At 47.7% G+C, this 110,847-nt stretch overlaps 34 protein-coding genes across 36 annotated transcripts, besides 90 other annotated features; 16 read left to right on the forward strand and 18 right to left on the reverse strand.

Moving 5' to 3' along the window:
- Window positions 1-2,343: part of a mobile genetic element that runs on past the window's edge.
- Window positions 1-3,476: part of a mobile genetic element that runs on past the window's edge.
- Window positions 624-657: a tandem repeat.
- Window positions 1,105-1,144: a tandem repeat.
- Window positions 1,139-1,147: an inverted repeat.
- Window positions 1,139-1,203: a tandem repeat.
- Window positions 1,139-1,441: a mobile genetic element.
- Window positions 1,181-1,190: an inverted repeat.
- Window positions 1,181-1,445: a mobile genetic element.
- Window positions 1,433-1,441: an inverted repeat.
- Window positions 1,436-1,445: an inverted repeat.
- Window positions 1,609-1,730: a mobile genetic element.
- Window positions 2,344-2,702: a mobile genetic element.
- Window positions 3,000-3,008: an inverted repeat.
- Window positions 3,000-3,052: a mobile genetic element.
- Window positions 3,044-3,052: an inverted repeat.
- Window positions 3,289-3,471: a mobile genetic element.
- Window positions 3,332-3,476: a long terminal repeat.
- Window positions 3,477-3,480: a direct repeat.
- Window positions 3,481-3,792: 312 nt separating this feature from the next.
- Window positions 3,793-3,837: a tandem repeat.
- Window positions 3,838-4,057: 220 nt separating this feature from the next.
- Window positions 4,058-4,156: a tandem repeat.
- A 291-nt stretch (window positions 4,157-4,447) lies between these two features.
- Window positions 4,448-4,513: a dispersed repeat.
- Window positions 4,507-4,598: a mobile genetic element.
- Window positions 4,561-5,331: a mobile genetic element.
- Window positions 5,332-5,350: 19 nt separating this feature from the next.
- Window positions 5,351-5,395: a tandem repeat.
- Window positions 5,351-5,504: a tandem repeat.
- Window positions 5,399-6,210: a mobile genetic element.
- Window positions 6,194-6,257: a mobile genetic element.
- Window positions 6,205-6,208: a direct repeat.
- Window positions 6,209-6,367: a long terminal repeat.
- Window positions 6,209-13,431: a mobile genetic element.
- Window positions 6,258-14,223: a mobile genetic element.
- Window positions 6,593-6,645: a tandem repeat.
- Window positions 6,676-6,723: a tandem repeat.
- Window positions 10,211-10,259: a tandem repeat.
- Window positions 13,277-13,431: a long terminal repeat.
- Window positions 13,432-13,435: a direct repeat.
- Window positions 13,526-13,584: a tandem repeat.
- Window positions 14,224-14,321: a mobile genetic element.
- Window positions 14,322-14,442: 121 nt separating this feature from the next.
- Window positions 14,443-15,588: a mobile genetic element.
- Window positions 15,104-15,135: a tandem repeat.
- Window positions 15,342-15,382: a tandem repeat.
- Window positions 15,589-15,698: a mobile genetic element.
- Window positions 15,651-15,964: a mobile genetic element.
- Window positions 15,686-16,181: a mobile genetic element.
- Window positions 16,154-16,237: a mobile genetic element.
- Window positions 16,235-16,745: a mobile genetic element.
- Window positions 16,477-16,777: a mobile genetic element.
- Window positions 16,482-16,533: a tandem repeat.
- Window positions 16,710-16,873: a tandem repeat.
- Window positions 16,871-16,919: a tandem repeat.
- Window positions 16,920-16,923: 4 nt separating this feature from the next.
- Window positions 16,924-16,958: a tandem repeat.
- Window positions 16,959-17,407: 449 nt separating this feature from the next.
- EKO05_0007659 (DNA-directed DNA polymerase) lies at window positions 17,408-20,844 on the reverse strand (the record flags this gene model as incomplete). Its single annotated transcript, XM_038941110.1, has 3 exons — window positions 17,408-18,167; window positions 18,215-20,409; window positions 20,458-20,844. The coding sequence occupies 3 exons, from the start codon at window positions 20,842-20,844 to the stop codon at window positions 17,408-17,410; spliced, it is 3,342 nt and encodes a 1,113-aa protein (XP_038797198.1).
- Window positions 18,889-18,919: a tandem repeat.
- Window positions 20,845-20,893: 49 nt separating the features above from the next.
- Window positions 20,894-20,931: a tandem repeat.
- A 565-nt stretch (window positions 20,932-21,496) lies between these two features.
- EKO05_0007660 (uncharacterized protein) lies at window positions 21,497-22,237 on the forward strand (the record flags this gene model as incomplete). The annotated part of the gene is made up of 1 exon (XM_038946391.1): window positions 21,497-22,237. One exon carries the CDS (start codon window positions 21,497-21,499, stop codon window positions 22,235-22,237), a length of 741 nt encoding a protein of 246 aa, XP_038797197.1.
- A 200-nt stretch (window positions 22,238-22,437) lies between these two features.
- Window positions 22,438-22,470: a tandem repeat.
- A 201-nt stretch (window positions 22,471-22,671) lies between these two features.
- On the forward strand, window positions 22,672-23,763 carry EKO05_0007661 (uncharacterized protein; the record flags this gene model as incomplete). Its single annotated transcript, XM_038946390.1, has 1 exon — window positions 22,672-23,763. One exon carries the CDS (start codon window positions 22,672-22,674, stop codon window positions 23,761-23,763), a length of 1,092 nt encoding a protein of 363 aa, XP_038797196.1.
- A 525-nt stretch (window positions 23,764-24,288) lies between these two features.
- On the forward strand, window positions 24,289-25,414 carry EKO05_0007662 (uncharacterized protein; the record flags this gene model as incomplete). The annotated part of the gene is made up of 3 exons (XM_038940971.1): window positions 24,289-24,342; window positions 24,387-25,002; window positions 25,053-25,414. 3 exons carry the CDS (start codon window positions 24,289-24,291, stop codon window positions 25,412-25,414), a joined length of 1,032 nt encoding a protein of 343 aa, XP_038797194.1.
- Window positions 25,415-25,695: 281 nt separating this feature from the next.
- On the reverse strand, window positions 25,696-27,993 carry EKO05_0007663 (Beta-N-acetylhexosaminidase; the record flags this gene model as incomplete). Its single annotated transcript, XM_038946388.1, has 1 exon — window positions 25,696-27,993. One exon carries the CDS (start codon window positions 27,991-27,993, stop codon window positions 25,696-25,698), a length of 2,298 nt encoding a protein of 765 aa, XP_038797193.1.
- A 641-nt stretch (window positions 27,994-28,634) lies between these two features.
- Window positions 28,635-30,161, forward strand: EKO05_0007664 (uncharacterized protein; the record flags this gene model as incomplete). The annotated part of the gene is made up of 1 exon (XM_038946387.1): window positions 28,635-30,161. The coding sequence occupies one exon, from the start codon at window positions 28,635-28,637 to the stop codon at window positions 30,159-30,161; it is 1,527 nt and encodes a 508-aa protein (XP_038797192.1).
- Window positions 30,162-30,385: 224 nt separating this feature from the next.
- Window positions 30,386-31,102, forward strand: EKO05_0007665 (uncharacterized protein; the record flags this gene model as incomplete). Its single annotated transcript, XM_038946386.1, has 1 exon — window positions 30,386-31,102. One exon carries the CDS (start codon window positions 30,386-30,388, stop codon window positions 31,100-31,102), a length of 717 nt encoding a protein of 238 aa, XP_038797191.1.
- A 908-nt stretch (window positions 31,103-32,010) lies between these two features.
- Window positions 32,011-33,656, reverse strand: EKO05_0007666 (uncharacterized protein; the record flags this gene model as incomplete). The annotated part of the gene is made up of 2 exons (XM_038940979.1): window positions 32,011-33,348; window positions 33,399-33,656. The coding sequence occupies 2 exons, from the start codon at window positions 33,654-33,656 to the stop codon at window positions 32,011-32,013; spliced, it is 1,596 nt and encodes a 531-aa protein (XP_038797190.1).
- Window positions 33,657-34,371: 715 nt separating this feature from the next.
- Window positions 34,372-36,159, reverse strand: EKO05_0007667 (uncharacterized protein; the record flags this gene model as incomplete). The annotated part of the gene is made up of 1 exon (XM_038946385.1): window positions 34,372-36,159. The coding sequence occupies one exon, from the start codon at window positions 36,157-36,159 to the stop codon at window positions 34,372-34,374; it is 1,788 nt and encodes a 595-aa protein (XP_038797189.1).
- Window positions 36,160-37,542: 1,383 nt separating this feature from the next.
- Window positions 37,543-37,589: a tandem repeat.
- A 1,245-nt stretch (window positions 37,590-38,834) lies between these two features.
- On the reverse strand, window positions 38,835-40,743 carry EKO05_0007668 (uncharacterized protein; the record flags this gene model as incomplete). The annotated part of the gene is made up of 3 exons (XM_038941050.2): window positions 38,835-39,542; window positions 39,594-40,562; window positions 40,609-40,743. The coding sequence occupies 3 exons, from the start codon at window positions 40,741-40,743 to the stop codon at window positions 38,835-38,837; spliced, it is 1,812 nt and encodes a 603-aa protein (XP_038797188.2).
- An 871-nt stretch (window positions 40,744-41,614) lies between these two features.
- EKO05_0007669 (uncharacterized protein) lies at window positions 41,615-42,148 on the forward strand (the record flags this gene model as incomplete). The annotated part of the gene is made up of 2 exons (XM_038941053.2): window positions 41,615-41,633; window positions 41,682-42,148. 2 exons carry the CDS (start codon window positions 41,615-41,617, stop codon window positions 42,146-42,148), a joined length of 486 nt encoding a protein of 161 aa, XP_038797187.2.
- Window positions 42,149-42,683: 535 nt separating this feature from the next.
- On the reverse strand, window positions 42,684-43,742 carry EKO05_0007670 (Alcohol dehydrogenase; the record flags this gene model as incomplete). Its single annotated transcript, XM_038946384.1, has 1 exon — window positions 42,684-43,742. One exon carries the CDS (start codon window positions 43,740-43,742, stop codon window positions 42,684-42,686), a length of 1,059 nt encoding a protein of 352 aa, XP_038797186.1.
- A 1,813-nt stretch (window positions 43,743-45,555) lies between these two features.
- EKO05_0007671 (Protein SABRE) lies at window positions 45,556-54,654 on the reverse strand (the record flags this gene model as incomplete). Of its 2 annotated transcripts, XM_038941081.1 has the most annotated exons (3): window positions 45,556-49,869; window positions 49,917-50,314; window positions 50,364-54,654. In XM_038941081.1, 3 exons carry the CDS (start codon window positions 54,652-54,654, stop codon window positions 45,556-45,558), a joined length of 9,003 nt encoding a protein of 3,000 aa, XP_038797185.1. The 2 variants fall into 2 exon arrangements, with proteins under 2 accessions (XP_038797185.1, XP_059493081.1); XM_059637098.1 differs by having other exon boundaries at window positions 45,556-50,314.
- Window positions 54,655-54,696: 42 nt separating this feature from the next.
- Window positions 54,697-54,737: a tandem repeat.
- A 466-nt stretch (window positions 54,738-55,203) lies between these two features.
- Window positions 55,204-55,236: a tandem repeat.
- Window positions 55,237-55,452: 216 nt separating this feature from the next.
- Window positions 55,453-55,529: a tandem repeat.
- A 160-nt stretch (window positions 55,530-55,689) lies between these two features.
- EKO05_0007672 (uncharacterized protein) lies at window positions 55,690-56,481 on the reverse strand (the record flags this gene model as incomplete). Its single annotated transcript, XM_038946383.1, has 1 exon — window positions 55,690-56,481. The coding sequence occupies one exon, from the start codon at window positions 56,479-56,481 to the stop codon at window positions 55,690-55,692; it is 792 nt and encodes a 263-aa protein (XP_038797184.1).
- A 680-nt stretch (window positions 56,482-57,161) lies between these two features.
- Window positions 57,162-57,587, forward strand: EKO05_0007673 (uncharacterized protein; the record flags this gene model as incomplete). Its single annotated transcript, XM_038941152.2, has 1 exon — window positions 57,162-57,587. One exon carries the CDS (start codon window positions 57,162-57,164, stop codon window positions 57,585-57,587), a length of 426 nt encoding a protein of 141 aa, XP_038797183.2.
- An 854-nt stretch (window positions 57,588-58,441) lies between these two features.
- On the forward strand, window positions 58,442-59,449 carry EKO05_0007674 (uncharacterized protein; the record flags this gene model as incomplete). The annotated part of the gene is made up of 1 exon (XM_038946382.2): window positions 58,442-59,449. The coding sequence occupies one exon, from the start codon at window positions 58,442-58,444 to the stop codon at window positions 59,447-59,449; it is 1,008 nt and encodes a 335-aa protein (XP_038797182.2).
- Window positions 59,450-59,673: 224 nt separating this feature from the next.
- On the forward strand, window positions 59,674-62,678 carry EKO05_0007675 (uncharacterized protein; the record flags this gene model as incomplete). The annotated part of the gene is made up of 3 exons (XM_038941130.1): window positions 59,674-61,343; window positions 61,391-61,621; window positions 61,670-62,678. The coding sequence occupies 3 exons, from the start codon at window positions 59,674-59,676 to the stop codon at window positions 62,676-62,678; spliced, it is 2,910 nt and encodes a 969-aa protein (XP_038797181.1).
- Window positions 62,679-63,276: 598 nt separating this feature from the next.
- On the reverse strand, window positions 63,277-63,632 carry EKO05_0007676 (uncharacterized protein; the record flags this gene model as incomplete). Its single annotated transcript, XM_038941142.2, has 2 exons — window positions 63,277-63,497; window positions 63,566-63,632. 2 exons carry the CDS (start codon window positions 63,630-63,632, stop codon window positions 63,277-63,279), a joined length of 288 nt encoding a protein of 95 aa, XP_038797180.2.
- Window positions 63,633-64,306: 674 nt separating this feature from the next.
- On the reverse strand, window positions 64,307-65,236 carry EKO05_0007677 (CCR4-NOT regulatory complex component; the record flags this gene model as incomplete). The annotated part of the gene is made up of 2 exons (XM_038941125.1): window positions 64,307-65,043; window positions 65,095-65,236. 2 exons carry the CDS (start codon window positions 65,234-65,236, stop codon window positions 64,307-64,309), a joined length of 879 nt encoding a protein of 292 aa, XP_038797179.1.
- An 825-nt stretch (window positions 65,237-66,061) lies between these two features.
- EKO05_0007678 (uncharacterized protein) lies at window positions 66,062-66,580 on the forward strand (the record flags this gene model as incomplete). The annotated part of the gene is made up of 2 exons (XM_038941007.1): window positions 66,062-66,254; window positions 66,303-66,580. 2 exons carry the CDS (start codon window positions 66,062-66,064, stop codon window positions 66,578-66,580), a joined length of 471 nt encoding a protein of 156 aa, XP_038797178.1.
- Window positions 66,581-68,229: 1,649 nt separating this feature from the next.
- EKO05_0007679 (GTP cyclohydrolase II) lies at window positions 68,230-69,483 on the reverse strand (the record flags this gene model as incomplete). Its single annotated transcript, XM_038941048.1, has 2 exons — window positions 68,230-68,265; window positions 68,314-69,483. 2 exons carry the CDS (start codon window positions 69,481-69,483, stop codon window positions 68,230-68,232), a joined length of 1,206 nt encoding a protein of 401 aa, XP_038797177.1.
- Window positions 69,484-69,876: 393 nt separating this feature from the next.
- EKO05_0007680 (Bifunctional purine biosynthesis protein PurH) lies at window positions 69,877-71,475 on the reverse strand (the record flags this gene model as incomplete). The annotated part of the gene is made up of 3 exons (XM_059637099.1): window positions 69,877-70,589; window positions 70,648-71,317; window positions 71,380-71,475. The coding sequence occupies 3 exons, from the start codon at window positions 71,473-71,475 to the stop codon at window positions 69,877-69,879; spliced, it is 1,479 nt and encodes a 492-aa protein (XP_059493082.1).
- Window positions 71,338-71,368: a tandem repeat.
- A 188-nt stretch (window positions 71,476-71,663) lies between the features above and the next one.
- Window positions 71,664-71,699: a tandem repeat.
- Window positions 71,700-71,982: 283 nt separating this feature from the next.
- EKO05_0007681 (uncharacterized protein) lies at window positions 71,983-72,282 on the reverse strand (the record flags this gene model as incomplete). The annotated part of the gene is made up of 1 exon (XM_038946381.1): window positions 71,983-72,282. One exon carries the CDS (start codon window positions 72,280-72,282, stop codon window positions 71,983-71,985), a length of 300 nt encoding a protein of 99 aa, XP_038797175.1.
- A 126-nt stretch (window positions 72,283-72,408) lies between these two features.
- EKO05_0007682 ([Pyruvate dehydrogenase (acetyl-transferring)] kinase) lies at window positions 72,409-73,666 on the forward strand (the record flags this gene model as incomplete). Its single annotated transcript, XM_038941171.1, has 2 exons — window positions 72,409-72,545; window positions 72,592-73,666. 2 exons carry the CDS (start codon window positions 72,409-72,411, stop codon window positions 73,664-73,666), a joined length of 1,212 nt encoding a protein of 403 aa, XP_038797174.1.
- A 1,330-nt stretch (window positions 73,667-74,996) lies between these two features.
- Window positions 74,997-75,729, forward strand: EKO05_0007683 (uncharacterized protein; the record flags this gene model as incomplete). Of its 2 annotated transcripts, none has more annotated exons than XM_038940983.1 (3): window positions 74,997-75,248; window positions 75,299-75,548; window positions 75,596-75,729. In XM_038940983.1, 3 exons carry the CDS (start codon window positions 74,997-74,999, stop codon window positions 75,727-75,729), a joined length of 636 nt encoding a protein of 211 aa, XP_038797173.1. The 2 variants fall into 2 exon arrangements, with proteins under 2 accessions (XP_038797173.1, XP_059493083.1); XM_059637100.1 differs by having other exon boundaries at window positions 75,313-75,548.
- Window positions 75,730-76,640: 911 nt separating this feature from the next.
- On the reverse strand, window positions 76,641-77,376 carry EKO05_0007684 (uncharacterized protein; the record flags this gene model as incomplete). The annotated part of the gene is made up of 2 exons (XM_038941133.1): window positions 76,641-77,277; window positions 77,327-77,376. The coding sequence occupies 2 exons, from the start codon at window positions 77,374-77,376 to the stop codon at window positions 76,641-76,643; spliced, it is 687 nt and encodes a 228-aa protein (XP_038797172.1).
- A 430-nt stretch (window positions 77,377-77,806) lies between these two features.
- Window positions 77,807-79,395, reverse strand: EKO05_0007685 (BAR adaptor protein Hob1; the record flags this gene model as incomplete). Its single annotated transcript, XM_059637101.1, has 6 exons — window positions 77,807-77,829; window positions 77,879-78,940; window positions 78,996-79,015; window positions 79,071-79,165; window positions 79,264-79,296; window positions 79,360-79,395. The coding sequence occupies 6 exons, from the start codon at window positions 79,393-79,395 to the stop codon at window positions 77,807-77,809; spliced, it is 1,269 nt and encodes a 422-aa protein (XP_059493084.1).
- A 101-nt stretch (window positions 79,396-79,496) lies between these two features.
- Window positions 79,497-79,572: a tandem repeat.
- A 389-nt stretch (window positions 79,573-79,961) lies between these two features.
- On the forward strand, window positions 79,962-81,610 carry EKO05_0007686 (Cysteine desulfurase; the record flags this gene model as incomplete). The annotated part of the gene is made up of 3 exons (XM_038940998.1): window positions 79,962-80,253; window positions 80,313-81,136; window positions 81,188-81,610. The coding sequence occupies 3 exons, from the start codon at window positions 79,962-79,964 to the stop codon at window positions 81,608-81,610; spliced, it is 1,539 nt and encodes a 512-aa protein (XP_038797170.1).
- Window positions 81,611-82,192: 582 nt separating this feature from the next.
- Window positions 82,193-82,227: a tandem repeat.
- Window positions 82,228-82,247: 20 nt separating this feature from the next.
- Window positions 82,248-82,366: a tandem repeat.
- A 6-nt stretch (window positions 82,367-82,372) lies between these two features.
- Window positions 82,373-84,447, forward strand: EKO05_0007687 (suppressor protein stp22 of temperature-sensitive alpha-factor receptor and arginine permease; the record flags this gene model as incomplete). The annotated part of the gene is made up of 5 exons (XM_038941078.1): window positions 82,373-82,423; window positions 82,482-82,569; window positions 82,684-82,922; window positions 82,970-84,301; window positions 84,352-84,447. The coding sequence occupies 5 exons, from the start codon at window positions 82,373-82,375 to the stop codon at window positions 84,445-84,447; spliced, it is 1,806 nt and encodes a 601-aa protein (XP_038797169.1).
- Window positions 82,605-82,644: a tandem repeat.
- Window positions 83,042-83,068: a tandem repeat.
- Window positions 83,444-83,494: a tandem repeat.
- Window positions 83,666-83,693: a tandem repeat.
- A 433-nt stretch (window positions 84,448-84,880) lies between the features above and the next one.
- Window positions 84,881-84,922: a tandem repeat.
- A 74-nt stretch (window positions 84,923-84,996) lies between these two features.
- On the forward strand, window positions 84,997-86,304 carry EKO05_0007688 (uncharacterized protein; the record flags this gene model as incomplete). Its single annotated transcript, XM_038946380.1, has 1 exon — window positions 84,997-86,304. One exon carries the CDS (start codon window positions 84,997-84,999, stop codon window positions 86,302-86,304), a length of 1,308 nt encoding a protein of 435 aa, XP_038797168.1.
- Window positions 86,305-86,336: 32 nt separating this feature from the next.
- Window positions 86,337-86,381: a tandem repeat.
- Window positions 86,382-86,993: 612 nt separating this feature from the next.
- Window positions 86,994-89,064, reverse strand: EKO05_0007689 (uncharacterized protein; the record flags this gene model as incomplete). Its single annotated transcript, XM_038941003.1, has 3 exons — window positions 86,994-88,272; window positions 88,324-88,670; window positions 88,729-89,064. 3 exons carry the CDS (start codon window positions 89,062-89,064, stop codon window positions 86,994-86,996), a joined length of 1,962 nt encoding a protein of 653 aa, XP_038797167.1.
- Window positions 88,920-88,952: a tandem repeat.
- Window positions 88,954-89,013: a tandem repeat.
- A 399-nt stretch (window positions 89,065-89,463) lies between the features above and the next one.
- Window positions 89,464-89,532: a dispersed repeat.
- A 218-nt stretch (window positions 89,533-89,750) lies between these two features.
- Window positions 89,751-89,824: a tandem repeat.
- Window positions 89,825-90,201: 377 nt separating this feature from the next.
- On the reverse strand, window positions 90,202-92,048 carry EKO05_0007690 (uncharacterized protein; the record flags this gene model as incomplete). Its single annotated transcript, XM_059637102.1, has 2 exons — window positions 90,202-90,904; window positions 90,952-92,048. 2 exons carry the CDS (start codon window positions 92,046-92,048, stop codon window positions 90,202-90,204), a joined length of 1,800 nt encoding a protein of 599 aa, XP_059493085.1.
- Window positions 92,049-92,315: 267 nt separating this feature from the next.
- EKO05_0007691 (Ubiquitin- modifier 1) lies at window positions 92,316-92,735 on the reverse strand (the record flags this gene model as incomplete). Its single annotated transcript, XM_038941175.2, has 3 exons — window positions 92,316-92,433; window positions 92,483-92,647; window positions 92,698-92,735. 3 exons carry the CDS (start codon window positions 92,733-92,735, stop codon window positions 92,316-92,318), a joined length of 321 nt encoding a protein of 106 aa, XP_038797166.2.
- Window positions 92,736-92,927: 192 nt separating this feature from the next.
- Window positions 92,928-95,374, forward strand: EKO05_0007692 (Elongator subunit elp2; the record flags this gene model as incomplete). The annotated part of the gene is made up of 2 exons (XM_038941082.1): window positions 92,928-93,056; window positions 93,104-95,374. 2 exons carry the CDS (start codon window positions 92,928-92,930, stop codon window positions 95,372-95,374), a joined length of 2,400 nt encoding a protein of 799 aa, XP_038797165.1.
- A 359-nt stretch (window positions 95,375-95,733) lies between these two features.
- Window positions 95,734-95,990: a mobile genetic element.
- Window positions 95,789-96,011: a mobile genetic element.
- Window positions 95,980-96,038: a dispersed repeat.
- Window positions 96,039-97,031: 993 nt separating this feature from the next.
- Window positions 97,032-97,215: a mobile genetic element.
- Window positions 97,216-99,540: 2,325 nt separating this feature from the next.
- Window positions 99,541-99,584: a tandem repeat.
- Window positions 99,585-100,196: 612 nt separating this feature from the next.
- Window positions 100,197-100,496: a mobile genetic element.
- Window positions 100,487-104,293: a mobile genetic element.
- Window positions 100,994-101,040: a tandem repeat.
- Window positions 104,162-107,783: a dispersed repeat.
- Window positions 104,283-104,287: a direct repeat.
- Window positions 104,288-104,442: a long terminal repeat.
- Window positions 104,288-110,847: part of a mobile genetic element that runs on past the window's edge.
- Window positions 107,663-107,733: a tandem repeat.
- Window positions 107,785-109,462: a mobile genetic element.
- Window positions 108,051-109,699: a mobile genetic element.
- Window positions 109,783-110,847: part of a mobile genetic element that runs on past the window's edge.

Genomic DNA, 110,847 nt, shown 5'->3' on the forward strand with positions numbered 1-110,847 from the left:
AAGAGATGCTACAATCCTAGAAGGTAAATTTAATAATAGTATTAAAACCTAAGATACAATTATAATAGACTTTAATAAAGAACTAAGTAATAACAAAAGAAGCTATTAAGAGTTCTTCTATAAAAATAATAACTAAAGTACTAGAGTAGATAGTCTACCTAGTAACTCTAATAGTACACAAAACTAAGAATAAACTAATAGTAATATTAACAACTACTATAGTAACTCTAAAGATAAATTAGCATTTCTAACTAGTAATACTAATTTAGAGCTAAGTACCTACTTTAAAGTAATAAATTTAGAGAATAAAAAGAAATAGCTAGAAGCTTGTAAACTAGAGTATAATTAACTAGAAGAACAAAATACCTAGTTACTAGTAGAGCGACCTAAAAATAGAACAGTACTTAAGGGACGCTAGGTATTTAAGATTAAAGAAGACTCTAATAATAACATTATTAAATATAAAGTAAGATAGGTTATTAAAGGGTTAAGCTAAATGTATTAACTAGACTACCTAGAAACCTTTGTAAATACAATAAGAATAGAGATTATAAGACTTCTACTATTTATAGGAGCATTTCTAGATCTAGAAATAATATAGCTAAATTTTAAAAACACTTTTCTATATATACCTATAGATATAGATATATATATATAACAGCCTATAGGCTTTCTAGAAGATAAAACTAAGGGTAAAAAATTAAATAAAGTAATTTTATAAAATAAAAGAAGTACCTAGAGCTTAGTATATATACCTAAAAGCTATTCTAAGTAAACTAGATTTTAAGCCTATATTTAGAGAATAGGGTATCTTTATAAATAAGAAGATAGATATCTATCTAATAATGTATATAGATAATGTTCTTATAATAGAAAATAATATTAAACTTATTAAAGAACTAAAAATAAATCTAGTAAGGCTACTAGAACTAAGTAATCTGGGAGAAGTAAAATATTTTCTAGGGACAGAGATAATAAGAGATAGAGTAAGAAGATCTATTTACTTAAAATAAACTAAGTATATTAAAGATATACTAGTAAAATATAATAAGCTAGATTTAAATCCTGTTAGTACACTAGTAGAAGCTAGTGTTAGGTTATAAAAGAATAAAGAATAAGGAACTTTAGAAGATATAAAACTATACTAGTAATATATAGGTAGTTTAATATACTTAACTACCTATACTAGACTAGACTTAGTATTTAGTATATATAGCTGCGTAAGACATATATTCAACCCTACTAAAGAATACTTAATAGTAGTTAATAGGATTTTTAAATACCTAAATTACATAAGAGAAAATAGATTATTTTTCTAATTATAATTAGCACCCTTATTACTTAGATACACAGATACTAATTAGGGTAGTAGTTTAACTACTAGAAAAAGTATAACTAGATATATATTTATGTTTAATAATACCTCTATTAGCTAGTCTAGTAAAGTACAAAAATAAACTACTCTAAATAGCTGTAAAGCAGAGTGCATAGCTCTAAAAGAACATTTTAAAGAATATACCTATTTAATAAGTATCTATAAATAACTAGATATTAATAAACTTCTAAATCTAAAAGGAGAGAAATTCTATCTGTTTAGTGATAATTAACCTGCTATTACACTACTAAATAATCTAGAATACTACTCTAAAACTAAGTATATAGATATACAATATCACTTTATAAGAGAAAAGATTCTAGAAGGGATAATAGATTTAAACTATATACCTACTAAGGAATAATTAGCAGATATATTTACAAAAGCATTAAATACACCTACCTTTACTACCTTATTTAATAAGCTAAATATTATAAAATAGTTATATTACTTAAGAGGGTATATTTAATATAAAATAATTTAAAAAGTAAGTAATACAACTACAAATATAAAAACTAAGAGAATACTTCTTAAATAAAATATAAACAAGGAGATTATAATATAAACTATTTCTAAGTAGATATAGTTAAAGCTATAATAGAAGCTATAGAAGTCTAGAAATACTTATAAGCCTAGTAATAGGTATAACACACCTAATTAACTAGATTAAAATATTACCTAAGCTCTACTAGTCCTAACTAAGTCTCTAAAGAGAATAGAAGTTAAGGAATAGGAGAAATACACATATCTTATAATAAAAACGTTATAGTTAGAAGTAAGTTATTATTTATTATACTAGCGCATTGCAGACTAGATACATTACTAGCTAATATACAATATCTAAGATTAGTAAGCCTATAGTACTAGCAGCGCTAGTGTAATAAATTATTCTAAACTTACTTTTTAACACCTTGCTTGCAATCGTGCTAAAACGCGTTTTCTAAGGTTTCTTCTCTAATACTAGAATAAACCTAGTAAGACTAAGTATAAATAAAAACTAGAAGATTAAAATACTTTAAGTATAAGAGTACTAAAAATAAATCTAAAACACTAAGTGTTTTACTAAGGGGTAATCTAAAACTAGATCTAGCCCTATCCAAAACTAGATCTAGGCCTAATTAAAAAACTAGATCTAGGCCTATCTAAAACTCGATCTAGGCCTCTCTAAAACCGGATCTAGGTCTACCTAAAACTAGATCTAGGCCTATCTAAAAACTAGATCTAGGAAAATCCGAAACTATAAAGGATAAATATTACTCTCTCTCTATAGTTATAAAATTAATTTATTTAACTATTACTTCTATAAATATTACTTCTAATTTTCACAATAAGGATTCTAATAACCTCTTACTAAGATAAGAAGCCCTAAAACCTATAGGTATCCCTATCTTCAGCGTAGAAGAAAAGAAATTTAAGAAAATTTTAGCTACTAAAAATATTTACTAAAAGCTTAATTACTGTATATACTAGGTTAGCTATTATCTAGACCTAACCTAGTATTCTAGAGAGAACTTTATAAAAGCTTTATAAGTTAAGGTTATACTATAACAAGTATTCTAACTAACCTTAGCCTCTAAAGGTATTATACGAGTAGATAGGGCCTAGAATAAAGGCTAAGAGATTTAGTAGGTATAAAGACATCTTAATATAGAAAAAGAATAAAGAAAATATACTTACTTTTAAACGCCTCTAATTATATAATATAATAAAAGATTATAAAGAAAAACTTTCTTACTATATATTTAGGAAAATTCCTTTATAGGTCCTCTATAGTACCTATAACAGAGTTACTATTAGCTAAAATATCTAGCTTATTAGCACTACCCTTCTTCTTAGGTAATAGAGTAGGTGCTAGCTTTACTAACATCTCTTTAACTATAGTACCTTAACTAACTATGTCCTATTATAGCCTAATTACCTTTCTATTTAATACCTCTACATTCTCTACTAACTACGCTATCCTCCTCCTCTCTAACACCTCTTTCTTAATTAGATAACATAGTACTAGTATAGCATTACGTTAGTAGTAGTAATCTCTTTAAGCTAGGTAGTTACTACCTATACTACACTTGCTAGAACCTTTACTAACTCTATAATAATACTCTCTACTAACTCTATATACTCTTTATACTCCCTCTCTTCTCTTACCTCTTACTTCTATATAAAAAGATTACCTAAAAAGGCTATATACTCTAGACTAGTGTAGACTAGAACCTAGAAACTATAAATATTAGGTAAGGATAAGAGTAGGGGAATGTTATAGAGTTATAAAGTAATACTTCTTAATTTTAAGTGTGTAGTATGTATACATAGATAATAACGTCTTAAAAAAGCTATAATTAACCTCTCTTTCTCTTATAAAGGCGTAAACTAAGTAAATATATATAACCCTATAGGCCTCTATAAGAGCTTTTAGCAGTACTAGTATTAGTAACTAAGTAATATTTTTATAATTATTAGTAGGAATTTAGGGTAGCGTAGTAGGAGTGCTTATAGTAAGAAAAAGTGTTTATTAAAGTTAAAAAAGGTATAGGAATTATCTGTTAATATACACACGTAACGCCCCTAAATAATAATAGTAATTATAAATAGGCAGCGTACTAGATAATAAAGGAAAGAGCTTATTATAACCTTAAAATTAGGCAACAATATTGTAAGTAAATAATAGTAGTCTTTACCTTAAATAATAATAATAATATAAAATTAGAATAATATAATAGTAAACTACTAACACTCTAAACTAACGCTAGATAGGTATAATCTTACTAATATACATTAATATAGTTACTTTATAAATATCTAGAATAATCTACCTATATAGAAGGGGGGTAGTATAATATACTAATCTTTCTAAAGCCTTCTATCTAATTCCTATTTAATTTATCTCTAACTTAGTGCTGTTATATCTATATCTACTTTACACCTAGGCTAAGTATACTATCTATTTTAAATATTTATAAGGTATTAAAGGTATAAGTTTAATAGGTATAGATAGCTAGTTTATAAGTATTCTTTTCTATAGGACCTATATAAATAGAACAGTTCTCTATATAAACTATTCTAGTGCTTCTATACGACTTATAGCAGATACCTACGCCTATTAGAAACTTCTATTATTCTATATTGTTATAATACCTATATAGTATTACTAAAGATCTGTTTAATTACTACTATAACTATTTAGTATATAGAAGATTAACTACTTTCTAAGATAAACTATATAACGTACTCTATAGGTAAGTAGATTAAAAAGGTAAGTAAATTACTCTACTAAGACTATATTAAACCTCTACGCTATTATAGCTTATATTAGCCTACTTTAGCCTTATATATAGTAGTACAGTATATAATATTATTTAGAAATATCTTCTATAGCCTTTATATATATACGTAAGTTATGTCTAATATTATACACTTTATACAGTGTCTTTAGTTTACTTCCTCTTCTTTAGCACGCACTTACTTCTTTACCTTCTTACTATTTCTACACGCTCTAAACTTAGTTAGAGTAGTTAATTAAAGGCCTTTCTTAGCTGTTAGGACCCCCTTCTCCTATAACTGCTTTCTTTTATTTAATCTACGTTATATAGCAGCCTTATTTACTATTTAAAGCCTAGTAATCTTCTTTATAGCTAACACTAGCTTATACGTAATAATAGCTACACCTTAAGTAAGCTTTTTAAAGGCCTTAACTATTAAAGTTAGTAAGCTACCTATATGCCTTTAAGTCCTCTCTTAAACTAGCGTTAATTACAACCCTAATTATAGGGTATTACTTAGGGTTTAAGACTACTAGAAAGTATCCTCTATAGAAGGTAGCAGTAGGGTATATAGGTAGATATTAAGACCTATTATAACCTATTCTAGGTTAAAGGGGACTAATCTAGCGCCTTAAAAGCCTTTATAGATATTACTAGAAGTAAACATCTTCTTATAGGCGCCTATAAAGTATAATATGTTTTACAACTAAGTAGTTACTACTACTAAGTAGTTACTACTACTAAGTTGTTACTACTACTAAGTAGTTACTACTACTAAGTAGTTACCTCTTACTAAAATCGTAACTATTATAGGCTATTACTACTATACTACAACACTGTACTACTAATTACTCTAGCCTAATATACTATTTAGAAGCGTTACTATTATCTATATCTATAATTTCTACTATATAGGTATACGTGTTGTAGCTAGTCTTACTATAATGCCTATAGTGCCTCTTCTTATATACCCTCTTTATAAGCTATTTAGCTGCCTCCCTACTACTATAGTCCTTCTTAGCTATTAAATCCTATACGTTACCTACTGTAAGACTCTTCTCTATTTAAATATAGTTTCTTTTACAACTATACTACTCTATTAGAGTAGCTATTACCTTATAAATACTAGCTAGTTTCTGCGCCTATAATACTAAATTATAACCTATAATAGCTATACCTTTTATAAGCAAATTAACAGCCTATAGAAGAGAAGAGACTAGTAATTCTTTATACCTCTGTATACGCTTATAAACTAGTATTAATTACACCTCTATCTTCTTTAGGTTAGCTAGCGTTTTTAACTCCTATTAGGTAGCCTCTAGTAGTAGAGGTGTTAGCGTGCAAAGCACTATATTAAGCTTTAATAGCACTTACTCTAGGTTATAGGGTACTAAACTAGAGCCTCTAAAGCTTACTAGGATATTTTCCTTTATAATTGCCTTATTAAAAGTAATATAAAAGGCTAGTAAGAACGTCTCCTTCTTTACTTACGTAACAGTGTACCTTACTTAGCTATTAATCTTAGTAGAGTACGCCTGCTTTAAAGATGTAAAACAGCCTATATTAAGCAGCTATTATAGACTAGCCTTAGAGTAGGATATAATAAGGGTTAATATAGTATTATATCTCTTAAGGAGGTAATATATTACGTATTCTTCTAATATATCTATAGGGCACGTAACTACCCTATCTTACTTAAGGCTTAGATAAGGTCTAAGCCTATAACATACCTTCCTTCCCTATCTCTCCTTAGCTAAATGTATTTTATAGGGTCTTTTCTGTGTTTTTTATAGATTAGAGGGACGCTAGTAGTAGGTAAACCCTAGAGCTAGTTATAGTTGCGTAAGGGCCTACCTCTTAGTAAGTTAGCTGCTAGTCTAGTCTTTAGTTTACCTAGGGTGGTCCCTATACGTACCTAGGTTGTTTTTATTTTATCTAGTACACCTACCTAAGTTAGCTACTATACTACTCTATACTTCTACCTAATCTACCTATCTTACGCCTATTCTATTTTTTTTTATATTATATCTACGCTTAACCTACTATGTCTATTATTACTTCTAGTTATAGCTACTAGGCTACTAGCTAAGGAGCTAGTAGTCCCTCTAGAGGGGGTAGTTGTAGTCTGCTATAGTCCCTCCCCTTTACCTATAATATTCCTCTAGTATTTTTTTTTCTATAGCTTCTAATTTAGTTATAGGGCCTAATAGTGTATATAGAAAGCTTACTACTATTATATAGGTAACTATAAGGTTAAGAGCAATTTAGATAATAAGGACCTAGTCTCTATCTCTACTAGTGCTGTTCTATACTGCCTATACTACCTTCTTACTATTCTTACTAGTTAGCCTTATACGTGTTCTACTTCTATTATAGGCCTACCTACCTACTAACCTTCTATAGCTAACTATATTCCTAGCGCTAGTAAGATATACTATACCTATGCTAAGTATAAGCACACTTATATATATAATAATAACCTCTTTACTATAAATACTAAGCTCTACTATACCTAGCGTAACTTTAAGTAGTATATCTAAGTATATATCTCTATCCTAGCTCTATATTCCTAACTAACAGTAGTTAAGGTGTTAGTAAGCACTAGTAACGCCTATATTAAGACGCCTAGCACCTAGAGTATAGGCGCTAATAAGGCTAACTAAGGGTGTTAGCCTATCTTCTACTATAAGTTATCCTCTTAGTACCTCTATAGGTCTTTCTTTCTAATATAATAGTCTTATTAGGTACCTACTATAAGTATTAGTAGGTATATAAGGCTACTCTTAACTTAGCTCTAGCTAACCCTACGCTAGTAAAGTAGCTAACTACCTCTTATACTGCCTATGCCCCTACTAAGCCTAGTACCTAGGTTACCCTACCTACTACGCTATTATCTAGGTATTATAGTAGTAACTAGCTTAATATATACCTCTAGTAGTTTATAGCTACTATAGAGTTCGCCTTCTAGTCCTAAACTAAGTGTATAAACTAGATAGAGGTAGTCTAGGCCTATACTACTATAAGTTTTTCTACCTATATTAGATGTGTAGCTAATATAATCTAAAGAATACTATTAACTAAGTTAAGTACCTACTTACTACGCTTTACCGCTGCCTAGAGTACGCTCTACTATCCTACTTATTCTACTACTACTACTTTAACTCCTCTAATAAGTACTGCTTATCTGTCTATTAGCTCCGCTTACCTCCCTACTATTACTACTCTTCTTCTTCTATTAAGTTACCTATACCCCTATACTATTACTATACTTCCTCTCTTATAGAGTTACCTATACCTCTATACTATTACTATTCTTCTTCCTCTATAGAGCTACGCTTATTTACCTACTATTACTACTTACTATCTATTATAGAGCTGTATACGCCCTACTATAACTTTAAGAAGATATTATAGCTAATATATAGCAGCACTATTAAGGTAGATAAGGTAGATAATAGTAATAACTATAAGGTTAACTACTACTGCTATATTATGCAGAACTAGGCCTAGAACATAGCTACTACTACCTATTACTCCCTATCTATTAATAACTCTATCTTTTTTAAGTATTAAGGCTTACTACTGTTTATCTAGTAGTATAGAGCTTAAGGTAGCGTTATACTAACGCTGTAAGGTCTCTAAGCTCTTCTACGCTAGGCTGCGTGCCCTATATAGTATCTCCTAATAGAACTCTATAAGAGTTATTATAAATAATAAAAGTTTCTCTTTTTCTATATCTATTCTTAACGTACTGTGTGTATTACTATAAAGACCTTCTATACTATTATATTCTATAACGCCTCTAGTAGTTTCTATATTAGCTTTATATATCCTTTCTATTTAACTAGAGCCTATAACTTATTCTACCTATAGGCCCTCTTTTCTTTTAGAATAGACTCTACCTCCTATTTAGCTAGGGTTAGGTTGTTCTCCTCTAGAATAACTAGTAGGCCTAGTCTACTTTCCTATAGGTGCTGTATTAGTAACAGGTTAGAAGCTGTGTATTCTAGTAGGTCTATATACACTATCTTATAGAGGTTACCTAGTAAATCTAGAGTAATAGTTAGAGAGGTAGGAACTGTAACTACTGTATACTAGGCTTATAACTAGTTATGCTTCTAGCTTAGCCTATTAGTTTTTATATTATAGAGAGAAAACTACACTTTATCTTCTATATAGTACTACTCTATAGGCCTATAGCTATATTCTATTATATTCTAGGTATGTTGTTATACCTATACTATAGCTACCTAGGTAAGCTCTATACCCTACTAGAGATAGTCTAGAAAATAGACTACCTATCTCTATAGTGTGTTCTAGCTAATAGTTAGAAGTACTATTATCTGCAGGAGGTCTATATTATAGCTGTAGAGAAGTAGGTTAGAACTAACCCTAGTAACTAAAGAATTACAATTATTAAGAGCTAGTTAGTAGGCTAGAAGGTAGTTAGGCTAGTTATTCTATTTAGAGTTAACTATAACACATAGGACTACCTACACCTCTTAGTTAGCCTACTCTATCTCTCTGTCTATCTAGAGGTAATAGGCTATAGAGAGTAGCTAGTCTACCCCTATAAGGCTATATAGTATTATCTAAAAATATCCTAGCTAGTCTAAGCTACAGTCTAAGATTATAGAGCTAGGAAAGCCTTAGAACTACTACTACGTGTTGCAGAAGACCTTAGCGTAATATTCTATAGTTATAGAAGTTATTACCTTAAGCTGTATATACTTAGAGAGGTAATCTATAATAACTAAGAGATAGCGTAGTACGTTTTTATTAGCCTAAGAAAGGTTAACTATAAAGTCTATTAAAATCTAGGACTAAAAAGAGTTAGTAATAGGTAATAGCTAAAGTAAGCTCTACTATTAGCGCTGTAACATATATATGCTAAAATAGTAGTAGTTATAGATATATCGCTAAACATTCTATAATATCCCCTTCTAGTAGAAGTTATGTCTAATAATATAGAATATAGCGTTAGTACCTAGATAGCATATTAGGTTAGATTTATATACCCTTTAGATTATTATAGTTATAAGTAGCTTCTAATATAGAACCTATATAACTCTACGCTATAGTAGTGTACTATAAGCACTAAGCATGTAACCTATAATTTACAAAGTAGTCTTAGCCTTAGGAAGAAACTAGTAGGCTCTATTATAGATAGTAGACAGGCGCGCTATATACCCTACGTCCTACTAAATATCTTTATTCTATAGTAATTACATATACGTGTGAATAAAAAGAAGAGGTATACTAGAGCCTAGTACACTAATTACTAATACTAAAACTAGGGTTATTATCCTATAGACCCCCCCTAACCTCTGTTTATAGTCCTGTTCCTAACAGCTTAGCGTATCTAGGTAGGCTACTAGGCGTTCTAGGTAGAAGTAAAGGTAGAAACAGAACTTTAACAGCTTCTCTACCTATTAGTACTACCTCTTACTTAGCCTATACGCTATAGTAAAGTACTAGAGGTTCTTATAGTTAGTTAAAATAGTAAACAGCCTAGTAACAGACCCTAATTTAGCTACCTAGACCCCTAGGCACTTTATAACAGTAGTTAACTCCTTATTATAGATAGTATAGTTCTATTATTCTATTATAAGTATAGTAGAGTAATAACCTACTAGGTAAAGCACCTTTCTATACTATTAAGAAAGGCAGCTACCTAGCGCCTTACTAGATTAGTCTACCTCTAATAGTGTTTTACGCTTAGAGTCCTACTAGGCTAGGACTAGTTCTATTATAAATGTGTTCTTTAGCTAGTAGAACACCCTATCCTCCTCCTACCCCTACCTAAACAGGATATCCTTCCCTATAAGTTAATTAAGTAGGGCAGCAATATTAGAGAAGGCTAGAATAAAGTCCTAGTAGAAGTTTATAAACCCTAGGAAACTGTAGACTCTACGTAAAAACTATAGAGCTTCCTAATTATAGATAGCCTTAACCTTCTTAGGATTAGAATAAATGTCCTTTCTAGATTCTATAATATATCTTAGGTAGTGTACTTCCTTTATTATAAATACGCACTTCTTAGGATCTAAATATAGCCCTATATTACGTAGAAGCGTAAGAACTCTACTAACCTTCTCTAAGTAGTCTATTCTAGACCTGCTACTGTAAACTAGGATATTATCTAGGTACGCAGTAGTATAGTTGCCTAATATCTCTTAAAGCACTCTGCTAATATAACGCTAGAAGGACGCTAGTACTCTAGCTAGGCTAAATAGGTAGACTAGCTACTTAAAGAGCCTAAAACAGGTATAGAACGTAGTAAGGTGCTTATATCCTTCTATAATACAAATCTAGTAAAATACTAAATAGATATTAACTTTAGAGAACTAGTAGGTACTCCTAAGTGTACGTAAGGTCTCCTTAATAAGAGGAAGTAGGTACTAGTTAGTAATTATAATGCTGTTAAGTGTATAATAGTCTACGCACATACACTACCTACTAGAGAACTTTTTAACTAGCAGGACTAGGGCCCCTACTAGGGAAGAGGAGGCGTAGATCTACTCCTTATCTATTAGTGCTAACACCTGTTTCTATAGCTTAAGTAGCTAGTCTCTTAGCATGTTATACAGAGGGTCCTAGAGTAGAGGCTTCTTCTTTCTAGATTAGTTGTGTTATAACTATATATAGTAATCTATCTAGCCTCTATATAGAGAAAGGCTAAAGGCCTTACTCTTATTAAATAGGTCCTAAAACTAGTTAACTTAGGGGGAAGAGGGTCTACCTCCTTTGCTGTCCCTTGCACTCCTAGAGATTAAACTAAGAGGATTTTAGTAATGTTGTAGAGGCTTATAGAGACAAACTAGTCTCTAGGCAGGCGCTTCTAGAGCCTATTAGCCAGGGTCTTATTAAACTTAGTTACTAATAGAAGAGCTATGTAAACGTTTAATATACACTATAAGGATTTATAGATAATAAGGTTCTCTACCTGTTATATTCTTAGTGTGCCCTTTTCTACGTCTAATACTACACCCTCTTATTAGAGCTAGGGCTTTTCTAAAATAACATCCTAGCTTAGACCTAGCACTATATAGGCTACAGCCTATAAGCACTACCTATCTAAGTTATACCTAAATAGGACTAAATAGAAGATTATAGACTTTCTACTAGTGCCTACTACTTATACTAAGCGTTGTAGCAGCACCTTAATAAAGTCTCCTCCTAAGCGCGTAGTAAAGTTATTACTTACTAAACTAAAGTATTTATACCCTAAGTCTACTAGCGCATTAGCCTAAATTGCCCTATTAATAAATAATAGAATGTAGAATAGAGGCTTATCTATAGAGTCTATAATAACTTCTCTAGCAGCCTATAATGCCCCTATACTAGTAGTCTCCTCTACTAATATACTTCTATAGCGCTTCTAACTTAGACTTATATTAGAAGTAGCTAGTTTCCCCTATATAAACTAGCCTCTTTCTTACCTAAGATTATTACTGCCTATACTGTAGTTACTACTATATTAGCGTATTTCTAGTAAATATATCCTTCTTTACTATAATAGGTATATAGGTTAGCCTTCTAGCGTTACTAAAATACCTTATTAGGAACCTACGTAGCCTAGTTAGGAGTAGACTACTTCTAACCTCTATACTTAGTACTACTGCTAGTGTAAACTATAGACATAACTGTTATCTTAATATTACTATTCTTATTATACTTAGGTAGCGCTTAGGTAGAAGTATAGTATAGCTAGTTTTCTATAGCTATAGTCTTAACGTCTATAGTAATAGACTTATACTCTATAATAGCTACGTTATAATCTATATAAGTTACTCCTTAGTTTATTACTATATTATAGATATTTACGTTTAGAGCCTAGTAGAGCTTTAATAGGCGTTGTTCTCTATCCTAGTAGAGGCTGCTACTTTGCACTAGCAGCTGCTTAAACTAGATAAAAAAATCTAAGAATAACTTATTAGGACCTTAACAGACGCTTTCTAGCTTTACCTAGGCCTGTTTCTAGCTATAGTTGTTGCTGTAGCAGAATTCTAGGTATCCTAGGAAGTTCTCTAGGCTCTATACACCTTAGGTACCCCTAATCTTATAGAATAGAGTTATATCTTATTGCACAGACGTACTAAGCTAGGACTATATAAAGGTAAATATGTTCTATAGCCTTCTATTAAAGGATATATCTACCTATAGCTTATGTTCTATTATAACCTACTACACCTTAAATAAGGATTTATCTCTAGTAAAGGCCTTACCTATAGAAAGAGGTTTCCTATAGGCTGTAGACGTCTATATAGAGGTATATAGGCCTAAGGTAGATACTAAAAATAGCGCTTTATAAGGCAGGTTAGGGGCTAGGGTAGATGTTAATAGGTATATTATTACTTTTAAGAAGGATAATAGGACTATAGACGCAGGTCTAGTATAGACGTTAGCTATTTATACTAGGGACTCTATAAATATATATATATTAGAGTTATTATACTTAAGTAATACTATACGCTTATTAGTAGCTAATAAGGCTTATTATAAGTTTATTATAAACTGTAACATCTAGGCTATAAATTCCTAAAGGGTTAAGAGGACAGATTTGTCTAAAAGGTTATTCTAGGAGCTAGCTAATATAGTATAAGTGCTAGCTGTTCTTCTAGAAGAAGAGATATAAATGTTATAGACTAGCCTTAAGGTAAGATATAATAAGGGTTAATATAGTATTATATTTCTTAAGGAGGTAACAAGTTACGTGTCCTTCTAATATGTCTGTAGGGCACGTAACTACCCTATCTTACTTAAGGCTTAGACAAGGTCTAAGCCTATAACAGTAGCTGTAGTAGGTGTAATAAGTAAGAAGGTATATAGAGAGTAATAATCTTTTATTTCTTATAGTACTTATAGAATTTATAGCTCTAGTAGCTCTTATAGCTATATATATTAGTAGATAGTATATAACTATAGTACGATTCTTTATATACATATTAAAGTGCTTTAGCTACTTTATACTAAGCTTATTAATTATCTAGCTATTAGTACTAGTCTTAATTACCTAGTTATAAGGTAGTTCTGTATACTAGCTTAATATAAGGACCTTACTACTAAAGATAATAAAGGGTAGAATAGCCTACCTACTAGCACAGATACTCTAGATAATTATAACCTAGTTATAATTACCTAGCTATATCTTCTTAGGATTACTTTACTTCTTAGAGACTGTAAAGACTATCTAAGTAGTAATTATACCTATTATAAAGCTAGACTTATTAAAGTTATATATATCTTTATCTAGAATCCTATACTTCTCCTTTATATTTCTAACTAGCTTAAACTAAGGCTTTATAATGTATAGATCTTTATTTAGAGCTTATTAATAATTATATAAGTAACCATGTTAAAGCTTAACCTCCTTAGTATGCGTCCTAAACCTGCCTACCTAGTTCTTACTAATAGGTCCTTTACTGCGTATAGTAAGGAGATTATTAGCTATTTCTTACACTATAGTCCTTATAGCGCCTATTCCTTACGTATCTAGCTTAAGTATATATACTACTATTACCTTCTCTTCTATCTTATCTAGCTTACTTAAGCTAGGTTAATAGTTATGTTAGGCGCGCTTTCTAGCGCGTTGTTATACTAGTGTTGTTTAGAAGACGTTAAATACTCTAGACGCGTGTTTTATAGTATTAGAAGGGGTAGCTTAGGTAGCCTAGATAGTAAGGTAGAGTATGCCTTTGTTGTAGGTTAACTGTATATTACGTTATAGTAGTATTATTATAATAGTCTGTAATAGTCGTAATGTTAGTAAGGGGTAACCGCTTAGTAGTGGTAACTGCTTAGTAGTAAAACACGTTAGTAAGAACTTAGTCTTAGTAATATAAGTAATATAGTTATATATAAGATTCTTAGCTTAGTACCTATACGCCTTCTTTAGAAGTGTAAAATAACCTATATTAAGTAGTTATAAGAGGTGTAATAAGTGTAGAAGTCTATATAGTATAATAATATCCACTTTCTTATAGTATTATTAGAAGTTAAGGGAGTTATAGCTCTTATAGCTATTAATAAGGAGTAGCTAGTACACTCTTTATGTGCGCGTCTTTATATAGGCATTAAAGTACTTTAACAAGTCTAGACTAAGCTTATTAGTAGTCTATCTTTTCTTAGACACTTTAACAACCTAATTATAGGGCAGATTGTCCTCTTTATACTAGGTAGAGAGGTAGTTACAGCCTTTAAAGATAAAAAAGAGTAGAATAGCCTACTCTATACTATTAATGCCCTATATAACTATTATCTACTTATAGTTACCCTACTATACTACCTTTAGCTGTCCTTAACACTCTAAGCCTATAATAACTACTTCTATTAATATCTAGCCTATTATAAAGCCTATCTTATTAAAGTTATATATGTTATTATTCTAGATACTATACTTAGCTTTAACATTTACTATAAGCCTAAACTAGCCTATAATAATCTCTAGATTCTTATAGAGGGCTCTCTTATAGTTATACTTATAATTAAACCTTACTTTAAGGTTAGGGCAGCGCTTAACAAACGTATTAGGCTAGTTTATACTAATATAGCCTATATTATACTTAGTATGTAAAGAATTAGCTATATTAGCTATAGTAGCTAGCTAAGGGGTAAATCCTTATATATCTAGCTTAAGGATATACTTAGTAGTTACGTCTTCCTTAGTCTAGTCTATAATCTGTTAAACTAGCGTATAATTAGCTTATATAGGTTATTCTATATATTATATATATAGTATACTATAAGGCACGTTATATATAGCTAAAGCGCGTTATAGAGTAATTATTATATCTTATTTAATTACCTAGAGTATAAGCTGTATTACAGCTTCTCTTAAGAGCGTAGATTAATGTTGTTGTTAAGGCATCGCGTAGTAAGGTAAAGGTTTAGTGTGGTCTTAGCAGAGTAATCTGCTTACCTGCTTAATCTGCTAACCTTTAGAGTACGTTAATAATAAGAGGAAATAAGATTAAAGAGGATAGTATATGTGTTATAGTAGGTAGTATATACTACTAAGATAAATTTCTAGTATATTAGTAATAATCTTTAATACCTATTAAGGTTGTACTTTAGTTAAAGACCGTAAGCACTAATACTATTAGTTCTTAGGGATAAGCATTAGTAGTTTAGTTAAAGTAATTAACTAAGCAAAGCTTATAAAGATAGGGAGCACTACATAGTAGAGAGTAGACTGTCTAGTTTAAGAGTAGGTTAAGTATCTAATAACAAACTTATTTAATAAGGTTAAATATAAACTATAAGGGTTATATTCCTACTAACTATATACTAAGAAGATATAGTACTTATTAATAAGTAACTAGAGTTAGTCTAATAAATTACATAAGAGTACCTATAGATAAGTATATTATACTATACTTATTAATATATAGTTATATATATTATACTTATTAACTAGTAGTTATATAACAACCCTTTCTATTCTATCCTTTTCTACTGTTTATTCCTTTAGGGCGGAGTTAGGGGTCTTAGTTAGCTAGTAGTTATGTTTGTGCTGTACTCTAGTATAGAATTATAACAATACCTTTATATAGTCTAGGCTAACTAGCCCTATAGTAGCTTATTAAGTCTATTAAAGATAAAAATAGGGGTATAAATAGTTTATATGCTGCTAGCCGCCTAGTTAGAGCTTTACCCTACGTAAACAGCTACCTAGACCCTAAAGGTAAAGTAAGAGGTAAGAGAGGCTTTCTGTTTAACTCTTACTAGATAAAGGTAAAATTAGTATTATATCTCCTCTAACCTTATAAGGTACTATAAATGCCTTAACTTAGTTAAAATTATCTATAACAGGATAGACAGAGGAAACACGTCTAAAATTAGGTTAAAATAATATAATATTACTAATTATACTACTATTTAAGTTAAATAATCTAAAGAAGGGAGGTATTATTAGGCGCTAGGCCTAGAGGTACCTCTACTAGTCTTAGTAAGCTACTATAGGGCTAGTTAGCCTAGACTATATAAAGGTATTAGAGGTTATTACTAATACACTAGTAATTATTCTTATTACTACATACTACGTACCTTAATACACCTACTATCCTCTTTAGTTCTATTATCTCTTATAATTATCTTATACACTCTTTTTATATGTCTTATATTATATTATATTACATTACGTTATGTTATATTATATTAATCCCTTCTTATTAGAGTATAATAGATTAATTAACATATATTAATAGTTTTATCTATAATAGGTTTATCTATTATAGAATAAAATAGAATAGGATAGAAAAGAACAGAACAGAATAAACTAGGCATTAACAGCAACAGTAACAGTAATAGTAACAGTAACATCTCTCTCTATCTTTAAGCCTAATACCCTATACTCCTACTAATAAGCGTTATCTAAGTATAGTAGTATAATAGAATATAAGCGTATACGCATTAGTGCTAAAAGATAAAAGAAAAGAGGTTAATTAACAAAGCTAGATAGATGTATATTATTACGATTAGTACTAGGAGTAAGTCTTTAATAAGCTTTGTCTAAGTATAATCTAGTATAGAAGGTAAGTATGTATGCAATAGAGGTATGATGTAGTATAAAAGGCACGAACGATGCAAGGGCGTGGTTGAGTAGAGATAGGCTCTACGAAAGGAAACTGGATATGCAGTATTGAAAACGGTACGAAGAGCAAGCGTCGCTATCCTAACTTAACTATCCCGCCTTGTTGACTAAGCGAAATCGTGGTATCCGTGCAACAAAACGCCTAGTGCGCCTATCCCGTGTAATGTACAACAAACACTACCAGAGCGCAGCGTCCTTGTCGAACCGCACCATTTCTTTCCCGGCATCCTCGACGTCCTTCCTCGCCTTCATCCGCATGTAGAAGATGGGGCAGTCTCTACTCGCACAAATCACTTCGCAGTGAATACTGCCCTGGCAACGCTGACACTGTGTCCAGAGTCTCGAGAAGCGAACTTCCAGCTCGCTGACTTTGCTCAGCGTCTTCTGGTACAGCTCGCCGATGCGAGGCCGGCAGTTCTCGCACACCGCACCTTCCTTCTCGTGAGCGGCGGTGAGTGGCTTCTTGCAGCCCATGCATGTCTGCGTCTTCTTCGCAAACTTCATCAGACCGCCCATCGTCGGGGCCGCCACAGAGATGGCTCGTGTGTGCTCGCCCGTAAGCAGCGAATTTGCTTTCTTCTCGCCGAGGATAGGCTCGAAGATCCTCCCAAGGGGTTTCGCCAGCTGGTTGTCGAGATAGTATCGTGTGTCGATGGGCAGGTTGTTCTCAAGCACCCAGAGAGGATCCTCGGACTTCTCGTAGTTCTTCGAGCCGCTGGCGCCCTTGACCATGACATAGGCGACACGGTCACCAAGCGCTGGAGCAGAACCGGCATCGCGTTTCTTCATGCGTTCAGCAAGTTCGACGTGGGCTTGCTTGTTGGCGTAACCGCCCTTGCCTTCCTTATCTTCTTGCTTGGTGAGTGCTTTGGTAATGACGAGGTTGGACATGTCAATTTTGTTCTGCAGGAGATCGGAGATGGTATCCTTAACGAACCTGGTTCTGTCAGTAAAACAGACTCGAATAGACATGGCGAGACTTACTCTTGCGCGCCGTCAGGGTCTTGGTCTATCAGCAGCATGCGTAGCGATGTTTCGATGACGGTTTGCACGAGGCGACAATTGTCACGACGGACTGTCTCGATACCCTTCGTGTCCATCTTGTCCCACTTATTAGGGTTTGTCCAGTAAAGGCCAGCATAACGCTTCTTGTTGATCAGCAGGTACGGGAAGTAGACCTTCTCGAACTCCAGTTTGATGGGCTTGATGAACTTCGAAGACACGTATTCCGCTGCCTCCTCCCCCAGTTTCATAGCTTCCGACAGCTCAGAAGTACCGAATTTGACCATAACTGAATCGGTGTCACCGTAGATGACCTCCGCATCATGGGTATAACCGTTCGCGATGGTGTACTTTGCTTCGACCTCCTCCTTGGTCTTCTCAATCATTTGACGACCAAAACTGGTGGTACTACTGGCGATAGCCAGACAAGGCAGCTTTCCATTCGTGGCACCCGTGAGACCGTAGACGGAGTTGGCACTGACCTTCAGAGCCAGCTGACGGCCGTTCAACACAGCCTTCTTGAACGGGTCTGTTTCAACAGCGAGCTCTCTCTTAGCCCTTTTACGGGCACCTAGCAGTTCCTCAAGAATCTGCGAGAGGAGACCTTTGCGTGTTTTGACGGTACAGAACATGTCGCCGTTAGGTGTCACGATGTAATCTTCGTCTTTCTTCATCTTCAGCTTCTCTACGGTCGCTCTGTCAAGCCAGGTCGTATAGCAAAGGTTGTGTGCTTGCATGATACTTGGGTACAGCGAGGCGAAATCAAGTGTAGCGACAGGCTGCTTGTAGTATCCACGCTTTGGCTCAATGACGGTCGCACCTTCATACGGGTCGCCACTGTCACCTTGGTTAGGCAGGTCCGGGCAGACAAGCTGATGATCTAAAGCTTTTCGGAACAGCTGACTGATGAACCTGATCTGTTGGCCTCGAGAGAGGAGGTAGTTGAAAGGCACACCTGTGACCCTCGCCATCTCAGTGTAATTGACTAGACACATGAGTTTGTCCAGAAGTCGCTGCGGTAGATAAGCATCCTTCAAACAGTACACAGCCAGCCGTCGTCGAGAGTTGGAGTCGCCGTTAAACAGCTCTGTGATCATGCTGTGATGGACGTCTTCCTTCTGCTCTTTCAGGAAGTGCGCGCTCACAGAGTTGAGAGTATAACTTCGCAGTTGATGGTCTCGCTGAATAAGCTGGAGGAGATCGAGTTGGATGCGTCCGTTCGTGTTGGTAGTCTTGGTGTCTCGACTTCCCAGTTGCTTGCTAGAGAAAATTGAGCTTTCCACCTTTGACTGCACCGTCTTCAGTCGTGACCAGTAGGGAAACTTTGCAAGCTTCAAGTGTTTGGCGCGATCCAGAAGATACGGGAAATCGAAGTTGGAAATGTTGTATCCGGTGATGACGTCTGGGTCGACTTCGTCCACGAAGTCGCGCCACTTCATCAGCATCTCGCCCTCGTCCGCGTAGGAGAAGATCTGTGTGGCCACAATGGGATTGACGGTGTCGAGACTGAAGACGTTCCGGACGAAAGGCTTCTCCTCACCGTTTCGTGTAACGACATTGGCTATCTGAATGACGGGATCGATGTTCGCTTCTGGGAAAACACCTTTGCGACCAGCGCATTCGATGTCGAAGGAGAGAATACGGAGAGGTGCTGACTTGGCCCATTCGCCTTCGGACTGATGAGCAATCAGGTCGGCGTAGTGTATTTGCGCCTCGATTTGGCAGTTGGAATGTTGATCGCGCGGGTTCAGTAGCTTATACTTTCCAGCAGGCGCCTCTACCCAAGACATGCCAGCAATTCTCGTGTCAATCATGAATCTCAGCACATAGGCGATGTTGTCGAAGGTCAAAATGCCATCTTCGCGGGCTGGCCAGAGCCGCTTGTAGTTGGCGTTGCCCTTCTGCACCATCATTCGCACACGGTTGATCATCTTGGGATCGTTGACGGTGATTTTGAGGTATGGACTCTTCTGATTGCCCTGGAAGCGCAGGATATTCTCTCTCATGCACATCTGCACCGATGCGATGACGGCTGAATGTTGGTTGAACTGCTTCTGGCATTCGCTCTCAAGGAAGGTCTGGTATGGCCTGCAGTCTTCTTTGTGGAAGTTGATGGGCGCAGCAACGTAAAAGTAGTGGAGGAATCCGGTGACATGGAGGAGTACTGAGTGACCGGCCTTGGGCATGTCAGTTCAGATTCACACCGAGCGACGGTGCAGTCTTACCTCTGTGACACCAAACAGCTTGACTGCTGGTTTCCCTCCATTTAGTACACTTTCCTCGGCTTCGATCTGCTGAAAGACGACCTTTGAGGTCATCTCACTGAAGTCCTCGGGCAGTGGCGGCCGCTTCCATTGCTGGTCCTTCTCTGTGTTCTTGGTCTTCAAGGATTCGATGTCCTGGGTCATCTTCTCCAGCGTATCCTCGAACTGGCTCGGCCCCGCCTGGCTTGAGTTGTACGGCCCATTGACCTTCCTAGCCGGCGGCCCTTTTGTGGTGTTGCCATTCTCGACTTTGAGCTTCTTCGCGGAGCGGGGCGATGCGTTTACGCGGTTACTCGAGGCTTCAGCGAGGGCTCGCTTCGCCGGTGTTTTCGTTACAGGGCCGACCATTTTGTGTGATGCTGGACGTGTCCAACACACAAGACACTTCTTGGCAGTGTGTTGTTGTTTTGTTGTTGTTTTGTTGTTGAGTTGTTGCAAGACGTCTCGTTGTGGAGAAGACGCGCAAAGTACCATTCGGGGCGACGTGAGAACGCGGCAGGCGCGACCGCGTCGTGCACGTGCGCGACAACCCTGTTCGTGTTCATGGGCACACTTCAACACCAGCTCCAGCTTCCACACCACCCAATCTAGTCGTTCCTGTCTCGACCTCGAGGTCAGATCACCGTGATGCTGACACAACACGTGTGATCCCGAGGATTTGATGGAGTCATCGTAAAACATCAGGAAGTTGAGATCACTGAGATACCGAGGCAAGCGCAACGAACGTGATGCTCTCGCTCTTGTACCACACCTTGTCGTCTTGAACTCGGCTTCTTTCATACGTTCTCGAAGCCCCAGCCAAGTGAATGGCGAATCTCGATCTCACGTCTCCGATGCTTCGATACTCTCTGTTAGCTAATGACAGCCCACGCCTGATCCACTCGCCAAGGCAACCATCGTCATGTGTTGAGCATCTTGTCAGGAACGTCAAAACATTTTCATTGAAAGCCCTTGCTTATTCTTGTTGCAAATCAAACGACGCATCCATTTTATTAGCAACATGTCTACTACCCAAGATGAGATTATCATTGCGCCCGTCGAAACCGAGCAAGACATTAGACAGGCCAACTACTGCGTTTCCGAGGCATTCGGCCGTCAGGCAAAAGATGCCGTCTGGATCCTTATGAACCCGGGTTGGGATACCGAAGAAGGGCAGGCTGGTCACGCGGAAGGCATGATCCAGCGGTGGAGGTCAGGGACTACCAACAAGGACGGTCAACCCAACAAGATCTACCTCAAAGCCACTCTGCCGGATCCAGAGAAGCCTGGACAGCGCAGAGTGGTCGGCATGGCTATTTGGCAGCAGCTCTCTGATGTCGACGGCTACGGCGATTCGTTCACAGGTGACATGACAGAGGCATTGGCGCAGCTCGATGGAGCCAACAAGCGCTTTGCAGACCAGATGTTCAAGTCGCTGTGGAAGAGGCGGATCGCATACATCAAGGAGGTCTCTCAGCGCAAGGATGGCAGACCACCTGCCATCTTCACTTTGGATCTGTGTGCTGTGGATCCCGCATATCAACGACGTGGCATCGCAGGCAAGCTTGTGCAGTGGGGACTCGAGGAGGCGAAGAAGCGAGGTGAGCTGGAGTGCACAACGGAAGGAAGCGCCATGGGAAGAGCAGTCTACAGGAAGCTGGGTTTCAAGGACGAGGGCGAGGGCGATATCGTCTTCGAAGTTGAAGACGAATTCCAGGACTGGGACAAGCCACCCAACGTTTTCCTGCGAACCGGTGCTTAGCATAGACTCGGACCACGGCGATCAGACATCAAGAGCAGGCGTCAAGACCAGATCACGCTTGGCATGAATCAAAGCGACACATTGCCAGATCAATACGAATGCAGGAGCAAGACTGTCGCGCTTCGGTGACTCAATGTGGCCAGATAGCTAGCTGTGCGGTCATGTCCGCTGCCCACTGCCCCATAGCTCCATGCTTGTTGGGGAAGGTGGGATGGTGGGATGGTGGGATGGTGAATGCGTCAATGCGAGTGGGGCATTTCTCTGGAGCTACCCCGCCAGTGTCCAAGCTGTCAATCACCACCCACGTCTCTGGTCAACAAAACAAATATATCTGAACGCTTCCAGTCGAACTACCTTCAGATTCCTTTGAAGGCTCGAGAGTGCGAGCAAGCATCAGGCCGCAATCCCAACGCTCAAGCGTCTCCGCACTCACGATGGCGCCCATAGTAGACATCCACACTCATGTCTACCCACCCAAGTACATGGATCTCCTCCGCGCGCGCACGACAGTCCCCTACGTCCGCACCTTCCCCGACGCCCCCGACTCCAGTCGTCTGATCATCCTCCCTGGCGAGGATGACCCCTCTACCCCGTCTACGTCGCGCGGCCGCCCCATTGGCCCCGAGTACTTCGATATTGCCAAGAAGATTGCGTTCATGGACCAGCACAAGATTGACAAGAGTGTGATCTCGTTGGCGAATCCGTGGTTGGATTTCTTGTCGGCCGAGGAGGCCGGAAGCAAGGCCGTGGAGATCAACGATGATGTCAATGAGCAGTGCGCATTGTACCCTGGACGTTTGTACTTCTTCGGCACGCTCCCGTTGTCTTCGGACACAGACACCATTGTGAAGGAAATCGAGCGACTGTCCACACTCACGTATGCACGCGGCGTTATCCTCGGTACCTCAGGTCTAGGGTCTGGTCTCGACGACACCAGGCTGGATCCCGTGTACGCCGCGCTGCAAAAACACAACCAGCTCATCTTCCTGCACCCGCACTACGGACTCCCGTCGTCTGTGTACGGACCCCGGGCGAGTGAGTACGGTCATGTGCTCCCTCTGGCCCTGGGCTTCCCGCTGGAGACGACGATTGCAGTCACAAGGATGCTGTTGAGCGGCGTATGGGATCGCTTCACAGGCCTCAGCGTGCTGCTCGCCCACAGCGGAGGTACACTTCCGTTCCTGGCAGGCCGAATTGAGAGCTGCATCCTACACGACGGTCACCTGAAAGAACACGGCAAGACACAGAACCGCCGAGACGTGTGGGACATTCTCAAGACGAACATCTACCTTGATGCGGTGATCTACTCTGAAGTCGGACTGAACGCAGCCGTCGAGGCATCGGGCGCAGACAGGCTTCTGTTCGGCACAGACCACCCGTTCTTCCCACCGCTGGAGGAGGATGCGAAGGAGTGGCACAGCGTGAACGCCAACTATGGAGCTATCTCGAAGGCGTTCTCCGGGAGCAAGGAGAAGGCGCAAGGCGTGCTTGGTGGTAATGCTGTGCGGATACTGAGATTAGACTAGAGAGTGAGAATCTGTGGAATGTGCAGCATGTTAGTCTCATGCATCCATTCTTCTTCATGCGGAGCAGCGAAGTGGACTGGCCGTTCCAAAAAAACATTCAAGTGTGCGATGTGTAGACTGTGATAGACAGGCGGCCTGGTATTTCCCTTCTATCAGCATGAGCTCCACCATCACCCGGATTCGACTGGTCAGATACCTAGGCGGAGGAATGGCTCGCGATGCTGTCTTGGTGTTGAGTTGCTCCCCAGTCCCCACCAACCCCACCATGGGCTTATCGCGCTCGTCTGCACCTTCCGTCTTCAGCTTCGTACCCCTCGTTGTCACCTCCGCGCACTCTTCCATGGCAAACAGGCAACGGGCAGCTCCGCCGACGGCGCGTACATCGGGTGATGCTGGTCTGAACGAGGCCTGCTCGTATCTTGCGCGCTGATTCGTCCTGCTTGTCGCTGAGGACATCACATACCATACATAAACATAAATCCTCCAACGCGCACCCTACTTGCACGCGACACCTGCAATTCAAACATGGCGAACATCAACTCCAGCCAAGCGGTTGCGCAGGACGATTTGGTCATTCCGGTGGGTACGAATCCTCTCCTCTCAAGCCCTCTAACCATCATCAGCTCATCGACTTCTCCGCCTTCCTCTCCGGCGACCCCTCAGCCAAGAAGGCCACAGCTCAAGCGGTCCTCGAAGGCTTCCAGAACGCGGGCTTCGTTTACCTCAAGAACCACGGCATATCGCCCTCGACCGTGGCAAATGCCTTCTCTCAGAGCGCCCGATTCTTTGCGCGGCCGCAGGACCAAAAAGATGCCATGGCATGGTACTCGGCGGCAGCCAACCGCGGATACGTAGCCCAGGGACGCGAGAAACTGGTGGTGCTAGAGGAGACCGGCACAGAGGACGAGCTGCGCAAGACAGTCCCAGATCTCAAGGAGTCGCTTGAGATTGGGCGAGACGACCAGCCAGAGACACCAAACATGTGGCCCAGCGGAGACGACGCCGCCAAGGAGTTCAAGCAGGACATGTTGGACTTCTTCGGGACCTGCAAAAACCTGCATGTTCAGGTCATGCGAGCCATTGCCCTGGGCATGGGTCTCGAGGAGAGCTGGTTCGACGGTTTCACCGACGCTGGCGACAACACGCTACGTCTCCTGCACTACCCTGGCGTGTCCAAGTCGGTCTTCAAGAGGAACGACGGGCAGGTGCAGGTCAGAGCGGGCGAGCACAGCGACTACGGTACGCATCTCGAGTCCCATCATACCCAACACAGCACTGACCGGGCACAGGCTCCATCACTCTCCTATTCCAGGACAAGCGCGGTGGTTTGCAGGTACGCTCGCCTAAGGGGACGTTCGTCAACGCTACGCCTATCGAAGGCACGATAGTCGTCAACGCCGGCGACCTGCTTGCGCAATGGTCCAACGACACCATCAAATCGACAAAGCACCGCGTCGTCGAGCCGCCACCCAAGACAGAGGACGACGGTCAGGAGAGCTACCCACCACGGTACTCGATCGCGTACTTCTGCAACCCCAACTACGAGCGAATGATCAAAGCCATTCCAGGCACCTACGAGGAAACAGGGAGAAAGTACCAGGACGTGCAGAGTGGAGAATACATCATCGGGAGGCTGACAGCGACATATTGAGGTAGCAGCACCACGCAATTGACACTGAACTCTACACAACCAACCTGTATACCACTCACTCGCCTTGCCAACCTTTGAGCACATCGTTTGGACATTGTGATCTGGGACTGCTCGGACGCCTGACTCTCTGATGCCTCACTGTTCTCTACCCACCCAAGCCACAACATGGCGCAAAAATTCGGAGCAGCCACGAAGATAGCCTTGAGTCTTCTCAGTCACTTTGTGCAGCCAGAGCGACACCACGAAATCGTTCTTCTCTGCTAATATGGTATCATATGAACTCAAACAACCAACCAAAGCACCACAAACCCAACAAGCATCTGCAACACCGTCCAAGCATTCTTCCCACTCATTGCAGCATTCTGCTCAGGCGGCCCAGCGCTGTGATTCCCGTTCCCAGCCGTGACGTTATAAATACCAACTCCATCCTCCAACTTGAAGGTATCAACTCCTCCATTCACACTATCCAGCGGCGCCACAAGCGCCATCTGGCTCCAGCTGAACACCGTGTTCCGCCCACCAAACACAAACACCTCGAACCGCCCCGCAAACTTCTCGTTCACCCACACCCGGCTTCCGTTGTACATGTCCGTCTCGATACGCAGTCGGACTGGGAGCGTAATGGCAACGGGCTCGTGGGTCGAGGTCGACAGGTTCGTCCATATGCGTCCGGGATGGCCGGGGTCGTAGTCGGTGTAGGAGACGTTGCGGAGCGGGTAGGGGAAGCCGTCTGCGGTTGTGAAGACGAGTGTCGAGACGGAGGCGTTTGACGTGGGGTTTGTGATGACGTTGGTGAGGGACAGCGAGGCATCGGGTCCTTTGATGGCGAAGGGGGAGGACACGTTCAGGCTCAGTGTGTAGGGTGGGCCGAAGGAGCCCTTGCCGAATGTCTGCGCCATTGCGCCGTCTCGTTGGGTCCACGAGATGACGGGCTTGTCGGTCGAAGAGATGGGGCGCAGGGAGATGGGTCGCCTGTCGAGGTTCTGCCCCGGGGCCTTGGAGGCTAGGTACCGTACGCTTGCGCTTGCGTTCTCGGTTGTGATGTTGACGCCGCGTTTCCCGGCCCACGCGCGTGCTGCCATGACTGGGATGCCCTCACGCATAGCGTAGTATGCCTCCAGCTGCGTGGTCGCATCTGGGCCGTTGTCGTTCCAGGCAGCGAGGATCGCGCCCTTGTTGCCGCTAGCTCCAGGCTCGAGCTGCTCTGTCGTGTTCACCGGGTTGAAGAGCGATGGATCCCACTGCCACCCCGGCACGTCTGCGAAGTTCAGGGTCCTCGAGTTGTTGTAGAACTGTGGGTATGGTGCAGGCAGGATGGGCGTGTGGTCGTTCTTCAAGCTCATGTAGGCCCACCAGTCTTCCGAGTTGATCAGACTGTAGTCATCGTTCTGAAGCTGTACTGGATCCGACTGTCCGTACTGCCAATGCTGAACGACGATATTTTTCGATAGGCTAACGTTCTCGGAGGGTTCGTGTGTTCCCCAGATCCTGATCCTTTTCCCAGAAGTCGAGTTGACAAACTCGGCCATTTGATTAACAAAGTTGATGTAATCGTCTCCAAGCTCGGAATCGTACTCGTCCGCACCGATGTGCACTTCCTTTGTCTGAAACCAGGGCAGGAACTCGCTCCAGATAGCCTTGACCGTGGGGATCGCGTCAGGGTGGGTGAGATTCAGTAGATCCTTTTTCGCGAGCGCCAGTTCGGGCTTCCATTTTGTGATTGCGAGAGCATGGCCTGGTGCTTCTATCTCCGGTATGACTGTCACACCTCGCTGCGCGCAGTGCGTTTGAAAGTCCTCGAACTGAGCTCGCGACAGCGTCTCGTTCTTGCGTTGGATGATGCCCTGAAGCTCTGTGTTTTGCTGTGGATAGAGCGAGAAATGCGAAAACACCTTGTCCCACGTTTCGTTGTGACCGCGGTTCAGAGGCGCATTGTCTGAAGAATGGTAGTGGAATTCCGAAATCTTGAAAAAAGATGCGTAGGTGCAAAGCTCTTTGAGAAAGTCAGGTGTGTACCACTTGCGCCCGGCATCCAGCATGTACCCGCGTGTTGCGTAGGCCGGCGCATCCACAGTGCGGCCTGTCTGCAAGGAAGACCCGTTGGCGATCATGGCTTGTTGCATCAATGTCCGTGTGCCCCAGAACATGCCCCGAGCGCCTTTACCACCGATGTAAACAGTGCGATTGTCGATCTCGATCTCGTAGCCTTCCTCAGTTGTGACACCGTTCTCGTATGTCACTTCATCGTCCGATCCTCTGAACGGTCCTAGTAAAATCCCGCTTGCATTGGCAGGAAATGTATCGACTCGTTGGAGCGTCCAGTTTGCCGTGTCCCAGGACGAGAGGTCTTCACGGAATGTTTCCGCGAACTGGAATGCGGTCGGTGGGATGAGAGTGAGTCCATCGGTGTCCGCAACATCTGCGAACGAGTTCGTGATGTAGATGGACCTGGAGGCGTTGCGAGTTGCGAACCCGTTAAAGCCATGTGACAAAGCATCAGTGTTAGTCCATTGTACCGGTGGTAAAGGTTGCAGGGCAACAGCAGTACCGGAAAGAACTACAAGTGCCCACACGATCATGCTGATAGAGGGAGGGAAGAGACGCAAACCTCGCGAGACTGCGTGGCGGCCCTTGTATAATTTATAAAGCGCGCGGCGCAGTCCAAGGGATCGTCAGGCCTGACAACCGCTATCATTCGACGTATCCCCGCACTCTCAGCCCCACTGTTCTCGGGGTATACATAGCATCCGCACCAGCCTAGGATATGTCATCCTGAGCGTGAACATCGACAGCTGGCCTGGAACCTTTCAAGGTAGCGTTTCTGGAACCTTTGCGGGGTGCAGGTAGGTTCGCACGTGGGACACATGAGACGACGGGCAGCGGGAAGCGAAGTGGCTTTCAGGGTCCAACCGATCTTCAGGTCCCAGTTCGTCTACAGTAATCGACACTCGATCGCTGTACGTAGCCAATGACACCAGTCGTGGTTGGAAGAACAGTGACGCGCCTTCGAATTCGAGTTGAAACACGGCGTTCTGCAGCTGACGTGAATGCAACGGAAATGTGTGCAACAGGACGGGATCGGCGCTACAGGGGCCTAGCGCGCGGACAGAAAAGTCGAGAGTGACCCCTTCACTCCCGACACACGGGTTTGTAGCATCGCCATGTATCAGTAGAACGCACTTGCATTTGCCGGAGTCTTTTCTTTCTTTAGTTCATCGTGATGGATCGCCATCAGCGCATCGTTGCGCAAGTAGCCTCCAAGGTGAAAGATTACTTCACACGCAAGGAGCCCTTCAGAATATCACATGGATCGACGAATTCTACGCGTCCAAACCTCAAAAAGCGCGTCGTCGACATTAGTGGTCTGAGAAATGTCATCAAGGTGGACAAGCAGACGCGTACGGCTCTGGTGGAGCCCAACGTGCCCATGGATCGCCTTGTAGAAGCCACTTTGCCACACGGCCTGGTGCCGCCTGTTGTGATGGAATTTCCTGGTATCACCGTAGGGGGAGGTTACGCAGGAACCGCAGGTGAAAGCAGTAGTTTCAAGTTCGGCTTCTTTGACAGGACCATCAATGAGGTCGAGATGGTCATGGCAGACGGCAAAATTGTGAAGGCATCGGAGAACGAGAATGCAGACTTGTTCCGTGGAGCTGCTGGTGCAGTTGGAACGCTGGGCGTCACAACACTCGTCAATCTTCGACTGATCGAGGCGAAGAAGTATGTGAAGACAACCTACTACCCTACCAGGAGCATTGCCCAAGCCGTCAAGGAGGTCCGTGAGCATACCGAGGGCGAGAAGGGCGAGAAGAACGACTACGTGGATGGCATTCTCTTCTCCAAGGATCACGGTGCTATTGTGACGGGCGAGATGACGGACTATCTCCCTCCAAACATCAAACCGCAAACCTTCTCCCACGCTCTGGATCCCTGGTTCTACCTACATGTCGAAAATGCAACACGCACCTCTAACGAACCCGTTGTCGAATACATCCCGCTGGCCGAATACATGTTTCGATACGACCGTGGCGGCTTCTGGGTCGGGCGGTCTGCCTTCAGCTATATGAGCTTTCCCTTCAACAAGTTCACTCGTTGGTTCCTAGACGACTTCCTGCACACGCGAATGCTGTATCGTGCCCTGCATGCCAGTGGCATCGCGACAAGGTACATTGTACAGGATATGGCTTTGCCCTACCCAAACGCCGAGAAATTCATCGAATACACCGACAAAGAGTTCGGCATCTGGCCAATCTGGCTTTGCCCGTTGAAGCAGAGCGAACAGCCAACCATGCATCCGCACACCAAGGGCGAGTTGCAAGATACCCAGATGCTCAACATTGGACTTTGGGGCTTTGGGCCTCAAGAACCCCAGGAATATCTTAGCAAGAACCGTGCTCTCGAGAAGACACTAGGTGAGATGGGTGGCATGAAATGGCTCTACGCGCACACATACTACAGCAAGAATGAGTTCTGGTCGCAGTTTGATCGCAAGTGGCACGAGGACCTGAGGACGAAGTACAATGCCGGCGGCCTCCCGGATGTGCATGACAAGGTCCACGTCGATATCCAAAAGTACACAGACATGGCGCAGAAGGACTGGGGGATGCGTCTGAAGAATGTGTGGCCGCTAGGAGGGTTCTGGGGCATTCACAAAAGCATTCAGAGTAAGGACTACATGATCCACCGAAACTCGACATGGAAGTGGAAGCGTTTGGGTGCTTCGAGGAGATGGTGGATGTGGTGGTGAATGTGTATACATCTATGTAAGATTACTAGAAAACAGTGCTGTCAAACAGTCACCGCGGAATAGTCCAGCTGTACGTCCCAGCGCGCTGGAAGGTGAAATGCGGCTGCTTGTCTTTGCAAAAACACCTTCAAACAAGTATTTCTCGACAATCTCACACTCGTCAAGGCATTAACTGGGGCTGGGCTAAAAAGCAAACCTTGCCCAAACCCATACGTGGCGCATCAATGGCACAGCTATCCTTCATCCACACCGACCTCAATGACTTGTTCCTACGCGCCTTCAAAGAATGCGCCACCAGCATCGTTAACAACCTGTCGACCGACGCCAACGATCCCGCGACGACAGCAGCCATACAGACAATCGTCGCTCAGCTCAACTACGACTACAGCCGCCTTGCATTTGTCGTAGACAATGTCCAAGGGCGCATCTACCGCGACCCAGCATGGGTGGACGCGGCGGTGGCAGCCCTTGACCTCATCGCCATGTCCGTCGACCCAGCATTCAGGCATCCGGTTTTGCAGATCAGAGGGCCATTGCTTGTGCAGTATCAGCTGATGAAGGTCTTGCAAGCACGGTTCACTGAGATGATGGCAATCGGTGCTTGGAGTCGCGGGTTTATCCTCTTTATCGGGCGGCTGGGTGCTACAAGGGACAGTATTGGGAGCCTCACACCGGGGATTGCTCTGCACATACTTACGAGCATGATTGACGCGAGCCAGCTGTTTGGTGGGCAGAATCTTGATATGCTTCTTGGGTTTGTAATCGCTGTTGGACCGCTCTTGGATATGCAAGCCTTGGATGTCGTGGACCGGTTTGGCGAGAAACTACGATTGTTGCAGGAGCGTGCGAAACGTAGGGACACCATGACAGGTTTGTCGGTGTTTGGCCTGTTGAAACTGCGAGAGTCAGGCTGGGGAGTGGGAGGGACCGATGTCTCGTAGCGTACGTACCGTCATTGCACTGGCATATCTCCCAACCCAACGGCGTGAGTTATTCGAGAAGCAAGTTTGGAGCGAACAGCGGCTTTTCTCCATTGAGGTGAAGAGGTCATGCGGTCTCGAGATCATTTGTGAGAGTGCGTTCCAACAATGAAAGGCATTGATAGCAACCCATCATATACATGCTCTTGATCCTCTCGCAAATCCGTCACCTGGACAATCCGTCGACATCAACAAAATGACTTCAACCAATGCAGAACTCAATATCTTCACGTTGGGTGCCACCCCGCTCTTTGCAGCTTTTCCTGGCGAAATCAACAAGCAGACTGCTGCTCACACGACACAGTTCGCCGTCGCCACAGTGTGCAGTCAGCACGAAGTCGTATTGCCGCCATGCTGCCGCCAACGCCGCAATATGCTGTGCTATGGTAGGAAGTCGTGCTGCTGCGGTCGCTGAAGCGGGAAGTCGTGCTGCCGCAGTTGCTGTAGTAGGAAGTTATGCTGCCAAGACTGCTGTAATAGGAAGCTATACTGCCGCTATCGTGCCGTAGTAGTAGGTTATGCTGCCTTGGTGAGAACTCTGGGCTGAACTGGACTACAGAGGTAGTATACCCAAGATCAACATAATTGTTACCGACAACATGATCTCTCGACGGTCGGCTCGCGATGCAAAGAAAGTGGCATTCGGTAGAGACTGCGCTTCAAAGATACGATCATGTCGGAGCCGGAAGTCGGACTACGCTATGGTATCAGGAAAGAAGCACTGCCTCGGGGTAGAGCAAGGATGTTGACGCCTGTACGGCGTCACAATGCAACAAGAATGCAATAAGAATGCAGTAAGAATGCAATAGGAATGCAATAAGAAAGCAACTTGTGTAAAATTGAGTTCATGATACGCCTGACATACTACCTCAGTTGTTGTTGTCCGTTGCTACACCCCAGAAGTACGCTGCCCATGCCCCCAAGAGGAAGAAGATAAGAACAATGAATAACGTCATACTGATCGTTCTGTTCCTTGTGCCGGCCTCGCCACTCTCAAACTTGACTCTCCTATCGTTGATGGTCTCGCCTTTAGCCATGCGTTGCTTCTTCGTCCATTGCAGTAGCTTAAGATCCACGGTCCAGTAGCTGCCCGCGAGAAGTGCAAAGCCGACAACAACAGAGCCGGCAGCGAGGAAGACGTAGCCCTTAACCACGTTGTCATATGAGTTATTGTCGCGATCTTGGATGACGCCTGTGACGATACGGACGAAGATGGTCATGCTGTTGTTGACGGCGATCTTGACTGCGTAGCCCGAGCCGAAAACCTCCTGATACCACATCGTCGTGCGAATGGAGTCGATGATGACCGTGGGGCCGAAAGACGTCGCGACAGCGTAGATGCCGAATGAAGCTGCGGTACCGCCAATAGTTGGACCCCAAGCAGCAAGGCACATAGACAGCAGCATGCCCACTCCGCAAACGACCATGAGGGTGATACGGTTGCCGAAGAGATCAATGAAAATGCCGATAAGGGGTACGAGGAAGAATCCTAGGTACTGTGACATGGCCGAGTACCAACCCGCTTGGATTGCGTCGATCTTGAAGCGTTGCTCGGCAAGCTCGGTAGCGTTCTGGTTGTAGATGCCCGCAGTACTGCTCTGGAAGAGCGAAAAGCACACGACACTCCAGAACGTCCAAGGCAGACGTAACAATTTGCCAAACTCAAATTTTTTGTTATTCTCCGTGAGCTTCTCTCCAGTCGCGGGGTCGACCATACCAGAGTAGGTCTTGTTGCACCATTTTGTAAAGAACCAAAACCCCAGGGTGATGACGTTGGTAAAGATGTTCATGAAGACGGCGGTCCAGTACACCCAGCTAAAGTCACCAGTCTTCTTCGCAATGATGTTGGCCGTGGCTTTGCCGACGAAGGATCCTATTTTGCCAATCCCGAGTTCGAAGCCCAGGGTAGATGCGAATCCGTCGGAGGGTGCGAACCAGGAGCTGAAGACCTTATACTGGGCGACCTGGGTTGCGATATCGCCGAAAGCCTGGACGATGACACCAAAAATCATGAATTTGTACGAGCGTACGGTCGTGGCTGCAGCAATAAAAATGGCACCAACACTGAAGATGGCATTACCCCAGAGCATGGCGCTTGCACCGCCGATCCTGTCAGTAACAAGACCGCTGACAAGGATCAAAGCTGTCTTCATGAAATCCTCGGAGGCTTCCAGGACTGCGTATTGGGAGTTGTTGATGTGTAGTTGCTGTTCTCGTTAGCTCCAGTCGGTAACTTCGCTGTCTCGGATGCGCCTACCTTCTTCAAAGTGCTCTTCATGGCTCCAGTCACTCCACTACTCCAGTGGGAACCGAATCCAATTGCAGTGACCAGCAGAATCGAGATGAGCTTCATCTTGACCGGAACAAGCGTACTTCGACCACCCTCGCTCCGACCACTTACTGACGACCCGCTGCTAGCGAGAACTACATCTGGCCCCTTCTCGGCTGAGACGGAGGTGTGCTGTTGGCTCTCAACCGAAGCATTGTTCTGGGCACGCTCCATCGACGAATGCATTTTGGAAATGATCCCGAACAACGCAGGCGCTGGAAGTATGGAAAGGATCACAATGGTGATCAGATAAGATGAGCGAGATGCTTTTATCTTATTTGCGAATGCGGACGCATCGCGCTCATACTGAATGAGCCGTGACAGCGGTCTCCGGCCCATAAACACCCGATACCATGATGTCTGATCCACATCCCTCACCTATGGCGGCGCACTTCACTACATTAAGACTAGCACGACTGTCGAAGTGTGGTTTTCGCTCAAGCGCCGACACATCACCCGTCTTTTCGCATGGTGTTAGGAGATCCCCGGCACCTAGTGCTCTTTACTGCGAAATATGCTGTCAGAGCTGACCAAAAGCAGTAAAGTGTGTCCGTGGTGTTGACGACGCATTGGTCAAACCTATTGGAAAGATTTTATCAGATCATCTTATCAGATCTTGGCTCGACCCGCGACCTTGGCAACCGCACATTTCCATGCATCGGACCGATCGAGGTTTTCAGGATAATTACCGTGCCCAAATAAAAGGTCAGTGGGACTGATATATGTTGGTGTGTTTAACGAAATAGATTTTGACGTGCTGCTTGATAGGGAAAGCGATTCAGTATTCGCTTGGTGCTTACGTGATCCTGACGGGCTGATATTAGTAAAATGCAGTTTAGAATTATTACATAGGCAGCAGGAGCCGTGGAGTACGAGCGGAATTGACCGTGTCGCCCAAGTGCTAGTACCAATCGCCTCCAATCTCGTTCGCCTTGACCTTCTTAGGGTTCATCGTCACGATCCTCTGTCCGGGTATTGTGTCCGTGAAAGCACTCTCGAACACACCGCTGATAGCTCTTCTGCCTATCTCCTCGAAGCTGTTGTATTCTTCGAATTCGCCAGTAACAGCTGCCCACTCTCTATCAACAGGGCTTCGCCCAGGTCCGAGGTCGCTCCACCTGGTAACTACAAGAGCTTGCTTGAAGCGCTCCGCCCCGTTGCTCTTTACGGTCTTGTCTTCCACCATCTTAAGTTCGAATAGATACTCTGTAGGACACTCTGGGCAACGGCGCATCGGCCTGCACTTCTGACAGGTGGGCACGTTACCGACAGCTTTCTTCGGGGCAAGGCGGTCTCTGATTCCGTTTAATACGTTCACTTCCTCCACAGGAATGTGATCGAGGGCGCATTTTGGTACCGAAGTCAGCACGCCGTTTTTCCAATGGCTGCACACGCTGAAGTATGGTATGTAGTCGTCTCTGCTGAACAGCAGCATGCGCTTTGCTGCCGTCGTCATGCCGCCTTCGACATATGCTTGTGATTTGACACGCATCAGAACGTGGCCTCTGTCAGTGACGTGATACATACTCTCATGCGACCAAGGAGAGTACGGATCCTTCCATCTTCGTGCTAGTGACTGAAGCGGAATACCATAGTCGGGCCCAAACGCCCAATGTCGTCGTGCTAACTGTATAAAGGCAAATGGCAACGTGCGTCCTTCGGTAATGCGAATCCTTGGAGGCGGAAGAAGATTGTTCGTAAAGTTGGGACATTCGAACAGCGGGTTGAGGACGTTGTGAGGTTTAAGTGTCTCGAATCCTGGCTGAATCCGTAGATGCCACTGTGCACATGGAAAGCAGAAAAGATGACGAGGAAGCTTGTGGTCCATCGCAAGCAGGAAGTCGAGGCGATCGGGGCGATTGATCGGGTCCAGCAGCAACTTGTATGGTTGACGGCCAAGCCGAGCAAACATAGTGCGGCAAGTTGACGATAAATGCGCTACATCTAGGGCTGACAGATACACCGCTACATGCAGCCAGATTTCAGGCGATACACCACCAAGCATCGCTGTTCCGTCTGGTTTCGTAGGATCGTAAAAGACTTCTTCCACGCGATGTTTCACTTCATCGATCGAGTCACGGGCTTCGCTATATGTGAAGGCGTGCATCATGTCTGTCAGATCTTTGCGCTCGCCGGTGTCCTTGTCGAGAATGTCATCTTGGCGGACTGGCGCCCGGTGAGCCTTACTCAGTTTTGAGGGCTGAGGTTTTGATGCGAGTTGTTGAACTCTTCTGTTCTCCGGACGTTCGTGGTAGATTTGTGGTAACGACCCTGTCCTCGCAGAGCTGGCGGTAGTCGTCTGATATAAAGGAGCAGCATATTGTTGTAATCCTTCTGAGTTACGGCGATATTCGGCATCTAATTGGAATTGAATTGGAACAGCGCTCGGTCCAGATCCGGCTGCTGCGTACGGGTCGTCTCGAAAGGTGTATGACGCAAGACCTGTGGCATCCTCGTATGTTGGCAGGGTCGCGTGTTCTCTGGCTCGTTCACCGTTGTGCTGACTTGAGAAGCTGCCGGAATCCTGCCGCCGGCGATCCGCTGCAATGTCGCGTCCAATATTAGTAGACACATCCATCCGGGAGCTTTTTTTTGAAAGCTTTTTGCGTGCTCCTGGCTCATTCGGGGTACTTGGTCGCATTCCAAACATGGCACGAAGACCGCTCCTTTTTGGGGTGGCGTCGGCCATGGTGACTTAGATGTTTGCCACACGAGACTGCTGCAATGCTGGGTACGATGTGATGAGAATCGATCGACCGCTATGCTGGGAGTCCAGCTCTTGGTGATAGCGACACAATGTTGTTGATGTTGGAGTAGGATGCACGTGGAGGGAAGACAAAATCGCTCAACTTAGAACGATGATCGTCATCGTGGTGTCAGTGCGGCTGCGGGATGGTCGGCAAGTATTCCCTGTTCCGCGATCATCCGTGAGCTACATGATTTCACAACAAAAGAATTGGGTGAATGCCATCATTGTGCAGCAGCGTACAGTAGGATAACAAACGATGTAGGGCTCGAGAGCGTGTGTGCCAAGACCGCTAAACCTCATTGACTGAGCTTATCCACCCAACCCCAATGATCAACTCCCCCACAGGCATTGTCAAGATCATCGCAAACATACGCCTAGTATAGGCAATTTATTATGCTGATACCGTCATCTTTACTCCGGTAGCGGTACCTGCATACTGTTATCCGATCCCGGACAATAATTGAGATGGCGAGTCCTTAATCCGCTACATAGCACACCCAGACTATTTCTTCTGGACATGGTTCTGAGGTCGTAGTAGGTTACTTCACTCTAGTACTTTCTTATGTTCTTGTACTACATTCGCTCTTTTACCTATTTCCCTACGGCATCTTCGTTGCGACGAACATCTCCACCCTGCCGGAATTTATCGCCGTCTTTGCCTTCTTGACAAGGTCCGTAGGTTTCGTCTTATCCCTGATTAAGCGCTATACTTGTAATTTGGGCTCTGCGTCACCTACAGTACTGTAAAACCTGCGACTTGCCTGTGTGCACCTCTATGCAAAAGCGTCTTGATGTCGACCAGCCGAGAGACACAAGAGAAAGCAACAGCATGATTAAGAGCAACATCGAATTCAAATCATCGTGTTGTGACAATGGTAGCAATTCTCCGGGTTGTAGCTCAGCGACCTTTAGCCATCCTCATATTCATTCTGTAGTCACCGCAGTAGCCTTTGCATGTCCAGCATGGACTGCTACTTTGATTAAAGGCGGACTTGAGCTAGTTATGCTGCGATCTAACGTCGTCCACTTTCATGTAGATATCAAAACACTTGGTTGATTGCCAGTTTGATTGTCCTGGAAACCTTTGAAGCATACAAGGCGACTTGTGTCTTGACATCCGACTTGTATAAACTATTTCTTACACGAAGCCAACACTTTCCTGCCTTTCGATCCGAACACCTTACTCGCCTGCACTTCACCCGATCCACAAGACAGCTCTGAAATGAGGGAGTGTTAACGCACTCTTGGTTGCGTTCGTAACAGTGAATACAGAGTATCCTCCGGCCGGAATGTAGATGTGTGTGGGGATGCATGGAGTCGCTCCTGCAACACTGCTAATACACTGAACATGCAGTACGCAAGATTTCAACCTATTTTGTGCTGTCTAATCGCCACTTTTGACCACGAAAGCGATGGTCGAACGGAGCTGGAGTGGGAGAAGGCTTTAAAGTGATCAGCGTCGGACAAACATCATGAATGGGCATATGTACTCATTAACAATATATCCTGTGCCCTGCTCATCGAGCGGAGTCTTGTAATGGTCCGCACGCTTGGTCATGGTCTCGAGGTCGTTCTCCTGCATGTGCAACCTCCCCATCTGCTACTTGCTTTTCCCGTTGTGCTCTTCGACGGCTTTCCGAAGTCGACCGTTGTTGACCGCCTGCCGCCACCAATTATGCTCGAGAGTATTTAAGTAGGCTTCAGGATCTGTAGCGTTTCCCTGGTTCTCTGGTGGTATTAAAGCCATTAGATTGATGATTTGTGCGTCGATCGGAGCATCGTCGCCAGCAAACGAGACCTGTGCCATATCTTCGATACCATCTTGCAGGGCTTCTGAGAATTCACTGGAATGACGGCGATACTTTGCGAAGAAGAGAGATATGTACAATGCCAGAACGGCGGCATAAGTAAAACTACGTCTGCGGTACGCAGTGAAGTGCTCCACGGCCCGTTCCATCGGTCTCCATCTTGACCTGCTTTCACTTCAAGGCGCCAAGCGTCCTTGATCGCATCGATCAGAAGCTGGAGCAACCACGTGCTCGCTAAGGCGTTAGCGTATTGCCACAGTGTTGATAAGTTTTCTCCCACCTCCTTCTCTTTCTCTTCCTTTCCACGAATAGAGGCACGAGCTCAATGTCGGCGCTCGGACGACATAGGACCCAACACAACCTTCCATTACACTCCGTATCAAGTATCGCTCTCCCGTTCCGTTTCAAGATGGTATCGAACAGACATTAGCCCTGGTTGTATCTTGATCAGCATACTCTCGAGTATACCTTGCAGGGAGACTAACGCTTGAATGAGGATAGAGCAGACTGCGACTGGACCTGCGACCATCTGGCACATAGACAGTCCCGACGTGTTCACCTAGACTAAACGGATTGATCGTAGCACTCGAACCTGTAAGAGTCCTTCCTATCACGTTACAGCTTCGTGCTGTCCGTGAGGCGCTTTGTGTCGGGAGGTCGACTACGTCGACCCTATTCACATGCGATCCAGTATAAAACACGTTGAGTTCGCTGGACTCAGCACCTTTTTTGGTCAACTCTCTGACACTATGCCGGAGCTTGAAGAAGAGACATGTCGCATTCCATTGTAGTGACCGTATTCAATCCTTACTTAGTATCTGTACCATTTCCTCCAATCTTTCCTACCAGCAGAAAGTTCTTAACGATAGCATTCCCACTCAACAACACTGCCGCTTCAGCTTTACTACATGTCTCAAACACGTCCCAGAGATAACACTGCGCAGGTGCCTCGTCTACATGCAGTACCGATTCAGTCCATGCCGAGCTCAATCCACAGCTGGAGTAATCGACAGCAGATACCTCACCAGTAGCCACGTCCTTGTTGAACATCACTCGGTTGAAGATCTGGTAGGAAGTCTCGGGCTGATAGTAGGGCGTTTCATGGCCAGCCTGGAAGACCCGCGCGAAGGAGAGGTTGCCATGTTGCCGCACAAGACCACCAACGTATGAGGAGTTTGTCTCGATATCTGCATACCCCGCCTTCTTGAAGTCAGCTGACCCCAGTGCGAGACTAATGGCCTCGCCGCCCAGCCAGTTGCATTGATAGTCCCGGTCACCGTAGACGAGCGAGACTTTGACGCCTCTATCGAGAAGTTCTGCGAGCTTCTTGAGCCCGTAGCCTAGGATGAAATCGCCGGTCGCGTTGAAGCTAACCGCGACAGGAAGCGATTGGCCCGTCCAGTTCAGAGGGACGCCGAGGGCCTGCTGGGTCTCTGCATCGTTCAGGTAGCCGGCGGCCCATTTTGGGGGGAAGGACTCAGGAAGGTTGGGTGCAACGATGTCGAATTTGTTTCGCTAAGAGGCTGTTAATGGAATTCTGATGTGATGGATATTGGTATGGCTTACTCCTGACGCGTCAAAATCATCATGTAGCTTAGAGAAGCAGTATAAGAAGGCACCCAAACAGGCCTTGTTGACGTCCGGCTGGTTGCCCAAGCCGCCAGGGTCCTTTGCATCTGCCAGGGTTCTGCAGACTGCGGTCAGATTCTTGCATTGAGGTGAGGCTGCAAGCGCCGAGTCGTATTGTGTCTGGTTGATGAACTGTAGGCCGTATGTATTGTTGTAGGCAAACTCAGGGTAGTAGTCGATCTGCGTGTCGATATCTATGCATGCGTTCACGAGGCCAACCGTATCCACATGGAGCTCTATAGCAGACCCGTTGATGCTCCCATCAGCAGCAACAAGGTCATTCTGCTGCTCAAAGTAGTCTGCATAGATAGGGCTGTAGTGCCCGGCGTACGACTCACCCCATATGCTGAAGCGGTTGTCCTTTGACTTGTATCCGGGAAATTCTTGCATCCACGTCTGCATGAAGTCATAGATGAACGGGGCGGCTGCTGTTGTCGTGTTTGGAGTGCTGAGGAAGTCTCGCGATGGGAAAGTGCCGGTCAGGAAAGTGAGATTCGTCTCTGGTACACCTGTCTGAGAGAAGTTCGATGGTTTGTACGCGAAAGGAGATGCAACTACATCCAAGGTTCCATTTACCAGCCGGTCGTAGGAGTAACCAACCTGGACTGGCTGGTCGATATAGATCATGTTCACCTTGTCGTTCCATGACCATGGATCGAGCTTTGTGGTCTTGGAGTCTTCAAGAACGACGCAAGGCCCGTTCTCACTGACAGCAGCCTGGGTAGACGGCACGCCAGGACCGCCCTGGAGCCAGATAGAGAGCGGGGCGTTCTCCGCGTCGTGTCGAGCTTGGAAAAACCAATAATAGATATGGCTCTCGTAACTGCGATTCCTCAACAGATCGACCGGGAGGTGCACAAAGCCACTATAGCCCTTGATGCCCTCCGTAGTCTCACAAATGCTGGTCTGGAATCGTCAATTTAAAGTATTGATTTACTCCAGAGCGACATACCTCTTTGTATGATATTGAAACACCAGGAAATTTTGTTGATTGTACAACGGTGACGTTCTCTGGTTTCAAAGGAAAGGCCGCTGAGGCGGCAACTGCGAAGGAGCTCAAGGCTACTAAGGATCGCAATATGAACATGCTTGCGGGTGCCGTTGGATTTGCTATCAGCAGGTTGCTGTAAAGTTGGCTGTGCGAGTCACAACAATCTTCATCAAGAGGCTGGATGTCAAACAACACCTTCCGCGATCGTCTTTAAGCATCTCGTGCGCAAGGCATGTCGTTGCTTGGGCGCAGGAGCGCGGCTGGACAAGCGCTGCGGCAGGCGTTTGCGAACGGTCGCATAAGGCCTCCGAGACATGTCACTGGCCTGGTTCCTGATCTGATGCCGGATGAACAAGCAAGCTTCAATGAGAGGCGTGAGAGAGCGGTAGACTAATTGGAGGCGTGGAAGCGTGCAGCAGACTGACCGGCCGTGCGCAGCAACACCGACCGTGCCGCAGCCCTTTGCGTCCGGATCCACTCATCGACATTTTATCATCAGGGTGATTCGATGCAGAGACGATTCACACGGGAAATTGTCATCACATTGTCGAAACCGGCTCGCCAGTGAGGCGTGAGATCTTTCACACTTGTCGATCTTGAGGCTGTGGCTGGGGTTCCCCGCTTCTGCGCCTTGTTTCTCACCAACCCAACGGCAATCACCGTTCGTGCAACTTTTGCTGAGCAGGCTGACCGGTCGGTCTTGACTACGTCGATCGACAGCCAGGCATAGTACCGACCGGTTCTGTTGCCTTGGCTGTGCGATCTACGTGCGACAATGTTTCCTGGGTCAGCGTGGATGCAGTGAGTGCGAGATCATGCCAGTGACGTGTATCGATATACTGAGATCTCTTTCGAACATCTGTTCGAGATTTGGACCCCAACGAGAAGAAAAATGGAGGTGTGTCTGCCTGCAAGGCTCCAGCCATTACTCCAACGCACTCAGTCAGATTCACGTCCGGTAGTAGTCATGACATGTGGTATTGCAGGTAGGTACCTGACAGCCTCGACTCAACGACTGTAACAAAAGGATACAGGAGCTGGCAAAACAACACTTGCGAACAGCATCGTTAAACAGCATCCGCAATTCACCAACATCTCCATTGATTACATCATCTTCTCAGCTCACGGCATATATGGTATCGACTACCCAGCGTCCGAATCCTTGTATGATCGGTATCAAGATGAAGCCGATACCATCTACCTCCAGACCTTCTACAAGCTGCTGGCTGAAAACAAAGACATCGTCCTCGAGCGGTCGTTCTATTCGAAACAGGATAGAGAAGATTTTCGGCTCATCGCAAAACAGCATGGTGCGAGGGTTGTACTGGTATTCCTGCGAGCCAAAGACAAGGAAGTGCTGTGGAACAGAATCGGTACGAGAAGGCTGAATGAGAAAACAGCTGACTCGGCGTTCGACATCAGCAGGGAGACTTTCGAGATGTACTGGGATGGCTTTGAGGATCCGGAAGGCGAGGGGGAAATCATCATCGAAGTGACTTGATGGACAAGCTTCGTTTCAGCAGGGCTTAGAAGCGATGAGAATCACACGTAGTTGATCGCTCAGTTCCCACAATAGTTATGGTGTAGATCAGCCGCCGCATCGTCCGCTAGAGCACACAAGGGACATGGGTTGCCTGCTCAGGTGATTCGCAGACAAGCAGCTGCTCTTCTACAGACGGTGTCTCTTGATACCGATGTGCTTATACCGAGGCGTCTGCGCTCGCCGTCACATCAGCTGGCGATTGTCGTACATCGCAGACAGCTTTGCACTCACCTCGTAACGCTGCGACACTGGATGTCTCCTGGATATACTCTCCATCCACCTAAATCTCAACACGATGTACAAGCCGCAGTCGATACATCTTAGGGCCTTCTCAGGTATCGCACGCTCGTGCTTCGATAATGCAGTATAATTTTGGTACCACCAAGTACTAGATCCGGCAATGCAACACCATGCCCAAGCCGGCCCTGCTCAGCGGCAACAGTAATGTCAACAACCACGCCCCATGCTTTGAAACTCGTCGACCAGGAAGGAATCACGGCACACGTACCACCTTCCGCCCAGTCACCTCATACCGCATCAACTCCTCTATGATCTTCGGCGAATCCGCAAAGTCGTACATCTCAATCTTAGGTGTGATCTTGCCCTGCAACGCAAACTGGAGCAGCTCCTCCATCTGCTCCGCGGTACCAGTGGAAGAACCCTTGATGATCAACCCCCTGTTGGCGATGTGAATGGGCGACATGGGGAACATGTACGTATCAGGCGGCAGACCCACACACACGAAGACGCCGCTGTTCCTGACCAGCGCGGGAGCCTGATCGTACGCGCGCTCGCTTCCCGCAACGCAGATGACGCCGTGTGCGCCCTCGCCGTCCGTCAGGTCCTGCACGGCTTGCACGACGTCCTGCTTCGCGTAGTCGACAAACCCGACGGCTCCCATTTCTTTGCACAGCCTCTCCTTGTCCGCGCCGCTGTCGATGCCGATGACCTTGTAGCCCTTCAGACTCGCGATTTGCACGCCGATATGCCCCAGTCCGCCTCCAGCACCCACAATGGCAACGTAGTCGCCCGGCACGACGTCGGGCGCGAGTTTGGACACGGCGCCCGCTAGACTCAGACCAGCGCATAGCAGCGGAGCAGCGATTTCGCTCTTGACACCGTCCGGGATGGGTGTGACAAAGTCTGCATGCGCGACCGTGTACTGCTGCAGCGTACCCCACACCTGGCGACCAGAGTTGACCTGCTTGGCACAGTGGTTGATCTTGCCGGCTCTGCAGCTCGTGCACTCTTTGCACGCGCTCCAGAGCCACTTCACGCCTACTCTCCTGCCCAGCAGATCTTGGGAGACTCCGGGGCCTAGCTTCACGACTTTCCCTACTCCTTCGTGGCCGGGTACTTGTTCGTACTTTCCCTTGACTCGGAGCGCGTGGCAATCAGAGTGGCAAATGCCGGAGCATTCGATCTTGACGAGGACCTCGTTCGCGCCAGGCTGCTTGACTTGCACATCGTTGCGGATTTGGAGGACGCAGTCTGGGCCGGGCTCGCCGATCCAGGCTGCCGTTTGGGTCGTTGGTATGGAGTCGGTAGACATGTTATGTTGCGTTGTTGACAGTGGATGCAGGTGGTATATAGAATTCGGCCCTATTCGAGCTACGGTGCGCGATGATGGTCGATGATGAAATGGAGTTGAAGTAGGAGATTTGCAAAACCTGAGGAGAAGCTGACAGCTGATCAATTGAGACTTCCAATCTGCGGATAGAGGAGCAAAGGAAAGAAGAACTCAAATGAAGTGCATTACACCAGAAAGCGCCCCAAAGCTACCCCGCTGCCCCACGCTCGGAGGAGGCCGACGTTTCTGCCAATGGGAGATCCCTCAGCTCCGCAACACGCGCGCCGACGTTCGCTTCCGGCTTATCTAACCACCTTCCTTAACTTCACATGGTGGAGACATGGGACGATTTTGCAGCGCATCGAACTTCACTTTGACTCCGGTGTCGCTGGCGGTAACCGTGCTTGTGCTGAATCTTCCCATTTACATTACAATCCTCTCATACTGCCAGCCAGAGTGGCGAAGAGGCCACCGCTCCGTCAAGACATTCTTTCGAGGTTGTTGTCGACTGTGTGTGACTTATTTGAAAGGGGTGTCTGTGTGCTCGGGTTGTTGCAGTACACGGCCGTAAATCACTGCTTCTGGATGGTATACTTCCAATAGATCGTCGTTGAAGCGTGTGTCTTGATACAGTACGGATCCCAGTAATCCTCCAAGGGAGCCGCAGTTTCAGTACCTCCCGGCACAATGACTTTTCCCATTCGTGACGCCTCTGCTGCGAAAGCAACCACGAAACAATTATCGCAACGTCCGAGCGCTCGACAACAACAAAAATCGCTATAAGAGGTGCAACTGGATCTCGTGGTTCAATCAAGATGCCCAAGTCGATGCCGCAACGGTCTAAGAAGTACGCTTTGTGAGAAGCGTTGAAGTGAAACAACATCTGTCCCAACCCATGCACACGAGCCCGAGCTGGTGTATTGAGCGGGAAGACATAGTCGACACAGAGCAAGCTCGTCTTGCCGCCGGTGAAGCACCACGTCGAATGGCGGTGCAGCGGCTCAAGCCCCTCGTGAGGCAGCTGCGTGCTGGTGAGGAGCCACTTCGCCTTACCGACAGGCTCAGATTCAGATGGGTCGCCGTATCGCACTGTACATTGCGTGCACATGTAACGCTGGCGGATCTTTCCGGTGTCGAGCCAGATTTGGTGATATATCGTGTCGCGGATCTCTCGGGGCAGACCAGAGAGTGTGGGCCTGGCCGGATGTCTAGGCTCATTGCCGTTGTTCAGCTTCACTGGATACGTCTCCATGTCCACCGCACAGATTAGCTGCGCTCTGTCTGTGCGTGAGTCAATGTTCACAAATCTTTCCTCCAATACTGTCAGTGTCACAGGGCATGACGAAGTTGGCGTCGCTCGCTCAATCCATGGTGACAGTGAAGGAAGGACTGTAGGAGGAAGGTACAGCATTAGCGTCACCCACGCCAAGACATGGTTATGAAGGTGAAGGCGAGAAGTTGCTGATTTACGACAGAAACACGTGCACGAGACCAGGATAGACACATGAAAGAACTGGTCCAAAAGATATTTATTAGAAGAACTGCCATTAACACTACCTTACTTCGGTTTTTGAGATACCACTCGTCTATACACGCGTTCTCCCACACGATCTAAACGCCTATTCCAAGCACCGAGGTGCGACGTGCCGATACGCTACGGAAACGATCGAATATGTACAAAGAAAATCGCTACGAGACGCGTTCCGAACGCCGGAAATTGCTGACAAACGAAATCTTTCTCCTCAATACACCTCATCTCGAATGCACATGGCTCAAATAAGAGGGTGAAAAGGTCTCAGTCCTTACTTGGGCCTCGACCTAGCAGCTTCATCCCTACGGCGAGCGCCTTTTGTTTCTTGTTTTTGCTGCCTTCTTCTCCCTCGCCATAGCTTGTCACAGGTCTGTCGCCTTCTTCGACCACGCTCCCGTTCCTACCGAACGGAAAACTGCTGTTGTTGCCGGTAGAGTTGGCCCTGTCTCTGCCACGGTGGTTGGCGAACGGCGTAACGCTCGTGATGTGCTTACTCAGACTATGAATAAGATTCGCATGGCCTGGTTCCGTATTGTCTACTCTGCTCAGCTCGTCGGCAAATGCGCGTCCGTCGGCGATGTCGTCGATGCCCAGACCGTGTTCGTCGTGGCGGTGTCGGTGTAGACCACCAAGGATGGAGCCGTGTGTTGAGCGCCCGTCTGCGCTCGTGCCTGGCCGGAGCGACGATTCTTCGGACACGGTGGAAATGAAGCTGCCTTGGCGACCGGACGTGAAGCTGCGCCGTACGCCGTCGGCGGATGAGCCGCCGGGGGAGTGGTCGCGTAGAGACGCTGCCTCTGAACCGCTCATGTCAGGCGACGTGTTGAGCATGGTGGAGCTGTTCGCGATTTGGCGAAGACGCGTCTGTTGCGTTTTGCTCGGGCGGTGATGTGAGAATTTATTGCCGACTATAGCGCCCGCGTGCGAGATGAGCGCGCGAATGACGTCCTTCTTGAGTTGCAAGGCAAGATCGAGGTTCGACCATGTCTTGTTGCGGTACTCAAGCGTGGGCATCTTGAACACCAGATCGTGCACATCCTCAAAGTTTCGCGATCCTTTGCCCTTGTATGACAAGCACAGTACCATCGAGGGGATGCGAACGTAGGCCAGTGTCATGTAGTTGCTTGCTCGGTTCATCATCTGCGTCAAATCGTCACTCCTCTCTTTCTTCTCCTTTTTGTCGGCGCGCTTGTCTATCGTCGTCATGCCCGTGCCAGTTCGGTAGAGGGTGAACTTCTTCGCAGTGCGCTCAGACTCATTTGCAGTCATGGATGATGTGTTGGAGCGGACTGACCCAGGCCTGCCGTGTATGTTGAGCGAAGAGCCTGACGGTGTTGCCATGGCAGAGTTGGGATGTAGCGTTCGGCGCAGCTCAGTCCCGCTGCGAGACGGGTTGTTGTCACGGAAAAGTGATCGGAAACCGTTGAGACCAGGTCTCCTCTCAGGACTGCTCTTGGGCCTACCGAGAGCTTTGTTTTGTGGATCCGGTAGCTTCAACGTGGGCGTCAGGCGGGATCTGAGCGCAGTCGAGGCATCGTCCTGCGAGACCGAGCTGCCCATGCTAGTGCTGACACCGGAAGCTATGCTGCCATTCGTATCCTCATCTTCTTCGTCTTGCGCAGGAAGCGTGTGCTTGATCATGAAGGGCGAGGAGCTGCCATTTTCTGCATTCTTGTCCTTGATGGCAGGGAAAACGTACTCGAACAGCTTCTTGCCAATCTCCCATTCCAGCTGGACCTTCAGCGGGTGGAGCATGACTTCAAAGTGCTCCATGACCGGTATGCCTGCAATTGCTTCCAGCATGACAAATTGAACCTTTAAGCACTTTGCGTTCTCAGGTAGCGGCTTGTTGTTTTCCAAGTAAGGTAAGATCATCTCTGGGTACAGCGCATTTGGGAGCAGGTTCAGGCCACGAGCGTCCTCAATCTCCAAAGAGTTGAAGTTGGACCCGTCGTTGTTGTCGGTGCGGTCGTACAGGGCGTTCTTCAGCTGAAACTCCGCGAGAGACTCTTGGCCCTCGCGCAGCAAATGCCACACAATCTCCGACGCGGAGATGTACCATCGAAGGAGACCCGTGGACTGCTTGGCCTGCGCTCGGTCGTCTTGTTTACGTTGAGCAGTGGTGATGGCTTTCATGACAAAGAAGAGTTCGTCTTCGTACACAGCTAGGTCTTTTTCGACTTCCACGCGGTCTTCCCATCCCTGCTTGTCCAAGTATCTTTCGTTGACCTGGAATACTGTTTTGATTTCCTCCAGCTGTCGGATACGCTCCTGCAGACCAATGACTAGACTCGGTGCTCCGGTGAGATCACTGAAATCAGAAGCCAGCATGATCTTCTCCAAACGTTCGTTGCGTGTCTTCTCAAGCGGTTCGCGGTATAGTAGCAGATCCAGAACGATGACATATATGGCGTAGTATTGTCGTGAGTCGCACAAAGCTCGAACGTGAGGGAAATCGACCCAGAGATGGTCAATCCTGCTCTCCGTGTTTTGCGCGCTCTTCGACGACGCAGCATCACCGGAAACGTCGTCGTTGTACTTGAGACGCAATGTGTTGTATTTGTCGTACCGCATACTGGCTGAAGTCCTCTGCACCACTCTCTGGAAGCCGTGTGGATTTGTGTGGAACTCAAACATGACCTCGAAAGGCACCCAGGGTGGCCAAGCTGAGCCGGCTGGGGTTCCATACGTGCTTCCAGAGTACTTGTGGATCTCATCCATGCCGCTGAAGATCTGAGCATTGGTGACGAAGATTTGAAGACTGTCCATGGCAGCAGTAAATCGGCGCTGCACCAAGCCGGAGACCTCATCCATGACTCGGTCTTTGTCCATGATCTGCAGGACCTTAAGCTGCATTCCCTTTGCCGTCACGAGCACAGCAGCCTTAGTATTGCGCTCGCTTTGCAGCTGAATCTGAGGGGCAATGAGGCGAACGATGTATGCGTTCTGAGGCACATAATCAGCATTGACATCCTTCTCCGCGGAGTCTTGTTTATCTTGGGCTTCCTTGTTCTTGTCGCTGCCATCAGCCTCGTCGGTTTCAACGAATTTCTTCCCGTCAGCCAGAAGCTGTTGAATAGTCTCGTCGATGCCAAGACCTTGGTCGCTCTGCGTTTCCGGAGTTGTTGGATCCATGTCAGGACTGGAAGTCGACGGGCTGCGTGACTTGTTCTGCTCCTCGACAACATCCAAGATGAACTTCACGGCCCTCCGGGACATGTAGTAGACGAAGCCTCGACGTTGACTGACTTGATGGATGTAGCGTAAGATGATGTTTCGCAACGAGTTTCCCCACTTCAGATGCACGTTGTGAATGATGAAGCGGTTGTTGAAGTCGCTGATGTAGTCGACATTTGGGGCAGAGTCCATGTTCTTGGTGTCCGAGTCGTTTGCTGGATCTTCTTCGTGTGCTTCGTAAAACTCATCGTCCGTGTCTGGCTCACCCTTCGGGACAGCGTTGGCCACGTTGGCTGCTAGCCGGTCAAGAAGACTCTCGTGCATGGACGTGAGAAACTCCAGCTTTCGTTGCAGGAACAGGGCATGCGTCTTGAGGGTGTTCAGGCGGCGTTCCGCTTCCTTTCGATTATCGCTGATCTCACGCACGATCTTGACCTCTTGTTCGCCGATTGCACGATGGTTGTGCTCTATCTGGTTCTTGACACGCTGTATCCGTTGTTCGATCAAGTCGCATTGAATCCGCCGCGGATCGTTACGTGCTGACATGACACAGTGATGCGTTGGCTCGTTACCGAACGCACTGGTTCTGTGAACGTCACCGGATATATTGTCGGCGTGATCAGTCTGGCGGAAATAGGTGAAGTGCGGGGCGAATGCGAGCGGGAGGATTTGCGTCTCGGGATGACGATCGGATGGCAGAATCCATCCAAGTTCAATGAAGTCGTCCATGTCGACCCAGCCCCAGTCATTGTCGGGGATCGTGAACCTGGACAGATCAGCGCTCAGATACTCTTGATTGAAGCCTGCGAGATCCTCAGCAGTAGCATGGTCCACATCATCCGAACCAGTCCCTGCTATGCTCGCTGACACTGCCCGAACGTCGGTTTTGATGAGATCCAGCTGCACCTGATTCATGCGCATGCCCGTGGTCTGATTCTGCTTGCTGTCTTCCTTGCCCTTTGGCGCCTGAACCACGGTGCGGAACTCCTCGCGGCGCTGGTGAAGATCAAGCATGAAGCTATCCACACGCGCCTTCAATCCGGTAGCGGATACAATGCCCGAGCCGTACTCTTCAGCATCCTTGTGCTTGTAGATGTGGCTCATGTACAACGGCGACAAGAGCAGGTTATACTTGATCGTTGCCAGATGTCGGCCAAACTTCTTGCTAGACTTCTCAACGCCGGGCCATAGCTTGCCCTGTCGCACAGGCAGCGACATGGCGCCTGAGAACATATCCCACCAGTTGTAAAATTGGGTGAAGAAGCGAGGGGTGAGGTGAACACTGTTGTATGTTTTGGATGCATCCTGGTTCGACACTGACCACTCACGATCATATGGTGCGGCGATGGCGATGGACATGTGGATGTGGTGACTGCGGAAGCCTCGGAAAGCATCGTACCCCTGGTCGTTGTCAGGGCTGCACCAGGTGTTACACATTGCAAACCTACCTTTCCGTTCGATGGCTTCGCGTATTTGGGGTTCTTGAGCGCCACGTTGTAATGAGGGATGAAGTCGAACGAACGACCACCACTGTCCAGGTTGCGCTCAAACACCAATCCTACACCCCATCGAACATTGCCGTTAAGCTTCATGACGGTCTTCTTGAACACAGCAAGCTGCCTACGACTTGCGAGACTAGACGCGCTCTCAGGACGACTGCTTTCTGCGTCGGATTCATTGCGCGCATAATGACCCAGATCGGGTATGGCGAGAACGTAACTTCCACTCTTCACGACCATGAAGTTGCGTGGATCTTCGTCTTCTGCGAGAGTGAGCCTGACATCGTCTTGCCAGCACATGACGAAACCAGCGCCGTGGCCAGTTACCATGTATGGATCACGAGAACCTAGGAAATGTCAGCAAGGAGCTGTGCATGTGATGAATAGAAGGTCTACCTTTGAGGATAAGATGGACATCGCCGTCGCCCTTCCACGAGATATTGATACGTGAGTGGAAGGTCAACCTGATCTTGTCCCAAAAACCCACACGCTCGGATGGGTCAACAGCCGGCTTGGTGAAGTTCTCAATGATTTGCATCATGTCTTGAATGGCCGGCTGGTACGAAGTGCCCCAGGTGATCCTTGTCGGATACGCCGAGTTGATGTCAACGTTCATATCCGAGTAGGTCTTGACCGGCGCTACCGTGCGGCGAACGTCGACTGCAAAGCCACCTGAAAGCTCACCAGAAAGAGTCTCTTCCTTGGGCACAACGACCACTCTACTCACCCGCGAAGACTCTACATCTCTAAATTCTTCGGCGATGACAAAGTCGGTCCGCAATGACAGACTAGGCAAACGTGAAGACCCCACATTCCCTATCGACGGAATATGTACAAGTGGCAGTGGGTAGTCTCGAAGGTGAAGCTTGGCTTCGCCAGCATTGATCTGGACGTGCATAGGAATGAGCAAAGAGTACTGCATGTCTGTCGGCATGCCTTTGCCGACACGCTGGAGAAACTTGGGGTACTCCGACATGGGGAATGAGGGTTTGTCGACAGTGATGTTGAGGTCGCTGACTGCAAAAGCCACGAGCGCGGGCCGCTGAGGGATGGAAAGGATGGTCTCTTTCTGTTCGAAATCGTCTGGCAGCTCGTCCAAACCCCAGAACATGGAGCGGATGTCATGCATTGAGCGGTTCTGCGTTGCCAGTGCGTGATCGATGCGCTTCCTCCAGGTCTGAGCGTTGAGGACCTTCAACTTTTCGAGAGCGTCCTCGACAGATGTTCGACAAGAGCCGCTCAAGTCACTGAAACCGTCTTTGTTGTAGCGCATGGGACGATCACCGTCGAGAGAGTCCAGGTCGCTCGAATCTGCACTCTTGGTACGGCGATGAAATCGGGAACTCTTCTCCCTACCCTTGGACTTGTTCCGTCCACGATGTCCCTGTTGACCATTGTGAGCAGACCTAGCACGATGGCGGGACCCACCACTTCGCAGCTCATCCTGCTGCTGCAACTTTTTGACCTTGAGCTCAAAAGCTTGTTCACGTGCAAGTCGTTGCTTCTGCTCCATGAGTCCAATGCGGTAGATGGTTCCCAGCTTCCACTCAAAAGAGCTGTCCTCGAGCTCGAGTAAGACAGCGCGACTTCGGAGTGAGATCTTCGGCACATGCTTTGGGCCCTCTGGTGCTTTATCCAGCACGTACTCGTTTGTGCCTGTCTTGAATCGATGATGCATCTGTTTAGCAACCTTGGTTGTGTTTGTGATGTTATCAAAGATCTTGTGCACGACCAACTGATGCGGTACCGCGATTCGAATGGCGTCTGTAGCGATATCGATCGACTTGTCGTCGGTGACCGTGTGGCCGTACCTGCGCTTGGTCTGCCGGTAGTCCAAGCGCAGTGACTTGACGCTGACAATACGGCTCCAGACGCGTTTGACGTTGGGGTTCTCAGCGTAGAGCCGGAGAAGGCGTGATCGCAAGAACGGAGGCTGCCAACGGTGCTGGCCAGCCTCGACACCATAGACTTGAAGCATAAGCGGCGGATCGGATGGCATGTCGGCCTTGATTTGGATGAACTGGGCCTTGAAATCGACTGTGACAATCTCGGGGCCATCACCACCCATAGGACCCAGGACATCACCGTCGAGCGATGGCACTGCGAGATGGGTAGGCGATAAGACGGGCGACATGGGTGACATGGGCTCATCGAAAGGAGTAGGCTCCTGGGGCACGACAAACGAGCGTCTCAACACTTGCATAGCCATGCCCATGGCAAAGTGGCGATACAGGGAGTACCGTACATACAAGCGCTGTGAGAACGAGTGGATGTGGAAGATGGGGCCTTGTTTGTCGGACGTCGTGCTGAACGCCACTTCCATGCGCGGTAATGATAAAGAGGGGTCCTGCTCCCACTGATCGGCAGCCTCGATGACAAAGCCTTCCAGTCCAGAGAAGTGAAGTGCAAGTCGTCTTCCATCCGTTGCGTTGCCAGAAGGCTTCTTGAGCGGCTTTGGCGAGGGTGATGTCGGTGGACGGAGAAGGTGCTCGTCTCGATTGATGGTTCGGCTCGGTGCACGCCGGCGCACTGGCCTAAGGTCGCTTTCTTCGTCTCGACTGTGCTTGTACTCGGCCGTGCAAGAGTCAAGGTGCACTGCAGCTCCACGACTGTGCTTCGATACAGCTTCGTCGACGCCAGCAACTTCGATGTTGAAGTCTGAGCCTTGCAGGTGTACGTAAGAAAGCCAAGGCGGCGGCTTGCGGAGGAAGTTGATGCCCTTCTTCTTCGGGGCGCCGTGCTTTTTGCGTCTATCTTTCTGGAGATGGGTGACGATCTGCCGTAGGCCCTCGCTGATCTCTGGACGAACGAGATAGAAAGAAAAGGTTTGCGCCATGCCACGCAATTCGACCGTGACATCAGGTGAGGCGCTCAATTGCATTTTGAACTCAAGGTAGTCTGTCAGAAGCAAGCTATGTTTCTCAATCGCTGCGGTCTGGTAGTACAGCTGCTGCGCGTTCATACGGAAGGTCGAGAGGAGAGCGTAGTGAAGCTCGCCATCGGCGGCGTGCGACGACTCCACATCCAAGGACAAGGACGAGGATGCAGAGATGAGCAGATCAAAGTCGTCCGTCCCTCGTCGATCAGGATCCATGGGAGGCAAGGTCACTCTTATGACGGGTTCGTGAATGGAGATTTTGATGTTCGCTTTGGGCAGCAGACGTCGAACGAGGTATCGCCTGCTGTTCCGCGTCTTCTGTGGTCTCCGGCGTGTCTCGTAGGTGTTGAAGATGGACAATAGTAATGGCAGGTGCTTGGGATCCAGATCCAGCGAGGGAGAAGTAATGACAAGATTAGCGAAAAGAATGTTGGTGTTGCGCTCGGCGCTGTCTTTGTCGCTGGAGAATTGTATGGTTTTGGAGGGGAGAGTCGTGTTCAGCGTGGTCGTGGCCATGGGAACGTAAAGGAGGCGCTCAGGGTGGCCAGAGCCATCGTCGATACCGACGGAGATGGAGATGGCGGCCAACAGGGCTTGGTGTGCTATGTCGTTTGGGGAAAAGTACATGAGGTGAGCGGGACTTCGAGGGTCCAGTCGCAGAAGGTCCATGCCCACTTCCTTCATGGCGAGGTTGAGGTAGACGTCTGGTTCGGTTTTGCGACTCGGTCTGATCTGCTTGGTGAGGCCGACGAAACTGATGGCGAACTGAAACTCGTGGATTCCGCGCAGGATCGAGCTAGCAAACTCTCTCGAATCGGATACGGTCTGCAAGATGCTGTCCTCTCGACTTTCCGGGTGATCGAGCTCCTCGATCACGTCGGTGAGCGAGACATCTGGCTGGCTGGTGTCGGTGTCGTTTTGGTCTCGCGCGGTGGCTGGCTTGCGCTTCTTGGCGCGTTGGATGCACAGCTTGACATCGTCGTAGGGGATGCTCAAGCGTCCCAGCTTGAGCGCAATGGACGCGTCTCGTAGGCCCTCGAGCTCCTTCTTGAGAAAGCCGTGGATGTTCAGGGCGCAGTGATCGAGCAGCTCGGTGGACTCGCCTCCTTCTGGCGTGAACAGGACGCTGCGCAGGGTCAGGTGCCACTCGGCCGGCCGTTGCTCCTGGGTGGAATGGAGGTTGTGGTGATTGAAGAGGCGGCTGCGGTCGACCGTCTTGCGCCTGGTGTCGACAGCCAGAGACAGGTCGCCCACCTGGACAGCGCCGACATCGAGGACCACGACGGTGGTGGAGGAGGCCAGCAGGTCGACCAGACAGATGTAGTGGATGTTGCGGTGCAGGCGCTTGATCTTCTCCTTTGCGTCGGTTAAGCGCTTCCACGTCAAGCTCCGCCGGTGGTGCTCGGGGCGGTGGTGGTCGTTGTCTTGGACAAGCACGTCTGGCGTGTTGGCGGCGGTTTTGGGCTTGTGGGTGGAGCCAGTCGAGGGATTCGAGGGATTCGAGCCTACGGCCTTGCTCGTAGGCTTCTCGCCCAGGGCGCGGAGGTCGAGGGTGACCTTGAGCTCGGTCAATCTGATGCTGACCCATGTGGGCTGGGCGAAGGTGGGGCGGTGGAGGGAGAAGCCAAGGCCACGGATCTCGATGCGCAGGCCGTCCCTGGGGGTGAAGGCGATGCGGCGCAGGCCCGAGTAGCCCAATCGCTGGATGGACACGCCGGTGACGACGCGGATGAAGGCGAAGAGGACGAAGCTCAGCAGGTACAGCAGGAGCAGGAGCCCGGCCAGAAACTGCAGCGTGGGCAGGGCCATGGTTGGAGCTCAGTCGGCGGCCATGGACCGGGGGTATGGTGGGTGGGTTGTGGGTTGTGGGTTGTGGGTTGTGGGTGGTGGGTGCGGCGTGCGGCGTGCGGTGTGCGGTGTGTATGGGCCGTGTGCGGTGTGCGGTGGGCGGTGGGCGGTGGGCGGTGGGCGGTGGGCGGTGGGCGGTAGGGCGATGCGGTGGGCGGTAGGGCGAAGCGGTGGGCGGTAGGGCGAAGCGGTGGGCGGTAGGGCGAAGCGGTGGGCGGTAGGGCGAAGAGGTGGGCCCTATCGTGGGTGGTGTGCGCGGGTGCACGCGACGTGCGTGGGGGATTCGAGGGCCGGCCTGCTGGACATGGTCGAGGGTGGAGCGTCGAGGGAAAGCTAGGGCCGGGCGCGCATCGAGAAGGGAGAGCTGTGCGACGTTGGCAGCCGACCGGGCGCTGGGAGACGAGGACGGAGATAGCGCGGGCGGTGCGGACGTAGGCAAAGGCCAAAGACTCCAAAGTGGGCGGGAGTCCCGGATGCGCAGCGCAGCGCAGCGGAGTCGAGTGGAGGGTCGCGTGTGCTTGTGCGTGTGCGTGGCGAGTGGTGGCTGAGTGGTGGCTGAGCACAGGGTGGCAGTGTGGCACCTACCACCGCAGTTCGCGGGGCTGCAGAGGCCTGTCCGCACCCGCCAACCACAACCATGCTTCGGAAATTCGGCACCTGTCGCCCGGGCCGTGCGCGACCCTGGTCTCTTCTCTCATTCCACCTCATGACTGCCGCTGTCGCCCGTCTTCATGACGCTGGTCACTGAATTGTCACTGAAATGTCAATGGCAATGGCAATGGCAATGGCAATGGCAATGGCAATGGCAATGGCAATGGCAATGGCAATGGCAATGGGCTTGCGCGTCTTATTCCCGTGTCCGTCACCTCTGAGCCGGGGACCCACTACCTGTGCATAGATACGTACCGGGCACGCAACACTCCATTCACCCTACAACCTACAAGCACGGCTTGAAGAAACCCACTGCCTTCGCCTCTCCACCCATGCCTACACGCTTCAGAGACAGAACATGTCCAGCATCCACTGTCGGAGCTTGCCCAGCGCCCTCGGTCGACTCCCAGCCACTCTCTCTCCCTCCTCCCTGTTGTCGTCTGCATGGTCTTGGCTGGTGGTGCAGACGCCCACACTCTTCCTAGCCTCCTCTGCCGCTCTTTTGATCTCTATACCGTCCTGCTGTATTGGACGGGCCAGTTCGCTTCGGGAAGAATCCCACTTTCCTCGCCACTGTTCAATGAGGGGCCCCGTGCGTATCCTTGGGTGTGGGTTACGGGCCCTGCGGCTGAACGGCTTCGGCTGGTGCCGCCTGAGCAGTAGCTCTTTCCAGCCGCTTGGCCGCTTCACCGGTCCCACGGCTCCCACGCTTCCATCAGCCCAGGAGGCCTTCCACGTAGTCCAGGGACATGCTGGCGTCTCCCAGTGCGTCCACATCGTGGCATCCATCGACAGGGCCCGCCGACACGCACGGTAGGCAATGCCAGCCCAAGCGGGGTCCGCCGTCTGGGGCAACTGTGCGAGACCTCTTAACCATTCGTACCTGAGCTGGCCCTCCATGACGAATTTCGAGGAAGCGAGCGTACAGAGAGCCCGAACATGGTCGTGGCAGATGCGCGCATGGTCAACGTCGTTTCCCTCCGCCGTGATCCGACCCTGTCGTACGCGATGCAAGTGCACAATCTTCTGACTCTCAAGAGACGCCTCGGCCTGCAACGTCTTCTTGCTCTGGGCACCCTGCACCACCTTGGACCCTCGCTCATCATACTCTTGGCGTGTCGTCAACGAACGAAACATCTGCTGGTTCTGTAGCACCTAGCTCTGGCCAAGACCGGCCGAGTGAGCGACGATAGCCATGTACGGCTCTCGCTGAAACGAGGTCCTACCCTCCTGCAACAACCGCGGGGGTTGCTGAGCTGAGTCCATTCCCAAGTAAGCTGATGTGGATATAAGGATACGGCCACAGCGGTAAGAAAACGATGGAATGCCCGCCTGGCGTGCGATGTTATGTTTGGTGTCGTCGAGTTGCAGTAGGTGTACGCTGGCTGCAGCTCAGGTACGCAGAGTCACAGCCGCAGGGAGCTGCTGCTTCTCCATTCGTGAATGGCACAGGCAGCAGCGACGAAGCAACGATCCCACCCTGCGCTACAGACGTATGTGGAGCTACTTGCAGACATCGCCCAGTATGGGTATAGGCCATGACCAACTCGATTCGAATGCACCGCCCAAGTGAAGGCAATCTACCTGCCGGCTAACTACAACAAGGCGGCTGTGCGCTCTCACTCAGCGCAAACTCAGCGCAAACTCAGCGCAAACAACCAACAAACGCACGCCTTCCACACGTCTTCCCACTTGCTGCAACTACGACCGCCAACAACGTGCGCGACCTAGCTAGCTGTCGGCCTTTTCTGCACCCACCAGCGCCTGGTCGATCGACCGATTGCTTGTCAAACTATCGCTACATCCCCATCGATGCTATGGCTCCGGTAGAATTCCATCGTTACATCGACGCCCGCGGCGACACCATCATCTACAAATTCGACCCAGAGGTGGCGCGTAGCCCCGACCCGGCATGGCCCAACGACTCAGCAGTCAGCGTATACCACCACTACATCCTCAGGAAGCATTGCACCATCAACTACCACTCTGATCTCCTCCCCTTGGACCTCGTCATGGACCGCTGGCGCAACGACAAGCCATCCTTCCAGCCCATTATCGGCATGGTCATGTACAAGGAGAACAACCATACAGACGACAGCTTTGGCGCGCACCTCAAGACACAATACATGTGGAAAGGCTGGCATCACGGCGAAGGCTACAGGCGAGGCTGGGCTAAGCTGTGTGTTTCGGGACCCTTGGCGCAGGACTTCTCTGTGAAGCCGCCGCTGATGTGGAGATTGTAGGCAAATCGGTGGCCTAGATGGGTGGGACTGTCGCACTGTCGCGGTGCAGGACAAGAGAAGAGAGAGAGCTGTTTGGGCGCCACTTCCTCGACTGATGCCTGCAACGCCACCTGAGAAAGTGTGGAGAAAAGACTCAAAGGACCTACCAGATTTCAGATGTTCGCCTTTGACGGTGAATTCGCAGTCACCGAAAGACGATCAAGGAGAAGAGCGAGGTCGTTGTGACATACTGGGTGTTTTGGATGTCCCATCACTACCGGATATCGAACCGGAACTTGAACTGAGCGAATCATCCAATAGACATGGCCAAGTCCCCGAAGCTCTCGAGCAAGAGCAAGATCTTATTGCACATAAGCGGAAGAAGAACACGCACAGAAACAAAAGGGAAAAGATGCCGGTGGACTACAGACTGAAGATGGAACACTGGCCTGGCCTACTGTACGTACTAACAAAACCCTAGTGACTTTGGAGAGTGTCACTGATCTCGTGAAATGTAGACATACACCAAGATGATAAATCTCTCTTGCAATGGCATCCATGTTTTCTCGGCCTCGTACGGCTTGGTGCGAGCAAGCAGTCCCGCACCATGCGGTACTACGATATGACAGTGAAAGTCATCTCAGCCCGGTGAACAGTGTCTCGCACGCGCTCTGAACTTCTCCATAGCCCCTTGACTACAAAAGAGCACTTCCGTCCATCAACTCAACGCATCATAACCACACAACACCCTTGGTCTACCTACCATGACCCAACACGAGACAAACCCCACGTCGGAGGATCTCCAACGTTGCCAATCGCACCTTTTTGATGATCCGCTCGACCTCGTCTCGGTTCTCTCTCCCGCATACACGATCATGACTCATGCAGGCAGTGGCACATACGGAGACGTGTACTTCTGTCTCCCTAGCTCCATGATCATGGCAGCTCGGAATCACTTGACGGCACAGGCTGACTTGACAGTTGCGTGCGACGATCTGACTAAACAGCTTGTCGCCATCAAGATCTGTCAAGGCCCGAGCCTACCAACCTTGAAAAACGAGCTCGCTGTGCTACAGATCATTGCTACTACCAATCATGCACCGACAGTCGACACAGCTTGCGGGAGCACCATCGCACATTGCGACGCCTTCTTCTTGTCTCTAGACCACGAAACAAGTCCGAGCGGCGACACGCACTACTTCACCACCGCCACGCTCCCACTAGTCTGTAGCCTCGACGTCCTCCTCTCTGAAACCCAGCATCTACCAGAGCCCTTCACGTGGCTCGTGTACGTCAAGATCCGCGAAGCACTGACCTGGCTGATGAAATGCTGCAAACCAGGAATCGCGCACGGAGACTTGCATCCAGGCAACATCCTCATCGGCTACCCGACCCTCGACCCACGACAAGGACAGCAGCTGCCGCAAGTCAAGATGATCGATTTTGGGAACTCGCGCATCGCCAATGCAGAAACAGGTTACGCGTATGCACTTCTCTTTAGTCAAACGGTTCACAAGGATCGGACGGCCTTCCTGCACTTGCTTGCCCTTGTGGTGGGAGTCATGTCGTTCGATGGACATGTGCCTAGTCGTTCGCCCAGCCGTAGCCCCCGTTTGGGTGGAGGAGAGAGTAGCGCTGAGTTCAGACAGTTTTGCAGGTTGGTTCAGCGGGCTGTGAAGCGTAGTACTTGGAATCATGGGGATGATTTGGTGGAGTTGGAGAGCCGTTTCAAGGGTTATGCTGAGCGGAAGCTGAGGGGGTTGGATGGAGAGAAGTGCAAAATGGTCTGGGATGCGGTGATGAATGGTACAGAAGAGCAACGAGAGGCTGTGCGGAGGAGGGTTGGGGAGTTGGTGGGTGTGGTCGTGGAGGGCGATCAGTAGTCTTCGGCCTTTGTCGGTGGCATGATACGAATCTTATAGGTGTGCTCATGGACGGCTCGCTATCTCTTTCCGCGGACTGCAATCAAACTTCGTCCTGTCTGGTCTGCTCTTTGAAGTCGTGAATGATCCGCGTCGACGTGTCGCTAGCGCGTTTTTGAAGCGGGGCCCCAGGCTTCGTCGCGTAGTTCCATCACCATCCAGCCAACACCGGAAGAAGATCAAGAATGGAACCCCACATAGTTGATCTGGGAGATTCCGACGTCGATACCGATGGAGAATCCGAGACGACGGAAGAGAGTCAAGAAACGGATGATTCAAGGACAGATGACGAGGAGGAGTTCAAGCATCAACTTCAAGACTGTTTAGACGAAGTGGAACATGAGGGAAACTACTCTGCTGTTCAACGTCATAAGCAGTACATCAACCCAGGACTCTATATCAAGGACTTTGGCACCATTGGACTGCCGCTGTCGACGCGCGACGCCATTGCCATCACCGGCAAATGCCGAAAGGCACCATTTGGTAAAGGCGATGAAACGGTCATCAACGAAGCTGTGAGACGAACCTGGGAGCTGGATGCGACAGATTATGGATTCGGTAATCCGGACTGGCAGCCCTTTCTCGAAACTCGAGTCCAGCAAACGATCCGGGATCTGGGCGTTCAAGTCTCGGCTCACGCGCAACCGTACAAGTTACTGCTCTACGAGGAGGGCGCGCACTTCAAGGCGCATCGCGATACTGAGAAAGTTCCCGGCATGTTCGGGACCTTGGTCGTGTGTCTGCCGTCGCTGCACGCTGGTGGCTCGGTTCATCTGTCTCACAAGAACAAGCAACAAGAAATGGATACTGCAAGCGCGTCGGCGTTCGATTTACAGATCTTGGCATGGTACTCTGACGTACAACATGAGATTCGCCCAGTCGAGAAAGGGTACCGTTTGGTGCTCACCTACAATCTTGTGCAGGATCAGAGCCTGCCCATGCAGACTGCAGCCGCACTCGACGCAAGGCATGATAGGTTGAGCACCCTACTCCAGACATGGAACAAGGAATACAGCCATCTCGACTATCTGGTATACCCACTGGAGCATAAGTACTCGGAGGCAAGTCTGTCATTGAGGAATCTCAAAGGCCAGGATGCTGCCAGGGGACAATATCTAGACAACATTTGTACAAGGAATGGGTTCTACTGGCTCTTGACTCGGATGACAAAAGAGTTGCAGGACGAAGACGACTACTATAGCAATGACGAGGACGAAGAGGGGATTATCACTTTCGGAAAGACTATGCTGCCCAGCGGTCGATACGTCTACATTGGTGTGAACCAAGTTGACGGGACCAAGATCCTGACGGAGGAGAAGGTCTTATACGACAGGGACCCGGACAGTGAGGAAGAGGGCGAATACACTGGCAACGAAAGTGCGCCTTCGATTCTCAGATACCACGATTCCGTAATCATTCTGATGACCAAGCGACAGATGTTAGACTCTTTCCGCAGATCCGACAGACATTCAGCCGAAGCGCTGATGGCTCTTTACGACATGGTACGGGAGGATCACGCTTGTGAGCCCAAACTCCGCCATGAAGCCTTTATTTTGATAATGCAAAAGGCTCTTATGCGAGTCATGTCCCAGGGGGATGACAGACGATCCGGAACGTACGGGTATTTGGTTTATGGCCTAGAAGAGCGTGAGAGGACGCTTGGAGAGTACGCGATGGTCTTCGAGACAATAGCGGACTATTGTCGCGAACAAAACTTGAGCAGCATCTTCACCGGGCTTCTTAGAAGCGCTGTGCAGGAAGCAAGATGGACATGCTCCAATCACCTCATCAAGCTGATCGCTAACCAGATTGTGTGGGAGACACGCACAGGCAACAACAATGCTTGGGACGACTGGTAATGTAACCCATCGTCTGGCTATGAAAAACACTAACCAGCTGGAGGTTCTCGCAACGGGCGCAAGCTGCACCCACCTACAGATACGCAAACGAACTGCGGCAGGCCCTTGAAGGTTTCTCCAAAGTATTGCCTTTCGACGGTGCCGTCGCGTTTCACCAATGGAGGACGGCCCACCTTGAGGATACTGTTCGAAACGTACAATCTGCTAGCCTAGATGATGCGCAGTCCGTTCTCGATCTCATTCCTCATATTTCACGTGAGACGTATTTTGAGACGTAAGTCCTTGTCAATGATCCCAAATATCTCTCTGCTAACGTCCACAGCATTACTCGTGTGTTCGCAAATAACGTCGAGCGTCAAAGTCTTTCACGCTTTATGCACTGCCTGGCTGACGACCACACGATTTCCGAGGACGACATCGTCAAGCCTTCCTATCAACTTCTTGCTAGTACTGCAACCACTACTTTGAAGCTATCTGCAACTGACATCACTGAGCCCGAACCACCTCGCGTTTTCGCTCAGCTAGTCCAATATACTGGTCGAATCAATGAGATCGGAACCTGCGCAGTTGAATGGCTCAATATCGTAGGACAATACTCATGGCTCGGGCTGGAGAGTGAAGCGAAACAGCTTCTTGGCGCCTGCCTCCCAGATCTTTCCACAGTCACAGAGACGTGGTCGAAATGGAAACACTGGTTTTTGTTCGTCGACAACCTGAAGGACCTGCTCGTTGAGCATCGGGGCCAAAAGCTCCACGACATTTGCAAAGCTTTCATCACCGACGTGCTGCACTCTTGCGCCAAGCACATCGCGCAAACTCGACCACAGCCGCCGCGGAATTGGGTCCGTACTACCAACGGCATCGACAAGGACTGCACCTGTACAGCATGCGCCGACTTGAACGCCTTTCTAACGAATCCAAAGGAGCGCATTGGCCGATTCTCCTACGCTGAGAGGACGCGCAAGCATCTTCGGTACAGACTCAGTAACGACTTCCACATCGACACTGAGAAGCGCAAATCGCCATACACTCTCGTAGTCACCAAGACCAACAAAACACACGAGGGACTTGAGGAGGAATGGCAGGCCCAGCTTCGTGCGATGCGCATTCAGTTGCAGACCATGAAGGGTTCGCTCGAGGGTATTGGCATCAATGCCGAAGAAGCTGCAGATCTGGATGCGCAGCTGGCAGGCGCTGGTGCCGCTAAAGGTGTTGCGAGTACAGCTCGGGGTTTGCAGCCTAGTCCTGCATCGAGACAGAACCTTGCTGCACCGCGAAGGGTTGCGGGAGCGAAGAGGAAATCAGACTTTGTCGACTTGACCGAGGATTAGATCTCGGTTTGCTACAGCAGCCTGAGGCTGTCTGTTGATTGACTTCACTGAAAGGCTTTTTTCTTTCTCGCTATACGCGCTTGTTGATTGTGTCCTCTGTAGCTGCATCTCACTTTGTCACCATCTCCCTGCCCTCGGCATCGTAGTACTAGCTCCTGGTGGGCAAGCAGGCGACACAGGAAGATCTTCATCAGTTTCTTCCGCGATCTGAATGACACATCGATAGTAGCCGTGTCGGACTCGTATCGACTCCTTCAACAGATCACGGACCAAGCACGAGATTCATAGCGAGGAAGTGGGACGTTATGCATGTGGAGTGGACGTCATCGAACTACGATATTCTTTCGAAATCAGTAAAAGGTTGGCCTCGTGTTATGCGTATAATGACCGGACATGCCGACTGCGTGGGTACGGAGCAGGACAGTCTGTGCAAATCAAGTTGGTAGCCTTCGCCTCGATGACCACGGTCCGAATGACTCGTTTTCCAAAAGACTGTTTTCTACCACGCGTCAAATGCGACGTCCGCATCAAGAGAACTACGCTGCATCGTTTTCATTCCCAGATACTGCAGTACCACTCTACCTCTTGCAGTCTGCGCTCACGCAACCAGCCAGCCCTCAAGCTCGTTCAGCGCAACAGCCTTGCTCGAGTGAAAGTTCGGAGTGAACACCACAATACTTTCACCACCCGACCTGTCCTTCGCCGTAACTTTGCCAGTCCATCGCTGAGCGGAAAAGATAAGGTCGTTGGGTGCCGGGCTGTGCTTACGGACGGAGACTTCGATCTCGCGGTACAATGGACTGCGCTCTTTCGTGATGACTGCGCTACATTTCAGTTGTCGCCACTTACGTTTTCGCAATTGCTGCGTACAGTGGGTTTGGACTTACTCTTGATGCGCTCCATTTGGTCTTCAATCACGCAGGCGGAGTTGGAGTAGTAGAAGCGCGCCAACATGGTGATCGTCCACACAAAGGCCAACATATCAATGATGTCTGTCGTTACGTCGTCAGATGGATGCGATGTGAGTATTGAGGGATTCATGTACCCCTGCTGGTGCATGGATTACAGTGACTTCTGAACGAGTGAAAGAAAGGATTGATGATGCTCATCATCAGACCGCCTGTGCAGAGAACAATCACAGGGCGCATCATGTCGTCGTGAGCAGGGGCAATATCCAGGTCTGGGAAAGAGTGTTGTGTTGGAGAGTGAGAGGTTATTCGCACGGAAGACCAGAGCCGTGGGTGAAGTGAAGCGAAGCTGGCAGCAACCCTCCCCCACACTGGCCGAAGAAGGTACAATGGAAGAGCAGGTCGCCCATACACTTCGTTTTGTGTAGTGATAACTAGCTCACGCCACGACCTTGGTCTATCGAAGTGCCTGGGTCTCCGCAGTGTCGCCATTCATCTTGATATGGACGCCCAGCTGCAGAGAAGAACGAGGAAAGGAAGCGCCAGGCGATGCAGAATGAGCAGATAAATTTGATATTTCCTCTCATCCATGTTGAAATACGAAACGGGGTATCATCGTTGAGGAGTCTCCAAACGCCTGTTAAATAACAGCAAACTGCATTGTTGAAGCAGACTTGCTCCATCTCCTGCGCCCCCTCTCCTTCGACCCTTTGTTATCACCTACTCCTTGTCGACCTTCTTCTCCGCGCCATAGCCGCCCTTGCCCTCAAGATTCTGGTAGGTCTTGCCTTCAGAACGTGGCGCGTTTCTGCCATTCCTGGGGCCTCTCTCGTCGAGGTCCTCCTGTAGCCAGTTGAGCACGAGCTCACCAAGCTGACTGTTGCCAGACAGAACCCTCGAATCGGGATCGCTCTTCACGCCCATGTCATCCAGGCTACCCCACTTCTTGACCTTGCCAAGTGACATGTGTACCAGATGTGTAGGCCAGGTCGCGAGGTTATCCAAGATGTGTGTCGCGTACACGATGGTGCAGGGCCGCTCCCTGGTCTCCTTTTTCAAGAACGCCAAGAAGTTGGATCGCGACAGCAAGTCGAGATCGACGGTAATCTCGTCAAGCAAGAGGATGGTCCATGGTCGCAGCAGGCCCATGGCCAGCTGTACTCTTCTCCTCTCGCCATCAGACACGGCATGCATGCGCCACGTGAGGTCGATGTCCAGAACCTGAACTAGCTCGGCGCACCGCTCCGCGTAGTACTGGCCACCGACAGAGTTGAGGAGGGTGACCACGTCGATGTCTGTCCGCACAATGGGGTTCAGAACCCACTCCAGGCCGAGATAAGTAACGCCCTCGAGGCCATGTTTGAAGGGGTCGACGCCTGCAATGGAGACGGTGTTGGCGGGGGCCATGCGCTTGCCGGAGAGCAGGCGCAGAAGCGTCGTCTTACCTGCGCCGTTGGCTATGTCTTGTCAGCGGCTATATGATTGGAGGCTTCGATTGCCCTGCTTACCTCCGATCAGAAGGGTTCTGCTACCTGGTGGCAGGTTCAGAAAGACCTCTTTTAACCCACTCGAACCGTCAGGGAATGCATAGCTCAGTTCCTTCACGTCAATTGACGGCGCGGTCTTCTGTTCGTTGGCTTGAGTCGACATTGTGCTGTTAGTGTATGCGGGAGGTATCACGATGTAGGCTGGTAAGCCGTCGTGGTGGACTACTACATTATGTACTGTAAACTAAGCGTGTGGGGACTTCTCGGTGACTCGCGGTGTTGACGACATCAGATGCCGAACAACGGCTAGTGCCGAATTGGCAGGTCGCAGGGACTTCCAACCTCAGCTGTTCGGCACTTCAGTAAAGAATGATCTGCGGATTTTCAGTCCTCTATTCTGGATCGACCCGTTACTGTCTTTACAAGAACAGAGCAGACATCATGGCAGCCACTGAATTGCGTCTGAACAGCTGCGTGCCTACGTGATCTAGGCTTCGAAACTGAGCAGCATCATTAGTGCTATCTTCATATCAATTAGCCATTGCAGTGCCCGACTCCTTCAAAAGCCCTCTCACTGTTCCTTTCATGTTCTAGTTTCCTTGGAGATTAAAGTTGTATGCATGCTTGACTCGGCTTCTTTTCCTGTGTTTTTTCTTCTTTCAAATGTCGATTTACGCCCCTACTCGCACTTCTATTCCAACAGCCGAACGTTTTCAGGAAATCTGTCCCACATCTGCAACCTCTCAATAAACCGCTTCTTCTTGTCACGGAAGGCATTTGTTCAACATTTTTGCTCGTAATTGCAACCGTCTCGGTACCAAGTATTCACCGTGGGTTCGCCAACTAAAGGTTACGAAATATCTGTGAACCATGGAACGGTTACAAGCTCGAATAGATGCAGTATATGTCTGCCTACAAGCCTGGATATTCCCCAATCTCCATCCTCTGCAATTCTTATCAACCCGTCTTCCACAACGCTATTTCAACTATGTCGATAAACTCAGTCTTTGCGACTGTCTCCAGCATCATCAGTGACCTGTTAGAATTCTTGTTCTACGTTATGCTGGCTCTCTTGGTCATGGGTGTCGGAGTGGTGGTCTTGGGTTCTCTTGCTGGAGGCACCTATGTTGCTTTCGACTATCTTAGAAACCCGGAAAGATACACGGTCAGCCGGATCATCGGTTAGTATCCCGGGGAACCTTAGGACCTCTGCTAACCTATGAACATAGAGTGTGCGAAGAAACTGTACCCCGAGTACACGGCTTTCGAGGTCAAAACCAAGCGTAATCACGACAACACGGATGAAGACCTTGGTCCCTCGCGGTGTTCTGCCGCCGTTTGCGGCACTAAAGAAGGCGAACAGTCTCAGCTAATGGTCATCGAGAGGTGGCATCAGCCCACGCTACTCCAGGACTTGGAGAGGAAGATCAAAGAGACTTTGCGCAGAAAGGAGGCAGGGTGCGATTTGGAGGCGGAGTATGAGTGGAGAGTTGTAGAGAGCGCTTAATCCCCCTTGTCATCAGACGGTTTCAGGTAACGCTCGAGATTGCCTACTTTACAAGAGGAGAGATAGGATTAGGGTTGAGCATTTCCTTGTTTCAGATGAAACGCCTGTATTAGAACATGATGGCTTCTTGCATCGCCCCAAGGATGCCGATCACCGGCTGCAATTGTGCATTCAAGCATCACACGATAGCGAATGAAAACCACCTTCACTGAACCATAACTGCCTCTTCACGTACAACTCTGTTTTTGATAGAATTCTTATGAAGAAAACCCCGTATTCTCGAGAGTATCATTGCAAATACATTTTTCTTGGTAAACTACAAGCCGCAAACGTGATCCACGAGCGAAATACAGCTGCCTTAAAAGCACAGGTTTCATGGGAGAAGCAGAAAGGGTGACAGTCCATGTAGAAGGTCATCGCATCAGCTGTTTGGAAGGATCATGTCCTGTAATCTTCACGCATGTAGACTCTCCCCCTGACAATCTGGTACAAGACCTTCAAAATTCCTCCCTAGTATCGAGCATCAGTCTGTCATGATCCTTGACTAGAATCAGGTGTCTTTTCAACACACAAAACCTGCATCTGGCTTAAGCTCTTTTCATCGGATTATTCAATCCACACTCGCCCACGATAATTTTCGACTTCTCCACCACTCTTAGACGTTGAAGTCTATCATGGTGCTCGATTGTCCATGATCTTCTACATCTTGCCACTTTGCATGAATTTCAAGAACAAACAGAGATAAAACCATAAGCCGCATTGTGATTGGAGCCTAGGGAATGGTTGATTCAAGACTGAGATGCGCATACATGTTACTATGGCTCGTGATCTGTAGGTAGGGCGCTCGGAATGATTCCATGCAATCTCATGAAGAAACGAAACCTGCCAGACAAGGCTGGCGGTCTCCTGGAACCAAGGCCAAGAAAGTATATCGGGCAAGCTGACGACACTACAGTCTTTCCCTGGTGATGCTATGTCATAGCCGAAACGAGTGTCAGGTAGCCTATCCGGATCTACACAAACACAAACATTTCTCACTTGTTGATACTTCTACTCAAAACAGGTTGCAGTCTTCCAAGAAAAGTTTCGCTGCGTTTTCTTCATGACGTTCTCAAACTCTACCACTGCCCCTCTCATCACGCCGCATTGGGCTACACGACTAACCGGGAACGAGGAATGCCGCTGCAACGATACCGTCCATGAAACCGAAGTACCAGATGTCTAGGTTGCTACTTCGCCTAGGCAGAGTCGAAGAAGAAGTGGGATAACGACGAGACCTGAGCTTTGTGATATTTCTGGCCGGACTGTGATCGTGTGCCAGGCAGGACAAAGAGTACAAATCCATGGACTCCAAGGTCTAGGTCCAGGAAAATCACTGAAGGATGTTGCGTCTGCAGGCTCGTTGTTGCAGCTGCTTCCCTAGCTGAGATGTTTCAGATAGCTGTGATGGCAATATGTCTTGCGGCTGCTGACAGCATGGAAACCTAGCGTGCAACGACCTGAACAACAAGCATCTCATTGTGGTATCTTGGCAACTGCTACAGCGAATTCAAAGCCGCTCAATGTGATTCGAAAATGTCTCGCAACGGCAGGGTGTCGCGTCTCTATGCAAGTAGATCTCGCCTGTACAATTGATTGCTCCGCAAGGACTATCTCTGGTCCAGCATGTGCTTGAACTTTTCAATCTACGTTTGCGTTAGCTCGATTCGTGTCCAATGATGTTTAGAACTTACCTTTGTGCTCAAGTATTTTTCCACCTCCTCGCTCTTGATGCCCTGCTTCCCGCCCGTCTTCCAAGCCAGAGGTACCATGGCTACCCTCTCCCTGACAACGACCTCTCTCGCAGGACCCTCCACCGCGCGGACCTTGTCGGGGTTGTTGGTGAGCAACCTGATTCCCCTCTCCCCATCTAGTCCCAGGTCCATGAGCATAGCGGTAGCCAGTCCATAACTCCTCGCATCTGCAGGGTGTCTAAGCAAAACATTCGCTTCGTAGGTATCGTTGCCCAGATCTTGCAGATTGTACGCTTTCAGTTTCTCGCCAAGCCCAATGCCGCGCCCTTCTTGCCGCAGGTAGATGATGGCGCCGCCAGAAGGCGAGAATGTGGGATCAGCCATTAGGCGTGCGCCTTCGTCGAGTTGCTCACCGCAGTCACAGCGCGCGGACCAGACGGTTTCACCGGTGTAGCACTCGGAGTGGATGCGGACGAGGGGGAGGTCTGAGGTTGGGGTTCGAGTGTCGCCGTCGTCCGAAGAGGCCGGAGAAGGCGAAATCAGACCGTTGTCGAGGTCTGTCGTGCTTGGCTCGGATCTGCGTTTCGAGGGAACGCCTTCGGAGCGCTTGATTGCTTCTATGCGCGAGCTCGTTCGGCCGGGGAACAGCCGCCCTACATAGGCACCTCTGGTCATACGGTCAAGCTCTGTTTCCCCAGGTCTCTCCGCGTCCAGGGAACGCGAGCGGATCTGGCTGCCAAACACAATCGCCAGGTGCTCTTTGGTGTCTACGTTGTTGCGGTATACGTGCAGCCACATCTCGTGGCCGGTGGTGGTGGGTATGCGCGCCCGCACTTCGCACTCGACCACGGGCAGCTTTTCGAGGAGCTCAGGCCTTGGCGACTGGGTGGACACGGAGGTGTCGACAGGTATGGAGCGGGGCGGCCGGCGCGGCTGCGACGGGGTGCTGAAGCCGGGCGTCGCTGGAGGCGTGAATGCCGGCGAGATGATCGAGGGCGGGGGGTCAGATCCGCGGTGCTGCGATGCTCTGGGGCCGGGGTTGTGTGTCGTATCCTCCCCTACTGCGGCCCCTGACGTGTGGAAGTCAAAGCCGGTGCGGCTCGGGCTCTGGGGCTGCGGTGTGTGCAGTGGCGGTAGGCCCGGTGACGTGTGCGACGGTAGTTCGGGCATGCTGAGGAATTCGTGCAAAGTCAATGGAAAGCAATGCGAGCAGCGGGAATGTGCGGACGTGTTAGCGACGTGTGGGCAGCATGTCGTGATGAGGCCGAGGGAGTTTCAGTGGGGTTGGCGACTCATGTCGAAAGCCCCGAGGCCGAAGCCGCTCCCGGGGTTCCTTTTGGAAGCCTGCGGAAGGGCGCCGACGTCTGACTGCTGGAGCAGGCGGCGGATGCGTCAGCGTCTTGGTAAGCGACGCCCAGCAGACGGTGAAGTGTGGATGAGGGACGAGACGACGCTGGTTGCGTCTGTTTTGCTATGGCGATATGCAGTGCAGTTGTGGCTTCCTTCCGAATCTGTGTTACCCACGCCGTTCCCCTCATTCGCTCCACTGTCAACCGGCCCACCTCAATCCACCCTGCGCTCCCTGCCCCAGACCTCGTCCGCGCTCTTCTTGCCCTTGGTCTCCGGCACATACCACAAGAGGAAGCCAAAGAAGAAGGCAGAAAGTGCTGCAAATATGAGATAGACCTTGCCGCCCAGCTGTGCGCTCAGGAGTGGGAAGAACTGTGCCACGAGGAAGGTTGCGATCCAGTTCGCACCAAGTGCAATACTTTGCGTTGCGTCTACGGCTTCTGGGCCCACGAGCTCGCTGGCCAGAATGAATGGCACTGGCCCCAGACCCAGGGCGAAGCTGGAAACGAAGAAGAGGACAGCGAGCGCTGAGAGCACAGGCACCGACTTCATGATGCCAATGGCAAGAAGGAGAGCGCTGATGCCCATGCCAGCAATGGAGCCGAGGAGACATGGCTTGCGTCCGAACTTGTCTGGGAGGGGCGCGCCTCCCGCTGTGATGACAATGTTGACTGCAGACACGGCAAGGTTGAGCAAGGCAGAGTTGGACTCGAGTAGGCCTGCTAGCAGCGACACGCCGTACATGACGATGCTATTGATGCCGCTGAACTGCTGCGCCAGCATGACCATGATGACAGCAGTAGCCGCTTTCTTGTAGTCTGGGTGGCGCAAGACTTGCATTATGGTCAGAGAAGCTTGGTCACCAGACGACTTGGAGGCAGGCTGTGGCGAACCTCCTTCGTTGGCCAGGAGAGTCTGCTCCTCCTCTGCTGTGGGGTTAGCCATGTTGAATCGCACGTGTCATGGATGCCAGCCAGCACGTACCGCTCACGTTGGACCCGTCCAGGCCCCAGTCGCTCATCTCGCCGTCGATGTCGGCGTGCTCGCCTCTGATCCTCCTCAGCGTGCTCTTGGCAAGCGCAAGGTTGCCCTTCTCCGCCTGGTACTTGGGGCTCTCTGCGGACAAGAGCAAGCCGAGGGCTTGGGCAAGACCGATGATGCCGCCGACAGCCAAGATGACCCTCCAGTACGAGTCGTGGCTCAGGAAGTATCCCAACAGTTGGGTGAGCAAGATGCCCACGTTGCACATGATTTGAGTGAAGGCGCCAAAGAAGCCCTTGTTGGCAGGCGGTGCCATCTCCGAGATGTACAGGGGCACGATGACCACGGCTGCTCCTGCGCCGACGCCAGACACGAGTCTGCCAAAGGCCATGACGGCGATGCTGGCCGACAGGGCTTCCAACACGGGGCCGATGGTGAAGAACAGCGTCGTGATGTGCATTGCCCGCAGACGCCCGTATCTGCTGGCGAGGGGTGCTGCTGACAAGGCGCCGATGAGCCCTCCGAGGGTGTACATGGAGCCTACGATGCCCCACTGGGTGGGTGTCATCTCGATGCATTGTGGCAGGTTGGGGGCAGCGGTCGTGGTGAGATGGGACGCGGCGATCGACCTCTTCTTGCAGCGGATGACATCTTCAGGCGCGTTGAGCTCAGACTGGCATGGTCAGCTGTCTTGTGTTGGTGTTGGTGTTGGTGTTGGTGTTGGCGACCACGTACCAGATGGAAGCCAAACAGCAGAGGGCCCAGGGTCGCAACGAAGAGCGTGTATACAAAGTAGCCGGTCAGCTCACCGAACCATGATGGCGGGTTCATGGCGGCAGTCAAGGCGCTGTGGCTTGGTGTGTGTTTGTGCAGCGCCGTGGGCACGTCAGCTTCATACACGGCACGCCGGAGTCACAAACACCGAAGACCGGAGTTGGAGGGGTGGGGTTCGCGAGCCTTCACATGCTGCGGCTCTGCGGGGAGGGGAAAAGCACCAGCACCCACCCAGCTGTGCTCACGGCTCCAGGCTCCAGGCTCCAGGCTCCAGGCTCCAGATAGCTGCACAGCTTCCTTTCCGTCGTAGCTTCTTGTCTCCTACATGCACATCCGTCTTGGTTCTTCTGACTGGATTTCCGTGCCAGCCCTCAAGCTCTGCGCGTCCGCACACCTACCACACTCACACTGTGCTTGGGCTGTGTAGGCGACGGAGGCGCGTCCGCCAAACGCCGCACGCGCTTTCTGCGCCGTCTGCCGACGTGGAGACGAGACCCAGATGACGCCCGAACCATGAGCCAGCCTTCGAATCCCCCATCCTCGGGCGGCCCGCCTTCTGCTGCCTCAACCGCCCGAGCCGCCCTGCGCAGTAGTGTTGCGACAGCCTTCCACGGTTGGTGACCCTTCTGCTACCGCCTTTGCTGTCACTGCGTCCTTGATCGTGTCTCTGCTCTCCTTTCCCGCCTCCTTGCCCGCCTCCTTGCCCGCCTCCTTGCCCGCCTCCTTGCCCGCCTCCTTGCCCGCCTCCTTGCGGCCCTTGCTTTTGGAGCGCTCTCGTTTAGCGCTTGCTTTGGCTGATCGTGACCGCCGCGCCTGCTTCGCTTGATTGTTGTTCCGCAAGCCAGCCTCGCTGCTGTCAACCATCACTTCATCCCAACTGTTCCACACTTTGATATTGGCATCTCCCCTTGCCCTCTTGGGTTACAGCGCTCGACAACTCGGATGGAGTGCTGAACTGGCATACGAGCAGACGTCGGAGACTCCACCCCAATGTTTGCAGGATACAGCTCCAAGAAGCGCATCAGCGAGCGGTACAAGATCGTGGGCTTCATCAGTAGCGGTACCTATGGACGCGTGTACAAGGCTGAAGGCAAGAATGGCCGCATCGGGGAGTTTGCCATCAAGAAGTAAGACGGCATTTCACTCGCCACCTGCCTACTGCTGACGAGACAGGTTCAAGCCGGACAAGGAAGGCGAACTTCAGTACTCTGGCATCTCACAGTCCGCCATAAGGGAGATGGCCCTCTGTACTGAGCTAGCACACGCAAATGTCGTGCACACCTCGGAAATCATCCTGGAAGACAAGTGCATATTCATCGTCTTCGAATATGCAGAACACGACCTTCTGCAAATTATCCATCACCATAACCAGCCACAACGCCAAGCCATACCTGCGCGGACCATCAAGTCGATCTTGTACCAGCTCCTGCACGGTCTTGTCTACCTTCACCGCAACTGGGTCATGCATCGGGACCTAAAGCCCGCCAACATCATGGTGACCAGTTCCGGCAAGGTCAAGATAGGTGATCTGGGATTGGCTCGTCTTTTCCACAAACCACTCCAGTCGCTGTTTTCTGGCGATAAGGTCGTCGTCACCATCTGGTATCGAGCTCCAGAGCTGCTCCTTGGCAGCCGCCACTACACTCCAGCCGTCGATCTCTGGGCTGTAGGGTGTATCTTTGCCGAACTGTTGTCGCTGCGACCTATCTTCAAGGGGGAGGAGGCGAAGATGGACAACAAGAAGACTGTGCCCTTTCAGCGCAATCAGATGCAGAAAATTGTAGAGATTATGGGCATGCCAAGCAAAGATCGCTGGCCACTACTGACATCCATGCCCGAGTATCCTCAGCTTACCTCGCTACTTGCTGGTAACGCAGCACGTTATCCTCGCCCCCAGGGCGACGGTCTGGAACGATGGTATCATCAAACGCTGAACAACAACCACTACCCTGTCGGTATTGGTCCGGACACACCGGGACAAGAAGGCCTGTCCTTGCTTAAGCAGCTGCTCGAATATGACCCCCTCAAGCGCCTGACAGCGGAAAATGCGCTTGAGCACCCCTACTTCACCGTACATGGCAAGCCATCGGAAGGCTGCTTTGATGATTCTCGAATCAAGTACCCTGTTCGGAGAGTCAGTCAAGAGGACAATGACATTCGTACGTCTAGTTTACCAGGGACAAAGAGAAGCGGACTACCGGATGATTCTCTGATCGGCCGGCCAGCGAAACGTCTCAAGGAGGGTTGAGCAAAATCGCTGCACCGATGGTGTCACTTGCCCTGATCCAAGGCAATTTCGCGCGACCACGCAGCCGAACGCGCGCGTCCTCTATATACTACCGCCACACCCAGGCACTTAGTGCGACATGATCCACCAATGCCTGGTAAGTGGTATCCTTTTCGCTCGTGCCTTGGATGGCGAGTTGTTCTGGCAATACAAGCATCTGCACACGGTATGAATGTCGCACCGGCACGGTCTGAGGGGCAAAACTGTCAGCTCCAACGCTCATCCTACATGGTACCACACACAGCCAACGGCTCTGTAGAGTCATCGGCAAATCCAACGATAGCTCGATAAGATGTCTTGGAGCGCTAGATAGCTCAAGGGTAACTGCTCACGGATGGTGATAGGAGGTGAGGCCACTGTGTAAAGTACACAAGGGCGAAAGACCTACATGCTGCCATCCGTGTATTCCTTGCAGATATGTAGAACAGCCGGCCCGTTCTATCGTCGACCGTGAGTGGCAACAGGCCGTTGCAGTAATCTCGTCTTTGTAAAACATATGTTGACTGGCTATTGATTTGGTCCAACCATTTCCTAATTCTCATGATCATCGAAGCGTTATCTGGCTCGTCACCAGAATTTACGGACTAGGGCACTCCCATCCAATTTCCTCTCTTCAAGCTTTGTCGTGCACCACTTCGGCCACATGCTCTCTTGTACGTGGCTTCATTTGTTCTGTCTGGACTACGGACCATACCTTGCGAGGGCTCCAGGATGACGACTAGTGTGAGTAACGCCCGTTTGCAGGCGCCCTCAGACAGGCGCTGTGTGACACCTTATTCGTGTCTCTTGACAGAAAGTGGTAGCAAGGCAAACGAGCTAGTCGTCACCAGGCACGAAATTACCGCGACACAAGTCACCTTGACGACCTATTCGATGCTCGCTGATGATCAACCGCACGATCGCACAACTGGCTTCACTGCAGTCGTTTTATGACAGTATCATAGTCTGTCTGTGGCCGCCAACGCCCTCGCCCACTCGGGGCATCATGGTCTGATTGCAGAGATTAGTGTACAAGTTCAAGGCAGGCAGGTGAAGGTAGCAGGCGCGTCTCGACCGCACGTTACTGTCAACACAGACCACCCATATAAACACGCTGCCGCCGTCCTCATTCACGTCTTCTCCATCCTTGATCACTCACGCTCTTTACACCTTTGCTGCTCCTTTGACTCACCACCTGTGTGCACCACATTAGCAATCATCCGCACCAGCTCACCTCCAACCTGACCTCTTGCGCGATATCCACATTCCTACGACTTGGTCGTTCCTTCCAGCGAACGACATCCACAACAGCATGAAGTCTTTCATTACACTCGCTACCCTTCTGGTAGCCAGTGCGGTTGCTGCGCCCTCTCACAATGTCAAGCCCCGCGAGCTCTACAATGACGATGCTCCTCACGCAGATGATCCCAACTTCATCGGTGCTGTGATGCGTGCGCACTGGTTCTGGCGCCGCCTCCACTGTGCGCAAGACCTAGTTTGGGACCAAGGTCTGGCTGATGCTGCCCGCCGCGACATCTCCGAGTGCACGTACATGCCCGAGCACGTAAGTCAAGCAGCAGTGACGTGGTACCTGTGCTCTTACTAACTCCACAGATGCGCTCTGGCAGCAACCTCTCTTCTCAGAAGCCAGCTCCCTCTAAATATGAAGACTGGATCGAGTTCGCTCGCACTGCTTCCCACGGCTGGCACGAAGAAGAGACCAAGTACCCGTACGACCACCCTCACTACGAGGATGCTTGGGGCCACTTCACGCAGATGGTGTGGCGCAACACTTCCCGCATTGGCTGTGCTGTCGGATACTGCAACCCCGAGCAGGTAGACTGGCCCGGCCGCTTCTACTGCTGTGAGTGACGACGAGTCTTGAATGTGGGTGGAGGCTGACTGGAGTAGACTACGACTATGCCGGTAATAATATTGCAACCGGCCAATTTGAGGCACAGGTTTGGGGACCGGTCTGCAGTGACCCTTCGGTCGGTGAGGCTATCAAGCGTTCAGAGATCGACTATGACTGGTCGCGCAAGTGAAGTTGCATCTCACAGCCTTGAGGTTAACTTTCAGGCTGCACGACAGGCGACTGCTTGGTGGAGGCTACAATGGTTTCTCCTCCTGCCTCGGCTCACAACGACTCTATAGCGACATCATCGCCCGGATGACTGGCGTTTCCGGTACATGCTTGCTTCATTATTTGGAAGTTCATACTAGGCTATGTCCAGGTGCGCCTCTGACCATCTGGATTATTAGTCTCGGTTGCTCTACCTGCACATCCTTCGTTGGGACAACCAATGGTCATTGCACTAGCCAGTATCAGGTATAAGGAACATAGCTCAGCACTATGGCTGGTTGATCCCGGGATTCAATTCACTTTAATATTTTGCAATCTTGACATGACGCATGGTTCTAGCTCGGCTCCCGTAACTGATTGGCGATTCGTTTGAATACAGCGTGCTGTGGCAGTCATGGCCATCGCATAAGACCTCGTGTGTTTCGCTTTCTCTGCAGTCGACCTCCCGTATACAGCCCCTATCAGCACGAAGTCGAGGTAAGACGTATACTTGCAAGGAAGGCGCTTTCGCCGCGGCTTTTATGGTACCCTACCTGGGTCCTACGATGGATCATGATAACACCTCGTCCTCTGTATCTCATGGCAGGTCATTGATGATCCTTTTATGAATTTTCTGATCACCAAAGGAGGATGCGTTCTCATTCTACATGACGAGTTACCTGTTTTGTCCCTTGCGGCATAACATGGCTCAGCACGATCCCTCCCTAGCCATGATCATTCAAACAGCCTAAATTTCCCCAGGCTCTGCTATGACGGTGTCGAGACATGCCGTCACGACTAGACCTTACACCGCTGCTGTATGTCTCCATGCTCGTAGAGAGCGTTTCTGCCCACTCCTCTCCATGTACATCCACCCGGCGGGCTGCTGCCCCACTACGACGCCTCCTTCGCGACCTGCTCGAGCATCTTGACATATTCGTTCACATCCTTTGCCCCGATCAACGTGAAATCTCTCCTTCTCCCCTCGAAAACAATATACGGCACGCTATCCACACCGTTGCCAGCCTGTTCCTGTATAGCCATCTTGGTCTCCATCGCTGCCTCACTTTCATCCTCGACCACGCGCCTCCCCTCGTGCTCGCTCAGCCCTGCCGCTCGACAGGCCGTGATCAGCGTGTCGTGGCCACTGGGGTGCGCCCGCTCACAGAAATACTGCTGGTACAGGCTCTCCAGGCCCTTGACTGCCGCCTCCGGCCCGAGCCGCTCTTGCACGTACTGCAGGATCCTGTGAGCGTGGAACGTGTTCGCAAACGGGCCCTCTCCGAAATCAAACACGACGCCCTCGTCCTTGCCCAGTGCGCCCATGTAGTCGCAGTACAGGTTGAACTTGTCTTCGGACCCTTGGTACTTTTCGTCGCGGTACCATGTGTGGCGGTCGATGCCCTCTTGGCTGAACTTGGGGTGTAGCTGGTAGGGTGCGATTTGGAGTTGGAAGGTTACGGTGGAGGAGGAATTGGAGTCTCGGTATTGGGCAAGCGCTTTTTGGAGACGGAGAAAGCCGAGGTAGGTCCTGGTTGGTGTTAGAGGGTGGTGAGATGGGGTGAAGGAGTGGAGCGAACCAGGGACATATTGTGTCAAGGGTAAATGTTATTGTTGAGTCGTAGCCCATGATAGATTATGCATAAGCTTGCTGCTAATGATGATGGGAGGAGAGGTTATAGAAAATGTTGGTTTCAGTTCAAGTGACAGTGCGGGTAATCACGAGAGGAACATGTTTGGATACAACCGAGCTGGTGGGGACATAACAGCTTCGGATGAGCTCCGTATCGCCTAACGTCATGCGGGGATGTTGTCATGATCTACGCTAGGATGGAGAGGGACCGAGGTGTGGCTGAAGCCGGGGAAAGTGGCGTATGAGGTATGCGTGACGAGTGGGCAACAGGGATGAAGACAAGTATTAATATTTAGTCTGAAGTGTAAGCATTGCAATGGATAGCAGAATGAACATGCAGACGCCAGGGGGTCTGTCTAATCCCAGTGACCAGCAGTGACAACAGGTATCTTCATCTGGACATTATCGAGTCCCGCCGACTGAACGCCTAATTCAGCTTCACGTAGTTGCCTGGAGCCGTTAGCGCATGTGAGCCCTTGGCCAATGTGTAGGTACGTACCTGGGAACTGGCCTTGCTTGCCTCGGACTTTGCCAGTCCACCACTCGTTCTCGTTCTGCGTCCGTGTGATGATCTCGATGATGTCGCCGGTGAGGAAGCTGAGATCACCTTCTGATTGCGCTTCAAAGTCGAATAGGGCTGTACAGGTCTCGGCGGCAGGCATACCACTGAGACGTGATGGCTTGGGCTTCGGCGGTGGTGGTGCTGCGCCCTTTGCCTTTGCGGCAGAGCCCCACGAGCCTTGTGAGAGTGTTGGTGACTTGACGTCTGCCACGGCGCTTGATGGGCCGGCGCTGTATGGGGGTGGTGCCTCGGCGTCTTCGGATATCGATGCGCGGCCCGCCTTTGCCTCCAAAGCTTTCGTTGCGTACTTTGACTGTCCAGGCCGTCCTCCAGGCCCTGTGCGTCCGCCAGTTGTCTTGAACTTGACGACCGACAGTTTTTCCGCTTCCGCCTGCGTGTCTCCGCGCTTCTTCTCGTAGGCTGCCTCAATGTCCAACTCCAAGTCAAAGTAGCCAATGTCAAGCCGTTGCATGCGCTCGTGCAATGTGTAGAAGACGTTCAGCTGCATGTAGTAGAATGACTGGAACAGGGGCTGAATGAACTCGCGCTCCAGTGCGAACAGCTTGGGCAGCTCGTCCTTGAGGAGATCGTTGAAGTAGTTGTAATCCTGGGTGGCCTGCTCGACATCGTTTTCGGCGCGGTACATTGCCTTTTCATCTTTGAGGGTCTTGTCCTTTTTGTCTTGCAGCTTCTTGAGCGTGGTTCGGTGACGGTCGTAATCAAGCTGCTTGTGGTCGCGCTTGGCGCCCAGCTTCCGTACCGCTTTGATGATTTCGAGCAGCTGGTTTGCGGGCGAGATGACTCGTGATTCTATCATCTCGAGTTCAGGCTTCAGGGTTTCTTGTAGTTCCCGCACGACCAGCTCGTACTGCTCGCAGGCTTCGATGCCGGCCGTGTTTCCTTCGTCGTGGAACGAGGTGGGGTCCGACATTCGTCCGGAGATGGGCTTGTAGATTTCCGCCACGGCTTTGGAGAACTCAATCTGATGTGAGAGCATGCCTGTGGGCGTGTGGGTTAGAGGGGAGTGCAGGGGTGTATCTTTGGCTATGCGCACCGTTGATAGCTTCAAAGTACCTGGTGGATGTGAGCTCTCACGATGGCTGTAGCGGAGGTTCAGGTGATGGCCTACTTCTTGGACTCCTCATGCAGCTTCTTGGTTTCCTTCTCTAGCTCGGCAAAGCGACGCTCGGCATCAATGTAGATGGCATCCTTTGTGATCTCGCCCTACACGTGGTCCGGTTAGCGCATGGCTGGGCGCATCCGCGAGGGAGGGCGTGCTCCCGGGGTGGGGTCGTGTGCAGCGCATGCAGTGGAGGACGTACGATGTTGAAGCGCTGCTTGATGGTTTGTGGCGCCTAGCGAGAGCCGTCAGTGCTGTGTTGCGGCCTAGGTTGGGACGTGAGGAAGTTGGGCCGTACCCTAGTCACGCCTTTGGTCAAGCCCTTCCAGCTCATTGTGGGGTAGCACGGGGGGTTTGTCTTGGATTCGCAGTGCGGGCAGAGCGGATTCGCACGTCGGGAGCGTGCAGTCGCAAGGAAGGGCAGCGCGGAGAGGGGAGTGGGAGAGTGGGCGAGTGGGCGAGTGGGCGAGTGGGTGAGTGGGTGAGTGGGTGAGTGGGTGAGCGGGTGAGTTATGGCGCTGGTGGGTCTTGACTATGACGTCTAAGCCACACCATGTGGCATTGACCCTGCGCGGCCCGGGCGATGCAACGCTCCGACTGCCTCTTTGTCTCGCTGTGCGCTCTGTCTGAGGGCCGCCCGACCCGGAGCGCGAAGCAGCAGCAGCGCATGGCTGCCCGGCGTCCCCAGCGATCGTGTCGCGTGAAGGGTGAAGCCGCGGTCCTGCGCCTGGTCCGGCAGCTCCGCGAGTCCGCGGGTCGTGCGCCGACATGTCCGTTGCCCGCGGTACTTGGTAGACGGCGGGCTCGGTGTAGCGCGTTAGTCAGCCGAATCTTTGTTCATCGAGTGCCGAGTGACGGGCACCTCTCGCCCACAGCTGCCTACACAGCCTCATCACCACCATGCCGCACATCACCACCATGCCGCACATGGCCCCCACGATGGCGAGGCAGGCCCTGCGCATTGCCTCGAGGAGATACCCAACGTCGACGTTCGCCCGCACATCGCTCCGCCCCGCTGCGAGCAGCCGCAGCTATGTGTCCGAGACCAAGTCCAACAGCGCCTCGATCAACATCGACACGACGATCCAGGCCGAGAAGAAGGCCTTCCTCAACCAGACGGGAGAGCGCGCAGCGGAGGCGACCATGCCAACGACGGGCCTGTCCGCCGACGCCATGATGAGCCCGACTGCTGGTGAGTGCCGCCACTCGCCCCCCGCCATGCCCATGCGTGACTGAGGCTGACCCTGGCAGGCATCCTGAAGCAAGCCACCGTCATGGACCAGGGGTCGCGGCCCATCTACCTGGACATGCAAGCCACCACCCCCATGGACCCTCGCGTCGTCGACGCCCAGCTGCCCTTTATGACGGGCCTGTACGGCAACCCGCACTCGCGCACGCACGCCTACGGATGGGAGACGGACAAGGCCGTCGAAGATGCCCGCGCGCACATTGCCAACCTCATCGGCGCCGACCCCAAGGAGATCATCTTCACCAGCGGCGCCACGGAGAGCAACAACATGAGCATCAAGGGCGTAGCCCGCTTCTTCAAGCGCTCGGGCAAGAAGAACCACATCATCACCGCACAGACCGAGCACAAGTGCGTGCTCGACAGCTGCAGGCATCTGCAGGACGAGGGCTTCTCCGTCACCTACCTGCCCGTCCAGAGCAACGGCCTGGTCGACTTGGCGCAGCTGGAGGCGGCCATGCGCCCAGAGACGATGCTGGTCAGCATCATGACCGTCAACAACGAGATCGGCGTAGTGCAGCCCATGGAGGAGATTGGCAAGCTGTGCAGGTCCAAGAAGATCTTCTTCCACACCGACGCCGCGCAGGCCGTGGGCAAGATTCCCCTGGACGTCAACAAGATGAACGTCGACCTGATGTCCATCTCCGGACACAAGATCTACGGGCCAAAGGGAGTGGGTGCTTGCTACGTACGGAGAAGGCCTAGGGTCAGACTCGACCCCATCATCAGCGGAGGTGGACAGGAGCGAGGCCTGCGAAGTGGCACCCTGGCACCACCGCTTGCGATTGGGTTCGGCGAGGCGGCGCGCATTTGCAAAGAGGAGATGGAGGTACGTACACGCTGCGTTCGGTAACGTGGTAGCAGCACTGACGTGCAACAGTACGACAGCAAGCGCATCACAGCACTGTCGAACCGGCTGCTCGAGGGCCTGCTCGCTATGGAGCACACGACATTGAACGGCGACCGCGAACGACATTACCCTGGCTGTGTCAACGTGTCTTTTGCTTACGTCGAGGGCGAGTCTCTGCTCATGGCGCTCAAGGACATTGCGCTCTCCTCGGGCAGTGCTTGCACATCGGCGTCGCTCGAGCCCAGCTACGTTCTCCGTGCTCTGGGTAGCAGCGACGAGAGTGCGCACAGCAGCATCCGCTTTGGAATCGGACGATTCACCACGGATGCTGAGATTGACTACGTGCTGAAGGCGGTCAAGGAGCGTGTCTCGTTCTTGCGCGAGCTCAGTCCGCTGTGGGAGTTGGTGCAGGAGGGCGTGGACCTGAACACGATTGAGTGGAGCCAGCACTGAGCGATGGAGGGAGGATACCCGGCGGAATGGTGTACAATAGAGGGGCGCATTGGGGTTCTATCCCGCACACGCTCGCTGAGGCGTGAATGACAGAAATCATTGACTTGAGGTGTATTTCATGGAGTGTATTAGGTGTATTAAGTGTATTGAGTGTATAGTGTATTGGGTGTATTAAGTGTATGGAGTGTATAGTGTATTGGGTGTATTAAGTGTATGGAGTGTATAGTGTATTGGGTGTATTAAGTGTATGGAGTGTATAGTGTATTGGGTGTATTAAGTGTATGGAGTGTATAGTGTATTGGGTGTATTAAGTGTATGGAGTGTATGAAGTGTATTAGGTGTATTGAGTGTATGGAGTGTATGGAGTGTATGGAGTGTATGGAGTGTATGGAGTGTATGGAGTGTATGGAGTGTATGGAGTGTATGGAGTGTATGGAGTATATGGAGTGTTTTTAATCGAGTGTGTTCAAGTTGGGTGTGTGGAATAGTAATGGTTATAGAATACCGACCGTTATTAAATACCAACGCGTTGAACAGTAGCTGTTATAGAGTATCGATGCATGGACGGAGGCGGCGAACTTGGCTCGCGCTCGCGCTCGGCGGAGGAGCTCGAGCTCCAGGCCTTCCCCGCCGCCAGAGGCACAGGCAGAGGCACAGGCAGAGGCACAGGCACAGGCAGAGGCACAGGCACAGGCAGAGAGGCACACGCACACGCACAGGCAGAGAGGCACACGCACACGCACAGGCAGAGGCACACGCAGCATGGCCGTGCCGGAGACGACGCTCAACTGGCTGTACAGCGTCTTGACCAGCGTAGGCCTTCTCCGCTCCCTCTCCTCATGCACACGATGGTCCACTCACGCACCCGCAGAACTACGCCGACGTCAATCGCACCTACCACGATGCCACCGAGGCGCTCGCCCAATACCCGTCGCTCGCAGTGCGCACCGACGTCTACAGTACGTGACCCCACGCCCACCACGGCCCCATCCCTCGCCGAGCTTCGAGTGTCGCGCGTCGAGTGTCGAGCGTCGTCTCCAACCGGCCGCGCGCACAGCGACTGACTGCCCCAGCGTACGAGAATGGCGCCTCGCACCTCCTGCTCAACCTCAGCGGCACCCTGCCCGTCACCTTTCGCGGCGCCACCTACGGCTTCCCCGTCGCCGTCTGGCTGCCCTACGCCTATCCGCGCGAGTCGCCCATTGTGTACGTCAAGCCCGACAAGGACATGCTGGTGCGCCCTGGTCAGCACGTGAGCGGCGACGGACGCGTCTACCACCCCTACCTCGCCCAGTGGGCCAAGTATTGGGACGTGAGTACCGCCTGCGCTCTGTAGTCGCTTGCTGACCCCCACCACAGAAGTCGACGCTGTTCAACTTCCTGGCCCTCCTGCGCGCCGTCTTTGCCAAGGAGCCCCCCGTCCGCTCGAGGCAGCCCCAGCCCCAGCCCCAGCCCCAGTACACGCTGAACAATGCGCCCACCCAAGCAGGCCCTCCATCGCTTCCTCCACCACCCGCAGAGTACCGCCGCTCGATGCTGGCCACACCACGTCTGTCACCTTCGCCACCACCTTCGCATGGCCCGCCAGCGCCACCCCCAAAGCCCCCGAAGCCACACGAGCAGAACAGACCAACTCCCCAACCCCAACACGACCGATACGCGCAGCCTCCCCCACTGCCACCCCATCCACCGCAACACCAACCCCAGCCGAACAGCCACGGTGCGCCGCCCTACTGGCAACAGCCAGGCCCCACACAAGCGCAGAGCACTCCACAGCGACAGAGGAGCTACGACTTCACACCAGCAACACCCGTGTCGAGTCGCCCACGACCCCAGGCACAGGCACAGGCACAGGCACAGGCACAGGCACAGGCACAGGCACAGACCCTCCAGTCCGGACCATATGGACTCGGGGGCCCCGTTGGTCCTATCGCGCCTCAGCGCCAGCGACAAGCACCCAGCTATCCAGCCCACGTGCATTCAGAGCAACCCCTCGCACATGGCGTACCGGCGCAGCAGTACCCAGGTCAACATGGCCCACCTCAACAGCACGGTCAGCCACAGCCACAGCCACAGCCACAGCAGTACCGACAACCTACTCAGCAATACCCGCCTCAGCTCCAGCAACACCAGCCATACCAGCAGTTCCAACCGCCGCCCACACAAGCGCCACCGCCAACAAAGGCCGCGCCTGTCAATCTCCTAGACGATTCGCTTCAAGTCACCCTGCCTTCGCAACAGGGCAATCAAACATCCCTTCCCCTCCCTCCCGTGCCCCCAAACCCACAAAAGGACGCACTCCTTACAGCACTGAGCCAAGCTCTTGTCTCGCAGACCCGCCAGATAGTAGCTTCGAATCAGGCTGCAGTGGCGCCTCTTCGCGCACAGCAGCAAGCACTCCAGACTGCGTATTCCCGACTGCAAGCCGAGCTGGGTGAATTGCACCAGCTAGACGCTGCACTCGCTTCTAACGAACAGATCCTGAAGGGGGCCATGGTCGAAGCGGATCGCGCAATGGACGACGCGCGGCGGAGACACGCACCAGATGTCGACGACGTTCTCGTAGCGCCTACCGTCGTAGGCCAGCAATTGTACACACTCGCGGCCGAAGAGAGGGGCATCGCTGACGCTCTGTTCGTCTTGGGCAGAGCTCTTGATAGGGGACGAATCACTGCAGATGTCTTCGTCAAGGTAGGGCAAATGCATCCAAGTAGGATCAGCGCATGCTGACAAGCCCACAGCAAACGCGAAGTCTAGCCCGGGAGCAGTTCTTGAAGAAGGCGCTTATCAAGAAGATTGCAAAGGGGATGGCGCTGGACGAATACCAGATGCGGTGAGATCCGTGACAAGACTCACCCATTTTGATTCTTGTCCAGATAACTGCGCCTGTGTAACAGCACTGACCGTGGCCTGCCGCGAACACGCCACAAGTGCACCAGGTGTCCGAGTGTCAGAATCAGTCACCAAGTCGGCTTCGTTCAGCACACGGGCGATTCGCGAGCTGTCAGACCGGTCATCGATCGAGACAGGCCCAGTTGCATTCATGTCAAGAGACGCACATACGCTCGAAGCAACAGATCTTACTCAAGTTGACTGAAGACGGGTAAGCCCGTGGCACGGAGGCGACGGTCGATCAGGTACGGGTGCACTGACCCCTCCATGTAGATCTAATTAAAGCCGTCTATGGCTGAATGCACACTTGGCGTTAGGCAACCATCCCGTCTGTCATGTGGCACAGCAAACAGGGAGAAATTGTTAGTCGTGTGGGATTTCTACTCTTCTTCATCCTATTCATCTTCTCCTTCTTCATCTCCCAGTGACGCTCGCTTTCCGTTTTCGCGTTGCTTTCGCGCAGCCCTTCGCTTTTATTCATATCTCCCTACATAATGTCAACACCACAACCTCAACCCGCGCCTCAGGCGCCACAAATTACAACAACTTCCCCTGCAGGACACACGACCACAGTCCCTTCCTCGCCCCCGGCCCACACGACCAATACGCCTCCCCAACCTCTGGCCGCCACTTCGTCTCTTACGCCAAATGCACCCACGATGACTGCCCCATCGTCAGCGCCCCTCCAGGCTGGGCCTGTCCAAGCCACCTACGCCGACCTGGAGCCTCTGACCTATAACGAACAGCTCAACGCCGTCGACCGCCTATGGAAATTTAAGCTCGCTCTGACCGCCATCCTGATAGTGACGGGCATCATCGGTATTGGCTGCATAGCCTGGGCTGTCAGCACCGCAAATGAATTCCGTTCGGGCTATGACTACGGCTACGACAGCACATGGTCTCTCCCCTGGGGGTTGATCACACTCTCCATCTCCGTCATCTGGTGCATTCTCTGTGTAGCGCTCTTCCTCATCCGCAAGCGCCCTGTGCACCCCGGCGCACGCGTCACCATGGATTTACTCCTCTGGCTTGGGTTTTTGACGACTGCACTGTTCGCCATGGTTGCGCTCGTAGATCTCTTGCAATGGGGCGAGTACGGCACGCTGGGCTACTCTTCAGGGTGGAAGAGCAGGTATGGCGACTACGTGCTACAGCGAAACAACACCTGGGTCTGGGAACAGGACAGCGGCTCCTCGTCCGTCACGTATGAGCGCACCTGTAACGGCTCAACGTCCTCGACGAACTCTTATAGCTACTATTATACCGACAATCCTTTTAAGAACTGCGCCGAGATGGACGCCTACGTCAATGCACTCTGGCAGGCGAAGCCAAAACGCGCACGCACTGAGTTGACGGGCGTGGTGTGTCAATTCATTGGTCTGGCTTTGCACTTTGCGCTCTTCGTCTGGGCCTGTGTAGACTGCCACAAGCACCGCCATTCTAAAGTCTCCAAGGACGCAGAGAAGATTGCAGCAGGCATCGTCGAGAAGATGGTACAGAGTGGCGCCGTCGTGCCACCGCCTGGACGGGCGCACATGAGGATGGATGCGTGGCAGCCAAACTACCACCCGCTGCCCAGTGCATCCAACAGCTTCGCAGGCCAAGGACAGGGCCACTCGGTGCCAGGACAGCATCCCATGTACGCACACCCGATGCCGGGTCAGCCGATGGGAGGGCAGGGCGTACCACCGGGGCCGCAGCCGTACGAGCAGCCGTTGCCTCCCCTGCCGAAGCGTCCCCAGCAAGCGGGGCCAAGTCATGAGAAAGGGGTCGCGGCAAGCTACTACGAGCCGGGACAGTAATGGCAGGAACAACAAGGCAACGTATAGCGCGAGAGGAGGAGGAGGAGGAGGAGGAGGAGGAGGAGGAGGAGGAGGAGATGAATAGTATAGATACCCCGGGCAATGAAATTAGCTCCCATGATAATTCGAATCCTCTCAGCTTCCATGCAAATGATGGTTCAACTTTTCTCAACCTCCATGCAAATACTGCTTCTCCCAGGTCGTGCATCCACTCTACCGACATTTCTCGCGTATCATGCGCATGCAGTTTACGACCTTCTCATCTACTCCCGTCCGTCTGCCAGTCCGTCTGCCAGTTCGTCTGCCAGTTCGTCTGCCAGTTCGTCTGCCAGTTCGTCTGCCAGTTCGTCTGCTAGTCCATCTGCCAGTCCGTTTAGCAGTCCTTCTTTTGCTAGGCTGCTGGTTGGGTTTGGTACTCAATGCTCTACCTCAATTCCCTCTCGTCTGGTTGCAAACTCGGCACGTGGGTCGTGTAGGAGGGTCGCTTTCCTGTTGTGTCCTTCCTTTCGTCGGACCCTGGCCAATACGCTTCATCACGTTGCGGAAGCTGCCTTTGCGCAATCCTATCGCAAGCGGTCCCGTGCGGTTGCCTGCCCTTCCTGTAGGAAAAGACCTGACCGATCTGCATATCGTTGTCGAATCCTGGCAGATGGCCTCCCAGGGTATCATAACCCTCATCCCTGACCTACTCAAGAGAACGCGACCTCAAACTCGGTCGAATCCATGCCCCATATTTCGATCCACTTCACGCTCTCCCTGCTCACCTGTTCGATATGCCTTACTGGACCTGCGCGCTTTGCGTTTATGCTGTTTTCCTGGCCTTTTGGAGTCTCCGGCCCCCCCTTCCGGGGGTAGATGACAGCTCCAAGCTTGTACACCAGCCTTTCCCCTAGACCGATATATTTCAGGTTCCTGTACTCCGGTCGCCAGACCTCGGTAGCTATGGCAAACGCGTGCATGTCTTCCGTCGTATCGATCTTTTCGGCAAGCTCAGTGCCCGGCCTGACCAGGAGTCGTATTGCCCACAAATTCGGCACCATACTCATAATCTGACGGAGCGACTCGAATGGAGGGACACTACTGCTGTAGCCTAGTTGTTCGAGTTTGGGGAGTGTCTGGCAGATCTTGTATAGCGCGTCGTCTGTAAGCTGCCACAAGTCCGACAGCAGAAGGTGCCGCATACCGCGGTGGTTCGATTGTACAACAGCAAGAAAGTCGCCGCCCACGCTGCGACGCTGGTGTTCGTTCATGTTGGGCGTGCCGACCGCGCTCGTGGTTCCGGTTGTCATGCCAGGCGTTGCAACGGAAGGCGTGGTCGGTGTTGCCACGGTGCTGCCTGACTTGGAGGTCCCTCGTGTTCGCTTCGTGCTGACTATGTATATGCGCTCAAGACCCTTGAATTCCCTAAGCATGCGCACGCCCTCTTTGTCCATGGTGTCCACGCGCATCACCTTGAGATTGGGTTGTACGGGCTGCTTGTGCTGCAGCCGCCAGGCGTCGTCGAGGAAGACGGTCATGGGGTCCGAAGAGCCCATGGAGTTGATGATTGTGAATTCAGAGACGGTCAATGGGTTGAAGACTTGTTCGTCGCTGTCACCAAAGAAGCGCGTGTACAGGTTCCACATTTCAAATCGCCTGATGGGCAGCGAGACCTTGTTTGCAACACAGCGGGCAAACATGGACATCAAGTTGGTCGACTCTTCTCCGTTCTCGCGCATGCGTGGGCTCCAGTGCAGTTTTAGGTTCTCGAGTTTCTTTGCGCCGGCTAGCACCATGGATATGTCGTCTGGATAGCAGAGAGGGTCGATGTCGTACACGACCAGAGTGGTTAGATTCGGCAACGAGGGTATGGTGGTCGTTGGGCGAGGTATTCGATTGGTCTGGCAGCGAAGCGTGAGGGAAGTGAGCGAAGGCTTGCTGACGAGGCCCTGGTAGACGGTGGTCAGGGGCTTGGTGTTGAGCTCCCAGCTGGCGCACATCAGCACTGTTCCCGGCGTGTGGGCGCGGCCAGATACCTACGCAAAAGCCTGGAGGTTCTTCATACGGTCAAGGGCGGCGCGGATGGCAATCTGCAGAACCATGCTGTTGTCAGGCACGCGGCCTTGCCTGTAGTGGTCGACGTCATGTTCGCGCCAGTCGCCAATGACGCGAAACAGCTGGACGTAGTCGGCGAAGGTGCGCGTGACCAGCGTGTTGAGGCCGGAGGAGAAGGGGCTGCCCCCGCCAAAGCCCTCGGGCCGGCCGTCGATGTAGCGAATTTCGGCGTGGGAGTGCAGGGTGACTTGCTCGTACAGGCGCGGGAGGGTCATGTAGTAGAAGAGGCGCGAGGTGCGCGTGATGCGCGCGAGGTCGGCGACATGGTCCAGCTGGAGCGGCTCAGTCAGCAGAGGACGGTAGGGTCACGGAGAAGGGTGGGATGGGTACGTGGGTGAGGATGAGCTGGATGAGGTGCAGCGGCAGCTCCTTGGCCTGCGCGGCATTTGGGTGCGAGCGCGCGGGCGAGGTGAACCAGGTGTGGATGGGCGCGGTGATGGGCCGCTCCGTGCGGTGGAAGTCGTGAGAAGCGGTCGCTGCGGAGGCAAAGGCAGAGGCAGAGGAGGCGCTCGTAGCCGTATTCGCAGGTCTAGTCGCAGGTCTAGTCGCAGGTCTAGTCGCAGTCGCAGTCGCATTCGCAGTCGCATTCGCAGTCGCATTCGCAGTCGCAGTCGCGTCCGCGGACGGGCGGCGCGCGGAAGTCGGCGTGCTGGCGATGGGGGGCATGGACGGCTACGGCTGCACAACCACGACAGTCTCGAGGATAGGGTCGAAGCAGCGGGGTCATGTTAAGCATGAGCACGAGCATGCCACCTGGACGTGAGCGCGCTCGAGTCGGCCAGCTCGTCCATTGCCTGAGCTCTGGCTCTAGCTCCCCATCTAGCTCCGTTCTCTGGTCGGGCTCCGCAAATGCCGATGGCAGCCACGACCCCCGACCCCCGAGAGGATTAGTCCGCCAGCGCCTCGACACTCGTCCTGCAGCCCTGCAGCTCGGCAGCCCTGCCAGGCGCCACACTTTCCCGAGAGCTCGGCGACTAAGCCCGTTACAGACGTGAAGACCTTGGCCAGACGTCCTGCACGGCGCACGCGCTGACGCCATCTCGCCCTTTCTCGTCCTTCCTTCCAGAAGCAGATCATCGGACCATAATAATTAGAGTACGGAACGTGACCAAGCCGGTTTAGGCAGGCGACTGTTGAAATTACTAGATTTTTCTCGCTTACTATAGTCCAGAACTGCAATGACAGGTGTAGCTTAGTACTTTGATTTAATCAACAACCAAGTGAGAACATTAAACTTGTATACCTAGAACGCGTTAAAAGCGTATTGGAAGCACGCAGATACAGCTGTATAGAAATATATTTCCAATATACATAAAACACATCCTAAACATGTCCTAAATATCTTTTATAGTTAGTCTAGGGGTAGTCTAGGGTTGGTCTATGGTTAGCTTAGGGCTTGTTTAGACTAGCTTAGGGTAGGCTTAGGGTTAAGGGGGCTAGGGGTAGATCGTCAGAATTAGCTAAGGCTATAGTCTATAATCATAATCTATTTAAAATACTTTTAGAGTATGTTTAAGTATATCTCCATTCTTACTTTAAGAATTTATTTTTACATGTTCTAAACACATTACAAGTACGTTTAATTAAGCGAAAGCTAGGGCCTAAATAAGGATAGTCCTTTGGTCTGCCTCATGGTCCGATGATCTGATGCTTCTCCTTCCTTCTCCCTTGGCCGCCTCCTGCTTGCGCGAACAGCCAAAGCCCCACCCTCTCCACTCAGCACAACACACCATGAGCCCTGCCTGTACACTGGTTCCAGACAGCTCTTGCTTTACCCCCGTCATCGCATCTTCTGTAGCCCGCTCAGGAACCCATAAGATGCGGGAGTCGTCCCTCGTACCGCTCTCCTGGATACCGAAAGGGAACCTCGATTGTCCCCTCGAAAACACGCATAGCCGGGACCCCGCCTTCTTCGAGCTCCAAGGCCTCCATCTGTTCTCTGGGCACTGGCACAACCACGCCGCATTCCCAATTTCGAATGCTCAGCTTGCCCATCTTTCCGTTCTTCAGCACCTTCTGCGACCCCCACGCCGACCCAGAGAGGTTCGCTGACCCCACGTAGACCCACGCAAACCCTGTCCCATCAACATGTCGTCCACGCGCAAACAGCAGCTTGTTATGTGAGATCATGCCCGTGCGTGTCGATGTGTAGTCGCGCAGACACGCTGCAGGAAACGTTGGCAGGTTGTAGTGCTCCTTCTTCAACGAAACAATCCCGGCGCAGTCAGGACCACCAATACTGGCCTGAATGGTCTCCTTGGTAGGATAGTATATGCGCATCTTCTGTTGAATGGCTGGTACCGTTGAATCAGAACCGGCGGTGAACGGCAGACCTTGCGCGGCAAGGTAGATACGCTGAAGCAGACCATCGTCAACCGCACCTAGGGAGGATGCAGCATAGTCCAGCTCAAGAGACGCAACCTTGTCCAGATGCAAATCTCGCATGGCTTTGGATAGCCCTGGCAGGCCGGTAGGGTGCAACGCTGATCCGTCAAAAGTACCACCGCTGCAATGGGTAAGTCCACGTGACTCACTTCGAGGGTTTGCACTTACATGGAGTGGACAAAGGCAAGATGCCTGGTCTGAGAAAAATCAAACTTCAACACACCCTCGACTACTCTTCGGTCCAGCTTTTGTGCCTCGAGGAAGTAGATCAGCTCGTATCCAAATGGCGTAAGCTCCTCCTTGCTCCCCACAATACCATCCGCCCTTCGAGGCAGGTCAATCACAAAGACTGAATTCTCCAAAACACCAGGCTGCCACTTGTTTCTCACTTCTCCCCAGTACTCTCTCTCCATGTTCGCTGTAGTGACCACGACTCTCAGCTTGGTGTCGCTGAACATCAACATGTACTTGCTGTGCGAACTCAACGTCACGCCGTCCATAGGCGGAAAGTGGACAACCAAGTTGGGTATGCCATGCTCTGCCAATTCGCGTCTCCAGCGTGCCTGGGTATCTGCACCCTTGGCATTCATAACCCATATCTGCTTGACCTTGTTGTGACTCAATTTGCTGCCCAGCCATTCCGCGTCCCATTGGAAGGAGCTGATGACTGCAATGTTGACCGTCGACGCCTGGACTAGCTCATCAAGGGTGATGTCGTCGGTGCGTGGAAACTTGGTCGCAAAAGTGCGCTTTATGGCTCCTCTGGGGTACTGCATCCCTGCATCTGACTGTGACTGGGTGCTTGGGGTGCTGCCTTTCACCACTTCAGGTACCGGCGCACTCGGCCGTTGTTTGGAAGGTCGCTCTGTGGAGAGGCTGCGCTTTCGCTTTCGCTTCTCTAGCCGGGCAAGACGCGCTAATTCCATGGCTTTACGATCCCAGCCAGCCGCTTCAGGTTTCTGTTCCGCGCTGTACACCAAGTTCCCCCTCTGTTGAGTCAACTCTGTGGTGGTGGTGGTAGAAGCCGACTGCTCACCGGTGGTGACTGCACCCGAAGGCGTTTCCGATTTTGAAGAGCACATGTTCTCTTGCAGAGATAGCGCTATAGCCCGTCTCAGATCATCACCGTCACTGTCATCATCGTCACCTACGTTGTCCGAGGTGAGATCAACAATCGTATGGTCTGTCGGCATGGCGGAAGGACTTTGCTGCATAGATAGGGCCACGGCCAGCTTCAAGTCCTCGTCATCGTCCGAATAGTTCATCGTATTGCTAGCAGAGCTTGGAGTTTCGCGTGGTATTTGCGTTTACGTGTTTGGTTGAAGAGGTGACCGACCAGCAAGCGGATTTAAGCGAGGGGCGAGAGTACGGTACCGGTAAACACGCGATTTCGCGCCATCACGTGCGCTGTAACTTGCCGAATGCTCAAAACGTCCGATAGCATCACACGTTCATCATGGCTGCGGTGACAACACTTTCTTTCATTTCTGTTGGGTTTGATTACTTTTCATTCTCACGTGTGTACTTAGCAGCTACCCTCCATGTAGTGTAGACACAAACATGATGTGATCGCCTTTTTGCAACTCGTACTGATCTTCGCCCTCCAACTCCCAGTCCGCCTCGTTGATAAGGACCAAGATTCCTGGACGTCTGTCAAACAAGTCAGAGAAATTTCATAGCACTGTTAATCCAAACTTACACGGTACCGTCAAGAACGAACATGTCCTTCCTTGGATCCTTCATGACCTTGTCGCAGAGATAGGTCACAAGGAAAGCTACGTTTGACGGTTCTCCGCAGTCATTTCTGCTAGGAATAGAGAGGGAATGCTTCTTCTGGTTTGCGAAAAGTAACTCTAATCCCCCACTACAGGCATCATCAGACACGGGTGTGCTGCAAAGTTATACACAACGTACCTAAACTCTACCTCTACAGACAAGGTTCCGTCACTCATGCTCAAGGTAGCGTAGCACTGATCTCGCTGTGGATCGGTCTTTGCCCTGGAGCTGGCTGCGAGTGCAGTGAAAGACGCCTCAGGTGCAATCTAAACTGGATCGGGCATGCTAAGCGAGGTGAAATCCTCGAGAACATGAGAAGATGACGACTAGCCGATGAGCCTGCCACTCCACACCGCAAAGACTTCAAGATGAACATTACGTCGGAGTTTGTGTCAATAGGCGGTAACAGAAATCCTGCTGCAGCAGACTGGGACGTATATGGCTCTGGTATACTGGCATTTGGTGCAGACAATTGCATTGCGCTGTGGCATCCTCAAGTATTTTCCTTTATCGACATGCCCAAGGAGACACTGACCCTGTATAGGACGGGCAACTCGGTGGGGTACATGCAGTCTTGAATGGCCATACCAAAGACGTCAACGCTGTCAAGTTCTTTCCTACAAACTCATCAGACGTCTCTATCCTGCTCAGTGGTGCAGCGGATAATACGATTCGCATTTGGCGCGCCCAAACAAGGGGAACGCCCAAGTATGAATGTGTCAAGAGCGTCTCTGGACACACGAATCCCATCACCAAAATCGCGACGTTGCCTGGATCAGACATCTTTGCTTCCGGATCATCAGACGGTTTAGTCAAGATATGGAAGCTTGTCCATGATGACACCTTTACAGCCACCGAAGTCGAGCTACTGCAAACGATTACACTGTCGCCGAAGTACTTTCCTTTGATCCTCGCACTCGCGCAGCTGGATGCCAATTCGATGGTATTGGCGGTTGCAGGCACCCGTCCTACTATCCAGATTTTCGTTTCTCGAGATACCCAATTTCAGCTCTCTGCGACACTCACGGGACACGAGGGATGGATTCGTGCGCTTGACTTTACTCGCGAAACCACCAACGCGAACAGCGACCTGTTGCTAGCCTCTGCAAGCCAAGACAAGTATATCCGTCTGTGGAGATTCCATTCCGGCAACGAACTTCCTGTCGCAAGTAGCGCCCTCAATGACCCAGCTCTCGGGGGTCTTGTCAAGTCGCTTTCCAACAAAGCGCACTGGATCGAATCGCCAGAATCGAAACACTCCATCACCTTCGAGGCACTGCTGTTAGGGCATGAGGATTGGATCTACACAGCTTCGTGGCGGCACCGAGACGGCAGACTGCAACTACTTTCAACATCGGAAGACAACTCTCTTGCGATTTGGGAGTCAGATCCAGCATCAGGCGTGTGGGTGTGCACTACTAGGTTAGGCGAGATAAGCGCACAGAAAGGATCTACAAGTGCTACAGGAAGCGCAGGAGGCCTCTGGATTGGTCTTTGGTCACCTGACAGTAACTCTGTCGTTTCATTGGGCAGAACAGGAAGCTGGAGGAAGTGGACCTACTCCACAGCTAAGGACATGTGGACTCAACAAGTTGGAATCACAGGCCATGTCCGAGAAGTCAGTGGACTCACATGGTCAAGGCATGGCTCATACCTACTCTCGACTTCGCAAGACCAAACGACACGACTCTTTTCCGAGTGGAAACAGGGAGAATCTGCCTCATCATGGCACGAGTTCTCTAGACCGCAGATCCATGGCTACGATCTCAACTGTGTGGACGCGATAAGTGATACAGAGTTCGTGTCCGGTGCTGATGAAAAGCTTCTTCGCGTCTTCGACGAACCAAAGGGTGTCGCAGGAATGCTGAGCAGGCTTTGCAATATAGAATCTTCCAACGCCAGCCACCTGCCTGACGCAGCCAACATTCCCGTTTTGGGTCTTTCGAACAAAGCCATCAAAGCCATAGGCGATGACGAGGAAGTGGAGAACGACGAAACAGATGAGCGTGAAGCTGTTGACCCTACTTCCAGCATCCGGAAATCCGCCCTTGAGTTCAATCATCCGCCCTTTGAGGACCACCTTGCCCGGCACCTGCTTTGGCCTGAGACAGAGAAGCTTTACGGACACGGCTACGAGATCTCCGCAGTAGCTGTTAGTCGAGACGGTAACCTTGTCGCAACAGCTTGTCGAGCTAGTTCAATTGACCACGCCGTCATTCGTCTGTATGACACGAAAGAGTGGCTGGAAGTCAAGCCGGCGCTGAAGGCTCATTCACTTACAGTCACTTCACTACATTTCTCCCCTGGCGACAAGTACTTGCTTAGTGTTGGGCGTGACAGACAATGGGTCGTCTGGGAGCGTAGCACCGAGCCTTCGCTTTACACCCTGAAAAATTCGAATCCGAAGGGACACTCGCGTATGATTCTGAACTGCGCATGGACACCACTTGAGCAAGCGACCTTCCTGACAGCTGGGCGGGACAAGTCAGTCAAAGTATGGCAGATAGTCGACAGCGAGGTGCAGCTCAAAGGTACGGTGACTGCAGATGCAGCCGTTACAGCGGTTGCAAGCAATGAGAAGGTACTGGATGGAAAGATTTGGTTTGCTTTTGGAACGGAGACTGGTGAGATTAGTATTGCGACTGCAGTGACGGACACGCTTGACAGCATTGCGGTGACAATAATGGATGCGAATATATCACCTGCTAAAACCATCAATCAGATTGACTGGAGGCCTAACAGAGACGAAGAGCGTAGTCAACAGATTGCAGTAGCAGCAGATGACTCCTCTGTCCGAGTATACAACGTTGCATAGGCAATAAATTACTAGGGTAGTCAAAAAATTTATTAGTTGAAGTTTTTCTCTTGTAGACAATTTTCAATGGTTTGAAAAAAGGAAATGTGGTAAGCGATAACTAATTTTGCTACAACTAGTTACATAAATATTCTTTAAAAATAAGTAAAGAGTTCTCTATACCAGCCTGTCGCACAAGCTGTTAGGATTAGAAGTTTTTACAGAACTAAGGGACGAGATAATAAGAGAAGATAGAATATATTGTTAACAATATGCTCTATAGGTATATTACCTACATAGGGTGATTTAGCTACTATGTGTTACAGTCTACAGAACATAGAAAAGATTAGACTAGTCACATGTAGCTATAGTATAGTTATTATAGTAATAAAATAAATAAGTTATAATCTACATTATAGTACCTCTTACAGCTTCTATAAAGAGCGTACAAAGCGTTTATAAGGGAGGATAGACTTAAAGAGAATGGTAGGTGTATTAAGGTACACAGTATATAGTAAAAAGACTTATTACTAGTATATTAGTAATAACCTCTAACACCCTTATATAGTCTAGGCTAACTAGCTCTATAGTAGCTTGCTAAGAGTAGTAGAGGTATATATAGGCCTTATAACAATACAGGATAATAAAAGTCTCTAAAAGATGTGGGTATCCGCTACGAGGTGTATAGGAGCACTAGGATAGTTTACACAGAGAATTGTTCTATTCCTATAGGTCTTATACAAAAGAATACTTAAAAACTAGCTCTCTATACCTATTAACCTTATGCCTTTTATACCTTATAAGAGTTAGAAAGAATTAGAGTGCTGGCCTAGGGTGTAGGGTGGACACAGATGTAACAGCACTAAGTTAGTAATAGGTTAGAGAGAAATTAGATAAGGCTTTAGGTAACTAGTATGTTATACTACCCCCCCTCTTATATAGGCAGATTATCCTAATATATAAAAAAATCTATATTATTATTCTCTAGCAGGATTATACCTATTTATTGTTATTTTAGAGTATTAGTAGCTTACTATTATATTATTTTAATTTTATGTTATTACTTTTATCTAAGGTAAAGATAACTCTTTCTTACCTATAATATTATTAACTAATTTTAAGGTATAAATAAGCTATTTCCTTAATTATTTAGTATACTATCTATTTATTATTATTATTATTATTATTTAGGTATGTTGTGTGTGTATATAAACAGATAAACTTTACACCTTTCCTTACTCTAATAGACACTATTTCTTACTATAAGTATACCTGCTATACTACTTTATATTCTTACTAATAATTATAGGTTAATTACTTAGTTACTAGACTAATACTAGTCCTACCTAGAGCTCTTATAGAGGTCTATAGGGTTATTTATATTTATTTAGTTTACGCGTTTATAAGAAGAAGAAAGGTTAATTATAGCGTTCTTAAGGTGTTATTATCTAAGTATACTTATTACATACTTAAAAATAAGAAGTGTTACCTAATAAGTATAATCTTTTTCTATTTTTACCTAATACTAACAGTTTCTAGGTTCTAGTTTACGCTAGTCTAGAATATATAACTTTTTTAGGTAACCTTACTATATAGAGGTAAAAGGTTAGAGAGAAAGAGGAGGATATAGAGTTAGTAGTAGAAGTAGTAGAGTTAAGGTAGGATACCTAGTATATTATTATAGAGTTAGTAAAGGATCTAGTAAGTATAGTATAGGTAATAACTACCTAGCTTAAAGAAGTCTTAACTACTAACGTAATGCTACACTAGTACTATATTAGCCTAACTAAAGAAGAGGTATTAGAGAGAAAGAGGATAGTAGAGTTAGTAAAATATGTAGAGGTGTTAACTAAAGAGGTAGTTAAGCTGTAACAAAAGATAGTCTGTTAAGGCACTAGAGTTAGAGAAGTATTAGTAACGCTAGCACCTGCTCTACCTCCTAAGAAGAAGGGTAGTGCTAATAAGCTAAATATCTTAGTTAATAGTAACTCTATTATAAGTAATATTAAGAGACTATAAAAGGGTTTTCTTATTTATATAGTAAGAAGGGTTCTTTCTTTTATTCTTTTTCTTTTATCTTTTTAATATATAATATAGTTAGAGGTATTTTAGCTTTAATAAATTCTTTTTATCCTTTTATAAATTAAGATGTCTTTATACTTACTAAATCTCCTAGCCTTCTTCCTACGCTTTAATCTACTTAGCTAGTACCTTTAGAGGCCTAGGTTAATTAGGGTACTTATTATAGTATAACCTTAGCTTATATAGAGCTTCTATAAAGTTCTTTACAGGATACTAGGTTAAGTCTAGGTTATAGATAACCTAGCTTATAGCTAACCTAGCTTATATAGTACTTAAGCTTTTAGTAGATAATCTTACTAGCTAAAATTTCTTAAACTTTCTATTCTTTTCCACCTTAAACAGAGATACCTATAGGTTTTAGAGCTTCTTATCTAAGTAAGAGGTTATTAGGATTCTTATATAAGACGTTTAGTGCAAACATATTATATATTTATAAGCCTAGTAGAAGTTTTAAATAATATAAGTAACTTACCTGCTCTAGGACTTTAAAGGGACCCTCTTACTTATTAGATAGCTTCTAGCTTAGTTGCTTTATTTTTAAGTTCTAGGTAGAAAGATATATCTTTTACTAATAGTCTAGTTTATAGGGTAATAGTAGCTATTAACTATAGAGTGTATATAGTCCTAAGTATTCTTTATATTTTCTTTAGCTACCTTCTAGGTGTTATATATGTAAGTAGCTAATACTAAGGTATTCTTATAATTAAGTTTCTTAACTAGGTTTATACCTAAATTAGCCCTATTTTAATCCTAAATCTATTTAGGCTTACTACTATAGATAGCTTAGTAAGGTAATACTCTAATTAAGGAATATAGCAGAGTAGGTTAGGCACAATTAGTAATTAGAAGAAATTTAGACTAGTTATCTTAGTAGTATAAGATAAACAGGTAAAGTTACTAGTCTATATACTTATTTATAATTTCTATTTAGCTATTAATTTCTTTATAATAGGTTATAGATAGTTTAATCTTTATACCTATAATCTAGCAGAATTCCAACTAGAAGGTTTATATAAATTATAGTCCTTAGTTGCTTATAATAGTTTTAGAAGTGTGTCTAAATTAATATACCTATTATATAAACAAGTTTACAATTCTATATACTGTAATTATTTTATAGCACAGGATTATTATAGCTTATTTAGTTAATTGATTAATAATAACTATAATCTAGTTATAGCCTAATTTAATTTTAGGGGAGTTTTTAAAGTTAATATATAGAGTTTATATTAGCTTATTAGGTATTAGTAAGAGATGTAAGTATTTGTAGAGCTAGGTCTATTTTAGGTAACCTTAATAATAAGGGATGTAATTCTAGACATATTGTTTACAAGTAGCATTTATCCCCTTCTAGTAGTACTGTTGTAACAGTAGCTAATAAGTCTTCTTAGCACTAGGATAAGCAGTTAATAGCTAGTTATAGGCCTTTCTAATTAGGTAGGTATATAAGGTAGAGTTAGCTAGTATATATAGTTAATCCTAATAGAGTAGAAGTCTGTTATAGATCTAATATAGCAATACTAGAAACAAGCGTTCTTACTTAAAGGACTTCTAATTTTCTTTAATAAGGGCTTAGATTAATTTAAGCAAATCTAGGTCTATAATAGGTTGTATTATTTAGATAGTAGATACAGCTAGTTTAGTTTTAGCCAGGTATTTCTAAGCTAAATTAAAATTAATCTGTTTGTGTAACTGCTGTAGACCTAACAGTACCTAGGATTAGTTATCCTTCTTAGTAGATTTAAGGTTTACTAAATCTTATTCTTATTAACTAAGGATATTAGTATACTTTTTATTCTTTTCTAGGGTATATTTAATATAGAAGTTAAATAGAGCAAGAGCTTCTGCCTGTTATGCTTATTAAGCGTTTAGAACTTTAGTAGTTATAGAATATTCTAAGGATTAATAGTTAGAGTAGACACAGATCTGTTTTGTAGCAGAGGTAAGTTTAGATCTCTACTTATAGAATGCTTATAAAATAGCAAATAGTTCCTTATTATATATCTCCTAGTTAACCTTAGTACTAGAGAGTACTTAGCTGTAGAAAGCAACTAGGTACTATTTATTATTTAGGTGTTGTTAGAACATAACTCCTGTAATAACTCTATTAGATATATTAGTTTTAATCTTTATATTATACTTATATTTAAAGTAGTATAAAGTAGGTATAGATAATAGTGCCTCTTTTAAGCTTTTTAAAACTAGATTAGTACTAAGCAGTCTATTTAAATAGGTTAGCTAGGCTTTATAAGGTAATAAGGGGCTTAGCTATATATAAGAATTTAGGTAAAAATTAATCATAAAACCTAGTTAAGCCTAAGAATAACTTTACACTAGTAATAGTAGTAGAAGAGGTCTTATTCCTTAGGGCTTGTACTTTCTTAGAGTCTACTTTAATTCCCTTGTAAGTTAGGATATATCCTAGGTATTTAGTATAAGTAATATAGAACTTGCTTTTCTTAATATCTACTTATAGTCTAGCTAATTAGAGACATTCTAATACTAGTTTAACGTGGCGCTTATATGCAGCTAGATTTTTAGAGTAGATAAGGATATTATCTAGGTACGTAATACAGAAGTTATTAAGGTATTTAATAAGAATATTATTTATATATTATTAGTACGTAGCTAGTCTATTATATAATCTAAACAGTAGAACCTTATACTTATACCTGCTGTAATAGGTATAAAATATAGTATACTTCTCTAATACAGAGTCTATACAGATTCTGTTAAAGGTGTTCTAGATATTAAACTTAGTAAAGATCTTAGCTTTTAAGGGTTAGGCAAGTAGCTTATCTATGCGCAGTATTAGATAGAAGTCTTTTCTAGTAAGAGCGTTAAGTTTGTAATAGTTAACGTAAATACGTAGGCTTCTTTTTAGTTTATAAATATAAAGTATTAGTAATATAAAAGGGCTCTAACTTTTATTAATCTAACTATATTTAAGTTAATCTTATATAAACTTCTTAGTAGCCTTAAGTTCTCTAAGATTTTGCTTATACAGGTGCAAGTAGGAATTTAGTAATTATCCTTCTAAGATAATTTTATAGTTATAAGGTGTTAGATTAGATGGTAATAGTAATGAGTTGATAATAATGTATTAATGTTCTGTTGTTGTTCTATATAAGGGTGATTTTCGTCTTATCTAGGTTCTAGTAGGGGCCCCTGCACAGTTTCTTAGCAGGTATATTACCTAACCTATTTCTCTAATACCTTTTATTTAACACACCCCCTTAGCTTAGAATCCTATTGTAAGCTGCGTAAACTAGTTAATTAACTCTTTAACGTAAGGTCCTCTAGTTGCTCTTATATCTTCTTAAGCAGGATATCCCTTAATATACCATTCTAGCCCTTAATAAGTCCTAACTAATTAAGAAAGCTAGCCTATTTGCTAATTAGTAATAACTTTATAAATCTATCTATAATTATATTATTAGATAGGATGTATTCTACTTTAATTCTTTTATAATTAACTTCTTATTATAACTAGTAGTTGTGTATATGAACATGCTAAAGTTTAGTTTATATTTTAGCAATGTCTGTAGTAACTAGACATATTATCTACATATTATTATATTTAATTATTATTATTAGATTACTTAGGGTTACCTAAAGCTCTTTTAATAGTTAAGGGGTAAATATTGCTTCCTTAGCTACTTAAGACAGTGCTAGGAGCTTAGCCTTAGTAGTTAACGTTGTAACAGTATCTTGTTTATTTGCTCTCTAGGTAATAAGTCCTCTAAATAGCTTAATAGCATATCCTTAGGAACTCTTCTAGTCTACAGTGTTATTATCAAATAATGCGTTACTTGTAACTTTAAGTCCTTAGCCCTGTCTAAAGTTAAGTAACAGATTTCTTGTCTTCTAGAGGTACAGAAGCACTTAGTTAGCAGCGTCTTAGTATTTATTACTTAGGTTAACTAGAAAGTATGTAAGTTGTAACGTAGCAAATGCTATATTAGGTTAAGTAGTTACTGCTGTAAATAACAGGGATCTATTCTTTTACTAATATTAATTAATCTCTAGTAGTTTAGCTAGACTGTTTCTAGGCTTAAGTTTAATTCTAGATATTAGCGTGTTATGCCTTACGTCCTGTCTAGTTACTAATTAACTAATCTTATTAACGTATGCGGCTTGTAACAATTAAATTATCTATTACTGTCTATTACGTTAGACTTCTACACTAAGGAACTATTAAAGGTTATCTCCTCTAGTGCACAGGTATTACTCCTGTATCTGTTTAATAGTATTATCTGCCTCTTGTTTGTGCTTTAGGTGGTATATAATTATAATGTTGTCTATATAGAAGAAGATAATTATTCTATCCTTAGTTATACAGCATAGCTTTTATAGTACTTATTTAAATCTAATTCTAGCTAATATTACTGTAAATTTCTTCTGCTATAGTAGAGGGGAGATGCAGAGTCTGTACAAGGCTTTCTGTACCTTTAGTAAGGTGCCTGTCTTCTAGTATCTTCTTAGTATCCTTATGTATATTTTGCAGTTAATAGCTATATAAACAAATGTATTTATAATGTCTTATTATTTTAGTTTAAAATTATATTTTATAGTAATTTCTATTAGTATTCTAAGTAATTAGCCTATAAGTGTTGCTGTATATATATCTTATAACGTAATATTATATTATTAGTCTTCTCTAACTATAAGCCTTACTTTATACTTATTAAGGTAGTAGTATTTGTTAAACTTATATGTATAGACCTATATACAGTTAAGTACTTATTATCTAGACTTCTAAACTAGAGCTGCTAGAACTTTAGTCTATAACTCTATTTGTTTGTAGCTTTATAGGTGTTTGTTTTCTGCTTGTTTAAATATCTTGTAGAGAGGGTAATCCTCTAGCTTTAAGTAGGCTGTAGGTAATAGCAGGAGTTTATTCTAATGCAGCTTAATTCCCTTTGCTATACTCCTCTTTAATTAAGCTTTATTAAAAGGTTTTCCTTTATATTAACTAAGGTGTCCTGCCTTAGTGCCTGCTATAAATACAGCTGTCTACAGCGTTATTACAGACGTTCCTTAGTCTTATTTAAGTTAGTCTGTTGTCTTATTATAGCTTATCTATTTAGTTAGGAATACTGCTAGCAGAGGAGTTAGTAGAGGCGTTGGGTATGCCTCTACAATCTTTCTGCCTTAGTAATATTAGGGTTGTTTAGCACGCAGAGTGTTCTCCTACGTTGTCTTATTCTTATAGAATGTTTTAGTTTTAGATATATAGCTCTATGTAGCTAGGAGTTTAACTATACTAATCTATATTATAATTTCCTCTAATATGTTATACATAAGGTTATCTATAATATCCTTTATTTTGCTGTTAAATATTGTTTCTTTATTAAACACCACATTACAGGTGCTAAATACTTTAGCTATTAATAGGACCTAGATTTAGTATATGTTAGTAGACTGGTATCCTACTAAGTATCTAATCTATACCTTTAGGTCTAGTCTTTATAGCCTTAATTTTCTTTAATAAGTGTTATTAGTTATAGTAAATGCTTTGCATCTGTATACTCTTAAGTAAGCCTAGTTTAGTTTTTAAGGTCTAGTAACTATGCTATTTATAGCAGCTGCGTGCGTAAAGAATATTTTATACAGTAATTTCTACTTATTTAGATAATTTAGCGTCTAATTGTATAGGTATACTGCTGCTCTAGTAATTTCTAGCTAGAGTTTCTATAGTAGATTTGCGTCTAGTTAAATTACGCGTACCTTCTCTTTTATTACACCCTCTAAGCGTTTAGCTCTTCTATTTTAAGCTTGTGTGTCTAGAGTAGAAGGCTTAAGTCTTATTAAGAAGGACGTGCACTATCTCTTAACCTCTTATTTAACTGTAATAATTTTATTATCTATCTTAATTACCTTAACTGTAATATTAAACTGTTTCTTTAAGAACTAGATAAAGATCCTAAGTAGATAGATATTAGATCTTGCAGGCCTGTTGTCCTTAAAGTAGAAGTTCTACACATACTAAGAGTGTTAGCAGGTAATAAGTATTTAACTCTATTCCTTATTAAAGCTTCCTACTTTATATTTATAGAAGTCTATAGCTATTTATTTACCTAGGCCTTTGTTATTTAATTAAAGGGTTCTTTATATTTAATACTTTAATTTTAATTATCTATATGTATTATATTACACTATTATAATACTTTTAATCTTTACCCCCTTAGATTAATACATAAGGTGCTTAATTGTAGATAGTCCTAGATATCTAAGCCTCTTATGCTATATTATAGCTGTTACTCTCTAAAGTAATCTTCTATTGCAATTTATACGTATATAGAGTGCTATTATAGCTATATTTAGTTGTTTAATAACCTACTATCTAAAGCTTTCTATTAGGATAGCTATAGTGTTACTATTTCTTTAATATAGCGTTGTTAGATCTTCTTAGTTATCCTACTATATTTCTTGTCTTTAGAGTAGCCTAAATAATACTAGGTTGCAGAGGAAATCTAGGCACTATGCGACATTGTCTAAGCGTAGTACTTATTAGCCTTAAGATCCCTCTGCTAATATATTAACAGTACTATATCCTTATATCTAGACCTTAGAGTTTCTAGTCTAGATATAATCTTCTATTGCTAGCTAGCGTACGTCTCTAAGTCTTAAGAGGTTATTACAGATATGCGTAGTTAAGCCAGAATCTAGGAGAAATACCTCCTTTAATAGATATCTTTAATTGCTTACGCTACATGCTGCTTTTATACTACTTTTATTAACCTAAGCAATTTCTTAGCTATCTAGTTACTTAATAATCTTATCTAGTGTTTAAGACGTCTTAATGTGTAGAGTAATTAATTAAGAGTTTGTTATTGCTAGGTAGGGTTGTGTTAAGGACTGGCCTTAGGGTGGGATGTAATAAGGGTTAATATAGTATTGTATCTCTTAAGGAGGTAACATGTTGCGTGTCCTTCTAATATGTCTGTAGGGCACATAACTATCCTGTCTTGCTTAAGGCTTAGACAAGGTCTTAGCCTATAACATACCTTCTTTCCCTATCTCTCCTTAGCTAAATGTATTTTGCTAGGTCCTTTCTGTGTTTTACGTAGACTAGCAGGCGCTAGTAGTAGGTAAACCCTAGAGCTAGTTATAGTTGCGTAAGGGCCTACCTCTTAGTAGGTTAGCTGTTAGTCTAGTCTGTAGTTTACCTAGGGTAGTCCCTACGCACACCTAGGTTGTTTTTGTTTTACCTAGTGCACCTTCCCTTGTTAGACGCTGTACTACTCTCTACTCTTACCTAACCTACCTGTGTTATACCTGCCTGTCTTTTTATACCTACCTCTCTAGTTTAAATAATATATCTGTTATTGCGCCTAGCTCTAGTTACTAGGCTACTAGTTATAGGGCTAGTAGTCCTTCTAGCAGAGGTAGTTATAGCCTGCTACGTTCCCTTCTATCTACCTATAACATTCCCCTAGTATTTTATAATAGTTATCTAGGTTTTAAATTATAGAATCTAACTATGTCTATAGAGAGCCTGCTATTACTATATTAGTAACTATAAGGTTAAGGGTAACTCTAAGGACAAGGACTTAGTCCCTGTCCCTGCCTACGCTGTCCCCTACTACCCCTGCTACCAGCTTACTATCCTTACTAGCTAGCCTAGTAAGTGTCTTATGTCTATTATAGGCCTGCTACTAGCTAATTCTATCTACAGCTAACTACCTCCCTAGTGCTAGCAAGACCTACTGCACCTGCACTAAGCGCTAACGCGTTTATTATTAAGACAACAGTCTTTTTACTGCCAATGCAGAGCTCTACTATACCTAGTGTAACTTTAAGGGGTATATCTAGGTATATAGCTTTATCCTAGGTCTATATCTATAGCTAATAGTTATTAAGGCATCTATATATAGTAGTAATGTCTATATTAATGTAGCTAGAACCTAGGGTGTTAATAGTAATAAGGCTAACTAGGGTAGGTAGCCTACCTTTGTCTGTAAGTATCCTGCCTGTTACTGTAAGAGGTGTTCTACTAATCTGCTATACACTATTTAGGCGCCTACTATAAGCTCTGCTAAGCCTATAAGTTAACCCTTAACCTAGCCTATACTAACCTCTTACTAGCTAAGTAGCTAACCTCTTCTTATATTGCCTATTCCCTCCCTAAGCCTAGTACGCAGATTACGCTGCCTACTACACCTTTATCTAGCTGTTGTAGTAGTAACTAGTTTAACGCCTACTTTTAACAGTTTATGTCTACTATAGAGATAGCTATTAAGACACAGACTAAGCGCATAAACTAGATTAAGAAGGTCTAGGCCTGTAATACTATAGGTCTTCTGCCTATATTAAGAGTATAGCTAATCTGCCCTAAAGGAGGCTATAAACTAGGTTAAGCGCTTACTTACTATGCCCTACTGCTGCCTAGAGTACCTGTTATTATTCTGCCTATCCTGCTGTCTGCGCTCTGCCTCCCCTACTAAGCACTGCCCTTCCCCCTACTAGATCTGCTTACCCTCCTACTAAGTCTGCTTACCCCTCTGCTACTGCTGCTTACCCTCTCTATTAGAGCTGCGCACCCTACGTTATAGCACTACAGCACCTACCTCTTACTTCTTAGCCTAGTTATAACAGGCCTGCAGTATCTCTGTTAGTAATAAGGAGGAGGACAAGGAGAAGGATAACTATAAGTAGGACTACTGCTGCTGCATAGTGCGCAATTAGGCCCTAGACATAGCTACTACTGCCTGCTGTTCCTTATCTAATAAGACTATCTTTTAAGAACTAAGTTCCTGTATTAGTAGCTAGTTAAGTATAAGAAGTAGTTTTATACTGTTACTGTAGGGGTCCTAAGCTCTCCTGTGCTAGGCACTAGGCCTAGCGCAGCATCTCCTAATAGGACCTCTTAAGGGTTATTATAAAATAATAAAAGTTCTTTCTACTTTAACCTACCTCTTATATTCTGTGTATGCTGCTATAAAAGCCTTTTAGGCTATTATATCCTATAATACGTCTAAAGGCTTCTATATTAGCTTTGTATATCCTTTCTATTTAACTAGAACCTATAACTTATTCTGTCTATAGGCCTTCTTCTTTTTTAGGATTATCTCTACCTCTTATTTAGCTAAGGTTAGATTGTTCTTCTCTAGGACAACTAGTAGACCTAGTCTACTTTCCTGTAGGCGCTGTATTAGTAGTAGGTTAGAAGCTGTACATTCTAGCAGGTCTATATACACTATCTTATAGAAGTTGCCTAGTAAATCTAGAGTAACATTTAAAGGGGTAGAGACTATAACTACTGTGTACTAGGCTTATAACTAGTTAAGCTTCTAGCTTAGCCTATTAGTTTTTATATTATAGAGGGAAAACTACACCCTATTTTCTATATAGTACTACTCTATAGGCCTAAAGCTATAGTCTGTTATATTCTAGGTGCGTTATTATACCTATACTATAGCTGCCTAAGTAAGCTCTATACCCTGCTAGAGGTAGTCTAGAAAATAGACTACCTGTCTCTATAGTGTGTTCTAGCTAATAGTTAGGAGCGCTGTTATCTGTAGGAGGTCTACATTATAGCTGTAGAGAAGTAGGTTAGAACTAACCCTAGTAACTAAAGAATTACAATTATTAAGAGCTAGTTAGTAGGCTAAAAGGTAGTTAGGCTAGTTATTCTGTTTAAAGTTAACTATAACCTATAGGACTACCTGCACCTCTTAGTTAGCCTACTCTGTCCCTCTATCTATCTAGGGGTAATAGGCTGTATAGAGTAGCTAGTCTACCCCTATAAGGCTACACAGCATTGTCTAAAAATTTCCTAGCTAGTCTAAGCTGCAGTCTAAGATTATAGAGCTAGAAAAGCCTTAGAACTACTACTATATATTATAGAAGACCTTAGCATAATATTCTAAAGTTATAGAAGTTATTACCTTAAGTTGTATATACTTAGAGAGGTATTCTATAATAACTAAGAGATAGCGCAGTGCGTCCTTATTAGCCTAAGAGAGGTTAACTATAAAGTCTATTAAAATCTAGAACTAAAAATAGTTAGTAATAGGCAGTAGCTAAAGTAAGCCCTGCTGTTAGCGCTGTAATACGTGCGTGCTAAAACAGTAGTAGTTATAGATATAACACTAAACGTCCTATAACATCCCCTTCTAGTAGAAGTTACGTCTAATAATATAAAACATAGCGTTAGCACCTAGATAGCCTGTTAGGTTAGATTTGTGTACCTTTTAGATTATTATAGTTATAAGTAGCTTCTAATATAGAACCTATATAACCCTATACTATAGTAATATACTATAAGCACTAAGTATATAATCTATAATCTACTAGGTAGTCTTAGCCTTAGGAGGGACCTAGCAGGCCCTATTATAGACAGCTGTTACGATCTATAGAACATAGAAAGGATTTATCTAATTACAGTAGCTGCAGCACAGTGATTATAACAACAGAACAAACAACAAGTAAGTAACAATTACAAGTAAGCAACAATTACAGTGTTAGCACTTAGCTAGGGGCTAAGGGGACACGTGACTTAATTAGGACTTAGCGCAATTAGTACAATTAGTAATTAGTGTAATTAGTACTTAGTGCAATTAGAAGATGCACAACACTAATTAGTCTGTATTACTACTACAGTTATTAAAGTATATAGTTTATAGGAACACAACCCTTATAGTTTATGTTTAACTTTGTTAATTAACTTTGTTATTAGAATATCTTAACCCTGCTTATAAAACAGATAGTCTACTCTATACTCTTCCTTACAAACCCTAGTTGCTACAGTCTTTAACTAGACAACTACCCCTTTAAGAACCCCTGCACGTACTTATCCCTAAGACCTAATTAAACAATTACTTACAGACTTTGTCTAAAGTGTAAAACTTAACATTTTAAACACCCCTAAGATAAGTACTACAGGATCTTGCGCTACCCCTAGCAGCTCTAGCATAGATGTAGACATAGAAGGAGCTGTCTACACCTTAAGCGTTATAAACGTTAACAAACCAGATTAATACTATAGAGAGCGTAACAAGCTTAACAACTAGCTTATGCAGTAGGACCTCTTCTTTACCTTCTAGGGTAAGAAGGTTCCCATAGACAAATAAGTAGTCCTTGTTACTAGCTATATGCGTAGCAAAGCTTTCTAATAGATTAAACCCTTTGTACAACAGTTTTAAGCTAGTAACTTACTAGCTAAGGTAGATAGATAGATAAACGACTTTAATAACTTTAAAGAAAAGATTAAGCCAATCTTTAGAGTCTCTAACAAACCTACTATTGCTTAACGCAATATTTAGAAAATCAAGCAGGACAAGTCAGCCGCTAATTACGCTGCGGAGTTTTAGCAGCTTGCTACTAACACTAACTAGGACAACACTGCTCTAATAACTATGTTTAGACAAGGACTAAAGCCTAAGGTTAAGGAGGAACTTATGCGCACCAGCGCAAGTACTAACAAACTTAACAACCTTATTAATACCTCTATTAATATTAATGTGCAACTATATAAACTTTAGTAAGAACTTTATAATAACCCTAGAACACGCATTGTCGCTATTGCTATCAATTACTTACTAAGGAACTAATAGCGTAATAACCTAAACTAAAGATAACAAGAAGGATGTTATTAGCCTAACACTAGCTAACGTATCTACAGTAACACGCAAAGTAGATACTTTAGACCAGAGGCTATAGATCTCTTAAACCTTAATAAGGGACTGCTACTAGGACAGTGGAACGCGAAGGGTAGAGGAGGACATTACTCCTACAAGGACAGTAGTAAGGACTGCTACAACTGTAGCAAACTAGGCTACTTCGCTAGAGACTGTAAGATAAAGAACAAGGTTCTTTAACAGCTTAATGTCCTTACCTGCAAAGTTAATACTGCAGATGCTAGTAACTAGGAAGTAGTTACTAATAATATAGGGCAACTTATAGAAGACCTAGAGTCTAATTCTAAGGATAATAACAAATGTATTAAACCTTCTATTTGTAAGGCAACTCCTTACTATAACCCTAAAGAAGATAAAGGAGAAATAATTACTAATAGCAACTGCTACTATAAGGCAATTAAATGCTATATAGATAGAAACGTTATTAAGATAGGTAAAAGGCACAGCAGACTATTTTAAAGGCAAGGAAGTTACTACTTCAGCCTTAAAGGCAAAGAGCTTATAGTCCTTAAACGTAAGTTAGAGGACATTGCTGTAGAATAAACTATGCTAGATAACATTAGAATACCATATAAAGAGACAAAGGACTACCAGCATAAGATAGACAACCTCTTAGATAGTCCTTAACCTTTAATATTTAAAGAAACTAGCACTTAACGCTAGCAACGCGACTGTTGCAGGGAACAGCACGCATGTTAACAGAATAAAGCAGCTTATACGCAGTAGTGCTAGAAGCTTATCTATTATAAGGAAGACTTAGAACATAGCAAGTACAACCTAACTATTAAAAGGCTTGTTAGATAACTTAAATAAGACATTACTAACTACTACAACGCTTTAAAAGATCTTAAAGAAGCTAAAGACTAACTATAGTGTAAAAAGGAACTACAGCACAGCAGTAAATAAATGCGCTAGCACCTGCAGTTGCCTTTAGCCAGCCTATAACCCTAGTACAGCCTAGACATTAGAAATCCTAGACATAGAGACCGTACGTAGACAGCTTACAGTAATAACTTATGTAAAATACACTACAACGCTAAGATTAATAACAGATAGTTCCCTAAGGGACATACCTTATATTACGCATAGTAGTATAACTATAAGAACAACCTATGCAAAATGCACCTTATTAACAAACACAACTGTGCCTACTTTCCTAGAACAGACAACCCTTAAGCAATTATTTAGATATAGCTAGTAGTTAATAGACAGTGCTATAACGCGCACTAGCAGAACTACCTAAATTAGAACTGTAAGGTTTACTAAGGACACAAGGAACATAACAGATTTAAGGATAAGTCTTTTTTAGGACAGTGCTAGAGAGCGCTAGGGATTAATCTATCAATTCCATTAGGACTAATCGCCTTATTAAGCTTACTATTATACTAAATAGAGTAGAGCTATCAGTATTATTAGACTTAGGAGCCTAGGGAAACTACATATCCTATAAGGTAGTAGAAGGAGCTAGACTTTAACTATAGTATAAAGAAGAACTATACCTATTATAAGTAGCTAACAGAGAACTAATGCTAGGGGAAGAAAGAATTACGCTTAAAGTACAAGGTGCCCCCCTAAGGATATACAACTATAAAGAGAAGTTAGACCTTAATATTCTTAGAACAGCTGCCTATAATGTTATATTAGGACTACTATAGTTATAAGAGCATAATCTATAAATTAACTAGAAGAAGTAATAAATCTTGTTTAATGGATGTAAGCACTGTACAGCTGTACTAATACCTACGTAACGTACACTGCAGTTAGTAG

Source organism: Ascochyta rabiei, chromosome 13 (genome assembly GCF_004011695.2).
Source record: "Ascochyta rabiei chromosome 13, complete sequence".
NCBI lineage: Eukaryota > Fungi > Ascomycota > Dothideomycetes > Pleosporales > Didymellaceae > Ascochyta > Ascochyta rabiei.